This window comes from Telmatherina bonti (assembly GCF_933228915.1).
Source record: "Telmatherina bonti genome assembly, chromosome: 21".
Taxonomy (NCBI): domain Eukaryota; kingdom Metazoa; phylum Chordata; class Actinopteri; order Atheriniformes; family Telmatherinidae; genus Telmatherina; species Telmatherina bonti.
In genome coordinates, this window is record NC_136630.1 from 33,649,065 (window position 1) to 33,793,243 (window position 144,179).

General features: G+C 45.3%; 2 protein-coding genes across 2 annotated transcripts in view; one reads left to right on the forward strand and one right to left on the reverse strand.

The window, feature by feature from the left end:
• Positions 1-16,925: 16,925 nt before the first annotated feature.
• On the forward strand, positions 16,926-100,144 carry asah2 (N-acylsphingosine amidohydrolase 2; the record flags this gene model as incomplete). Its single annotated transcript, XM_079260666.1, has 20 exons — positions 16,926-17,049; positions 33,428-33,507; positions 34,204-34,347; positions 40,883-41,059; positions 41,194-41,321; positions 41,488-41,565; positions 46,898-47,018; positions 47,212-47,337; positions 47,416-47,502; positions 47,709-47,813; positions 49,985-50,066; positions 50,427-50,542; positions 50,668-50,762; positions 50,832-50,871; positions 50,940-51,038; positions 52,060-52,155; positions 60,461-60,610; positions 99,251-99,307; positions 99,397-99,485; positions 99,946-100,144. 20 exons carry the CDS (start codon positions 16,926-16,928, stop codon positions 100,142-100,144), a joined length of 2,193 nt encoding a protein of 730 aa, XP_079116792.1.
• A 13,259-nt stretch (positions 100,145-113,403) lies between these two features.
• Positions 113,404-144,179, reverse strand: part of LOC306771501 (protein FAM13C-like) — a gene marked incomplete at both ends in the record, with an annotated part of 101,689 nt that continues 70,913 nt past the window's right edge. The window contains 9 exons of the mRNA XM_079260667.1: positions 113,404-113,527; positions 114,873-114,974; positions 115,070-115,281; positions 116,057-116,152; positions 131,056-131,139; positions 131,221-131,341; positions 134,889-134,949; positions 135,051-135,132; positions 141,076-141,217. Coding sequence (XP_079116793.1) covers positions 113,404-113,527; positions 114,873-114,974; positions 115,070-115,281; positions 116,057-116,152; positions 131,056-131,139; positions 131,221-131,341; positions 134,889-134,949; positions 135,051-135,132; positions 141,076-141,217 — 1,024 coding nt within the window. The remainder of the gene's footprint in view (positions 113,528-114,872; positions 114,975-115,069; positions 115,282-116,056; positions 116,153-131,055; positions 131,140-131,220; positions 131,342-134,888; positions 134,950-135,050; positions 135,133-141,075; positions 141,218-144,179) is intronic.

Below are 144,179 nucleotides of genomic sequence, written 5' to 3' on the forward strand. Positions count from 1 at the left end.
AAAAGAAAGCAGGCTGCTGGGTAATACTGGTTTAAGGAACAGAATTATTCTGTAATTATTTACCAATCTGTAATGACAGTAGTGTGAGGCCCCTCTTTTGGGACACGACTTCTCGATCTTTGGACATTGATGTGGCTGGCATGTGGACATACTGGTTCACCAGCCTGAATAGTCTCCTCTGGCGTCTCCAACCTCCTGCAGCTGAGCTGCAGTGGCAGAGCTGAGTGCGTCACTGCCATGAAGACATTAGGTCACATATGTGTCCACAGTGGACTGATCGGCTCTCATGGGGGCGATTCTCTGCTCACAGATACGGATATTCCCTCACAGGTTGAAAATGCCTTCTTGCAATGCTGTTTCTTACTCGCTAGTTGTTTACTCGCTCGTAACACGTATGCTGGGATGTCAATGCCTGCTGCAATGATCAATGATATTCGTCTTCTGTGTTACTCAAGATGTCTGCTAGCTTACCCTGGGGGGGACATGTCCCATGTCCCTTGTGCCATGGAAACATCACTTTTTTGTTGTGTTAATAAACATATCAGCAGCAGCCTCTAGCGTGCGGACCAACATTTTTCTTTTTGTTTCTGTAGACCCCATCTGTTAATATGTGGTACTGGGACGTGGTGGACAAAGTTAGCTGTCTAAATAAAATGAAGCTCATGAATGCATGTGCATTTTGTGGAATATCCTAAACTGTAAATAAATATTTTTAAAGTGCAGCAGTAAACAAGTTGCAACCTTCATTGGTCATATATGTTTACATTATTCCAGAGGTTTGTTCTGGGGCCATGTTGTTGATTGCAGCTATCATAATTTGATATTAACAGTGAGGAAATCAAAGGATCCAGGTTTTAAGATATTAGAAAAAGCTCATGCAAATGGTTTGATCAGGAAAGGTATCTTGCAAATCATAGAACTGTTGACTGGTCTGAAAAATTTGGACAAATAGATCCTGAAATGGCATTTTGTGCTTTCAGTGCAACATTAATGAGGATTGTTGATTATCATTCTCCAGTAAAGAGATTCCCAGTTCGGGAAGTGAAAACCCCGCTTGGATGAAGAAAACACATGAAAGAAAGAGATCGGATAGCCGGTGGAGTCTTCCATCAGACGAGCTAAATGATGAAATGTTCAGCAAGAAGCAGTTCATGGCTGTAAATAGTTGTGGAACAAAGTGAACATTCCTCAGAACATCATTTCCTTCTCCACAATGGAACTTTCCTGGTATCTTATCGTTCTTTATCGCAGCTTCGTGTCTTTACCTTCTCTAGAAATAAGTCTTAATGCTTCTCTGAACCTTTCTGTGATGTACTGATACTGTTTACTGCTTCAACCTGGTGTGTGTCGACTGCCTGTTTTGTTTTTTATACTCATATTTATTTTGTTTTCAGTCACATTTTTGTTCAGTGTTGTGTAGAACTTTGACATTTAGATGAAATGAAAACTACATTATTAATCCCCAAAGGGAAAGTCAATATTGTAGTATATAATAATTAACTAGAGGAGGTCTTGTTCTGGAGGCTGATGGCAGGAATGATCTTCTGTATCTTTCAGAGCGGGACCGGTGAAAGTCCCTGATGAGCCGACCATCCAGGATGAAGGAACAGGGAACCCAGGAGCGCTCCTCAGGTCCATACCCTGGTCAGTCCACAAGGTACTGCAGACCCCGACCACGCCGACGGACAGCCAATAAACGGCGAACAGAGTAGGCAGGATGACCATCAACAACCCGGGGGGGCCTGGAAGGAGGGACCAAGGGAAACAGGCTTCAGCTGGGAGACATGGAATGATGGATGGATCTTCATAGAAGAGGGCAACCGCAGTTTCACCACCATGGGATTGATGACCTCCAAAACCTCAAAGTGTCCGAGAAACCTGGGAGACAGTTTCCGAGACTCAGTCCGTAATGGAATGTTTTTAGACGATAACCAGACCTGGAGTGTATGCGGGAGCTGGGGTCCTGCGCTGGTCTGCCATGTGCTTGTTCCTTCCAGTCGTTCGAACTAGTGCTGCCTTAGCGGATCTCCAGACACTGCGGCATCGCCTCAGATGAAGCACGGAAGGGACAGCAATCTCATTTTCGTGAATGGGGAAGAGCGGCGGTGCATATCCTAGAGAAGCCTCGAATGGAGAGAGACCTGTGGCTGAAGAAACATGAGAGTTAAGGGCATATTCAATCCAGCATAGATGGTTGCTCCATGTAGAAGGATTCTCAGCTGCAAGGCATCGCAAGGCTGACTCCAGTTCCTGATTCATCTGCTCAGCCTGGCCGTTGGTCTGTGGGTGGTAACCAGAACTGAGACTGACAGATGCACCCAAAGCTTTGTAAAAAGCCTTCCATACACGAGAGACGAATTGAGGACCACGGTCCAAGACAATATCTGTGGGAATTCCATGGAGACGGAAGACATGCTGAGAGATAAGCTCAGCCGTCTAAGGCAGTGGGCAACTTGGGAATAGCGACAAAATGAGCTGCCTTAGAGAACCGGTCAACAATGGTTAGGACTGTTGAATTACCTTGGGAAGGGGGCAGGCTGGTGACAAAATCCAATTCAATGTGGGACCAAGGCCTTCCAGGCACTGGGAGGGGACGAAGAAGTCCGGCTGGGGCCCGATTGGATGTTTTACTTCGTGCACAGGTCGGACAGGCAGCCACATATTCTCTTACATCCCTGTCCATAGTGGGCCACCAAAAGCGTCTTCGGATAAGTGACATGGTCCGTGCTGCGCCAGGGTGGCAAGCAATTTGAGAGGCGTGCCCCCACTGGATTACCTGGGAGCGAACATTATTGGGTACATACAATAGATTTGGTGGGCCCGTACCTGGATCTGGGTTGTTTTGAAGGGCATCTCTAACAGCTTCCTCCACCTCCCAGGTCACAGCAGCCACCAGACATGAAGCAGGCAGTATAGAGTCCGGGTCCTCTGAAGTGTCATCAGGGCTAAACTGCCTGGACAGGGCATCCGGTTTGATATTCTTGGTACCTGGTCTGAAGGTGGTACAGAAGTTAAAACGACCAAAAAACAGACCATCTGGCCTGTCGGGGGTTCAATCTCTTGGCTGACTGAATATATTCCAGATTCCTATGATCTGTCCAGACAATGAAAGGTAATTCTGTCCCCTCCAACCAATGTCTCCATTCCTCAAGAGCCAACTTGACTGCCAACAATTCACGGTCTCCCACATCATAATTCCTCTCTGCTGGAGAGAGACGACGAGAGAAGAAGGCACATGGATGAAGCTGGCCTGACCCCGGCGATCTCAGACAGGATGGCTCCAACACCATTGTCTGAAGCATCTACCTCCACCACAAATTGACGTGACGGATCTGGTTGTTGGAGCACAGGGGCTGAGGCGAACCGGACCTTAAGTTCCTGGAAGGCCCTTTCAGCATCCACAGACCACTGAAAAGGAGACTTGGGTGAAGTGAGCTTGGTTAGGGGTGACACAACTTGACTGAAGTTCCGAATAAATCTACGATAGAAGTTGGCAAATCCAATGAAGTGTTGCAACTGCTTTACAGACTCAGGCCTTGGCCAATCCAAAACTGCTCGTACCTTCTCTGGGTCAGTCTTCATCTGCCCACTCTGGAAAATGTATCCCGATGGAGCTCGAGTGGAATTCACACTTCTCTGCCTTTACATGGAGTTTATTTTCTGGTAGTCTCTGAAGTACCACCCGGTAATGGGAAATGGGTTCTGACAGATTCTTTGAAAAAATGAGGATATCATCCAGGTACACGAAGACAAACCAGTTAAGAAAATCTCGGAGAACGTCATTCACCAGGGCTTGGAAAACCGCCGGGGCATTGGTGACACCAAAGGGCATCACAAGACATTCAAAGTGACCCAGGGGAGTGTTAAAAGCAGTTTTCCACTCATCCCCTTCCTTGAATCCCTTCGGAATTCCATTTGGAGTCTGCTGCCAGAGTTTGGAACTCAACCGAGAACTCCGCCACACTCAATGCTCCCTGACGTAAGGACATGAGTTTCTTGGCTGCCTCTCGACCACGTACAGGGTTATCAAAAACCTTTCTCATCTCCTCTGAGAATTTACTATATGTTAATATGCCTCAGCCCAGGTTAAAGCCCAGGAATCCAGTAATCCTATGGTATATGAAATCTTGGATCTGTCAGACGAGTAAGTGTATGGTTTTTGGTCAAACACAAGTGAACACTGTAAGAGGAATCCCCTACATTTACCTAAATCCCCAGAGAATGGTTTGGGGTCCGGGATGTGAATCTCTCGGTTGGGAGTGAGCTGTGGTTGTCCAGAGACAGACGCTGAAGTAGTCGCTGTAGAAGCAGAAGTCTGAGATAACTGGTTAAGCATGGTTGTCATTCTATCTGTTATGTCATTCAGCTGGGATTGCATGGCTTGCTGCATATCACCCAGAGATCCGAGTATTCGAGCATGTTGGCCCAGAAGATTCCCCTGAGAGGAGACAGCAAAAAACAGTTCATTACCAGCTTCTGGTCTCTGGGCATCCATGGCAGTTTGATCCACTGGGTCGATCTTTGTGGCTGGATCGTTCTGTCACAAGAGATGATGAACCCACGAAACAGGTTAGCAGTTTTAGGAACAGGTTAGCAGTTTTAGGCAAGGCAAGGCAAGGCATCCTCTCAAATTGCGCCTGTAGATGACTTCCTCCTGACACTATGTGGCTGTTTTCCCTCCATCTCCATGCCAACGGGTATGATGGACACCTGTCAATCATTCCTCACGCTGCATGACAGTGAAGTCAAACAGAAGCCACATGATCATTTATGCTTATTTATTCATCTTTAGTACTTTTATGAGAAGCAGATAAAGAATAAAAGCAGGTCACTTTAATTCTCCTCAGAAGAGGTGGAACATCCAGCAGTGGGGCCAACCTGGTGGCCCGGAAGCCACGCCCCCTAATGGTCCAGAAGCCACGCCCCCCGGTGACACGGAAGTCACGCCCCCTAGTGGCCCGGAAGTCATGTCCCTCTGGTGGCCCGGAAGTCATGTCCCTCTGGTGGCCGGTAAGCCACGTCCCCCTGCTGGCCCGTAAGCCACTCTCCCCTGGTGGCCCGGAAGCCACTCCCCCCTGGTGGCCCGGAAGCCATGTTCCCCTGGTGGCCCGGAAGCCACGTCCCCCTGGTGGCCCGCAAGCCACGTCCCCCTGGTGGCAACTTGAGTTCCAACAGATGAGTGCCGGCAGGTCAGGAAAACGACACCTGGTGCAGAAAGCGAGGGTCGGGGATGAAACCCGGACATGTTGGTCATCCTGGATCAACTCATCCCTGATCCAGCTTTACTGCATGGATGGTGGAAAATTATGACATTAGTTACCATGGAGATTAATCTTGTGGAGCAAGCCTGCTCCAGAACAGGCCGAAGTCCAGGATCAATTTCCTCTTATCACCATGGAAACCTGTTTCAGTACTTATCCTTACCATGATTTACAAACTAGTTCAGTTTCGTTTTTATCTTTACTTCAGATTATGTTTAGTTTAGATGTAGTTTAGTCTGGTTATGAGTAGTTTCTATAAGTTTACTTCCCTCCAGGAGTATTAGAACTTTGTGAAATCTGGTTTTTCTCACCGATGCGTCATCTGTGGGAAAAACCTGCCACCAACACATCCAGCCTCTCTGTTCTCCGAAGGATCAATATGGTATTGCTCAAACTGGGATGTGACACCATTTCACCACAAGCAGACTTTGATCTGACTGTTGGTTCTGTGGGATGAGAACCAAACTGAGGATTTCCAAAGTGTGCTCATGAAACCTCAGGACCTCCCAGGTTCAGTCAATCATTCACCTCTGGGACATAAATTCAGCTCAGAGACATCAGGCCGTCCTCAGAACCCATCAGAACTACTCCAACCATGAAGGTGAGTTTCTGAACAGGTCCAGTCAGCTTCTCTAGGACCTTACGTGGTTCTTCAGGTTTCTCTGATCTGGATTCAGGTCTGACCCCCTGCAGATGTTTCAGAGTGGATTGAGCTTCTTAGGTCTGAATCCTGTTCTGGATGGGTTCAAAACGCTGCTGCAGGGTCCTCACTGAGCCCAAAACACTGGATTTGATTTGATTTAAACTTTATTACAGACTCATGGTCCACTCTAAGAAACTAAAAACAAATACACAGACAACTAAAGGCCTCTAAACTTTTAAGAGGCAGTCATACCAGTGCTTCCAAAACACAGATGAGTATCTAACATCACTGTATACAGGACTGGAACAATACAAAATCACATTATTAACAGAGTCATTCAAACGATTTATGAATTTGAACATCAAATTCCTCAGGATAGCAGGCAGAGTATTTACCCGGCTAGACACAAAAAGGTCACTAGCACTGGTCCATCTTGGCTTTTTTAGGAAAAGCCTCAGTGCATCATTGTATGCCACCACAAGTCTTTTATAGCTGGCCTTTTTATAGCTCACCCAAAGATGTGCCGTGTACAGAGATGAACAAAATGCTTTAAACAGAGTCAGTTTCACCTCTACAGAGCAACAGGAGAATTTCCGAACAAGAATGTTTGCTTGAGCATATAGAAGCCGGCACTGGCGATACATGTCCTCATCATCCGACAGACAGTCTGTTATGATGTGACCGAGGTATTTGACAGTATCACATTCTTTTACAGTAGCCCCAGACAATGTAAAAACAGGGAACTTTAATGTCTTGTCCTCCTTAGTTCGACAAAACATGATGACACTTTTAGCAGGGTTGTATTGTATATCATGTTGTTCTCCATACACAGAACACACATTCAGCAACTGCTGGAGTCCGGCTGAGCTAGGGCTGAACACCACCAGGTCATCAGCGTACATGAGGTGATTAATTAAAGCACCTCCAACCATACATCCAGTTCTGCACATACTCAACTGATTAGACAGATCATTCATATAAAAATTAAAAAGAGCAGGAGATAAAATACTGCCCTGTCTTACACCATTACAGACATTAAAGGGAGCAGATACACAGGAGTCCCATTTAACCTGCATGGTCTGATGGGCGTACCAGTAAGAAAGGCATCTGATGAGATACTTAGGCACATCTGCCTGATACAGTTTTGTAAACAGTTTTCTATGATTTACACGATCAAAAGCCTTAGAGGCATCCAGAAAGCACATAAATACTGTTGAGTTTTTCTTTCTATAAGTACTCAGCAATTCTTTCAAGGAGAAAATACACATATCCGTGCCATGGTTAGCTTTAAAGCCAAACTGATTGTCTGTAGCAGTAATAAATTTTTGAATCCTATTCAAAAAGATACGTTCCACAACTTTGGACAATATATTGGCAAGTGCAATGGGTCTATAGTTAGTTGAACTACCCACTTTTCCAGCTTTATCTTTTATCACAGGCACTAGAAGAACTGTCATCATGGGGTTAGGGATAAACCCATGCACAACAAATGCAGTGAAACATAAAGAAAGAAGAGGAGCCAACCTCCCACTGGCAAGTTTGAGATGTTCAGCAGAGATCTGATCTACTCCAGTGGATTTATTATCTAACAAGTTATTAATAGCTTGATACACTTCATGGGATGTGATCGTTTCAACATAATCAACATGCTCCACACAATACAAGTCACTAGGAACACAATTGAAGAGAGAACAATAGTGATGATGCCAAAGATCAACTATCAGATTTTGCCCAGTAATTCCATCTACAGTATGAGGAAGACATGGTTTACAGTTATTGAGAAATTTCACTTCCTTCCAAAAAGCTTTACCATCATTGTTCAAAAGTTTTTTAGCCAGAGAATCAGCTTTCATTGTTTGCTCGTTTTTACATATAAACCTAACAGCATATTTATATTTTGCATTTGCCTTCTTTTTGAGTTCATATATCGGCCCTTGTCTTGGTTTACCAGCCATAGCCCAGGAATATGTAGCATCACGGGCTTCAGCTTGATACATAGCCACATGAGTGCTCCATCCAGGCTTTGTTTTACTTCTCTTTTTGTATTTATAATATGGCTTACTTGCATTAATTAGTACACTGATAATGTCAGAATACATAGATGAGATGTCAGCCCTATGCTTGGAATTAGTACAGTTATAATTTTTACACACAACAGCCTCCCTTGGCAATGTGATGTTACTCAATAGATCATCAGTGAGAACATAATAATGGCTAAGGTCTTCTGTTGAGAGGGCAGACCAGTCCAAGTATTCTCTTTCACCACCAACAGACAGAAATGTGTCAGGGATATAATCAATTCTGACAGACATGTACATTGGTATGTGATCAGCAGTGGACATATCATATAGAATCCTCATGTCTGCCAGAGCAGCATGAGCGTCAGCAGTAGAGATACAATGGTCCAGCCATGAGGTACTATGCCATGCTTCACTTATGTATGAATAGCTCTGAGCAGGTAATAATACTTTACTTGACAAAATTAGGTTACTATCGGTGCAAAAATGGGCCAAATGTTTACCAAAGGCAGAATTATGGTCCAGAATATTTGCATTCAAATCCCCGATTACATAGACAATGGTAGACTTTTCATTATCAATAAAAGAACTAATAAAACCAAGCTTATTTAAATACTCTTCTTCATTTTGACTGCATTCATAAGGAGCATACACATTTAATATAACAAATTCTTTGCTTGCCTGTGTCACACGAATAGCGATACACCAGTCAACATTAAGTCTAATAATGTCAATTAGTGAATCCAGACGCTTATTCCATAAAATTGCGACACCACCAGGAATTCTTCCCCTTTTAATACCAAGGCTAAGGTCGGTGGAAGACTCCCCAGCCCCAAGGAAACTGCCATGAACAGAATTTAATCCATTAAGATCCTGCGTGGCAAGAAATGTTTCTTGGAGGCACAGAATATCACAGCGTTCAAACAACTGATCGACAACAATCCGGCGAGCTTTATCATCCGCGCTCTGAGTTAAGCGCAGGCCACGACAGTTGTAAGATATGATTCTTATATCCATAGCGGGAATTAATCATTGTTTGCTTCAACATTTGGTGCACGCATTGCTCCAGAGGCAGCAGCAGTGGCGTTAGCGCCCACGACACCTTTACGAGGCTCATAATAACGCCTTATAAAGGTTCCCTCCGGCCACAACTCTGGATTATACATCGTATCTACTTCAGTACATTCTGCAGACACTTTGAATGAAGCATACCTACTACTAACGGTGGCAATTTTTGTACAAGTGACGTCTTGCCCAAGTTTGTCTTTTAGATACGCGCATAAGGTTTCCGCTTCCACGTCAGGTGAGAATTTGGATGCAAAAACTCTCACCAATTTGGTTGTAATCGCTTTGATGTTCCCAGATGATCCGGTACCAACAATAGCTTTACCACGTTTCCTCAATCCAGGTGTAGGCTGCTCCAAGCGCGAAGCTGGTTTGACAGCCGCTAGGTCCTTTTGTCGCCTTTTCCCATGTTTAGCAACCTGGCTCCACGTTGGGGAACAAGGCATCGCTGGGTCATTTCTCTCAGAGTGTAACTCCCTCTCCACTGGCAGAGACGACGCATCGGTGTCCCCCACTCGGTCAAGCCCCGCTTCGAGGGCGTTGGCCTGATCCGAAGAGGTGTTAGCGCTGTTAGCCACCACACATGGGTCCTGTGCGCCTCGGCCGGCGCAGCCATGGTGCGCACGCTGCTCCAGGGCGCCCAGCCGACTGCTTACATCCACCGTGACAGCCCGGAGGCCCTCGCTGACTTCGGTCTGCAAGTGTACTGCCCGCTTCAATGCAGATACTTCAGAGTGGAGATTCTCCATTTTACGGAGCAGACCACACACATCCATGTTTGTAAAAGACACCGGAGGCAGTTCATCCAGATAGTGAGAAACAAATCTTGGGATGTTGTCCCCACATTCATTCATCACTTTAAGACAGGCCTTTACATTATTAGCGTCTTTGTTCGCTCCCTTGTGAGAGATGTTGCGCTGCGTAGTGTGGCAAAGATCAAACAGCGTCTTCTTTGACATCTCAATCCATTCTGAATCAAACGTGTTAGTTGCCAAAAGTACAATCTCATCCTGGCTCAGTGTCCTTAGTTTCATTGAGAGGAAGTGTAAAAATTCATCCTCGACAATAATTTTGCCATCAATGGTTGTATAAATCTCTGGTTTTAATCGAACCTTGGCAAACACAGGAGCTTCAGAGAAGCGTGCGACCACCCCATCCGCCATCTTCTTAAAGAGATCCAATATCTCCAATTATACCTGTCTACCTTTAGATGAACTGGTGTCTGATCTTCATAAAGTTCTGGTTCTGGTTTAATTACTGTGTGTTTGTGTGTGTGTGTGTCATCATTTACTAACAAATGATCAAGTTTTAAATGAAGTTGTGTGTTTGCAGTTGCTGTCAGTCCTCCTCCTCCTCCTGGTTCCTCTGTTGGCCAGCGGCTCAGATCTCATCCTGCCCCTGGACTGCAGCGATCTACGTAACCATGACAACAGCCGACCCAGTGGGGTGTACACCATCTACCCCATCGGAGCCACATCTGCTGTCCAGGTAGCTGCTACTTCCTATCTGTCTTCATCGCTCCATTCCTCAGAATCAGCAGTGTGTTTGTGTGTGTGTGTGTGTGTGTGTGTGTGTGCAGGTGTTCTGTGACATGGACTCTCTGGAAGGACGGTGGACGGTGAGTCTGATCTGATCCTGGACTCTTGCTGTCCGGTATGGGCTGTGTTCAGCTGCTGAACCCTCTTCATCTCCCCAGGTGTTCCAGAGGAGGATGGACGGCTCGGTGAACTTCTACAGACCCTGGGATCAGTACAAGATGGGCTTTGGGAACGCTGCTGGAGAGTACTGGCTCGGTGAGACAGGAATCCAGTCAGGAGCCTCTGCTGGACAGGAGGCGGTCTGGATAGGGACCAGTCCAAACTCTGACACGATGCGATGCAACACGATGTGACGCGACGCGACGCGACGCGACGCGACACGACACGACACGACACGACACGACACGACACGACACGACATGACACGACACGATGCGATACGATGCGACAAGACGTGACAAAGCGTGATGCGACACGATGCGACGTGATGCGACGTGATGTGACGCGACATGTTACGATGCGACACGATGCGTCGCGAAACTATGCGACGCAACGCTATGCGATGCGACGCGACACGATGAGACACGGTGCAATGCGACACGATGCAACGCAACACGATGCGACGCGGCACGATGCGACGCGGCATGATGCGACGCAACACAACGCGACACGACGCGATACGATGCGACAAGACGTGACAAGACGTGATGCGACACGATGTGACACGATGCGACGCATTGCGACGCGATGTGACGCGACATGTTATGATACAACAAGACGTGATGCGACACGATGCAACACGATGCGACACGATGCAACGCGACACGATGCAACGCGACACGATGCAACGCGACACGATGCAATGCGACACGATGCAACACGATGCAACACGATGCGACACTATGCGACACGATGCGACACGATGCGACACGATGCGACATGATGCAACGCGACACGATGTAACGCGACACGATGCAATGTGACACGATGCAATGCGACGCGATGCGACAAGACGTGACAAGACGTGACAAGACGTGATGCGACACGATGTGACATGATGCGACGCGATGTGATGCGACACGTTACAATGCGGCAAGACGTGATGCAACACGATGCGACGCGACATGATGCGATGCGACACGATGCGACACGATGCAACACGATGAGACACGATGTGACACGACACGATACGATGTGACAAGACGTGATGTGACACGATGCGACACGATACGATGCGACACGATACGATGCGACACAATGTGACGCGACACGACACGACGCAACGCGGCACGATGCAACGCGGCACGATGCAGTGCGGCACGATGCAATGCGGCACGATGCAATGCGGCACGATGCAACGCGGCACGATGCAACGCGGCACGATGCAACGCGGCACGATGCAACGCGGCACGATGCAACGCGGCACGATGCAACGCGGCACGATGCAACGCGACGCGACACCATGCGACACGATGCGACAAGACGTGACAAGACGTGATGCGACATGATGTGACACGATGCGACGCGATGTGACGCGACATGTTACAATGCAACAAGACGTGATGCCACACGATGCAACACGATGCGACGCGACAAGACATGACAAGACGTGATGCGACACGATGTGACATGATGTGACACGATGTGATGCGACGTGATGCGACATGTTACAATGCAACAAGACGTGATGCGACACGATGGGACGCGACATGATGCGATGCGACACGATGCGACGCGACACAATGCAACACGATGAGACACGATGCGACACGACACGACGCAATGCGCCACTACGCGACACGATGTGACGCGAGACGATGCTACGCGACACGATGCTACGCGACACGATGCTACGCGACACGATGCTACGCGACACGATGCTACACGATACGATGCGACAAGACGTGATGCAACACAATATGATGCGACGTGACGTGATGTGACGTGACGCGATGCGACGCGACGCGATGCGATGTGACGCGATGCGACGTGACGCGATGCAACGTGACGCACCACGATGCGATGCGACACAATGTGACACGATGCGACGCGATGCAATGTGATGCAATGCGACGCAATACGACAAGATGTGATGCGATACGACGTGATGCGACACGATATGATGCGATAATACGTGATGCGAAACGATGCGACGCAACGCGATGTGACGCGACGCGACAAGACGCCATGCAATACAATACGATGCGACATGATTATCGACACGACAGAAATCATCAAAATATTTCATATTATTTATTTCAAATAAAAAAAAAAAATGTGGTTAGTAGGAAGCTCACCTCAGATCACTCCTATTCATATCAGTAGTCTTGTAAATGTAGTTTGTGTGCTAATGATAGCATGATTTACTGCTTTCTGTGTCTTCAGGTCTGGAGAGTCTCTTCCACCTCACTCAGAGGAAAAAGTACGAGCTGCTGGTGGACATGGAGGACTTTGAAGGAAACAAGGCGTCTGCTCGTTACTCCTCGTTCTCCATCGACTCTGAGGCTGACGGATACAGACTGCATGTGTCTGGATTCACTAACGGAGGAGCAGGTGGGTTTCAGCTCAGAGACACTGACCACAACATAGAACGTAGATCATTGCTATGTTTAACGTCCCAGCTGTTTAACTAGTTAAATAAAGGTAGCTAGTTAATGAACATATAACGCTCGCCTCCTACAAAGCACTTTGCAGTCATTTTATTTTAATCTTTCATTCAGCACTGAGTGACTGGAAAGCGGCTCCTTGTGCCGTAGCTGCTGTATTATCCCTGCTCTGCACACTGGAACCCCTTTTACCTCCATCTGGAGGATATCACGCTGGTATTGCTCCAAAACAAGTCAGCAACACACACTGATATACCAGCTATCCCACATTTACTAACACCACATCGACTACTGAAAGCTTGACGGGCATAGCAACAGTAACCAAGGGGTGGAGCTTTTGTGAAAGGTCAATGGAAATACCTGCAGAGACACTAATGGATGAATGCAGCAGAACAGACCTGAGAGAGGAAGCTTCTCTTCTTCTTCACATGTAATCCTGGCTGTTGTGTCCCTGCAGGAGACTCTCTGGTTGTTCACAACGAGCAGAAGTTCACCACCTTGGACAAAGACCAGGACATCTGGGAGAACAACTGTGCCAGGTCCTTCCTGGGGGCCTTCTGGTATGAGAAATGTCACTCTGCAAACCCGACTGGGATTTATCGCTGGGGCCAGGATGGGACTCTCTACGCTGTTGGAGTCAGCTGGTCCAGCTGGAAAGGCTACGACTACTCCCTGAAAGCCATCAGCATGAAGATCCGTCCTGTGCAGTAAGCCTGCAGAGCATCATGGGATCAACTGTCCTTCAACCTGAACTTTTCATCACCAGCCTGTCGCGTCATCAGGAGGAGCTGTCTGATCTCACCTAAACCAGCAGACATGTGACGGGAAAGAAGGAAATGATGGCAGATGTTTGGAAGTGTAGCATGATCCATGAAGAGGAGGTCCACGCTGTGCAGACTTCTTCCTCCTGTGGTGTCTGAATGTCCTCCATCATCCTGCTGGCCACAAGTCATCAACCTGTTATTGGCAGAGGTGTATGAAGTAGAAGCAAAAATAAAGCAGAAGTCCTGCCATGTTTTTGGATCTACCAATGCAGATCTAGAACAGGCTGGTCTACCTGCAGAGAAGCTGAGCTGATTACATTCACCTGGTTCAGTGACTGCTTGGACTTCTACTTTCTACTTATTACTTCTACTTTCTACTTATTACTTCTACTTTCTACTTCTACTTCTACTTATTACTTCTACTTTCTACTTCTACTTATTACTTCTACTTTCTACTTTCTACTTATTACTTCTACTTTCTACTTCTACTTCTACTTATTACTTCTACTTTCTACTTTCTACTTATTACTTCTACTTTCTACTTCTACTTCTACTTATTACTTCTACTTTTTTACTTCCACTTTCTACTTATTACTTCTACTTTCTACTTCTACTTCTACTTATTACTTCTACTTTTTTACTTCCACTTTCTACTTATTACTTCTACTTTCTACTTCTACTTCTACTTATTACTTCTACTTTCTACTTTCTACTTATTACTTCTACTTTCTACTTATTACTTCTACTTTCTACTTCTACTTCTACTTATTACTTCTACTTTCTACTTATTACTTCTACTTTCTACTTCTACTTCTACTTATTACTTCTACTTTTTTACTTCCACTTTCTACTTATTACTTTCTACTTCTACTTTCTACACTTCTGGTTATTGATGTGTTGCATTGATGTTTATCTTATATTCCTTCATCACTGGATGACTTCAGCTGTAAAATAATGTTTTCTAAGATTAATAAAGTGTTTGAAGTTCAAAGGGAATTCAATTCAGCTTTATTTACACAGAACCAATGCACAAAAAGACAGAGACCATTTCAGTCTGATTCATTCTAGTCCAGTTCTAATCCTGTTAAAACACATCCATCATATGATCCATGTCAGTACACACTGTCATACCTTTGTTAACAGTATAAGACCAGAAAGGAAAGGGAAAACCTCCATCAGAACCAGAACCAGGAAGGAAAACCTCCATCAGAACCAGAACCAGGGAGGAAAACCTCCATCAGAACCAGAACCAGGAAGGAAAACCTCCATCAGAACCAGAACCAGGAAGGAAAACCTCCATCAGAACCAGAACCAGGGAGGAAAACCTCCATCAGAACCAGAACCAGGAAGGAAAACCTCCATCAGAACCAGAACCAGGGAGGAAAACCTCCATCAGAACCAGAACCAGGAAGGAAAACCTCCATCAGAACCAGAACCAGGGAGGAAAACCTCCATCAGAACCAGAACCAGGAAGGAAAACCTGCATCAGAACCAGAACCAGGAAGGAAAACCTCCATCAGGACCAGAACCAGGAAGGACAGCGGGGGACGATCAGCGGGACAACGGGGGACAGTGGGGGACAATGGGGGACAGCGGGGGACAGCGGGGGACAACGGGGGACAGCGGGGGACGCTGAAGGGTTCACACAGAGCAGAAACAGTCTAGACAAGATGGATGAATGTGAAGTTTTACAGCGTTGGACTGAAACACATAAAGACCGTTTTTATAACCCGGCTGATAAGTTTTCATGTGGAATCAAGATCAGGATCTGTGATCTGGACTCAGGTGATGACCTTTGGACCGTATACCTGCAGAGCTTCGACAGGTGGATAACAGCTGACCTGCTCTGAGCTGCAACACACACCTCTGATCGCTGAACACACACTTTCTGCTGCTCTCTAAAGCTTCCAAGGTAAGCAGGATCGTCTTTTCCCCTTCAGGTCTGCAGGTTTAGACTTCCTCTCCAGACAAAGCTACCTGGAACACCTGGTAACACCTGCATCCAGCTAGACTTCTTAGTGGTTTAACTGGGAGCAGGCCAGTCACATAACTGGGTATAAAGGAGCATTTCAGGTGGAAAGATGGACTCAGCTTTACTAATCCGAGACAAACTGGGTTTAAAACCTTGAAGATCCTCCATCCACAGTGTCGAATATCATCATTCAGATTCAGACAATCTGGAGGAATCTCTGTATATCGAGGACAAGGCTGGATGCTGGTGGAGATCCTAAAAGCTGGAAACCAGTGCATGGACTCAGGAAGCTTCCAGAAACCAGTGTGAACCCAGTTCAGGCTGAAATCCACACATGCAGGTTAAAGCTCCATCATATGTGAAGAGGATCCAGAAACACGCCGTCTTCTCTGGACCAAAGCTCATTTAGACTGGTCTGCGTGGAAACCTGGATGAAGATGTGGAAAGAGGGGAATTCTTTGAGGAAATGTGTGATTCAGGGAAGACCTTCGACCAGCGAGACCGCGAAACCACATCCTGCATCCAGTTGCAGACAGATGTTAAAAGAAGAGGCTACATGATGCTGAACATCCCCTGATCTAACTTTTTACCGAAGTGGTGCTGTTCCATGGTCAGCTCGTATTTTCCTAAGATGTTTATCATCTGCTGGGAAGAGAAGATGACCTGATGAGATTCTGGTATTATCAACATTTAGCAGAGAGACTTGAGTTTCTGGAGCTGTAAAACAAAGATTAAATTTATGACTGGCTGTAAATATGACCATGAGTTACCGCAGATCCATGAAGCAAACAAGCCTGATATGCTGATATTTGCTGAAACAGCTTCTCACAGTAAAGATAAAGACAAGATCTAAGTTTAGTGCTCAGTAATATTCTATCAGAGCATCTCTCAGGCTGACGTGGTCCTCGGTCAGAAGAGCTTCAGGAGGACGAGGTGAAGATTTGGGTTGTCCAAAAGGAATTTAGATATTTTCAGAAAATGTCAACACATTTTTAGGAATAGTCAAAAGAGAAATTGCACAAGGTGTTCAACAGTTTTTTTGTGTTCTGACGAGCAGCATGGCGGACCGGCGGTGTTGTGGAGTTAACGCCTGCCAGATCACACTCATCATCTCCCTGGTCTGCATGACGGCTGGATGTATAACACTGATTGCAGTGATAGCGACCATGAATTCTCACAAAGGTAAGAATCTGCTCACTACAGAATTAATACGCTGCTGAAAATAGACCTTAATTATTTTATTTGAAGTAACAGAAGTTCTGGGAAGTCCATGTTAAACACTTCTTGACACGGCGTATTGATTCTGCCTTAATGAGAAAAGCAGTCCTTGGAAAATGAGTGAAGTATTCCTCGCAACAGGTTCAGTAATCCAAAGAATAAGACATGATGTGTGACTGTGGCTGCAAGCTGGCAGAGTTTCTGTCCTGCAGTGATGACACAGACGCCTTTGTAACCAGCAGAGTCTCTGCTTTCATACTACGCCTTGTTTGTGTGGAAAAATCTGAAGGAAAAGTGATGTTCTCTAGTTTTCTTTTTGGGGTTTGAACTGTGTTTAGTTTGGATCCTGATCCGGTCTTTTAGCTGAGTTTCTCATGTTGAGATGCTACAAGTTAGCATCACTGCTATGCTACAAGTTAGCATCACTCCTATGCGACATGTTAGCATTGCTGCTATGCTACATTTTAGCATTGCTGCTTATCTGCATGTTAACATTATTGCTATGCTACAAGGTAGAAAAGCTTTTAGTGGTTTAGTGGTTTAACTGCTATGCTACATGTTAGCATTGGTGTAATGCTACATGTTAGCATTGTTGGAATGCTACATGTTAGTATCACTGCTATAGTACATTGCTGCTTCCTGCCATCAGTAAACATGAAATGAAATGAAATGAAAAATACTTTATGAATCCCAAAAGGGAAATATTGTAGTATATAATAATAACTAGAGGAGATCTTGTTCCGGAGGCTGATGGCTGCTGGCAGGAATGATCTTCTCAGCTTCCTTAAGAAGTACAGTCTGCTCTGACCTTTCTTGTAGATGTAGTCAGTGTTGCATTTCCAGTCCAGTTTGTTGTCCAGCTGAACTCCAAGATACTTGTATTCCTCCACCACCTCCACCTCCTCTCCCAGGATGGAAACAGTGCTTTGTTTATTCTTCTTCCTCCTGAAGTCAACAATCATCTCTTTTGTTTTGCTGCTATTTAATATGAGATGATTGTCACCGCACCATTTAACAAACTGACTGACCAGTTCTCTGTACTCTGCTTCTTGTCCATCCCTGATACACCCCACAACTGCAGAGTCATCAGAGTATTTCTGCAGATGACAGGACTCAGAGTTGTACTGGAAGTCTGAGGTGTACAGAGTGAAGAGGAATGGCCAGAGTACAGTTCCTTGTGGTGCACCAGTGCTGCTGACCTCCATCTCAGACACACAACCTTTCAGTCTCACAAACTGGGGTCTGTTTGTGAGGTAGTCATAGATCCAGGTGGTTGTGGAGGAATCCACCTGGAATTTATGGAGCTTCTCACATAACAAAGCAGGCTGAATGGTATTAAAAGCACTGAGAAATGAAAGAACATGACCCTCAGAGTGCTGCCTGAATGGTCCAGATGAGAGTGTGCTCTCTGGAGCAGGTATATGATGGCATCTTCAACCCCAAGTCCATTACGATATGCAAACTGGAATGGGTCCTGAAAGGTGTTTACTTGCTTGTTGAGGTGAGCCAGTAAGAGTCTCTCCAGGACTTTCATGATGTGAGATGTCAGGGCAACTGGTCTGTAGTCACTTGGTTCAGCTGGTTGTGTTTTTTTAGGCACTGGAACAAGGCAGGAGGTTTTCCACAGCACTGGGACTCTATTTTGTCTCAGACTGGTGTTGAAAAGGTGCTGGAGAATCGGACATAGTTGTTCTGAGTAGGTCTTGAGAACTCTGGGACTGACACCATTTGGACCTGCAGCCTTGTTCTGGTTCAGTTTCTCAAGTTGCTTCATAACCTGATTGCAGGAGACAAACAAGGTTGAGGTCTCAGGATGTCCTGATGTGGAGGGAGATGAAGCTGTGTTCTGGTCCATGACTGAGGTGCAGGGTGACAGATTGGAGGCGTGACAGGAAAGCAGTGGGCTTATGGAGGGTGTGTGGTCTGTTGGGCTGGAGGTAGGGGGTGAACTGAACCTGTTGAAGAATATGTTCAGCTCATTAGCTCTGTCCAGACCTCCATCAGGCTGGTCCCCCTTTAACTTGAAGCCAGTGATCTTCTTCATTCCAGACCACACATCCCTCAGGTTATTCTGCTGGAGCTGACTTTCTAACTTCTTCCTGTAGTCCTCCTTGCACTTCTTAGTTTGGGTTTTAAGTTGTTTTTGTGTTGCCCTCAATAACTCCCTGTCTCCATCCCTGAAGGCTTTCTTTTTGATGTTCAGCAGCTTTTTCAGGTCACTGGTGATCCAGGGTTTGTTATTGGGGAAGCACCTCACTGTTCTTGTTGGGACGATGCTGTCCACACAGAAGTTTATGTAATCTGTCACACACTCAGTCATGGCGTTGATGTCGTCTCCATGAGGTTCACAGAGGACGTTCCAGTCTGTAGCCTCAAAGCCTCCTCTAAGAGCATCTTCAGCTTCAGCAGACCAGATTTTGATAGTCTTTGTGATGACTGGTTGCTGCTGAACGATGGGCTTGTAGGTGGAGGTGAGAAGAACCAGATTATGGTCAGATCTTCCTAAAGGAGGTGGGGCAGAACAACTGGATCCATCATTCATATTTGCATAAAATAAGTCCAACATCTTATTTTCTCTGGTGGAGCAGCTGACAAACTGCTGGAATGTTGGTAGAGTTGCAGAGAGGGAGACGTTGTTGAAGTCTCCGGAGATCGCCATGAATGAGTTTGGATGCTGTGTTTGTAGCCGAGCAACGGCGGAGCTGATGACATCACAGGCTGTGTCTGGTGCGGTACCAGGTATTATATAAACCGCTACCAGAATAACACAGGTAAACTCTTTGGGTAAATAATATGGACGGAAGCTCACAGCTAACAGTTCCATGTCCCTTGTGCATATCTTCTCCTTGACAGTAACATGTCCAGGATGACACCAACGCTGGTTAACCAGCACTGCAATTCCACCACCCTTTAGCTTTCCGCTGTGTTGTCTACTGCGGTCTGCACGGACCGTTTTAAAGCCCGGTACAGACACATTACAGTCAGGGATGTGTTCAGCCATGTCTCGGTGAAGCACATAATACTGCACTCTCTGTATTCTTTCTGAGACCTTGTTAGCATCTCGAGCTCATCTGTTTTGTTAGCTAGCAATCTCACATTACCCATGACGACGGTCATGGGTAATGAGAAATGGTTTTAATCTCCATCAGTTTCTCCTCTGTCTCACTCCCGCTATGCGTCCTCTTGTCTTTCATTTTAACTCCATTGGGATGTGTTGTTTCGCTGATAATCCTGATTTGGGAGGGTTTAATCAGTCTTTCGTTGCCAAAAAAAAGAACCAAAAATATGCAGAAAAATCCTCCTTACAGGACACCCTCCGAACCGGCATGAAATCCTCAGAAAAAAAACCTATTCTGAGGCAATATCTATGTTTGAAGAGTTTGTACTTTTAAAAAGATCACGATAGCAAGTCAGAGCTACTACAATCTGCTGTCAACACACAGCGCAATCTAGAATTGAATGACATCTGCTGGACTGTAGGATCTAATGATGATCCTGTACAAGAGGTCTGTGAATTGAACCTGAAAAATAAAAAAAAAAACAAAACATAGATATCATATGAGGGTTTCTCAATTCAGGTTCTACACACTTCCAAGTTAGCAGACTGCGTAGACAACACAGTGTTCTATGTCGTCTGCACACAACTAAGAGCGCTTACTGTCAGTAAAATGAGACGGCCTAGCTTGTGTACGAGAATTACACATAGTGCTGCAGTACTCCGTTGCCTAGCAACTACACAATCCACGTTTATCTAATTACTGATCCTATTCTTCCACAAAGAATGTGCTTACGACGTAGAACACTTTGTTGCCTACACAGTCTAGGCACTTGGAGGTGTGCAGACCCTGAATTGAGAAACACCCTGTGGTTGGGCCTACATCTCACAAATATATGCATTGGAGGCGCATAGGAGACCCACCCAAGATGGTAGCGCGATGAGACTTTTTTTTTCCTTGTTTTACCTTTTTCAATTTTTTTAACTTTTAAACATTGTACAACAAGTCAGGATACAAACATACAACAATAAACAAATTGAAACTATTAGTGGTGGAGCTGTGAGAAACAGGGTACATTTTACATAAAAAACCAAATAACAAGAAACAAGAAGCAAAAATAAAGTTATGAGAAACAAGATAGCACAACTTACAAGGCATGTTAAAACAGCAAGGACATACCAATACAAGTATAAATTTGTTTAGCTTTTAGATTCTTGTGGACCAGACAATGAAGTTATTTAAAGTAACAGGTGAAGCCATTCATAAACCCAATGAATGATGGAATGCATTTTTTCATTTACAGGTATGAATGTGATATTTACCCAGCATGATTATGAGATTAACAACATCTGAAATGCTTGTATCCAGGTTATCCATAAAGTAAATAATATCTGTGGTGGAAAATACTCTGGTCTTGAGAAGTTGTAATACATCTAAGAGTCAACTGTCCTCTTACAATGAACATTTTATTATAAACTAATACAAGCACACGCTGGAGCTTGGAGAGAGAACCCTCTCTGCAGATGCTGAAGTAACACCCAATTATAAACCTTGCTTAACTCCTCCTAGTTGCTGGGCAGACCACAGAAAACAATCATTCTCTCCTCCGAAGCTAAACTGAGCTCACTAAGCATCAATCACTCACTATATTACTTTATTACCTTTAACCTTTAGACAACTGGTCAACCAAGCAGCTGACAAAAACAGATGCCCTGCAGGAAACTCTTCCTGTCTCAGACTTTGTCTGCACATTCCAGACAAGGATCATATGACTTAAAGAAAGCTTTGTGCATAGACACAAAACACAGCAGGATCACAGCAAATCAATGCATATATGTCTAATACTTAATTCAAACCAAAACCCATAATAATTTCTCCAACACTCTCCCTCCTCTTGGTCCTACAGGACCAACAATAAGAAGAGAAATTGTTATCAGAACGCAAAAATACAGACAGAAGACAACATTCTCAAAACATCAGGAGCCTCATGCCTATCAGGTTTTAAAAGAATCTTTCAGAAATTACAATAGTGAGGAGCCATTTACTTCAGCTTCAAAATCTGAGTCTAACAATAAATGTAAGAAAAGTGGAAACAAATCATTCCTCTTCGGGGGTGACAGAGGTGTAGTGAAGACACTGTCGGCGTTCTGGTGGGACTTGGCATATCACAGTGGCAGTGGAGCGCTTCTTTCACCTCTCACTGATCTTGCTTGAGAGCGAAGGCTGGTCTTCCTGTGTGAGAGTAGACTATCTCACTTACCCACGCAACCACAGGGATTATTCTGCCCTTTGTTGGGTGGTGCGTTATTCTTCTGTAATTTCAGACTGAAGCACTTCAGGAGGTTCAAGCAATCTGTAGTGCCAAGCAGCTCACTCTGCGACCTTTACCGCTGTCTGGGTCGTCAGGAAAACCTGAAATGGCCTAAACCATCGATGTTGGTTCCAGCGCTGATGTTTAAAACTTCTTATCAGGACAAAATCTCCCGGCTGAAGTGAATAGAGCTGCGTAGATGCTGATTCATGAAGGGCAGCTTTCACCTGTGTGCAAATGCCTGAAAAGGGTTCTTATGAGGTTAGGACAGTATGTTAAAACATTACTTTCACACAGAGCTGTGTCTGAACAGGCAGTCTTGGAAGGAACCATGCCCACTTGGGTGAGGGTCCTGCAAAAAGAATCACAAAAAGGCCCATGTTTCCATGTTACGCATGCGCATGTACATCAGAACCAGAGAAAGTACTTTTGGTCCAAGGAAGACCTGAAAAGAGAGCCAGAAGGAAATTTCCCCGTCTGCAACCTGTGGGAGGAAAACATTCAGGAAAATGGCATCCAGAAAGTCATTCATAAGAGAGCGCCAAAACATGGACTTGTTTTCAGCTAAAGAGTAAGCTCAAGTAATGAGAACTGAGACGGGAGAGCTGCAGCCTCCACCGTGTCACAGTCAGAGCAAACAGCATCAAAAGGAAAATCAAGTCAGGGTCAACTAGAGGTCAGTCAGGGGCCAGGCCTGGGGGGTGCAGAGGATAGTCAGTTTCAGCTAAACAGTCAAAGAGTAAAACATGAACAATACAAAGCAACAGTTAGGGCCACTCAGTTATCTGGTAGGTAATCATTCAAAGTAACCAAATTCATTTAATTAATTATTGCAAAGTTCCTATCAGGTAGTCTCATCTTAACCAACAACCAGAAAAAAATCCTCTAGTACTGCATAGCAGGACATGTGTCAAACTGGACTCCCAGCAGTCTGACCAACACTTATCCATGCTGGAATTTCCTTTCTGATTTACTGCTCGTGTTGTTTATGTCATGTCTGCTAAATGACAGAAGCAGAACCACACTGAAGAATCTCTGCATATATTAAATAAAGCTCATTCAGAACTGTTGATTTAATCAGTAATGTAGTCTAGTTTAGTCTCATGGTTTACTCTGGTTTGTCTCTCCCAGACTCCAACAGACCCATTCAGGAGCAACACACACAAAACTGAGATCATGATAAGACTGGCTTTCTATTCCAAATATATTGTGAACATAAGCATAAGCATAAAGCAACAAGATGTAAACCCATCTTTAACAGCTGGACTTCAGGTACTGAACAGCCAGAGACCTTCAGGTCATAATAAAGCTGTTTGTTTTCTATCTATTTGAACTAAAGCAGCATTTAGAAACAAACTTCTAATACTGATGGCAAAACTGTTTTCATCTACAACAACACGACGCACACATGTACGTGCACACACTCACAGCAGCACTTCTTCCTTAATGATTTTAATGCAAACGTGTGTAACAGAAAAGGCCAAGACTAACGGTTTAGCATAGTTAGCTTAACTTTGGAAGTATCAATACTGTTACAAATAATCTGCCTCATATTCATGTTAATTTTGAGGACATACAGGGCTTAAATGACTTGTTTGTTTACTTATTAAGCGTGTTAACTAAGAGACTGGTCTGTATACTGGCAGCCATCGCAAGAGTTGCTTCTACTCTTTAAACAAAAATCATCTGATGTGTATTTTAACCACTGAGCATATCTGCTTTAATTCAAAATAATGAGTTCAGATTAGGGATAAAACACCAGCTGTCAGCAAATAAAACACGGAGATTGTTGTACCTGTGTTGCATTCGCTGAAGTCAGGAAATTACAAAACTACCTTCTTATTTAATGTCATATAGCGGCTTATTTTTTCTCTTTTGACATCTATTCTGTCTCAAACATTAAAAACTTAGTATTCATCACTTTTTTTTTTAATCTATTTATTTTCCTATAAAGCATATCGTGCCAGAAGTTAACTTGTCTGTATGAACTGTTCAGCTTCCCTGCAGCAGAGCAGAGATGTCTGTGACATTGTTCAGTTGCAGAAGTCTGAAGGAGTGCAAAATTTTATACATGCTCATAAATGTGGTATAAAGCTAAGCAGAAACAGTGAGTAAATGTTTGGTTGTAGGGCCTCATTTCTTGGCCTGGTCTTGTGGATAATCATTCAGCTCGTATCACTCGATCTGCTCAGGAGTCAGACGCGCCACAGCCACCATGCTCCCCTCCAATCAGCATACAATCAGAAATTCATGCCAGGAAGTGCCCGACACATGTTCATCAAAGCTTCCTGGTAGATAAATTAGATTCATATGTGTAAATAACAAAGAGTAACATGTAAAGGATCAGAGAGTGGGCAAAAGTTCCAGGAAGCAGATCCAGGTTTTCCACAGAGAACTGAGTGAACACAGCAGTCTTTCTGACAGAATCAGGGTGCAGCTTATTCCAGAAAACATCATCTGATTCTGTAGTCGGGTGGGATCTTGCTGCCTGTCGGCCACATCCGTTAGTCTTTTACTTCCAGAAAATTCCACAACTGAAACCCAGTCGGAGGACAAGGAGGATCCATCACCTCCAGAGGTCAAAGGTGAAAATCCAGCTCACATGTCCACCATAGAAGCCATATCCACACTGTTCACAGTCACAACCAACAGGGCTCTGCCAGACCCTCTGGTTCTGGGATCTCCAGGCCATCAGCAGCGGCCGGGTCCATGCAGCCACATCTGCATATCAGGTTCTGCTCCAGGACTCAGAGCTGACACAGGAGGGAGGTGGAATGATGCTGTAGGTTGTAGGGACCATTTCTGCTCCAGTTTCCTGACTGACCACATGTGTGACACCCAGAACTCTGTGGTGACCCGGGTCAAGAACTCACTCTCCCCCAGCCCCTCCTCTGAATCCCCTCAGGCAGGATAGACAATTTTAGGACCCTGTGGACCAAGCTGCATGCTGACAAGGGTTTAGAAGGGAACGCTGCAATGTGTCCAACACCATACAGCAGACGAGCTTTTGAGACTGAACCATTTGGTCATGTGGTGTATTTTCTTCTCCAGTAAGGGGAAAATAAAGATCATAGCCTCATAATTATAATAGTTTTCTTCTGAATCCTGTGGCAAACATATTATGTGGACCATGTTCTGTGCTGTGAACATCATGTAACTTGAATATTACATTGTAATTGTGTGTGTGAGACTATATTATCAGTGGATTCATAACTCAGTTCTCTCCTGGGAAAGCTGAACATGATCTTGCTAAGAAGATACACTTGTTCTGAGAACTTCTCTTCTCGCCGTTAGCTCACATTTAGCTAAAGTGAATTTATTGCAAGGGAAATCTACTCTAGCACGTTGGTTCACCATTCCTATTTTAAGGTCAAGAATTTTCTTTTTTTCCTAACATTATGCTTATTTTCAGCATCCTTCAGCTGCATTATTTATTTCCAGTTTATCTAAATTTATTTAGACATGCTAGGCATAAATTAATAATAGCAGTAGTAAAGGAATAAAAATCACCTTATGAATGTCTGAAAGGGAAAAGACAGAAACCTAAGCTTATTGCCTACACAATGTACAGTAATTTAACATAATAAGTTCCTAATACTATAAATCACATCTCTCACATTTCAGATTTTTCATTCTTAATATGTTGTTGCTCTTTAAAATGTTCTCAGGTGATAATAAAGAATGCTTTTCCTCAGGAAAAGGTTCCACATTCATACAGGGAGTGGCTTTTATGCTCTTATAAAAGCTTTAGGAAGAAAAGCACAAGCAGCTATTTTACACAGGATTTATATGTTTGTTTCTGCCTAACATGCTATGACATCATCTCCTTCAGTGAGCAGAAGGCCTTTAATGAACACACTCTTTTCCTCACTTCCCTCTCTCATACATTTTTTTTCTTTTCTTACTGCAGTAAATTAGATTTTACACAAACAATTCACTTCAACAGTTGGATGAATGCATGTGAATGGGTCGTGCCCCCACGTTTGTCTACCCCCACACAAGCTTCTAGGCTCTCCTGCGAGAGTCCGGTGTGGCTTCACAAGACGTGGTTTTAATTCTCCACACAATCAATCCAATCAAGTTTAACACAGGAAATTTTACACAACCACCCCAGTTTCCCCTCACATGAAGACAGATTTCAGCTTCTTAATGGTGCTGTACATCAACCTCCTACTGCAAAGGAACTAGTTCTGTTTGCAGCGGATGTACACAGAGGGTCAATCCCACACCTTTGTAGAATTATCAGGCAAAATTCTCAATGTCTCCAGAAACCAGCCCACACAGTTTCTTCTCTGTTCCTCCTCACTCAAGATGGCTTTCCTCTCCGTCTTCTAACTCAAGGTTGGCCTGGTCTTGCTTCTCGAGCTCACAGGACTTACTGACTAATTTACTGGTCTCGTTCTTGTAACTCACAAGATTTACTGGTCTGGTCTTGCTACGTCTAGCTCACAGCACTTACGACTTGGTCTTGTTACTCACGATTTTTAACTTAAACTTTAACCTAAACTTGACTTAAACTCACAGGATTTTATTTATGACGTCAACCTGATCTCGTCTTAAGTTATTCTCTTATCCCTTGAGTTATTATTTCGATGAGGAGGTGAGGAGGAGAATCCCTGTCACAATGAGAATAATGAAGACAATTGACCACAAAACAGAAAAATATTGTGATTATTAATTAAGATATTGATTATTAATTTGTGATAAATTTCTAGTAATGTTTGACTCCAGTTTGAGTCTGAAAATTAATGTAAATTTAGAATAACACTTAATTCAAACCAAAACCCACAATAATTTTCTCCAACATATCCTTATAGGTAAACAAAGGGATGTTGTTCATTTTTAAAGAAATCCAACTGTGAATGTCTGACCAGAACAGGTTAACAACAGAGCATTCATAAATATGGTGGTAAATGGTTTCAGCCTTGGAAAAACAAAAGGATCTACTTCAAATTTAAATCTTTCAAAGAGGAGATTATTAACAGGGTATATAGCTGAAATTATTTTAAAATGAGTTGCTTTGATTTTGAGTGGGATTGGATATAGACTGAAAATGCCTTTTTTCTTCCCAGAGCCAGCAATGTTATCTTTCGTGGGGCAAAAGTTTAAGTCTCTAAATAGCTTCTGTTTAAAGACCAAACTATTCAATTTATTGTCACATTTTTTATCTAATAGGTTAGATAGATCACCAATTATTAAGGCAGGTGGAGAGGGAGGGGAAAAGGAAAATCACTCTCAAAGAAGCTTAATAAAGGGGTTGGGATAGCTTTACAGATTTTTGTCATAACTATTTTTTTAATTGTGAATGTTGTATTTGGTTATAAAGTCATTTAAACATAATATGTGACCTTTTGAGTCTAGTATGTCATGGACAAAAAGAATCTCTTTTTAATACCAGTCAGATCTGAAAATAGATTTCCTGTTAATGGTGATAACCTTATTGTTCCATAATAAATATTTATGTGGGGAGACGTTTTGGGTAAATAACATTTTTGCATACTGTAAAACCTGTTTGTGGAAGTTTGACAACTTAATAGCAGTTATGGACACCTCAAAATCACATCTAAGTCAGAGATTAATGCCACCAATCTTACTAAAGAGTTTGTTTAGAATGTGGTCCCATACTGAGACTGAGAGATGCACTCCTTCAGCCACTTGTTTCTAAGAGCTGCTATTACAGATTCCATGGCTCTCAATCCCCCATTTTCATAGTCCTGACCTGTTGAGATTTACCTAAATAGTAAGTTTTGTTTTTCCAAAATGAATTTGAAAACAATTAGCTGATTTTATTAATCTACATGATATAAACAGAGAATGAGACTGATAAATGAGACTTGAAATCCCATCAGCTTTGGACAGAAGAATGCGGCCTGAAAGGGATAAGTCTCATATGAGCCAGTGATTTGACGATTTAAGGACAGTTGACAGTATGGTAAAAATATTCATGGTTTCTCTTTCTTTCCAGTTCCCTGATATTCTAAGGTCGAGATATTTGACCTCACTCTTTACTGGGACGTTGTTAAGGTTGGTTATATTAGTATCATGGACAGCCAGGATTTCACATTTCTGGAGGTTTAGGGTTAGACCGGATGCTCTAGAAAAAATATTGATTTGATCAATTACTTTGGGAATCATATGTCTATTTTTAACAGCAGTGCAGTGTCATCAGCAAACAGGCCAATTAAGAATTCCTTCCCTAATATATCAATACCCCGGATGTCTGGGGAATTTTTTAGATGAATTGTCATTAATTCCCTTGCAATGATAAATAAAAGAGGGCTGATTGAACAGCCCTGATGAATGACCTGATTAACTGAAAACCTTGGAGAGGGACCCAGAGAGAGAGAAATGCTGCTGGAGATATCTTCATATAGCATTTGGATCGCTTTGAAAAAGTTATTCCCAAATCCAAACATAACTAAAGATTTCAACAAAAAGTGATTTTCTAAGGAGTCAAAGGCTTTGAAGTCGTCCAGAAAAAGGATTCGGCTCTCGGGTGGGACCAGGGAGTTGTAATATAGTATATCTAGAATTAAATGAGTATGGTTGTGGATATGTCTACCCTTTTATAAAGGCAAATTGTGAATCATAGTATTTAACCCTTTCTTCAGTCTATTAGCAAAAATATGGGCTAAAAGTTTGTTGTCTATACACAGTAGGGTGATAGGCCTCCAGTTGTCTGAAAATAGTCTTTTTTAGGTTTAGGTAAGAAAGTGATTAAACACAATTTCATAGTTGGTGATAGCATGTCATTGTCAATGCATTCCATGAAGGCTTCATACACTAAAAATCTAATTTCCCTCCAGAAATGTTTGAAGAATTCAACAGAGAGGCCATCAGGGCCAGGGGATTTACCATTTGGCATCTGAGAAAGGGCCTCATCCAGTTCGGTGATTGAAACTTTAGCTTCTGCTAGGCCTTTAAAATTATCATCAATTTTGGGAGGCAAATCATTACTTGTCATCTTTATCTTCATCTTCATACCACTTATCCGGGGTCGGGTCGCGGGGGCAGCAGCCCAAGCACTGAAGCCCAGACTTCCCTCTCCCCAGCCACATTTGCCAACTCTGCGGGGGGATCCCGAGGCGTTCCCAGGCCAGCCGAGAGATATAATCCCTCCAGCATGTCCTGGGTCTTCCCCGGGGTCTTCACCTGTCACACAACTTGTACAAGGGGGTCCGGTACCCCATACTCCCGGAGTACCCCCCACAGGAGCCCCCGTGGGACACGGTCGAACACCTTCTCCAGGTCCACAAAGCACATGTAGACTGGTTGGGCAAACTCCCATGCCCCCTCCAGGACCCCAAAGAGGGTATAGAGCTGGTCCACTGTTCCGCGACCAGGACGAAAACCACACTGCTCCTCCTCAATCTGAGATTCGACCATCTGGCGGACCCTCCTCTCCAGGACCCCTGAATAGACCTTACCAGGGAGGCTGAGGAGTGTGATTCCCCTGTAATTGGAACACACCCTCCGGTCCCCCTTATTAAAAAGGGGGACCACCACCCCAGTCTGCCAGTCCAGCGGCACTGCCCCCGATGTCCACGCGATGCTGCAGAGGCGTGTCAGCCAGGACAGCCCCACATCATCCAGAGCCTTAAGGAACTCCAGGCGGATCTCATCCACCCCCGGGGCCTTGCCGCCAAGGAGCTTTTTGACCACCTCAGCGACTTCAGCCCCAGAGATAGGAGAGTCCACCCCTGAGTCCACCAGCTCTGCTTCCTCATCGGAAGATGTGTTGGTAGTATTGAGGAGGTCTTCGAAGTATTCCTTCCACCGACCCACAACGTCCCGAGTTGAGGTCAGCAGCTCCCCACCTCCACTGTACACAGTGTTGATGGAGCTCTGCTTCCCCCTCCTGAGCCGCCGGATGGTGGACCAGAATCGCCCCGAAGCCATCAGCTGCCTCCAGAGTCCCACAGGCCAAGAAGGCCCGATAGGACTCCTTCTTCAGCTTGACGGCATCCCTCACTGCTGGTGTCCACCAACGAGTCCCAGGATTACCGCCACGACAGGCACCAACAACCTTACAGCCACAGCTCTGGCTGGCCGCCTCAGCAATAGAGGTACGGAACACAGCCCATTCAGACTCAATGTCCCCCACCTCACTCGGGACATGGTTGAAGCTCTGCTGAAGGTGGGAGCTGAAGCTCGCTCTGACGGGGGACTCAGCCAGACGTTCCCAGCAGACCCTCACAACACGTTTGGGCCTGCCAGATCTGACCGGCTTCCTCCCCCACCATCTGAGCCAACTCACCACCAGGTGGTGATCAGTTGAAGCTCCGCCCCCCTCTTCACCCGAGTGTCCAAGGCATGTGGCCGCAGGTCCGACGATATGACTACAAAATAGATCATCGAACTGCGGCCCAGGGAGTCCTGATGCCAAGTGTACATATGGACACTCTTATGTTGGATCTTTAATTGTATCCAAGAAAAAGTTTGTCTTATTGTCTCTATAATTGGACCTATATAGGTTCTTATACAATTCACAAATGTATTTGTGAATCTTATTTTTGTCCTCAATAATGCAGTTGTCAATATTTAATTTATTTATAGACTTTTTGGATTGTTTGCTTTTTTCTAGTTTAAAGAAGTAAGAAGAATTTTTTCTCCTTCAATCCATCTTGCCTTTGAACAAATAAATCCACCTCTAGCATTCTCCATGTAGAAATCATTTATTTGTGATGCAATATGTTATCACAGAACAGTTTATAATTTAGTAAATGACTACAGAATTTCCAATTTGATGTTTAAGGCGGTGGATGGTTACAATTTGATGAGACCGAGAGGTAATGACACAGTGGTCGGTAAGAGGAGAGGAACAAATCTCACAGCTCGAAGAAACTTTCACCAAGTTACTTGATATCAGCCAATAATCTAATCAAGAGTACTTGAGATAATTAGTATTGTTACTCCAGGTATATTGTAATTTGTCAGGGTTTTTATTTTTTTATTTTTACGTCATATGTCAACAGGATCAAGGAATTTAGAGAATTTGGAGATGAGAGGTCTGAAATTATGGGTATTAAGCTGGGTTGGAAATCTATCCTGCCATTCGTCTGGGACCACATTAAAATAACCAGCTACTATGACCTTATCTGTAGAGAATCGAAACTTACAGTCATCAATCAAGGTATTTAAAGTTGTGCATTAATCTCTTATTCTTAGTTTGGTTATTATAACCATAGATGTTTACTAGAACATAATTACAGTCACACATGTGTTCAAGAACCTTACCTTCATGCTGATTTTAAAAAATAGCAACACCTGCTGAGTTCCATGTGAAAAAAGTAGGTCACTGCTTCAGCCCCACTGGGATTTCCAAAGATTAACGTCACTGTTAGTCAAGTGTGTCTCTTGAAAAAAAACAAAACAATTTATTCTTGGCTGTTCCTTACAGAAAAGAAAAAGTGCCTTGTGCTTTGTGCTGTTCTTTAGCCTCTAACATTTAAAGAAAATAAGGAAAGTGTCATAAGAGTATCCTAAGGAAGTGTAACTAATCAGTGCTGGTTCAGATTAAAAGATGACCTTCAGAAAAAAAAGAGAGCTACCAAACATTGAAGAAAAAAAAAAAAACATCCTCAGGTAGTAATAGAACATAAAATAAGAGTATAAACACTTGAAAAACTATTACCTGAAGATTGCAGATGACAATAGTTAAGATCTTAACTTCTAAACCAGTTACTCTGTAGCATAAAGACAACAGTCAATCATATGAAACACAAGACGTTTATAATATCAATAAGCAGCTATTATCAGGATAAAAAAATGAAAATCACTTTGTCACCCGGCAACTGTTGATGAATGTGCAGCCGTCATGAAGGAAGGCTTTTAGTCCCTTCTTCCTTGCTTCCTCCACCTTCAGCCAAAGACGAGCGTGTGCTTCCCTGTCTTCCTTGCATAGATCTTCCCTAAAGCAGATTTTTATGTTGGTGCAAATGCTGGCGTTCTTGGACATTTTCCATACTTGATCACGAACAGTTCTCATCCTGAACTGTATCCCGAATCTGTTTGGGTGTGTCGGCTCTGATCTTCTGGCCCAACCTGTGCACAATATCCACTGTCTTTTGGAGTTGCTGGGTTGCAAGCGAACAATTTCTGCTAAAATCTTGATCACTTCTTGATCACCCTCTTTTTCAGGAATACCATTAAGTCATAGTGACCACTTACGATTATACCTTGCATGTTCCAAGCATTGTTTGTGAAGCTCCATGTTCTCTTTCTGGAGCACAGTTATTTGTGTCTTCAGTTTGGTAACATCTTCAATAGTTCCTTTCAAAGCAGAAATGTTGGCATCAACCAATTCTTTTATCTTACCAACGGCATCGGTGTTCTCCTTCAGTTGCCACTCAAAGACTTGGATGAATTCGCCTTGGATGTGAAATTTTTGAGACTATGAAGGGCATTGAGAAGCATTTTGTTGGGGACTTCACTTTCCTGTTCAGAAGGGTTTCTTTGATTTTGGGCTTTTGAGTGGAGTTTGTTGTCTTTCCAGTAATAGGTTGTTCAGACAGTCATCTTCATTAGCTTGTTGTTACATCCATTCAATATCCTCAGCATCACAAGCTTGCTGTGAAGCTGCTAGCGAGTATCCATGATCGATGTTAGCTCCTCCTGTTATTGGCAAAGTTGTGAAAGGTAATTCTACATAAGCCAATAAAATGGCTGGTAGAGGAACAGATCTTGTACAAAGTCTTAGCTTGGTTTTTCTCTAAATCTTTTGTTTTAGAAAACTTGTATATAAAATTTATGAAGGTCTGTTACAATCATGTCCTGGAGCCTGCACAAAGTTCATCAGCTCACTCCGCCATCTTGAACCCCCCCCCCCCTCCAAATACAGAACATTCACTGATAAGCCTTGAATGTTTTGTTGTTCCGGTCAACGGTCTTGTGAAGCTGCGCAGACTCCTGTCGCGATGAGACGTCAGCTTGTATAGGCAGCCTGATACTATGAGGCGTCTACTTCTATTTGTCTATGTAAAAAACTATCTCCGAGTTTACTCTTACTTAAGGAGTTACTCTGTTTTCCCATCAGATTCAGAACGTCGGGGCGAGCCATACCTGATTGGAGTGGGTCGAGCCGACTGCACCGGACCACCAGCTGAAATCCCATTGGTCAGTACATCGCTGTTTTCTGTGTGATGTCATAGCATAGCTTAGACACATGCCCGGGGTGGTGTCTAAGCTATGCACACCTCCGAGAGCGCAGACTGCGTAGGCAAAGAAGTTTTCTACGTCGTCTGCATACAGCAGCTTCCTGCCAGTAAAATGAGACGGCCTCTCTAGTGGAATCCAGCCTTCTGTCTCGCCTGTTCACAGATTCATCAGATTCATATTTTCCTTTAAACGATGAAATGTCTGTTTCATCATCTGACGTGATGCTCATTGTGTTAATACCGATTTGCTGGACTGAGTTTAGTCTGTGTGTGCTTCATCACTGCATGTTGTACAACAAGCAGAGATCTTTGAACGAAGCAGATCAGAATGATGAACTTCGCCAGCTGCTGATCAAAGTGCGGACTGCCTGTCAGACTCGGGGGTGTGGACCAATTATCTTTATGGTTCCTCTGCTGACAGAAGACCTGCTCAGTTTAAAGGCTGACAAGCTCTGGTCAGAACCGAACTGCAGGATGAAAGGTTTTCTGTCAAATTCATCCAAGCTGCTCCACATCCAGCCTACCGAGATGAAACGTGTAACACTCAGTTATCAGATGATCCACATCCAGTTGTGCATCTTCTCCTGTTTACACAGCTGATGTAACTTTATGTGTGTGTGTGTGTGTGTGTGTGTGTGTGTGTGTGTGTGTGTAGATGGGTTATGCAAACACTCAGCAGACGGCTGCAGGAATACACACACGTCTGTACAGCCGAGCCTTCATCATTGATGATGGGAAGAAGAGAGTCCTGTTCGTCACCGCAGACGTGGGGATGATCTCACAGAGGCTACGACTGGAGGTGGATACACACCCAAACAAGCACGTGCACATGCACTCATGCCACCATGTGCAAACACACGCGCACATGCACATACAATAGGCCCATTTCTGCTCCTTTACTTACACTTACAGGAACGTCTGCTTCCAACATCCTATCCTCCCATGCATCCTCTACATTAGCACGGTTGCTAGGCAACACATCCACCAGAGAAGAGAGTTCTGAGGTTTCCTGCAATAAGGAAGGAGGTATGGTCCCAGTGCGCTGCGGCTGGGACGGAGGTGGGAGGTATGGTCCCAGTGCGCTGCGGCTGGGACGGAGGTGGGAGGTATGGTCCCAGTGGGCTGCGGCTGGGACGGAGGTGGGAGGTATGGTCCCAGTGGGCTGCGGCTGGGACGGAGGTGGGAGGTATGGTCCCAGTGCGCTGCGGCTGGGACGGAGGTGGGAGGTATGGTCCCAGTGCGCTGCGGCTGGGACGGAGGTGGGAGGTATGGTCCCAGTGGGCTGAGGCTGGGACGGAGGTGGGAGGTATGGTCCCAGTGGGCTGCGGCTGGGACGGAGGTGGGAGGTATGGTCCCAGTGGGCTGCGGCTGGGACGGAGGTGGGAGGTATGGTCCCAGTGCGCTGCGGCTGGGACAGAGGTGGGAGGTATGGTCCCAGTGGGCTGTGGCTGGGACGGAGGTGGGAGGTATGGTCCCAGTGCGCTGCGGCTGGGACAGAGGTGGGAGGTATGGTCCCAGTGCGCTGCGGCTGGGACAGAGGTGGGAGGTATGGTCCCAGTGCGCTGCGGCTGGGACGGAGGTGGGAGGTATGGTCCCAGTGCGCTGCGGCTGGGACAGAGGTGGGAGGTATGGTCCCAGTGCGCTGCGGCTGGGACAGAGGTGGGAGGTATGGTCCCAGTGCGCTGCGGCTGGGACGGAGGTGGGAGGTATGGTCCCAGTGGGCTGCGGCTGGGACGGAGGTGGGAGGTATGGTCCCAGTGGGCTGAGGCTGGGACGGAGGTGGGAGGTATGGTCCCAGTGGGCTGCGGCTGGGACGGAGGTGGGAGGTATGGTCCCAGTGGGCTGCGGCTGGGACGGAGGTGGGAGGTATGGTCCCAGTGCGCTGCGGCTGGGACGGAGGTGGGAGGTATGGTCCCAGTGCGCTGCGGCTGGGACGGAGGTGGGAGGTATGGTCCCAGTGCGCTGCGGCTGGGACGGAGGTGGGAGGTATGGTCCCAGTGGGCTGCGGCTGGGACGGAGGTGGGAGGTATGGTCCCAGTTCGCTGTGGCTGGGACGGAGGTGGGAGGTATGGTCCCAGTGCGCTGCGGCTGGGACGGAGGTGGGAGGTATGGTCCCAGTGCGCTGCGGCTGGGACGGAGGTGGGAGGTATGGTCCCAGTGGGCTGAGGCTGGGACGGAGGTGGGAGGTATGGTCCCAGTGCGCTGCGGCTGGGACAGAGGTGGGAGGTATGGTCCCAGTGCGCTGCGGCTGGGACGGAGGTGGGAGGTATGGTCCCAGTGGGCTGCGGCTGGGACGGAGGTGGGATGTATGGTCCCAGTTCGCTGCGGCTGGGACGGAGGTGGGAGGTATGTTCCCAGTTCGCTGCGGCTGGGACGGAGGTGGGAGGTATGGTCCCAGTGGGCTGCGGCTGGGACGGAGGTGGGAGGTATGGTCCCAGTGCGCTGCGGCTGGGACGGAGGTGGGAGGTATGGTCCCAGTGCGCTGCGGCTGGGACGGAGGTGGGAGGTATGGTCCCAGTGCGCTGCGGCTGGGACGGAGGTGGGAGGTATGGTCCCAGTGGGCTGCGGCTGGGACGGAGGTGGGAGGTATGGTCCCAGTGGGCTGCGGCTGGGACGGAGGTGGGAGGTATGGTCCCAGTGGGCTGCGGCTGGGACGGAGGTGGGAGGTATGGTCCCAGTAGGCTGAGGCTGGGACGGAGGTGGGAGGTATGGTCCCAGTGGGCTGCGGCTGGGACGGAGGTGGGAGGTATGTTCCCAGTTCGCTGCGGCTGGGACGGAGGTGGGAGGTATGGTCCCAGTGGGCTGCGGCTGGGACGGAGGTGGGAGGTATGGTCCCAGTTCGCTGCGGCTGGGACGGAGGTGGGAGGTATGGTCCCAGTTCGCTGCGGCTGGGACGGAGGTGGGAGGTATGGTCCCAGTTCGCTGCGGCTGGGACGGAGGTGGGAGGTATGGTCCCAGTGGGCTGAGGCTGGGACGGAGGTGGGAGGTATGGTCCCAGTGGGCTGAGGCTGGGACGGAGGTGGGAGGTATGGTCCCAGTGGGCTGAGGCTGGGACGGAGGTGGGAGGTATGTTCCCAGTGGGCTGAGGCTGGGACGGAGGTGGGAGGTATGGTCCCAGTGGGCTGAGGCTGGGACGGAGGTGGGAGGTATGGTCCCAGTGGGCTGAGGCTGGGACGGAGGTGGGAGGTATGTTCCCAGTGGGCTGAGGCTGGGACGGAGGTGGGATGTATGGTCCCAGTGGGCTGAGGCTGGGACGGAGGTGGGAGGTATGGTCCCAGTGGGCTGAGGCTGGGACGGAGGTGGGAGGTATGGTCCCAGTGGGCTGCGGCTGGGACGGAGGTGGGAAGTATGGTCCCAGTTCGCTGTGGCTGGGACGGAGGTGGGAGGTATGGTCCCAGTGGGCTGCGGCTGGGACGGAGGTGGGAGGTATGGTCCCAGTGGGCTGCGGCTGGGACGGAGGTGGGAAGTATGGTCCCAGTTCGCTGTGGCTGGGACGGAGGTGGGAGGTATGGTCCCAGTGGGCTGCGGCTGGGACGGAGGTGGGATGTATGGTCCCAGTGGGCTGAGGCTGGGACAGAGGTGGGAGGTATGGTCCCAGTGGGCTGAGGCTGGGACGGAGGTGGGAGGTATGGTCCCAGTGGGCTGAGGCTGGGACGGAGGTGGGAGGTATGGTCCCAGTGGGCTGCGGCTGGGACGGAGGTGGGAGGTATGGTCCCAGTGGGCTGAGGCTGGGACGGAGGTGGGAGGTATGGTCCCAGTGGGCTGCGGCTGGGACGGAGGTGGGAAGTATGGTCCCAGTGCGCTGCGGCTGGGACGGAGGTGGGAGGTATGGTCCCAGTGGGCTGCGGCTGGGACGGAGGTGGGATGTATGGTCCCAGTGCGCTGCGGCTGGGACGGAGGTGGGAGGTATGGTCCCAGTGCGCTGCGGCTGGGACGGAGGTGGGAGGTATGGTCCCAGTGGGCTGCGGCTGGGACGGAGGTGGGAGGTATGGTCCCAGTGGGCTGCGGCTGGGACGGAGGTGGGAGGTATGGTCCCAGTTCGCTGCGGCTGGGACGGAGGTGGGAGGTATGGTCCCAGTGCGCTGCGGCTGGGACGGAGGTGGGAGGTATGGTCCCAGTGGGCTGCGGCTGGGACGGAGGTGGGAGGTATGGTCCCAGTTCGCTGCGGCTCGGACGGAGGTGGGAGGTATGGTCCCAGTTCGCTGCGGCTGGGACGGAGGTGGGAGGTATGTTCCCAGTTCGCTGCGGCTGGGACGGAGGTGGGAGGTATGGTCCCAGTGGGCTGCGGCTGGGACGGAGGTGGGAGGTATGGTCCCAGTGGGCTGCGGCTGGGACGGAGGTGGGAGGTATGGTCCCAGTTCGCTGCGGCTGGGACGGAGGTGGGAGGTATGGTCCCAGTGGGCTGCGGCTGGGACGGAGGTGGGAGGTATGGTCCCAGTGGGCTGCGGCTGGGACGGAGGTGGGAGGTATGGTCCCAGTTCGCTGCGGCTGGGACGGAGGTGGGAGGTATGGTCCCAGTGGGCTGCGGCTGGGACGGAGGTGGGAGGTATGGTCCCAGTGGGCTGCGGCTGGGACGGAGGTGGGAGGTATGGTCCCAGTGGGCTGCGGCTGGGACGGAGGTGGGAGGTATGGTCCCAGTTCGCTGCGGCTGGGACGGAGGTGGGAGGTATGGTCCCAGTTCGCTGCGGCTGGGACGGAGGTGGGAGGTATGGTCCCAGTGGGCTGCGGCTGGGACGGAGGTGGGAGGTATGGTCCCAGTTCGCTGCGGCTGGGACGGAGGTGGGAGGTATGGTCCCAGTGGGCTGAGGCTGGGACGGAGGTGGGAGGTATGGTCCCAGTGGGCTGCGGCTGGGACGGAGGTGGGAGGTATGGTCCCAGTTCGCTGCGGCTGGGACGGAGGTGGGAGGTATGGTCCCAGTGGGCTGCGGCTGGGACGGAGGTGGGAGGTATGGTCCCAGTGCGCTGCGGCTGGGACGGAGGTGGGAGGTATGGTCCCAGTGGGCTGAGGCTGGGACGGAGGTGGGAGGTATGGTCCCAGTGCGCTGCGGCTGGGACGGAGGTGGGAGGTATGGTCCCAGTGGGCTGCGGCTGGGACGGAGGTGGGAGGTATGGTCCCAGTGGGCTGCGGCTGGGACGGAGGTGGGAGGTATGGTCCCAGTGCGCTGCGGCTGGGACGGAGGTGGGAGGTATGGTCCCAGTGCGCTGCGGCTGGGACGGACGTGGGAGGTATGGTCCCAGTGGGCTGCGGCTGGGACGGAGGTGGGAGGTATGGTCCCAGTGGGCTGCGGCTGGGACGGAGGTGGGAGGTATGGTCCCAGTGCGCTGCGGCTGGGACGGAGGTGGGAGGTATGGTCCCAGTGGGCTGCGGCTGGGACGGAGGTGGGAGGTATGGTCCCAGTGCGCTGAGGCTGGGACGGAGGTGGGAGGTATGGTCCCAGTGGGCTGCGGCTGGGACGGAGGTGGGAGGTATGGTCCCAGTGCGCTGCGGCTGGGACGGAGGTGGGAGGTATGGTCCCAGTGGGCTGAGGCTGGGACGGAGGTGGGAGGTATGGTCCCAGTGCGCTGCGGCTGGGACGGAGGTGGGAGGTATGGTCCCAGTTCGCTGCGGCTGGGACGGAGGTGGGAGGTATGGTCCCAGTGGGCTGAGGCTGGGACGGAGGTGGGAGGTATGGTCCCAGTTCGCTGCGGCTGGGACGGAGGTGGGAGGTATGGTCCCAGTGGGCTGAGGCTGGGACGGAGGTGGGAGGTATGGTCCCAGTTCGCTGCGGCTGGGACGGAGGTGGGAGGTATGGTCCCAGTGCGCTGCGGCTGGGACGGAGGTGGGAGGTATGGTCCCAGTGCGCTGCGGCTGGGACGGAGGTGGGAGGTATGGTCCCAGTGGGCTGAGGCTGGGACGGAGGTGGGAGGTATGGTCCCAGTGCGCTGCGGCTGGGACGGAGGTGGGAGGTATGGTCCCAGTTCGCTGCGGCTGGGACGGAGGTGGGAGGTATGGTCCCAGTGCGCTGCGGCTGGGACGGAGGTGGGAGGTATGGTCCCAGTGGGCTGCGGCTGGGACGGAGGTGGGAGGTATGGTCCCAGTGCGCTGAGGCTGGGACGGAGGTGGGAGGTATGGTCCCAGTGGGCTGCGGCTGGGACGGAGGTGGGAGGTATGGTCCCAGTGGGCTGCGGCTGGGACGGAGGTGGGAGGTATGGTCCCAGTGGGCTGCGGCTGGGACGGAGGTGGGAGGTATGGTCCCAGTGCGCTGCGGCTGGGACGGAGGTGGGAGGTATGGTCCCAGTGGGCTGCGGCTGGGACGGAGGTGGGAGGTATGGTCCCAGTGCGCTGCGGCTGGGACGGAGGTGGGAGGTATGGTCCCAGTGGGCTGAGGCTGGGACGGAGGTGGGAGGTATGGTCCCAGTGCGCTGCGGCTGGGACGGAGGTGGGAGGTATGGTCCCAGTGGGCTGCGGCTGGGACGGAGGTGGGAGGTATGGTCCCAGTGCGCTGCGGCTGGGACGGAGGTGGGAGGTATGTTCCCAGTGCGCTGCGGCTGGGACGGAGGTGGGAGGTATGGTCCCAGTGGGCTGCGGCTGGGACGGAGGTGGGAGGTATGGTCCCAGTGCGCTGCGGCTGGGACGGAGGTGGGAGGTATGGTCCCAGTGGGCTGAGGCTGGGACGGAGGTGGGAGGTATGGTCCCAGATCGCTGCGGCTGGGACGGAGGTGGGAGGTATGGTCCCAGTGCGCTGCGGCTGGGACGGAGGTGGGAGGTATGGTCCCAGTGGGCTGCGGCTGGGACGGAGGTGGGAGGTATGGTCCCAGTGGGCTGCGGCTGGGACGGAGGTGGGAGGTATGGTCCCAGTGGGCTGCGGCTGGGACGGAGGTGGGAGGTATGGTCCCAGTGGGCTGAGGCTGGGACGGAGGTGGGAGGTATGGTCCCAGTGGGCTGCGGCTGGGACGGAGGTGGGAGGTATGGTCCCAGTGCGCTGCGGCTGGGACGGGGGTGGGAGGTATGGTCCCAGTGGGCTGCGGCTGGGACGGAGGTGGGAGGTATGGTCCCAGTGGCCTGAGGCTGGGACGGAGGTGGGAGGTATGGTCCCAGTGCGCTGCGGCTGGGACGGAGGTGGGAGGTATGGTCCCAGTGCGCTGCGGCTGGGACGGAGGTGGGAGGTATGGTCCCAGTGCGCTGCGGCTGGGACGGAGGTGGGAGGTATGGTCCCAGTGCGCTGCGGCTGGGACGGAGGTGGGAGGTATGGTCCCAGTGCGCTGCGGCTGGGACGGAGGTGGGAGGTATGGTCCCAGTTCGCTGCGGCTGGGACAATGGTGGTCCTAGTTAAAATGTGAATGTGTGTGTTCAGGTTCTGCAGGCTCTGCAGGTGAAGTACGGGGATCTGTACCGGCAAGACAATGTGGTTCTGAGTGGAACTCACACCCACTGTGGACTGGCAGGATATTTCCAGTACACACTGTTCATGATCACCAGTAAAGGTTACATCAAGGCGTCCATGGAGCCGCTGGTCAACGGCATTGTAAAGGTATGTGTTTTAAACTGGAAGCAGATGTTTGAGTCACATGCAGTTTGGAGACACCTGGTGGCGGCTTCAGGAACCTCATCAAACACAAATATGACATCTCAGTCATTTAAACTGGTTTTTAAACTGGTTTCCAGAGTATAGACATAGCCCATCGCAACATAAGGCCAGGCAGAATCTACAGAAACAGAGGACAGCTGGACGACAGCAGCCTGAACAGAAGTCCTCACTCATACCTGAACAACCCTGAAGATGAGAGACGTAGGTACGCAAACATCTGAAAAGAGAGCAACAGTCATCAGACCTGACATGGCGGGAACCCTCCCCCCCTGCAGTCCCGATACGGGCACTTGTTATATTCATGAGATCTTGTCTTTGTGGTTGACGATTACTTTCGAGGGGTATAAAACCGTCTGTGTGCTGTCCTGCAGGTACAAATGGAACACGGACAAACAGGTGGTAGTTCTGAAGTTCACCGATGTGGATGGTGATGGAATCGGGATGCTCAGGTAAAAACAACTCCACGTACTGGAGCAATGATGCGAACAAAGGGCAGCCAAGCCTGCCACCATGGTGTTTATAGGTGTCTAACATGGGTTATTAACTGCTATTGATAATCTGATCAGAATTTTTCATGTGAAACTGTTAATAAACATCTGATATGAAAAAAATCTGAGATCTTCACTCAGACTTGTAAGAATCTGGATTTGGGCCTGGCTTCTGAAACAAACCAGCTGATTGTTACTGGCGGCACTCTGAAAACACACTTTTAGAAAGACTCCATCACAACTGATGAAACATCAGTGTTTGAGAAGCAGTGCAGACCCACAAGTGGCATCACTGTCAAGCTTTTCAAACATACTGAACTGGACTGGAGATGCAACCATGGAATTAACCCTTTCAAACCTCAGCCATGAAAAAGTGATAAGGAAAGTCTTTTTATTAAAACATGAGGTTTTTTTTGTCGCTTTAACAGAATTCAACTGTAGCCTTGTCACGAGCATTGCCGGCAGATGCGAGCTCATACACCCATACACACATCCTCACCTGGCTAGTCTCAGGGGGGCGTGTGACACACATCCTCACCTGGCTAGTCTCGGGGGGGTGGGTGTGACACACATCCTCACCTGGCCAGTCTCAGGGGGACGTGTGACACACATCCTCACCTGGCCAGTCTCATGGGGGCGTGTGACACACATCCTCACCTGGCCAGTCTCAGGGGGGGCGTGTGACACACATCCTCACCTGGCTAGTCTCGGGGGGGTGGGTGTGACACACATCCTCACCTGGCTAGTCTCGGGGGGGGGGGGGGGGCGTGTGACACACATCCTCACCTGGCCAGTCTCAGGGGGGCGTGTGACACACATCCTCACCTGGCTAGTCTCGGGGGGTGGGTGTGACACACATCCTCACCTGGCTAGTCTCGGGGGGGTGGGTGTGACACACATCCGCACCTGGCCAGTCTCAGGGGGGGCGTGTGACACACATCCTCACCTGGCCAGTCTCAGGGGGGCGTGTGACACACATCCTCACCTGGCTAGTCTCGGGGGGGCGTGTGACACACATCCTCACCTGGCCAGTCTCGGGGGGGGGGGCACATCCTCACCTGGCCAGTCTCAGGGGGGCGTGTGACACACATCCTCACCTGGCTAGTCTCAGGGGGGCGTGTGACACACATCCTCACCTGGCCAGTCTCAGGGGGGGCGTGTGACACACATCCTCACCTGGCTAGTCTCGGGGGGGTGGGTGTGACACACATCCTCACCTGGCTAGTCTCGGGGGGGGGCGTGTGACACACATCCTCACCTGGCCAGTCTCAGGGGGGCGTGTGACACACATCCTCACCTGGCCAGTCTCAGGGGGGGGGGGGCGTGTGACACACATCCTCACCTGGCCAGTCTCAGGGGGGTGTGTGACACACATCCTCACCTGGCTAGTCTCGGGGGGGTGGGTGTGACACACATCCTCACCTGGCTAGTCTCGGGGGGGTGGGTGTGACACACATCCTCACCTGGCTAGTCTCGGGGGGGGGGCGTGTGACACACATCCTCACCTGGCCAGTCTCGGGGGGGGGGGGGGGGGGGGGGGCACATCCTCACCTGGCCAGTCTCAGGGGGGGCGTGTGACACACATCCTCACCTGGCTAGTCTCAGGGGGGCGTGTGACACACATCCTCACCTGGCCAGTCTCAGGGGGGCGTGTGACACACATCCTCACCTGGCTAGTCTCAGGGGGGGGGGGGGGTGACACACATCCTCACCTGGCCAGTCTCAGGGGGGCGTGTGACACACATCCTCACCTGGCTAGTCTCAGGGGGGCGTGTGACACACATCCTCACCTGGCTAGTCTCAGGGGGGCGTGTGACACACATCCTCACCTGGCCAGTCTCAGGGGGGCGTGTGACACACATCCTCACCTGGCCAGTCTCAGGGGGGGCGTGTGACACACATCCTCACCTGGCTAGTCTCGGGGGGGTGGGTGTGACACACATCCTCACCTGGCTAGTCTCGGGGGGGCGTGTGACACACATCCTCACCTGGCCAGTCTCAGGGGGGCGTGTGACACACATCCTCACCTGGCCAGTCTCAGGGGGGGCGTGTGACACACATCCTCACCTGGCCAGTCTCGGGGGGGGTGTGTGTGACACACATCCTCACCTGGCCAGTCTCAGGGGGGCGTGTGACACACCTCCTCACCTGGCTAGTCTCGGGGGGGGGGTGTGTGACACACATCCTCACCTGGCCAGTCTCAGGGGGGCGTGTGACACACATCCTCACCTGGCTAGTCTCAGGGGGGCGTGTGACACACATCCTCACCTGGCCAGTCTCAGGGGGGCGTGTGACACACATCCTCACCTGGCTAGTCTCAGGGGGGCGTGTGACACACATCCTCACCTGGCCAGTCTCAGGGGGGCGTGTGACACACATCCTCACCTGGCCAGTCTCAGGGGGGCGTGTGACACACATCCTCACCTGGCTAGTCTCAGGGGGGCGTGTGTGCCTCAAGCGATGTTCTGACAGTTACATTGCAGCAACAATATTATTATTTCTCCAGTATTCCATCTGCCACACAGTGTTATAGTATGGGTGCACACCTAATATTATTTCTATGATTACTGTGAACGTAGTGCTGGCTTGTTGCTTACCTCCACTGGCACCCTTGCTTGGTTGAAACCAAGGTGACGCCCAATCCATGTTTAAAATGCTGATGCAAGCAGCATTGCGGAAATGACATCACTATGACGTGACCAAGCAAGTATGCATCCTATCATTAAAAATGATGCTTATTTTATTTTGTACTTAGCTGATTGTGATGATGACTTGGTTTTCAAACGTGTATAATTTCTCTGTTTTTTCAGTATGTAAATTCGTAGTGTTGATAGAAGAGGAACTTGAAAAAAAAACCAATGACAACAAAATTACACAAAAACTATCAATGAAAATCAAACATATCAACCCATGGAGGTCTGGATTTGGAGTTCTACTCCAAATGAAAGTGGAAAAACACACTACAGGCTGATCCAACTTTGATGTAATGTCCTTTAAACAAGTCAGAATGAGGCTCAGTAGTGCGTGTGGCCTCCGCGTGCCTGTATGACCTCCCTACAACGCCTGGGCATGCTCCTGATGAGGCGGTGGATGTTCTCCTGAGGGATCTCCTCCCAGACCTGGACTAAAGCATCTGCCAACTCCTGGACAGTCTGTGGTGCAACTTGGCGTTGGTGGATGGAGCGAGACATGATGTCCCAGATGTGCTCAGCTGGATTCAGGTCTGGGGAACGGGCGGGCCGGTCCATAACATCAATGCCTTGGTGTTGCAGGAACTGCTGACACACTCCAGCCACATGAGGTCTAGCATTGTCTTGCATTAGGAGGAACCCAGGGCCAACCGCACCAGCATATGGTCCCACAAGGGGTCTGAGGATCTCATCTCGGTACCTAATGGCAGTCAGGCTACCTCTGGCGAGCACATGGAGGGCTGTGCGGCCCTCCAAAGAAATGCCCCCCCACACCATTACTGACCCACTGCCAAACCGGTCCTGCTGGAGGATGTTGCAGGCAGCAGAACGTTCTCCACGGGTCTGGCAGCGCTCCTCCTGTTCCTCCTTGCACAAAGAAGGAGGTAGCGGTCCTGCTGCTGGGTTGTTGCCCTCCCACGGCCTCCTCCACGTCTCCTGATGTCCTGGCCTGTCTCCTGGTAGCGCCTCCATGCTCTGGACACTACGCTGACAGACACAGCAAACCTTCTTGCCACAGCTGGCATTGATGTGCCATCCTGGATGAGCTGCACTACCTGAACCACTTGTGTGGGTTGTAGACTCCGTCTCATGCTACCACTAGAGTGAAAGCACCGCCAGCATTCAGACCAAAACATCAGCCAGAAAGCACCGGAACTGAGAAGTGGTCTGTGGTCACCACCTGCAGAACCACTCCTTTATTGGGTGTGTCTTGCCAGTTGCCTATAATTTCCACCTGTTGTCTTTTCCATTTGCACAACAGCATGTGGAACTGATTGTCAGTCAGTGTTGCTTCCTAAGTGGACAGTTCCATTTCACAGAAGTCTGTTCCTTTTATTTTTTTGAGCAGTATATATATATATATATATATATATATATATATATATATATATATATATATATATATACATATATACATATATACATATACATATATGTGTGTGTATTTGTATAGATAAGACAAAAAAAGCCTTCGGTGCCACTGATCACCATACATTAATAACTAAACTGGCCACACAGCATAAAGGCGGTTGGTTTGAACTGGCTGAAAAGCTGTTTAAAGAACAGACTTTGGTCAAAAAGGTGAATATAAATCAGAATACATGGAAATCTCATGTGTATTATTCTATTCTACAGTCATTTAGCAGACACTTTTATCCAAAGTGACTTACATACACACTAATACCACAGTTGGGGAGCAACTGAGGGTTCAGTGTTTTGGAACTTGGAAACAGCATTGCAATTATTAGAAAATCAGTAATATCCCTGATGTGAAATCAATGTTTTCTACATTCTTAATTTTTTTTTTACCATATTCCTCATGTTGTGTGGAAGTCTGGGGTAATACCTACAGCACTCTACAGCCTTTCTACAGCTGCAGAAAAGAGCAGGATGGATATTTCACAAAGCAGGACAGATGAACACACAAACCCACTTTTCATTAACTCATGTACAAATAATGTACAAAGTATGTAAAAAGTATTCAGAGCAAAAAGTAAGAACAACAATGGAAAGTGTGTGCACATCAAGCTGGAGTGGCTTTGTGGAACAGTCTGGAGGAAGAGTTATAGCAAAGCACAAACATTACAATGTATTCAAAATAGGTACAAAAAAGTACTTGAAAAAGTACATAGAAGAGGGATAAGTAAAAAAGATAAACATAAGGGATAAAACATATTTGTGTATAGTTTATAAGAACAGCTGAAGATGTTTTTACTCATCATTGAGAAGCACAGTAATTCCCTGAATGAATCATTTATAAAGCAAGTTTCTGTTACGTCATAAACACGTTTATAAAGTGATATATTTTCTTTGGTGTGAAATAAATGAGTATAACTAAACAGTTATGTAAATGGAGAAAAAGTTTTCATGGCTTTCCTGTGAAGAGCATGTGATGTGAAGAGGAAGACGGCTAACGAGACATTTCTGTGTCTGAACTTCTGCTCCACTAACTGTCTGCATCGTCTGTTTAAACAGGAAACAACGCAGAGAAACAAACTCTGTCCAGTTGAAATGTTTCAGATTCATTTCTCTGGAGAAAAGCACTTTTACCTGATTTTAAAAATGTGGAGGTGTGAAACTGTGTGGTCTGCTTATCCCACCAGCTGGTTCGCTGTTCATGCTGTCAGCATGAACTACACCAACCGCATGGTGAGCAGCGACAACATGGGCTACGCCTCCTACCTGCTGGAGCAGGACAAGAACCCCGGGGAGCTACCTGGACAGGTGACACCACAATGTCATTTAACAAGGAAGGCTGGAAATTTAGGTTCTAAGAAAACACTTTTTTATTTTGACTTGATCCATATTTTATATTCAGATCCTCATTTTCTTAGATTTACCCTTTAAAAAAGTACATTTATGGTAAACTTCCACATCATTCTCTATGCCTTTGTGTGCGTGTGTGTGTGTGTGCCAGGGAAGCTTTGTGGCCGGCTTCTCCTCCAGTAATCTGGGAGACGTCAGTCCGAACACCAGAGGACCTTTCTGTGTGAACACTGGGCTGCCCTGCGACTACCTGAACAGCTCCTGTCCGATTGGAGGTGTAAGTACGGACACACAAAACACTCACAAACCTTTGTTATAACACGTACTGTGATGACAGTAACAACGTCTCCGTCAGACCAAGATGTGCCAGTCATTCGGACCTGGACGCGACATGTTTGACAGCACGAGGATAATCGGACACAACATCTATAAGAAGGCCAAGGTGACCATCCGTCGTCTGTTTGGCTGAAGTAAAAATACAGGAGAGAAAGCTGAATGTGTGGATTCTGCTGAAACACTGTTTTGTGGAGAAACAGTAAGAGATGTGGAGAAATGTGGTTTCTGTTAACATCTGGATATAACAGAGAAAGATAGTTTTCAGATCAAACCTTTTGAAATGTTGTATATTTGTGATGCTGCCCCCTGCAGGAGCTCTACGCCACTGCAGCCGAAGAAGTGACTGGCTCCATTCAGTCGGCTCATCAGTGGGTCGACATGACCAACGTGACTGTTCAGCTCGACGACAAAAACACAGTCAGCAAGCACACGTGCACGCACACACATGCACACATCTAGCTTTCTGCACACTGTTGGACAGTAAAAACTATGTTTAGACCGGAGGTTGAAGTGACCCAGTTCCCAAACCAGGGGAAACACAAGCCTGCCCTGTTGGTCCCCCTGAGCTGGGCCTTCTGGACTTTCCCCCAGGCCCAGCTCAGGGGGACCAACGGGCAGGCTTGGTTCTGGGGGGAGGCTGGGAGGCAGACTCTGATCCGGAGGACAACCGGGACGGCTGGGATGACCGGGACAGCGTGGACAACGGGGACGACCAGGATGACCGGGACAGCGTGGACAACGGGGACGACCAGGACGACCGGGACAGCGTGGACAACCGGGACAGCCGGGACGACCGAGACAACCGGGACAGCATGGACAGCCGGGACAACCAGGACGACCGGGACGTCCAGGACAGCGTGGACAGCCGGGACAACCAGGACGACCGGGACGACCAGGACGACCGGGACAGCATGGACAGCCGGGACGACCAGGACGACCGGGACAGCGTGGACAACCGGGACAACCAGGACGACCAGGACGACCGGGACAGCGTGGACAACCGGGACAACCAGGACGACCAGGACGACCGGGACAGCGTGGACAACCGGGACAACCAGGACGACCAGGACGACCGGGACAGCGTGGACAACCGGGACAACCAGGACGACCAGGACGACCGGGATGACCGGGACAGCGTGGACAACCGGGACAACCGGGACAACCAGGACGACCAGGACGACCGGGACAGCGTGGACAACCGGGACAACCGGGACAACCAGGACGACCAGGACGACCGGGATGACCGGGACAGCGTGGACAGGTTTCTCCAGATGGGCCACAAAGATGAAACCTCAGGGCAGGGCATCCACAAACCCAGCCAGGAGCAGTGGAGACAGAGGACCGACCTCTCTGGGGACTGGAGGAGAAGGAGGAGCGACCTCCTCGTTGGGCACTAGGGACGGTGGACAATCCACCCTATTCCGGCTGAGGACCATGGTCTCAGATCTGGAGGTGCTGATTCTCATCCCAGCCGCTTCACACTCGGCCGCGAATCCCTCAAGCGACAGCTGGAGATCACGACCAGATGAAGCCAACAGGACCACGTCATCTGCAAAAAGCAGGGACCCAATCCTGAGGCCACCAAGTCGGATCCCCTCAACCCCTCGGCTGCGCCTAGAAATTCTGTCCATATAAGTTATGAACAGAATCAGTGATAAAGGGCATCCTTGGCGGAGTCCAACCCTCACCGGAAACGAATCCCACTTACTACCGGCAATGCGGACCAAGCTCTGACACCTGTCGTACAGGGACCGGACAGCTCGTACAAGGGGGTCCGGTACCCCATACTCCCGGAGTACCCCCCACAGGAGCCCCCGGGGGACACGGCCGAATGCCTTCTCCAGGTCCACAAAGCACATGTAGACTGGTTGGGCAAACTCCCATGCCCCCTCCAGGACCCCAAAGAGGGTATAGAGCTGGTCCACTGTGCCACAACCAGGACGAAAACCACACTGCTTCTCCGATATATATGGATTAAAATCAATAAACTTATAAATTACAGGCTTTGTAATCAATCATTCTTAATTAATCGCATTTTAATTGCCCCAGAAAATTGTTTACCTAAAAATGTTCTGCGATTAAATGCAGTAACTTTTTAATTTTCCTGAAATTAATTGATCCTGTGGGTTCATGATTTATAAATGAGGTTTCGTCTTACAGTTTTTATAAATTTATATGTGACCCGTGCTGGGGGATGATGAAGCTTATATTTATTTGTATTAATAATTCTCATGGTTTTATCGATGGTGTTATTCTTATCTCGTTTGATTGTATTCCTGTTATAATTATTAGTATAGATGAATAAAAAAAAGACCCATAAATGATTAAACTAATCAATAAAGATGAAAACGAAAGGGATACTTCCAGATTTTAAAATGTCATTAATGTATCAGGTTTTTTTCAATGATTTTTTTTTTCATTTTATGCAAATTTTTAGATAATCTTTGGGATTATAAAATGATTATTAATATTTCTACATTGTGTAATATTTTTATTCTGTCTGTGAGTTTTCTTCCAGCTTCACATGGAAGTTGAGTGTTTGGAAGAAGATACGAGTTGATATTTCCATACGTGTTGGTGTGTTTTAGGTGACCACGTGTAAACCGGCTCTGGGTCACAGTTTTGCAGCTGGAACTATAGATGGAGGAGGAGACCTGAACTTCACTCAGGGTGATTCGACTGTACTTTTACTCTCATTGTCCCCGGCACGGTGGTGTAGCGGTTAGAACTGTGGCCTCTGGTTCAAGCTTCAGCTGGGGGGAAGATTGGTAGTCTGGTCTGTGTGTGTGACTTCTTTCCAGGTACTCCGTCTTCCTCCCACCAAACACGTCTAACTGGCTGTTCTAAGTTGTCCCTAGTGAGTGTGAATGGTTGTGTGTCTCTGTGATGGACTGGTGACCCATACCTGTCCAGGTGTACCCGCCTCTCGCCCAATGATTGCTGTGACTACAGCTTCACCGCGACCCTTAATAGGAAAATGAATGAAGGTGTCCCTCTGCTGAAGAAACCTCTGTCTGTGGCGCTACATAGGTGCTGTGGAAGGAGACCCGTTCTGGGATGGCATCAGGGACAGTCTGGTGGGTCCACCGTCCAATCAAACGAAGGAATGCCATCATCCCAAACCAATCCTGTTCAGCACAGGGGAGGTGAGACATCCAAACACATCACATCATGCCTGTTTGGAAAAGACCTGATAAAGAACGAGTGACAGGTTGAGCTCTGAACAGCAGTACATTATTTGTTTAGAATGGACACGTGTTAATGTGTGCAGATGAACTGGCCCCTGCCTTGGCATCCGCGGATTGTTGACGTGCAGATGATCACAGTTGGATCCGTAGCTGTTGTGGCTGTTCCAGGAGAAATGACGTAAGAATGTTTTACTGCACAAACAGCAGAGCTGCTGACAACAGCACTGATAAGAGCCTGTTTTCACAGCACCATGTCAGGGAGGAGGTTACGAGAAGCTGTCAAACAGGTGAGCACCAAACTTAACACGTGGACACGCCATGTGACTGAGTATGAATTCTGTGCTGTTTCTGTCAGGAGCTGGAGTCTGAGGGGACATTAAGGGACATGGAGGTGGTGATTGCTGGACTCAGTAATGTCTACACTCACTACATCACCACCTACGAGGAGTACCAGGTATGTGGCAGCAGAGAATCATGGGAAGTGCAGTATTATAAGCTCTCTGCAATAGTAATATTCAATAAATCAGCCGACTGATATTATTGACTGGTATTTGCATTAAAATGTAATATTATAGATATATAATTTATTACTTTTTAAATGACAAATTTTACACAGCATTCACATACTATACATTATACTTATCAGCTACGTCTCCTCTCTTTCCAAATGGCAAAATATGAGACATGTAGAGTTTTCCAGACATTTTTGTTTGTTTAGCATCCGTGCTTCTGAGCTAAGCTTGAATATTAAGGTAGAGTTTATGGCCAACACTTGATAACATCATCATTTGCAGCATAACAAGCTTGTAAGAGGACTTGTCCACATGTCTTTGCTTTGGAATTATTTTACCGTGTGTCCAGACGTTAAATGTCCAGTTTGCAATGATTACAAAGAGGCGGTTATGCGAGCAGAAATCTAGACATCCAAACTCACACCAACCTTTGACGTCTTTGTTACCTGTAATGATTTATTTATGGGTGTGTGTGTGTGTGTGTGTGTTTGTGGGGAATCTGCATGTTTAGCATTGTTTGACATTGGTCATAAAAAAGAAGAGTTTAACAAAAAGTATATCAGATATCTGTAAAAAAGTCTAAATCAATTGTCTGCATCTACATCCATAGTGTGAAATGAGTTGAGATGCTGTGTAAAATGTCAACAGCAGAATCCTACAATCAGCTCAGATTTTCAATGAAAGGGTAAAATGTTTCAACATCTAATATGCTGTTTATCTCCCACTGGGAATAAAATATAGCTGATGAGATTCTGTCCTGACTTAATGGAGTTTGACAAAACTGAAGTGTCCAACCTGATGGGACATAAAATTAGGATCCAGTCAGGATCAAAGATGTCTAAGATTCAGGACTGGAATCAGTTGGAATGAAGCTTTATTTGGACTGATTTTAGTTCCAGCTGGGAAAAAACCCAACTGAAAGCAGCAGGAAGCCAAATGTGATGAGTTTCCTGTATTTTCCAGGTGCAACGATATGAAGGAGCCTCCACCATCTACGGTCCTCACACGCTCACTGCCTACCTGCACAAGTACCGCGGCCTTGCCAAAGCCATTGCACAGGTGTGTCTAGGAAGCCTACAGCTTTCTTCCCAGGAGAACATTTCTACACTGCAACATGGTCTATGAAACCAAGTCTCACCGTCTCATATTCAGCCAAGAAGTCGTTATGATCTGTTTTGAGAATATATCTAACAAGCGCAGAAAGTGGAGGATTAAGGCCTTTCAACACCTACTCCAAATACCTCACCCAAATGATTTGCATAGCAATATTTTATTTTATTGTTTTTAAATCGGATCAGTGTAAAGTTGTTATGAACGTTCACATCAGTGACGAAATTCCATCCAGCAATTTTTGTGAGTTTTATTTTTTCGAACAAAGATTTTTTATTTTTTTTTTATGTTCACATTTGACAGATCCAACAAACAAATCAACCAATCAGAGAAGGCGTGTTGACTGATAGATCCCTGGATGCAACAATGCAGGCATCACTTCGCTGCCATGTCATTTAAACTTTGTATCACCATGACCGAGCGTCTGTTTCTTCTCTGCCTCTTAAAGCTGGCAGCTAAAGCAGATCCTCCAACTGTTCCACAGACGTCCTTGTCATGGGAAGTGCTGAGCTGTGGACCCAAACGCAGAGCAGCCAGAGTAAAGCAGCTTTTTATTCTTAGCCACAGGGAATAACTAATGCAATCAACCCGCAAAACACAACTGAACTGAGGGCTAGAAATACTGACAGAACAAAAGACACAGGTGTAAAGGAACTAACGAGAGCAGGTAATAAAACAAGAACAAAGACTACACAGGAAACAGGGAAAACCTACAAAATAAAACAGGAACCTGGAACACGGAAAACATCACATTATAACAGTCCTAAAGTCTGTTCTAAAGCAGCCACGTCCAGCTTCAGCTCCTGGGCTAAATGCAGCCATTGCTTCTTTTTGCAGCATCAGCACACTATGTGCTCAAAAAACTTCAGGATGTGGTTCAAAATTTTATTTACAAGAGCTTGATTCAGTTGAAGAAGCTTCCTGTAAGATCTTTCCAAAACGGGCGTGGCTGAAGACGCGTAGCTGAGTGGCACACAGATTGAGACTCGGGGTGGGGGGGAATTAATGTCCAAGAGGAACAAACATAATCTCCTCACCAGAGACGAAGTCGGGTTGTCCAGAATCCAAATCCAAGAGACGCTCCAAGGTCCAACATACCAGGAAGAGTCATGAGGAGAAGGGATTAGGAAAACGCTGGGGCAGGCAGGAACTCAGGACTAAGGAGAAAGATAAGGAATCCAGGGAGAGCAACCGCTTGATAATAAGGACTGGAAACAAACAGAGAAACTCTGAAGATCAGCAATCCTGAGCTTGCTGCTTCAGTAGTGTGAGGTACAGGTGGAACACATCAGCAAATCAACCCTGGAGGATGCTTTCAGTTGCTGCTGGGAAAAAACCATGACAGACCCCCCCGAAGGGTCGACTCACAGTGACCCACCAGGTTGACCTGGATGGGCACGATGGAAACAGTCAAGCAGAGCAGGATCCATGACATGGCAAGTAGGAACCCAGCAGGACCATACACCTCCCAGCTCACCAGGTTTTGAAGCGCCTGACCACGACGCAGAGAAGGCAGGATGTGCTACGCAGTGTAGACAGGCCTCCCCATCAAAAAACCGGGCAGGCGGAGGGGGTCTGGAGGAAGGAACCAGAGAACATGTAAGAGCAGGCTTAATCCTGGAGATATGAAATGTGGGATGAACCCGCAGAGATCCTGGAAGATGCACAGCCACAGGATTAATCACTTTTGGGATGGGAATGGACTGACAAATTGAGGAGCCAACTTCCTATTCTCCACACAGGAATGTCAGACCCGCTGACCCACCTGGTAGGAGGGTGCCGCAGACCGCCGAAGGGTAGCTGAGGTCATGTACCGCTGTGACGTCAGCAGCAAGGCCGCTCTAGCCTTGCGCCACACACAATAACAACAAAGGACATCTGTGTGGGCAGATGGAACATGAACCTCCTCCTGAGCGTCAAATAGAGGCTGGAACCCAGAGACGATCTGGAAAGGAGACAAACCAGTGGCTGAGGATGGCAAGGAGTTGTGTGCATACTCAACCCATGGGAGATTGGCCCAAGAGGATGGTTCCCCAGAACACAGGCATCGCAGACTAGTCTCCAAATCCTGGTTGATTCTAACAGTCGACAAAACTGAGGTGAACTGGGGACCAAGGTCCGAGACAATATTCAAAGGAAGGCCATGCAGCCCTAAAAATGTAAACTGCCAGTAGGTTAGCCATCTCCTTGGCAGTAGGTAATTTGGGAAGCGCCACGAAGTGAGAATCGATCCACAATGATCAGGATCACGGTCTTGCCACCAGAACTGTTGCGACAACAGATGAAGGGTGCAAGTTATCCCTGGGCCAGATGGGAGGAGTGGCAGAAGTCCAGAATCCTGGAGCGTAGATTAGGGGAACAAACAACCTGCAGGACAGCCAATAGGCACCTCAAGTGACTGATGAACTTGTCTAACCTGATCTTCCAGTAGCACCCGGGTTATTTGTAGATGGACATGGGGTGGCAGAATGTAATCTTCAGATTCCTCAATCTTCTTCCCTAGTGGAATTTTCTGCCGAGAAAGGGCATCAGGCTTAATGTTCTTGGAACCCGAATGATAAGCCAGAGAAAAGTTAAATCTATTAAAAAAATAAAGCCCAGTGCGCTTGGCTTGGATTCAGTCTTCAAATACTCCAGATTCTTATGGTTGGTCCACACTAAGAAAGGATGTTTTGATCCCTCCAGCCAATGACGCCATTCCTCCAGTGCCATCTTCACTGCTAGGAGTTCGTGATTACCAATGTCAATGTAAGAACCTTACAGTTGTGAGGCACAGGTGGAACACATCAGCCAATCAACCCTGGAGGATGCCTTCAGGTACTGCTAAGGAAAAAACCTTGACACGCTGTTGTCTTTATGTGGAATCCACCCAAAAAGTTTGTTTTAGAATTTTCACAAGTCAATATACAGAAAGACTGATAATTCACATCCAAATTATTTGCAATTTCATGTTGTTTTTTTGCACCAGTCCCGGTGTGTAAAGTCCTTTAGATGGTATGACTTTTATTTTTAACTTAATAAAAAATATTATACCCTCATAACCCTCATACACAGATTTCCTGAAATAGGAAAAAAAATCTACACTTTAGACAATAGCTTAAAATGATTTATTAAACATTTATTTCAAGCCCCCCCCCCCAAAGAAAAAAATCTTAAAAAAAAACAAAAAACATCCTGCGGATTCTACTTTAGAAGAGTTCCACTTCAGCGACCTGCTTGGTATGTGGGTGTTTGCTAGTCATTGGCTGGGACTGTGTGGTGACACACCTTTGGTATGTGCGGTGGGAATGATGGAACAATGTTCATTACTATCAGCTTTTATTGAGCTCAAAGGGAAAATTGAGTGTAGCTGCTTTTCTCTCATCCACCCGACAGCACTGCTCAAGCAATACTTTGTTCCAGGCAGCTCCTTTTTCTCTGATTCCTGGGGTTTATGTAGAAAAGCCTCTTCCATCTGACTGGACACAACCTACTGCTTCCTGTCAAGATGAAAAGGGATGAAGATTGGATGAAGACGGGATGAAGACGGGATGAAGACGGAAAGAAGACGGGATGAAGACAGGATGAAGATGGGATGAAGACGGAAAGAAGACGGGATGAAGACGGGATGAAGACGGGATGAAGACGGAAAGAAGACGGGATGAAGACGGGATGAAGACGGAAAGAAGACGGGATGAAGACGGGATGAAGATGGGATGAAGACGGAAAGAAGACGGGATGAAGACGGGATGAAGACGGGATGAAGATGGGATGAAGACGGAAAGAAGACGGGATGAAGACGGGATGAAGACGGGATGAAGACGGAAAGAAGACGGGATGAAGACGGGATGAAGATGGAAAGAAGACGGGATGAAGACGGGATGAAGACGGGATGAAGATGGAAAGAAGACGGGATGAAGATGGAAAGAAGACGGGATGAAGACGGGATGAAGATGGGATGAAGACGGGATGAAGACGGGATGAAGACGGGATGAAGACGGAAAGAAGACGGGATGAAGACGGGATGAAGACGGGATGAAGACGGAAAGAAGACGGGATGAAGACGGGATGAAGACGGGATGAAGACGGAAAGAAGACGGGATGAAGACGGGATGAAGACGGGATGAAGACGAGGATGAAGACGGAATGAAGACGAGGATGAAGACGGAAAGAAGACGGGATGAAGACGGGATGAAGACGGAAAGAAGACGGGATGAAGACGGGATGAAGACGGGATGAAGACGGAAAGAAGACGGGATGAAGACGGGATGAAGACGGGATGAAGACGAGGATGAAGACGGAATGAAGACGAGGATGAAGACGGAAAGAAGACGGGATGAAGACGAGGATGAAGACGGAATGAAGACGAGGATGAAGACGGAATGAAGACGAGGATGAAGACGGAATGAAGACGAGGATGAAGACGGGATGAAGACGGAATGAAGACGAGATGAAGACGAGGATGAAGACGGAATGAAGACGAGGATGAAGACGGAATGATGACGAGGATGAAGATGGGATGAAGACGAGGATGAAGACGGAATGAAGACGAGGATGAAGATGGGATGAAGACGAGGATGAAGACGGAATGAAGACGAGGATGAAGATGGGATGAAGACGAGGATGAAGACGGAATGATGACGAGGATGAAGATGGGATGAAGACGAGGATGAAGACGGAATGAAGACGAGGATGAAGACGGAATGAAGACGAGGATGAAGACGGAATGAAGACGAGGATGAAGATGGGATGAAGACGAGGATGAAGACGGGATGAAGACGGAATGAAGACGAGGATGAAGACGGGATGAAGACGGAATGAAGACGAGGATGAAGACGGAATGAAGACGAGGATGAAGACGGAATGAAGACGAGGATGAAGACGGAATGAAGACGAGGATGAAGATGGGATGAAGACAGGATGAAGACGGAATGAAGACGAGGATGAAGACGGAATGAAGACGAGGATGAAGACGGAATGAAGACGGAATGAAGACGAGGATGAAGACGAGGATGAAGACGGAATGAAGACGAGGATGAAGATGGGATGAAGACGAGGATGAAGACGGAATGAAGACGAGGATGAAGACGGAATGAAGACGAGGATGAAGATGGGATGAAGACAGGATGAAGACGGAATGAAGACGAGGATGAAGACGGAATGAAGACGAGGATGAAGACGGGATGAAGACGGAATGAAGACGAGGATGAAGACGAGGATGAAGACGGAATGAAGACGAGGATGAAGATGGGATGAAGACGGGATGAAGACGAGGATGAAGACAGGATGAAGACGGGATGAAGACGAGGATGAAGACGGGATGAAGACGGAATGAAGACGAGGATGAAGACGGAATGAAGACGAGGATGAAGATGGGATGAAGACGGGATGAAGACGAGGATGAAGACAGGATGAAGACGGGATGAAGACGAGGATGAAGACGGGATGAAGACGAGGATGAAGACGGGATGAAGATGGGATGAAGATGGGATGAAGATGGGATGAAGACGGGATGAAGACGAGGATGAAGATGGGATGAAGACAGGATGAAGACAGGATGAAGATGGGATGAAGATGGGATGAAGACGGAATGAAGACGGGATGAAGATGGGATGAAGACGGGATGAAGACGGGATGAAGATGGGATGAAGACGGGATGAAGACGAGGATGAAGACGGGATGAAGACGGGATGAAGACGGAATGAAGACAGGATGAAGACGGGATGAAGATGGGATGAAGACGGGATGAAGACGGAATGAAGACGAGGATGAAGACGGGATGAAGACGGAATGAAGACGAGGATGAAGACGGAATGAAGACGAGGATGAAGACGGGATGAAGACGAGGATGAAGACGGGATGAAGACGGGATGAAGATGGGATGAAGACGGGATGAAGACGGGATGAAGACGGGATGAAGACGGGATGAAGACGGAATGAAGACAGGATGAAGACGGAATGAAGACGGGATGAAGACGAGGATGAAGACGGGATGAAGACGGGATGAAGACGAGGATGAAGACGGGATGAAGACGAGGATGAAGACGGGATGAAGACGGGATGAAGACAGGATGAAGATGGGATGAAGACGGGATGAAGATGGGATGAAGACGGGATGAAGACGGGATGAAGACGGGATGAAGACAGGATGAAGACGGAATGAAGACGGGATGAAGACGAGGATGAAGACGGGATGAAGACGAGGATGAAGACGGGATGAAGACGGGATGAAGACGGAATGAAGACGAGATGAAGACGGGATGAAGACGGGATGAAGACGGGATGAAGACAGGATGAAGACGGAATGAAGACGGGATGAAGACGAGGATGAAGACGGGATGAAGACGAGGATGAAGACGGGATGAAGACGAGGATGAAGACGGGATGAAGACGGGATGAAGACGGAATGAAGATGGGATGAAGACGAGGATGAAGACGGGATGAAGACGAGGATGAAGACGGGATGAAGACGGGATGAAGACAGGATGAAGACGAGGATGAAGACGGGATGAAGACGAGGATGAAGATGGGATGAAGACGGGATGAAGACGAGGATGAAGACGGGATGAAGACGAGGATGAAGACGGGATGAAGACGGGATGAAGACGGGATGAAGACAGGATGAAGACGGAATGAAGACGGGATGAAGACGAGGATGAAGACGGGATGAAGACGGGATGAAGACGGGATGAAGACAGGATGAAGACGGAATGAAGACGGGATGAAGACGGGATGAAGACGGGATGAAGACGGAATGAAGACGGGATGAAGACAGGATGAAGACGGGATGAAGACGGGATGAAGACGGGATGAAGACAGGATGAAGACGGAATGAAGACGGGATGAAGACGAGGATGAAGACGGGATGAAGACGAGGATGAAGACGGGATGAAGACGAGGATGAAGACGGGATGAAGACGGGATGAAGACAGGATGAAGACGGAATGAAGATGGGATGAAGACGAGGATGAAGACGGGATGAAGACGAGGATGAAGACGGGATGAAGACGGGATGAAGACAGGATGAAGACGAGGATGAAGACGGGATGAAGACGAGGATGAAGATGGGATGAAGACGGGATGAAGACGAGGATGAAGACGGGATGAAGACGAGGATGAAGATGGGATGAAGACGGGATGAAGACGGGATGAAGACGAGGATGAAGACGGGATGAAGACGAGGATGAAGATGGGATGAAGACGGGATGAAGATGGGATGAAGACGGGATGAAGACGGGATGAAGACGAGGATGAAGATGGGATGAAGACGAGGATGAAGACGGGATGAAGACGGGATGAAGACAGGATGAAGACGGGATGAAGACGGGATGAAGACGAGGATGAAGATGGGATGAAGACGAGGATGAAGACGGGATGAAGACGGGATGAAGACAGGATGAAGACGGAATGAAGACGGGATGAAGACGAGGATGAAGACGGGATGAAGACGGGATGAAGACGGGATGAAGACAGGATGAAGACGGAATGAAGACGGGATGAAGACGAGGATGAAGACGGGATGAAGACGGGATGAAGACGGGATGAAGACGAGGATGAAGACGGGATGAAGACGGGATGAAGACGGGATGAAGACGAGGATGAAGATGGGATGAAGACGGGATGAAGACGGGATGAAGACGGGATGAAGACGGGATGAAGACGGAATGAAGACGGGATGAAGACGGAATGAAGACGGGATGAAGGCTTGTTGGTTATTTACGCAGATGAAGGAAACATTCCGACTTAGTGAAGGGGTCGGAAGGATCCTAGTGTTATCCAGGGCAGTGTTGTAAACCTGGACTGAAGTTTGGGAAGATAAAGGCTGTTAATCAGGAATAACATCTTCTGTGCATTCAGGCGGATTTTGAGATTTCCTTCATATTTGAACACACGGGTCGGTGGGCGTTGCTTCTCCTCCCTCTGATGTTGTTAATGAAACATAACATGTTAACATGTCACTTTGTCGAGCTCGCTGCGAAGCCGGACGGATGTGACCCCCTCAAATTCATTTCCTGACACCCCCCCTGATGTTCACCACCTCACTGGACTCTGTGTCGTCTATCATCTGAATTGATGCCTATGTGTAAATGAGGTGTGTTTGTTTGTCGCCCCCATGAGGCACAGTCTGGTGGTACGGGTTTTTAGCCACCAAGCTAATGCATTACTGTTTCCTATCTGGCTTTGCTAGCTGCGAGGCCTCTGACTGATTCAGTTCATAAGCAGAGGGATTTTTTCTCACTATGCAGATGATATGTTGTTGTTTCCATCTTTTCAGGACTCGGTCGCAGAGCTGCCGGTCGGCCCTGAGCCTCCCTTCTTCACAAAGAATCTCTTTAATCTAATGCCAGCCGCGCCTGTGGACAGGAAACCAGACAACACCAGCTTTGGAGATGTCCTGGAGCAGGTTTATCCTATCTATAGACAGGTATGACATTTATGGATCAGATCTTGACCCAGCAGATGTTTTGTCCTTATTAAACTCAGCTTTTATCATCAAGATCCAGATTTATACAATTTAACCCCATTCCAGGCCAGATTTAAGGCTTATTTATGCTGAATGCAGACGGTGGATGCACTGATGGATGGACAGTTAACCACAGAGCCCAACACCAGCAGTGCAAACAGTAAGCCGAAACCAAGGCAAAAACTCCAGCGGTAACTCACCTAGTTGACTGAACCACTACGAGTGAAATCAGTGCTTGCTCTGCTGAAGTTAGACTAATTCTCTCTTTTTATATGGGATTTTTCTTAAAATCACCGCCTCTTTCTGCTTCCCCGACCAGTAAACAGTGACCTACGTCACAGACTCAACTGAGTTTAAAGAGCCATGTGGGGTGACATATGACAACATTTCAAGCGGACATCCTCATTAATGTATGTGAGGGAGCAGAAATAGGTTAATTAATTTCTATATATTTAGCTTAAGGTTTATTTTATTTTTTATTCACCAAAAAAAAACAAAAAAAAAAACAAAACAGACAAAACATTGTCACTGTTCACAAATATTATTAAAAACACAAAGACAGCAGACAGTGCATTACATTGTGATTAAACAATCATGATTAATATCAATATTAATGTCTAATGATATCCCTTTGTGTTATGTTTAGTTATGGCATCAGTTGGAGGAGGGTGAAAGAATGAGGACATGAGAAAACAAAGAGAAAAAAGCGAACAAAAGCAAAAAGAACAGACACCAAAACCAAAAAAACCCTCTTGGGATGGAGACTGGGGGCTGTAATTGCCAGTTTGTGGGGACCAAGTCGTGGTGAAATGGTGTGCCATTATTGCTTTCTGGTTCAGGAGGATTATTTTCTTTACAGCTACAGCTGGGAACAGTGGGATTGTGTAATACCATGGATGACATGTCTCCTTAGATGTAGAGTTGTGGGGATGAAGGGATGCTGCAGCCAAATATATGTGACAGGTGATCAATGACTTGTGTTCAAAAGCAGCGGAACGAACAGCTGTACCATGCCAGAAAGCATGCATGTAAATATCATTGGTGTGCTATGTTCAACAAGGACATTGATCTGATTTAGTGAAACATTTTCTGTCATTTCTTCCCCATGGACTGTTTTCTGTTATTGATTTTAAACTGAACGAGCTGTAGGTTTGGAACTTTACAGTAGGGGAAATTAATTTTACATCTTTGTGCCACAAATATCTGTGAAGTTAAGAAATGTGAATATCTTTGAGTGTGCTGGGAATCTTTTTCAGGTCTTCTGAGATGGTTGCTTGGTCTGCACCGTTAAATGTGGTGTTTAGTTTTGGAAGAATAGTGGATTTAAGCTGTAGGCATTGGAGACACTGATGGGAAACTTCTGAATCGGTCATTGAGAGTTTTACAGTCCTGGATGATTTGATGGAGATGTGTGTGATACCTTTGTTGTTCCATATGAGGAAGTTTAATAGTTTCCTGTTTATTATAAAATATGAAGTGTTTCCCGGCACCCTGTCAGAACTGAGCCTATGGCAGCTCTGGTCCTCACAGCCTCAGTTCTGCAAGCTTACCTCCTACTACACAGGATCATTCGCTAATTAGCAGACTTCATGTCGGGCTCTTCACAAGTTTGCTAATTTAGTCTGATGTGTGTCAAGTGTGTTGCAGCAGGGACACTACTAACACTTGCAGAACTGCAGCCTGTGAGGACCGGAGCTGTCCACGCCAGGCTATGGAGATACTCTGAAAACAGGTGTTGGACTGGCTTGCTTGCAGGTGTTGTGCAGAAGGGGATATCTGGCAGTTTTACATGCGTCCTGTTTCTAACCATTGTCAATCCAGATGTGAAGGATTAAGCCAATATTTTATATATCAACCAATATTTTAACTAAGGATATATTGTTTAAAGTTAGGCGCATCCAGTCCTCCTTGAAATGTTGGTTTTTGCATAATTCAGTTTTTCAAGGTGTCTTACTTTTCCAGTAGAACTAAGATGTTGCTGAATCAGGAGAACTAAATGAAGTGGATTTGGTACAAAAGGGATCATTCATTCATTCAAGTAAGGGTTGCGGGGAAGCTGGAGCCTATCCCAGCAGTCTTTGGGCAAAAGGCGGGGTACACCCTGGACAGCTCGCCGGTCCATCGCAGGGCCAAAAGGGGTCATGTGAAGCAAATACACCATTTCAGGAAAAAAGGACATTTCTATCATTGAAATTCTTTAGGAAAATTAAATTGGTAAATTTTTCCAGCGGTTGAGGTAATTTTCTATTCTATTCTATTCTATTCTATTCTATTCTATTCTATTCTATTCTATTCTATTCTATTCTATTCTATTCTACAGTCATTTAGTGGATGCTTTTATCCAAAGCACAAAATCAAACAGTAGAGGACATGGTAGGAAGGTGCTGGTGGACTGTCCAGTTGGACGCAGGTCCTTCCATGAAGTGCTACAGGCTTTTTTGTTTTGTTTTGTTTTGTTTACTCGCTTCCCACCCCAGAATATCACCTATAGTTACAGTACAAAGAATTAAAACCATAATGTTTGTTGCAAAAAACTGGGCTAAGTTCTCCAACTTTCCAACAAATACAGCTATACTAAGTGTTGAAGTTCTCCTTGTAGAGCTGAGTCTTCAGCTTGCTCTTAAAAGTAGACAGGGACTCTGTCTTGGACAGATTGAGCTGAAGGTGGCGATCCTTCATCCATGCAGAGATATCAGCAAGACACGCTGATATTCTCAGTGAAACGTTGCGTCATCTGGTGGGAAGGAGAGGAAATGCTGAGTGTCATCAGCATAGCAGTGGTAGGAGAAGCCATGAGAGCTTCTAACTGCACCAAGTGAGGAGGTGTAAAGTGGAAAGAGAAGAGGACCGAGCACCGATCCCTGAGGCTGCCCTGTTTTCATGTGATCTGGACACTTCTCCTCACCAAGAAACTCTGAAGGATCTTCCTGAGAGGTAGGACGTGGACCACGAGAGGACAGATCCAGAGATGCCGAGCTCAGAGAGTGGAGAGGAGAATCTGATGGTTGGCTGGGTCAGAACCAGCAGACAGGTCCAGCAGGACCAGGACTGAAGACTGACCAGTGGATCTGGCAAGCTGGAGGGAATCGGTAACAGACAGGAGAGCAGTTTCAGTGGAATGGTCTTGCCAAAAGCCAGACTGATATGGATCAAAAAGGTTTTCATCATGGAGGCAGTGCTTTAAGTGGGTCGGTACGCAGCAGTACGCTGTACTGGCACTTCTTGATTTTATCCCTTTGCGTACCATGACTTTTTTTTTATAGTGTAGTGCGTACCGGTACTACTTTTTACAGCGTATGGTGCTTACCGGGACTATTACCGGCTTTCTTCAGCAATCAGTGTACCCTCCTGAGTCTTCACCACATATTACAACTCATATTTGTTGATTTTTTTATTAAAAAATAAAAAAAGTTGCTTCAAAAGTAATGTACTGTGAAGACTGGTTTAGACACACAACGCTCGCTGTAGCGTCACGCCGCACGTCACGATGTTCACTAGATTCTGTGTTTACATTGAAGTGGACGTGCTTTGGATGGGAGGAAAGAAACTATGGAGGTAATGTTACAGTAGTACTCCTAACAGACAAGTACTACAGCAGTACTACCAACAGTCATTTACTACAGTAGTACTACTAACAGTCATGTACTACAGTAGTACTCCTAACAGACATGTACTACAGTAGTACTACTAACAGTCATGTACTACAGTAGTACTCCTAACAGACATGTACTACAGTAGTACTACCAACAGTCATGTACTACAGTAGTACTACTAACAGTCATGTACTACAGTAGTACTACTAACAGTCATTTACTACAGTAGTACTACTAACAGTCATGTACTACAGTAGTACTCCTAACAGACATGTACTACAGTAGTACTACCAACAGTCATGTACTACAGTAGTACTACTAACAGTCATGTACTACAGTAGTACTCCTAACAGACATGTACTACAGTAGTACTACTAACAGTCATGTACTACAGTAGTACTACTAACAGTCATTTACTACAGTAGTACTACTAACAGTCATGTACTACAGTAGTACTCCTAACAGACATGTACTACAGTAGTACTACCAACAGTCATTTACTACAGTAGTACTACTAACAGTCATGTACTACAGTAGTACTCCTAACAGACATGTACTACAGTAGTACTACCAACAGTCATTTACTACAGTAGTACTACTAAGAGTCATTTACAACAGTAGTACTACTAACAGTCATTTACTACAGTAGTACTACTAACAGTCATTTACTACAGCAGTACTACTTAACAGTAATTTAATACAGTAGTACTACTAACAGTAATTTACTACAGCAGTACTACTAACAGTCATTTACTACAGTAGTACTGCTAACAGTCATGTACTACAGTAGTACTCCTAACAGACATGTACTACAGCAGTACTACCAACAGTCATTTACTACAGTAGTACTACTAACAGTCATGTACTCCAGTAGTACTAATAACAGAGCAGTATTACAGTAGTACTACTAACATTCATCTACCACAGTAGTACTACTAACAGTCATGTACTACAGTAGTACTAATAACAGAGATGTATTACAGCAGTACTACTAACAGTCATATACTACAGTAGTACTAATAACAGACCAGTATTACAGTAGTACTACAAACAGTCATTTACTACAGTAGTACTACTAACAGTCATTTACTACAGTAGTACTACTAAGTCATTTACTACAGCAGTACTACTAACAGTCATTTACAACAGTAGTACTACTAACAGTCATTTACTACAGTAGTACTACTAACAGTCATTTACTACAGCAGTACTACTTCACAGTAATTTACTACAGTAGTACTACTAACAGTAATTTACTACAGCAGTACTACTAACAGTCATTTACTACAGTAGTACTACTAACAGTCATGTACTACAGTAGTACTACTAAGTCATTTATTACAGTAGTACTACTAACAGTCATTTACTACAGTAGTACTACTAACAGTCATTTACTACAGTAGTACTACTAACAGTCATTTACTACAGTCGTACTACCAACAGTCATTTACTACAGTAGTACTACTAACAGTCATTTACTACAGTAGTACTACTAACAGTCATTTACTAGAGTAGTACTACTAACAGTCATTTAATACAGTAGTACTACTAACAGTAGTTTACTATAGTACTACTAACAGTCTTTACTACAGTAGTAACATTAACATTCATGTACTACAGTAGTACTACTAACAGTAATTTACTACAGTAGTACTACTAACAGTCATTTACTACAGTAGTACTACTAACAGTCATTTACTACAGTAGTACTACTAACAGTCATTTACTACAGTAGTACTACTAACAGTCTTTAGTACAGTAGTAACACTAACATTCATGTACTACAGTAGTACTACTAACAGTAATTTACTACAGTAGTACTACTAACAGTCATTTACTACAGCAGTACTACTAACAGTCATTTACTACAGTAGTACTACTAACAGTCATTTACTACAGTAGTACTACTAAGAGTCTTTAGTACAGTAGTAACACTAACATTCATGTACTACAGTAGTACTACTAACATTCATGTACTACAGTAGTACTACTAACAGTCATTTACTACAGCAGTACTACTAACAGTCATTTACTACAGTAGTACTACTAACAGTCATGTACTACGGTAGTACGACTAACAGTCATTTACTACAGCAGTACTACTTAACAGTAATTTACTACAGTAGTACTACTAACAGTCATTTACTACAGCAGTAGTACTAAAAGTCATTTACTACAGTAGTACTACTAACAGTCATTTACTACAGCAGTACTACTAACAGTCATTTACTACAGTAGTACTACTAACAGACATGTACTACAGTAGTACTACTAACAGTCATTTACTACAGCAGTACTACTAACAGTCATTTACTACAGTAGTACTACTAACAGTCTTTTACTACAGTAGTACTACTAACAGTCATTTACTACAGTAGTACTACTAACAGTCATTTACTACAGTAGTACTACTAACAGTCATTTACTACAGTCGTACTACCAACAGTCATGTACTACAATAGTACTACTAACAGTCTTTAGTACAGTAGTAACACTAACATTCATGTACTACAGTAGTACTACTAACAGTCATTTACTACAGCAGTACTACTAACAGTCATTTACTACAGTAGTACTACTAACAGTCATGTACTACGGTAGTACTACTAACAGTCATTTACTACCGCAGTACTACTTAACAGTAATTTACTACAGTAGTACTACTAACAGTCTTTACTACAATAGTAACACTAACATTCATGTACTACAGCAGTACTACTAACATTCATGTACTACAGTAGTACTACTAAGAGTCATTTACTACAGCAGTACTACTAATAGTCATTTACTACAGTAGTACTACTAACAGTCATTTACTACAGCAGTACTACTAACAGTCATGTACTACAGTAGTACTACTAACAGTCATTAACTACAGCAGTACTACTAACAGTCATTTACTACAGTAGTACTACTAACAGTCATTTACTACAGTAGTACTACTAACAGTCATTTACTACAGCGGTACTACTAACAGTCATTTACTACAGTAGTACTACTAACAATCATTTACTACAGTAGTACTACTAACAGTCATATACTACAGTAGTACTACTTAACAGTCATTTACTAGAGTAGTACTACTAACTGTCATTTACTACAGTAGTACTAATAACAGTCATGTACTACAGTAGTACTAATAACAGAGCAGTATTACAGTAGTACTACTAACATTCATGTACTACAGCAGTACTACTAACAGTCATTTACTACAGTAGTACTACTAACAGTCATGTACTACAGTAGTACTAATAACAGAGCAGTATTACAGTAGTACTACTAACATTCATGTACTACAGTAGTACTACTAACAGTCATGTACTACAGTAGTACTAATAACATAGCAGTATTACAGCAGTACTACTAACAGTCATATACTACAGTAGTACTAATAACAGAGCAGTATTACAGTAGTACTAATAAGAGTCATTTACTACAGTAGTACTACTAACAGTCATTTACTACAGTAGTACTACCAACAGTCATTTACTACAGTAGTACAACTAACAGTCATTTACTACAGCAGTACTACTTAACAGTCATTTACTACAGTAGTACTACTAACAGTCATTTACTACAGTAGTACTACTAACAGTCATGTACCACAGTAGTACTAATAACAGAGCAGTATTACAGTAGTACTACTAACATTTATGTACTACAGCAGTACTACTAACAGTCATTTACTACAGTAGTACTACTAACAGTCATGTACTACAGTAGTACTAATAACAGAGCAGTATTACAGTAGTACTACTAACATTCATGTACTACAGTAGTACTACTAACAGTCATGTACTACAGTAGTACTAATAACAGAGCAGTATTACAGTAGTACTAATAAGAGTCATTTACTACAGTAGTACTACTAACAGTCATTTACTACAGTAGTACTACCAACAGTCATTTACTACAGTAGTACTACTAACAGTCATTTACTACAGCAGTACTACTTAACAGTCATTTACTACAGTAGTACTACTAACAGTCATTTACTACAGTAGTACTACTAACAGTCATGTACTACAGTAGTACTACTTAATAGTCATTTACTACAGTAGTACTACTAACTGTCATTTACTACAGTAGTACTAATAACAGCGCAGTATTACAGTAGTACTACTAACAGTCATTTACTACAGCAGTACTACTAACAGTCATTTACTACAGTAGTACTACTAACAGTCATGTACTACGGTAGTACTACTAACAGTCATTTACTACAGTCGTACTACTTAACAGTAATTTACTACAGTAGTACTACTAACAGTCTTTACTACAATAGTAACACTAACATTCATGTACTACAGCAGTACTACTAACATTCATGTACTACAGTAGTACTACTAACAGTCATTTACTACAGCAGTACTACTAATAGTCATTTACTACAGTAGTACTACTAACAGTCATTTACTACAGCAGTACCACTAACAGTCATTTACTACAGTAGTACTACTAACAGTCATGTACTACGGTAGTACTAATAACAGAGCAGTATTACAGCAGTACTACTAAGAGTCATTTACTACAGTAGTACTACTAACAGTCATTAACTACAGTAGTACTACTAACAGACATGTACTACAGTAGTACTACTAACAGTCATTTACTACAGTAGTACTACTAACAGTCTTTACTACAATAGTAACACTAACATTCATGTACTACAGCAGTACTACTAACATTCATGTACTACAGTAGTACTAATAACAGAGCAGTACTACAGTAGTACTACTAACAGTCATTTACTACAGCAGTACTACTAACAGTCATTTACTACAGTAGTACTACTAACAGTCTTTTACTACAGTAGTACTACTAACAGTCATTTACTACAGCAGTACTACTAACAGTCATTTACTACAGTAGTACTACTAACAGTCATGTACTACAGTAGTACTAATAACATAGCAGTATTACAGCAGTACTACTAACAGTCATATACTACAGTAGTACTAATAACAGAGCAGTATTACAGTAGTAGTAATAACAGTCATTTACTACAGTAGTACTACTAACAGTCATTTACTACAGTAGTACTACCAACAGTCATTTACTACAGTAGTACAACTAACAGTCATTTACTACAGCAGTACTACTTAACAGTCATTTACTACAGTAGTACTACTAACAGTCATTTACTACAGTAGTACTACTAACAGTCATGTACTACAGTAGTACTAATAACAGAGCAGTATTACAGCAGTACTACTAACATTCATGTACTACAGTAGTACTACTAAGAGTCATTTACTACAGCAGTACTACTAATAGTCATTTACTACAGTAGTACTACTAACAGTCATTTACTACAGCAGTACTACTAACAGTCATGTACTACAGTAGTACTACTAACAGTCATTAACTACAGCAGTACTACTAACAGTCATTTACTACAGTAGTACTACTAACAGTCATTTACTACAGTAGTACTACTAACAGTCATTTACTACAGCGGTACTACTAACAGTCATTTACTACAGTAGTACTACTAACAATCATTTACTACAGTAGTACTACTAACAGTCATATACTACAGTAGTACTACTTAACAGTCATTTACTAGAGTAGTACTACTAACTGTCATTTACTACAGTAGTACTAATAACAGTCATGTACTACAGTAGTACTAATAACAGAGCAGTATTACAGTAGTACTACTAACATTCATGTACTACAGCAGTACTACTAACAGTCATTTACTACAGTAGTACTACTAACAGTCATGTACTACAGTAGTACTAATAACAGAGCAGTATTACAGTAGTACTACTAACATTCATGTACTACAGTAGTACTACTAACAGTCATGTACTACAGTAGTACTAATAACATAGCAGTATTACAGCAGTACTACTAACAGTCATATACTACAGTAGTACTAATAACAGAGCAGTATTACAGTAGTACTAATAACAGTCATTTACTACAGTAGTACTACTAACAGTCATTTACTACAGTAGTACTACCAACAGTCATTTACTACAGTAGTACAACTAACAGTCATTTACTACAGCAGTACTACTTAACAGTCATTTACTACAGTAGTACTACTAACAGTCATTTACTACAGTAGTACTACTAACAGTCATGTACCACAGTAGTACTAATAACAGAGCAGTATTACAGTAGTACTACTAACATTTATGTACTACAGCAGTACTACTAACAGTCATTTACTACAGTAGTACTACTAACAGTCATGTACTACAGTAGTACTAATAACAGAGCAGTATTACAGTAGTACTACTAACATTCATGTACTACAGTAGTACTACTAACAGTCATGTACTACAGTAGTACTAATAACAGAGCAGTATTACAGTAGTACTAATAAGAGTCATTTACTACAGTAGTACTACTAACAGTCATTTACTACAGTAGTACTACCAACAGTCATTTACTACAGTAGTACTACTAACAGTCATTTACTACAGCAGTACTACTTAACAGTCATTTACTACAGTAGTACTACTAACAGTCATTTACTACAGTAGTACTACTAACAGTCATGTACTACAGTAGTACTACTTAATAGTCATTTACTACAGTAGTACTACTAACTGTCATTTACTACAGTAGTACTAATAACAGCGCAGTATTACAGTAGTACTACTAACAGTCATTTACTACAGCAGTACTACTAACAGTCATTTACTACAGTAGTACTACTAACAGTCATGTACTACGGTAGTACTACTAACAGTCATTTACTACAGTCGTACTACTTAACAGTAATTTACTACAGTAGTACTACTAACAGTCTTTACTACAATAGTAACACTAACATTCATGTACTACAGCAGTACTACTAACATTCATGTACTACAGTAGTACTACTAACAGTCATTTACTACAGCAGTACTACTAATAGTCATTTACTACAGTAGTACTACTAACAGTCATTTACTACAGCAGTACCACTAACAGTCATTTACTACAGTAGTACTACTAACAGTCATGTACTACGGTAGTACTAATAACAGAGCAGTATTACAGCAGTACTACTAAGAGTCATTTACTACAGTAGTACTACTAACAGTCATTAACTACAGTAGTACTACTAACAGACATGTACTACAGTAGTACTACTAACAGTCATTTACTACAGTAGTACTACTAACAGTCTTTACTACAATAGTAACACTAACATTCATGTACTACAGCAGTACTACTAACATTCATGTACTACAGTAGTACTAATAACAGAGCAGTACTACAGTAGTACTACTAACAGTCATTTACTACAGCAGTACTACTAACAGTCATTTACTACAGTAGTACTACTAACAGTCTTTTACTACAGTAGTACTACTAACAGTCATTTACTACAGCAGTACTACTAACAGTCATTTACTACAGTAGTACTACTAACAGTCATGTACTACAGTAGTACTAATAACATAGCAGTATTACAGCAGTACTACTAACAGTCATATACTACAGTAGTACTAATAACAGAGCAGTATTACAGTAGTAGTAATAACAGTCATTTACTACAGTAGTACTACTAACAGTCATTTACTACAGTAGTACTACCAACAGTCATTTACTACAGTAGTACAACTAACAGTCATTTACTACAGCAGTACTACTTAACAGTCATTTACTACAGTAGTACTACTAACAGTCATTTACTACAGTAGTACTACTAACAGTCATGTACTACAGTAGTACTAATAACAGAGCAGTATTACAGTAGTACTACTAACATTTATGTACTACAGCAGTACTACTAACAGTCATTTACTACAGTAGTACTACTAACAGTCATGTACTACAGTAGTACTAATAACAGAGCAGTATTACAGTAGTACTACTAACATTCATGTACTACAGTAGTACTACTAACAGTCATGTACTACAGTAGTACTAATAACAGAGCAGTATTAAAGTAGTACTACTAACATTTATGTACTACAGCAGTACTACTAACAGTCATTTACTACAGTAGTACTACTAACAGTCATGTACTACAGTAGTACTAATAACAGAGCAGTATTACAGTAGCACTAATAACAGTCATTTACTACAGTAGTACTACTAACAGTCTTTACTACAATAGTAACACTAACATTCATGTACTACAGCAGTACTACTAACATTCATGTACTACAGTAGTACTAATAACAGAGCAGTACTACAGTAGTACTACTAACAGTCATTTACTACAGCAGTACTACTAACAGTCATTTACTACAGTAGTACTACTAACAGTCTTTTACTACAGTAGTACTACTAACAGTCATTTACTACAGCAGTACTACTAACAGTCATTTACTACAGTAGTACTACTAACAGTCATTTACTACAGTAGTACTACTAACAGTCATATACTACAGTAGTACTACTTAACAGTCATTTACTAGAGTAGTACTACTAACTGTCATTTACTACAGTAGTACTAATAACAGTCATGTACTACAGTAGTACTAATAACAGAGCAGTATTACAGTAGTACTACTAACATTCATGTACTACAGCAGTACTACTAACAGTCATTTACTACAGTAGTACTACTAACAGTCATGTACTACAGTAGTACTAATAACAGAGCAGTATTACAGTAGTACTACTAACATTCATGTACTACAGTAGTACTACTAACAGTCATGTACTACAGTAGTACTAATAACATAGCAGTATTACAGCAGTACTACTAACAGTCATATACTACAGTAGTACTAATAACAGAGCAGTATTACAGTAGTACTAATAACAGTCATTTACTACAGTAGTACTACTAACAGTCATTTACTACAGTAGTACTACCAACAGTCATTTACTACAGTAGTACAACTAACAGTCATTTACTACAGCAGTACTACTTAACAGTCATTTACTACAGTAGTACTACTAACAGTCATTTACTACAGTAGTACTACTAACAGTCATGTACCACAGTAGTACTAATAACAGAGCAGTATTACAGTAGTACTACTAACATTTATGTACTACAGCAGTACTACTAACAGTCATTTACTACAGTAGTACTACTAACAGTCATGTACTACAGTAGTACTAATAACAGAGCAGTATTACAGTAGTACTACTAACATTCATGTACTACAGTAGTACTACTAACAGTCATGTACTACAGTAGTACTAATAACAGAGCAGTATTACAGTAGTACTAATAAGAGTCATTTACTACAGTAGTACTACTAACAGTCATTTACTACAGTAGTACTACCAACAGTCATTTACTACAGTAGTACTACTAACAGTCATTTACTACAGCAGTACTACTTAACAGTCATTTACTACAGTAGTACTACTAACAGTCATTTATTACAGTAGTACTACTAACAGTCATGTACTACAGTAGTACTACTTAATAGTCATTTACTACAGTAGTACTAATAACAGCGCAGTATTACAGTAGTACTACTAACAGTCATGTACTACAGTAGTACTACTAACTGTCATTTACTACAGTAGTACTAATAACAGCGCAGTATTACAGTAGTACTACTAACAGTCATTTACTACCGCAGTACTACTTAACAGTAATTTACTACAGTAGTACTACTAACAGTCTTTACTACAATAGTAACACTAACATTCATGTACTACAGCAGTACTACTAACATTCATGTACTACAGTAGTACTACTAACAGTCATTTACTACAGCAGTACTACTAATAGTCATTTACTACAGTAGTACTACTAACAGTCATTTACTACAGCAGTACCACTAACAGTCATTTACTACAGTAGTACTACTAACAGTCATGTACTACGATAGTACTAATAACAGAGCAGTATTACAGCAGTACTACTAAGAGTCATTTACTACAGTAGTACTACTAACAGTCATTAACTACAGTAGTACTACTAACAGACATGTACTACAGTAGTACTACTAACAGTCATTTACTACAGTAGTACTACTAACAGTCTTTACTACAATAGTAACACTAACATTCATGTACTACAGCAGTACTACTAACATTCATGTACTACAGTAGTACTAATAACAGAGCAGTACTACAGTAGTACTACTAACAGTCATTTACTACAGCAGTACTACTAACAGTCATTTACTACAGTAGTACTACTAACAGTCTTTTACTACAGTAGTACTACTAACAGTCATTTACTACAGCAGTACTACTAACAGTCATTTACTACAGTAGTACTACTAACAGTCATGTACTACAGTAGTACTAATAACATAGCAGTATTACAGCAGTACTACTAACAGTCATATACTACAGTAGTACTAATAACAGAGCAGTATTACAGTAGTAGTAATAACAGTCATTTACTACAGTAGTACTACTAACAGTCATTTACTACAGTAGTACTACCAACAGTCATTTACTACAGTAGTACAACTAACAGTCATTTACTACAGCAGTACTACTTAACAGTCATTTACTACAGTAGTACTACTAACAGTCATTTACTACAGTAGTACTACCAACAGTCATTTACTACAGTAGTACAACTAACAGTCATTTACTACAGCAGTACTACTTAACAGTCATTTACTACAGTAGTACTACTAACAGTCATTTACTACAGTAGTACTACTAACAGTCATGTACTACAGTAGTACTAATAACAGAGCAGTATTACAGTAGTACTACTAACATTTATGTACTACAGCAGTACTACTAACAGTCATTTACTACAGTAGTACTACTAACAGTCATGTACTACAGTAGTACTAATAACAGAGCAGTATTACAGTAGTACTACTAACATTCATGTACTACAGTAGTACTACTAACAGTCATGTACTACAGTAGTACTACTAACAGTCATGTACTACAGTAGTACTACTTAATAGTCATTTACTACAGTAGTACTAATAACTGTCATTTACTACAGTAGTACTAATAACAGAGCAGTATTACAGTAGCACTAATAACAGTCATTTACTACAGTAGTACTACTAACAGTCTTTACTACAATAGTAACACTAACATTCATGTACTACAGCAGTACTACTAACATTCATGTACTACAGTAGTACTAATAACAGAGCAGTACTACAGTAGTACTACTAACAGTCATTTACTACAGCAGTACTACTAACAGTCATTTACTACAGTAGTACTACTAACAGTCTTTTACTACAGTAGTACTACTAACAGTCATTTACTACAGCAGTACTACTAACAGTCATTTACTACAGTAGTACTACTAACAGTCATGTACTACGGTAGTACTACTAACAGTCATTTACTACCGCAGTACTACTTAACAGTAATTTACTACAGTAGTACTACTAACAGTCTTTACTACAATAGTAACACTAACATTCATGTACTACAGCAGTACTACTAATATTCATGTACTACAGTAGTACTACTAACAGGCATTTACTACAGCAGTACTACTAACAGTCATTTACTACAGTAGTACTACTAACAGTCATTTACTACAGTAGTACTACTAACACTCATTTACTACAGTAGTACTACTAACAGTCATGTACTACAGTAGTACTAATAACAGAGCAGTACTACAGTAGTACTACTGAGAGTCATTTACTACAGCAGTACTACTAACAGTCATTTACTACAGTAGTACTACTCACAGTCATTTACTACAGTAGTACTACTAACAGTCATTTACTACAGTCGTACTACCAACAGTCATGTACTACAATAGTACTACTAACAGTCTTTAGTACAGTAGTAACACTAACATTCATGTACTACAGTAGTACTACTAACAGTCATTTACTACAGCAGTACTACTAACAGTCATTTACTACAGTAGTACTACTAACAGTCATGTACTACAGTAGTACTAATAACAGAGCAGTATTACAGCAGTACTACTAACAGTCATATACTACAGTAGTACTAATAACAGAGCAGTATTACAGTAGTACTAATAACAGTCATTTACTACAGCAGTACTACTAATAGTCATTTACTACAGTAGTACTACTAAGAGTCATTTACTACAGCAGTACTACTAACAGTCATTGACTACAGTGGTACTACTAACAGTCATGTACTACGGTAGTACTAATAACAGAGCAGTATTACAGCAGTACTACTAACATTCATTTACTACAGTAGTACTACTAACAGTCATTAACTACAGTAGTACTACTAACAGACATGTACTACAGTAGTACTACTAACAGTCATTTACTACAGTAGTACTACTAATAGTCTTTAATACAATAGTAACACTAACATTCATGTACTACAGCAGTACTACTAACAGTCATGTACTACAGTAGTACTAATAACAGAGCAGTACTACAGTAGTACTACTAACAGTCATTTAATACAGCAGTACTACTAACAGTCATTTACTACAGTAGTACTACTAACAGTCTTTTACTACAGTAGTACTACTAACAGTCATTTACTACAGCAGTACTACTAACAGTCATTTACTACAGTAGTACTACTAACAGTCATGTACTACGGTAGTACTACTAACAGTCATTTACTACCGCAGTACTACTTAACAGTAATTTACTACAGTAGTACTACTAACAGTTTTTACTACAATAGTAACACTAACATTCATGTACTACAGCAGTACTACTAACATTCATGTACTACAGTAGTACTAATAACAGAGCAGTACTACAGTAGTACTACAGTAGTACTAATAACAGAGCAGTACTACAGTAGTACTACTAACAGTCATTTACTAGAGCAGTACTACTAATAGTCACTTACTACAGTAGTACTACTAACAGTCATGTACTACGGTAGTACTACTAACAGTCATTTACTACCGCAATACTACTTAACAGTAATTTACTACAGTAGTACTACTAACAGTCTTTACTACAATAGTAACACTAACATTCATGTACTACAGTAGTACTACTAACAGTCATTTACTACAGCAGTACTACTAATAGTCATTTACTACAGTAGTACTACTAACAGTCATTTACTACAGCAGTACTACTAACAGTCATTTACTACAGTAGTACTACTAACAGTCATGTACTACGGTAGTACTACTAACAGTCATTTACTACCGCAGTACTACTAACAGTCATTTACTACAGTAGTACTACTAACAGTCTTTTACTACAGTAGTACTACTAACAGTCATTTACTACAGCAGTACTACTAACAGTCATTTACTACAGTAGTACTACTAACAGTCATGTACTACAGTAGTACTAATAACATAGCAGTATTACAGCAGTACTACTAACAGTCATATACTACAGTAGTACTAATAACAGAGCAGTATTACAGTAGTAGTAATAACAGTCATTTACTACAGTAGTACTACTAACAGTCATTTACTACAGTAGTACTACCAACAGTCATTTACTACAGTAGTACAACTAACAGTCATTTACTACAGCAGTACTACTTAACAGTCATTTACTACAGTAGTACTACTAACAGTCATTTACTACAGTAGTACTACCAACAGTCATTTACTACAGTTGTACAACTAACAGTCATTTACTACAGCAGTACTACTTAACAGTCATTTACTACAGTAGTACTACTAACAGTCATTTACTACAGTAGTACTACTAACAGTCATGTACTACAGTAGTACTAATAACAGAGCAGTATTACAGTAGTACTACTAACATTTATGTACTACAGCAGTACTACTAACAGTCATTTACTACAGTAGTACTACTAACAGTCATGTACTACAGTAGTACTAATAACAGAGCAGTATTACAGTAGTACTACTAACATTCATGTACTACAGTAGTACTACTAACAGTCATGTACTACAGTAGTACTACTAACAGTCATGTACTACAGTAGTACTACTTAATAGTCATTTACTACAGTAGTACTAATAACTGTCATTGACTACAGTAGTACTAATAACAGAGCAGTATTACAGTAGCACTAATAACAGTCATTTACTACAGTAGTACTACTAACAGTCTTTACTACAATAGTAACACTAACATTCATGTACTACAGCAGTACTACTAACATTCATGTACTACAGTAGTACTAATAACAGAGCAGTACTACAGTAGTACTACTAACAGTCATTTACTACAGCAGTACTACTAACAGTCATTTACTACAGTAGTACTACTAACAGTCTTTTACTACAGTAGTACTACTAACAGTCATTTACTACAGCAGTACTACTAACAGTCATTTACTACAGTAGTACTACTAACAGTCATGTACTACGGTAGTACTACTAACAGTCATTTACTACCGCAGTACTACTTAACAGTAATTTACTACAGTAGTACTACTAACAGTCTTTACTACAATAGTAACACTAACATTCATGTACTACAGCAGTACTACTAATATTCATGTACTACAGTAGTACTACTAACAGGCATTTACTACAGCAGTACTACTAACAGTCATTTACTACAGTAGTACTACTAACAGTCATTTACTACAGTAGTACTACTAACACTCATTTACTACAGTAGTACTACTAACAGTCATGTACTACAGTAGTACTAATAACAGAGCAGTACTACAGTAGTACTACTGAGAGTCATTTACTACAGCAGTACTACTAATAGTCATTTACTACAGTAGTACTACTAACAGTCATTTACTACAGCAGTACCACTAACAGTCATTTACTACAGTAGTACTACTAACAGTCATGTACTACGGTAGTACTAATAACAGAGCAGTATTACAGCAGTACTACTAAGAGTCATTTACTACAGTAGTACTACTAACAGTCATTAACTACAGTAGTACTACTAACAGACATGTACTACAGTAGTACTACTAACAGTCATTTACTACAGTAGTACTACTAACAGTCTTTACTACAATAGTAACACTAACATTCATGTACTACAGCAGTACTACTAACATTCATGTACTACAGTAGTACTAATAACAGAGCAGTACTACAGTAGTACTACTAACAGTCATTTACTACAGCAGTACTACTAACAGTCATTTACTACAGTAGTACTACTAACAGTCTTTTACTACAGTAGTACTACTAACAGTCATTTACTACAGCAGTACTACTAACAGTCATTTACTACAGTAGTACTACTAACAGTCATGTACTACAGTAGTACTAATAACATAGCAGTATTACAGCAGTACTACTAACAGTCATATACTACAGTAGTACTAATAACAGAGCAGTATTACAGTAGTAGTAATAACAGTCATTTACTACAGTAGTACTACTAACAGTCATTTACTACAGTAGTACTACCAACAGTCATTTACTACAGTAGTACAACTAACAGTCATTTACTACAGCAGTACTACTTAACAGTCATTTACTACAGTAGTACTACTAACAGTCATTTACTACAGTAGTACTACTAACAGTCATGTACTACAGTAGTACTAATAACAGAGCAGTATTACAGTAGTACTACTAACATTTATGTACTACAGCAGTACTACTAACAGTCATTTACTACAGTAGTACTACTAACAGTCATGTACTACAGTAGTACTAATAACAGAGCAGTATTACAGTAGTACTACTAACATTCATGTACTACAGTAGTACTACTAACAGTCATGTACTACAGTAGTACTAATAACAGAGCAGTATTAAAGTAGTACTACTAACATTTATGTACTACAGCAGTACTACTAACAGTCATTTACTACAGTAGTACTACTAACAGTCATGTACTACAGTAGTACTAATAACAGAGCAGTATTACAGTAGCACTAATAACAGTCATTTACTACAGTAGTACTACTAACAGTCTTTACTACAATAGTAACACTAACATTCATGTACTACAGCAGTACTACTAACATTCATGTACTACAGTAGTACTAATAACAGAGCAGTACTACAGTAGTACTACTAACAGTCATTTACTACAGCAGTACTACTAACAGTCATTTACTACAGTAGTACTACTAACAGTCTTTTACTACAGTAGTACTACTAACAGTCATTTACTACAGCAGTACTACTAACAGTCATTTACTACAGTAGTACTACTAACAGTCATTTACTACAGTAGTACTACTAACAGTCATATACTACAGTAGTACTACTTAACAGTCATTTACTAGAGTAGTACTACTAACTGTCATTTACTACAGTAGTACTAATAACAGTCATGTACTACAGTAGTACTAATAACAGAGCAGTATTACAGTAGTACTACTAACATTCATGTACTACAGCAGTACTACTAACAGTCATTTACTACAGTAGTACTACTAACAGTCATGTACTACAGTAGTACTAATAACAGAGCAGTATTACAGTAGTACTACTAACATTCATGTACTACAGTAGTACTACTAACAGTCATGTACTACAGTAGTACTAATAACATAGCAGTATTACAGCAGTACTACTAACAGTCATATACTACAGTAGTACTAATAACAGAGCAGTATTACAGTAGTACTAATAACAGTCATTTACTACAGTAGTACTACTAACAGTCATTTACTACAGTAGTACTACCAACAGTCATTTACTACAGTAGTACAACTAACAGTCATTTACTACAGCAGTACTACTTAACAGTCATTTACTACAGTAGTACTACTAACAGTCATTTACTACAGTAGTACTACTAACAGTCATGTACCACAGTAGTACTAATAACAGAGCAGTATTACAGTAGTACTACTAACATTTATGTACTACAGCAGTACTACTAACAGTCATTTACTACAGTAGTACTACTAACAGTCATGTACTACAGTAGTACTAATAACAGAGCAGTATTACAGTAGTACTACTAACATTCATGTACTACAGTAGTACTACTAACAGTCATGTACTACAGTAGTACTAATAACAGAGCAGTATTACAGTAGTACTAATAAGAGTCATTTACTACAGTAGTACTACTAACAGTCATTTACTACAGTAGTACTACCAACAGTCATTTACTACAGTAGTACTACTAACAGTCATTTACTACAGCAGTACTACTTAACAGTCATTTACTACAGTAGTACTACTAACAGTCATTTATTACAGTAGTACTACTAACAGTCATGTACTACAGTAGTACTACTTAATAGTCATTTACTACAGTAGTACTAATAACAGCGCAGTATTACAGTAGTACTACTAACAGTCATGTACTACAGTAGTACTACTAACTGTCATTTACTACAGTAGTACTAATAACAGCGCAGTATTACAGTAGTACTACTAACAGTCATTTACTACCGCAGTACTACTTAACAGTAATTTACTACAGTAGTACTACTAACAGTCTTTACTACAATAGTAACACTAACATTCATGTACTACAGCAGTACTACTAACATTCATGTACTACAGTAGTACTACTAACAGTCATTTACTACAGCAGTACTACTAATAGTCATTTACTACAGTAGTACTACTAACAGTCATTTACTACAGCAGTACCACTAACAGTCATTTACTACAGTAGTACTACTAACAGTCATGTACTACGATAGTACTAATAACAGAGCAGTATTACAGCAGTACTACTAAGAGTCATTTACTACAGTAGTACTACTAACAGTCATTAACTACAGTAGTACTACTAACAGACATGTACTACAGTAGTACTACTAACAGTCATTTACTACAGTAGTACTACTAACAGTCTTTACTACAATAGTAACACTAACATTCATGTACTACAGCAGTACTACTAACATTCATGTACTACAGTAGTACTAATAACAGAGCAGTACTACAGTAGTACTACTAACAGTCATATACTACAGTAGTACTAATAACAGAGCAGTATTACAGTAGTAGTAATAACAGTCATTTACTACAGTAGTACTACTAACAGTCATTTACTACAGTAGTACTACCAACAGTCATTTACTACAGTAGTACAACTAACAGTCATTTACTACAGCAGTACTACTTAACAGTCATTTACTACAGTAGTACTACTAACAGTCATTTACTACAGTAGTACTACCAACAGTCATTTACTACAGTAGTACAACTAACAGTCATTTACTACAGCAGTACTACTTAACAGTCATTTACTACAGTAGTACTACTAACAGTCATTTACTACAGTAGTACTACTAACAGTCATGTACTACAGTAGTACTAATAACAGAGCAGTATTACAGTAGTACTACTAACATTTATGTACTACAGCAGTACTACTAACAGTCATTTACTACAGTAGTACTACTAACAGTCATGTACTACAGTAGTACTAATAACAGAGCAGTATTACAGTAGTACTACTAACATTCATGTACTACAGTAGTACTACTAACAGTCATGTACTACAGTAGTACTACTAACAGTCATGTACTACAGTAGTACTACTTAATAGTCATTTACTACAGTAGTACTAATAACTGTCATTTACTACAGTAGTACTAATAACAGAGCAGTATTACAGTAGCACTAATAACAGTCATTTACTACAGTAGTACTACTAACAGTCTTTACTACAATAGTAACACTAACATTCATGTACTACAGCAGTACTACTAACATTCATGTACTACAGTAGTACTAATAACAGAGCAGTACTACAGTAGTACTACTAACAGTCATTTACTACAGCAGTACTACTAACAGTCATTTACTACAGTAGTACTACTAACAGTCTTTTACTACAGTAGTACTACTAACAGTCATTTACTACAGCAGTACTACTAACAGTCATTTACTACAGTAGTACTACTAACAGTCATGTACTACGGTAGTACTACTAACAGTCATTTACTACCGCAGTACTACTTAACAGTAATTTACTACAGTAGTACTACTAACAGTCTTTACTACAATAGTAACACTAACATTCATGTACTACAGCAGTACTACTAATATTCATGTACTACAGTAGTACTACTAACAGGCATTTACTACAGCAGTACTACTAACAGTCATTTACTACAGTAGTACTACTAACAGTCATTTACTACAGTAGTACTACTAACACTCATTTACTACAGTAGTACTACTAACAGTCATGTACTACAGTAGTACTAATAACAGAGCAGTACTACAGTAGTACTACTGAGAGTCATTTACTACAGCAGTACTACTAACAGTCATTTACTACAGTAGTACTACTCACAGTCATTTACTACAGTAGTACTACTAACAGTCATTTACTACAGTCGTACTACCAACAGTCATGTACTACAATAGTACTACTAACAGTCTTTAGTACAGTAGTAACACTAACATTCATGTACTACAGTAGTACTACTAACAGTCATTTACTACAGCAGTACTACTAACAGTCATTTACTACAGTAGTACTACTAACAGTCATGTACTACAGTAGTACTAATAACAGAGCAGTATTACAGCAGTACTACTAACAGTCATATACTACAGTAGTACTAATAACAGAGCAGTATTACAGTAGTACTAATAACAGTCATTTACTACAGCAGTACTACTAATAGTCATTTACTACAGTAGTACTACTAAGAGTCATTTACTACAGCAGTACTACTAACAGTCATTGACTACAGTGGTACTACTAACAGTCATGTACTACGGTAGTACTAATAACAGAGCAGTATTACAGCAGTACTACTAACATTCATTTACTACAGTAGTACTACTAACAGTCATTAACTACAGTAGTACTACTAACAGACATGTACTACAGTAGTACTACTAACAGTCATTTACTACAGTAGTACTACTAATAGTCTTTAATACAATAGTAACACTAACATTCATGTACTACAGCAGTACTACTAACAGTCATGTACTACAGTAGTACTAATAACAGAGCAGTACTACAGTAGTACTACTAACAGTCATTTAATACAGCAGTACTACTAACAGTCATTTACTACAGTAGTACTACTAACAGTCTTTTACTACAGTAGTACTACTAACAGTCATTTACTACAGCAGTACTACTAACAGTCATTTACTACAGTAGTACTACTAACAGTCATGTACTACGGTAGTACTACTAACAGTCATTTACTACCGCAGTACTACTTAACAGTAATTTACTACAGTAGTACTACTAACAGTTTTTACTACAATAGTAACACTAACATTCATGTACTACAGCAGTACTACTAACATTCATGTACTACAGTAGTACTAATAACAGAGCAGTACTACAGTAGTACTACAGTAGTACTAATAACAGAGCAGTACTACAGTAGTACTACTAACAGTCATTTACTAGAGCAGTACTACTAATAGTCACTTACTACAGTAGTACTACTAACAGTCATGTACTACGGTAGTACTACTAACAGTCATTTACTACCGCAATACTACTTAACAGTAATTTACTACAGTAGTACTACTAACAGTCTTTACTACAATAGTAACACTAACATTCATGTACTACAGTAGTACTACTAACAGTCATTTACTACAGCAGTACTACTAATAGTCATTTACTACAGTAGTACTACTAACAGTCATTTACTACAGCAGTACTACTAACAGTCATTTACTACAGTAGTACTACTAACAGTCATGTACTACGGTGGTACTACTAACAGTCATTTACTACCGCAGTACTACTAACAGTCATTTACTACAGTAGTACTACTAACAGTCTTTTACTACAGTAGTACTACTAACAGTCATTTACTACAGCAGTACTACTAACAGTCATTTACTACAGTAGTACTACTAACAGTCATGTACTACAGTAGTACTAATAACATAGCAGTATTACAGCAGTACTACTAACAGTCATATACTACAGTAGTACTAATAACAGAGCAGTATTACAGTAGTAGTAATAACAGTCATTTACTACAGTAGTACTACTAACAGTCATTTACTACAGTAGTACTACCAACAGTCATTTACTACAGTAGTACAACTAACAGTCATTTACTACAGCAGTACTACTTAACAGTCATTTACTACAGTAGTACTACTAACAGTCATTTACTACAGTAGTACTACCAACAGTCATTTACTACAGTAGTACAACTAACAGTCATTTACTACAGCAGTACTACTTAACAGTCATTTACTACAGTAGTACTACTAACAGTCATTTACTACAGTAGTACTACTAACAGTCATGTACTACAGTAGTACTAATAACAGAGCAGTATTACAGTAGTACTACTAACATTTATGTACTACAGCAGTACTACTAACAGTCATTTACTACAGTAGTACTACTAACAGTCATGTACTACAGTAGTACTAATAACAGAGCAGTATTACAGTAGTACTACTAACATTCATGTACTACAGTAGTACTACTAACAGTCATGTACTACAGTAGTACTACTAACAGTCATGTACTACAGTAGTACTACTTAATAGTCATTTACTACAGTAGTACTAATAACTGTCATTTACTACAGTAGTACTAATAACAGAGCAGTATTACAGTAGCACTAATAACAGTCATTTACTACAGTAGTACTACTAACAGTCTTTACTACAATAGTAACACTAACATTCATGTACTACAGCAGTACTACTAACATTCATGTACTACAGTAGTACTAATAACAGAGCAGTACTACAGTAGTACTACTAACAGTCATTTACTACAGCAGTACTACTAACAGTCATTTACTACAGTAGTACTACTAACAGTCTTTTACTACAGTAGTACTACTAACAGTCATTTACTACAGCAGTACTACTAACAGTCATTTACTACAGTAGTACTACTAACAGTCATGTACTACGGTAGTACTACTAACAGTCATTTACTACCGCAGTACTACTTAACAGTAATTTACTACAGTAGTACTACTAACAGTCTTTACTACAATAGTAACACTAACATTCATGTACTACAGCAGTACTACTAATATTCATGTACTACAGTAGTACTACTAACAGGCATTTACTACAGCAGTACTACTAACAGTCATTTACTACAGTAGTACTACTAACAGTCATTTACTACAGTAGTACTACTAACACTCATTTACTACAGTAGTACTACTAACAGTCATGTACTACAGTAGTACTAATAACAGAGCAGTACTACAGTAGTACTACTGAGAGTCATTTACTACAGCAGTACTACTAACAGTCATTTACTACAGTAGTACTACTCACAGTCATTTACTACAGTAGTACTACTAACAGTCATTTACTACAGTCGTACTACCAACAGTCATGTACTACAATAGTACTACTAACAGTCTTTAGTACAGTAGTAACACTAACATTCATGTACTACAGTAGTACTACTAACAGTCATTTACTACAGCAGTACTACTAACAGTCATTTACTACAGTAGTACTACTAACAGTCATGTACTACAGTAGTACTAATAACAGAGCAGTATTACAGCAGTACTACTAACAGTCATATACTACAGTAGTACTAATAACAGAGCAGTATTACAGTAGTACTAATAACAGTCATTTACTACAGCAGTACTACTAATAGTCATTTACTACAGTAGTACTACTAAGAGTCATTTACTACAGCAGTACTACTAACAGTCATTGACTACAGTGGTACTACTAACAGTCATGTACTACGGTAGTACTAATAACAGAGCAGTATTACAGCAGTACTACTAACATTCATTTACTACAGTAGTACTACTAACAGTCATTAACTACAGTAGTACTACTAACAGACATGTACTACAGTAGTACTACTAACAGTCATTTACTACAGTAGTACTACTAATAGTCTTTAATACAATAGTAACACTAACATTCATGTACTACAGCAGTACTACTAACAGTCATGTACTACAGTAGTACTAATAACAGAGCAGTACTACAGTAGTACTACTAACAGTCATTTAATACAGCAGTACTACTAACAGTCATTTACTACAGTAGTACTACTAACAGTCTTTTACTACAGTAGTACTACTAACAGTCATTTACTACAGCAGTACTACTAACAGTCATTTACTACAGTAGTACTACTAACAGTCATGTACTACGGTAGTACTACTAACAGTCATTTACTACCGCAGTACTACTTAACAGTAATTTACTACAGTAGTACTACTAACAGTTTTTACTACAATAGTAACACTAACATTCATGTACTACAGCAGTACTACTAACATTCATGTACTACAGTAGTACTAATAACAGAGCAGTACTACAGTAGTACTACAGTAGTACTAATAACAGAGCAGTACTACAGTAGTACTACTAACAGTCATTTACTAGAGCAGTACTACTAATAGTCACTTACTACAGTAGTACTACTAACAGTCATGTACTACGGTAGTACTACTAACAGTCATTTACTACCGCAGTACTACTTAACAGTAATTTACTACAGTAGTACTACTAACAGTCTTTACTACAATAGTAACACTAACATTCATGTACTACAGTAGTACTACTAACAGTCATTTACTACAGCAGTACTACTAATAGTCATTTACTACAGTAGTACTACTAACAGTCATTTACTACAGCAGTACTACTAACAGTCATTTACTACAGTAGTACTACTAACAGTCATGTACTACGGTAGTACTACTAACAGTCATTTACTACCGCAGTACTACTTAACAGTAATTTACTACAGTAGTACTACTAACAGTCTTTACTACAATAGTAACACTAACATTCATGTACTACAGCAGTACTACTAACATTCATGTACTACAGTAGTACTAATAACAGAGCAGTACTACAGTAGTACTACTAACAGTCATTTACTACAGCAGTACTACTAACAGTCATTTACTACAGTAGTACTACTAACAGTCATTTACTACAGTCGTACTACCAACAGTCATGTACTACAATAGTACTACTAACAGTCTTTAGTACAGTAGTAACACTAACATTCATGTACTACAGTAATACTACTAACAGTCATTTACTACAGCAGTACTACTAACAGTCATTTACTACAGTAGTACTACTAACAGTCATGTACTACGGTAGTACTACTAACAGTCATTTACTACCGCAGTACTACTTAACAGTAATTTACTACAGTAGTACTACTAACAGTCTTTACTACAATAGTAACACTAACATTCATGTACTACAGTAGTACTACTAACAGTCATTTACTACAGCAGTACTACTAATAGTCATTTACTACAGTAGTACTACTAACAGTCATTTACTACAGCAGTACTACTAACAGTCATTTACTACAGTAGTACTACTAACAGTCATGTACTACGGTAGTACTACTAACAGTCATTTACTACCGCAGTACTACTTAACAGTAATTTACTACAGTAGTACTACTTAACAGTCATTTACTAGAGTAGTACTACTAACTGTCATTTACTACAGCAGTACTAATAACATTCATGTACTACAGTAGTACTAATAACAGAGCAGTACTACAGTAGTACTACAGTAGTACTAATAACAGAGCAGTACTACAGTAGTACTACTAACAGTCATTTACTAGAGCAGTACTACTAATAGTCACTTACTACAGTAGTACTACTAACAGTAATTTACTACAGTAATACTACTAACAGTCATTTACTACAGCAGTACTACTAACAGTCATTTACTACAGTAGTACTACTAACAGTCATTTACTACAGTAGTACTACTAACAGTCTTTAGTACAGTAGTAACACTAACATTCATGTACTACAGTAGTACTACTAACAGTCATTTACTACAGTAGTACTACTAACAGTCATTTACTACAGCAGTACTACTAACAGTTATTTACTACAGTAGTAATACTGACAGTCATGTACTACCGTAGTACTACTAACAGTCATTTACTACAGCAGTACTACTTAACAGTAATTTACTACAGTAGTACTACTAACAGTCATTTACTACAGCAGTAGTACTAAAAGTCATTTACTACAGTAGTACTACTAACATTCATGTACTACAGTAGTACTACTAACAGTCATTTACTACAGCAGTACTACTAACAGTCATTTACTACAGTAGTACTACTAACAGTCATGTACTACGGTAGTACTACTAACAGTCATTTACTACAGCAGTACTACTTAACAGTAATTTACTACAGTAGTACTACTAACAGTCATTTACTACAGCAGTAGTACTAAAAGTCATTTACTACAGTAGTACTAACAGTCATTTACTACAGTAGTACTACTAACAGACATGTACTACAGTAGTACTACTAACAGTCATTTACTACAGCAGTACTACTAACAGTCATTTACTACAGTAGTACTACTAACAGTCTTTTACTACATTAGTACTACTAACAGTCATTTACTACAGTAGTACTACTAACAGTCATTTACTACAGTAGTACTACTAACAGTCATTTACTACAGTCGTACTACCAACAGTCATGTACTACAGTAGTACTACTAACAGTCATTTACTACAGTAGTACTACTAACAGTCATGTACTACGGTAGTACTACTAACAGTCATTTACTACCGCAGTACTACTTAACAGTAATTTACTACAGTAGTACTACTAACAGTCTTTACTACAATAGTAACACTAACATTCATGTACTACAGCAGTACTACTAACATTCATGTACTACAGTAGTACTACTAACAGTCATTTACTACAGCAGTACTACTAATAGTCATTTACTACAGTAGTACTACTAACAGTCATTTACTACAGCAGTACTACTAACAGTCATGTACTACAGTAGTACTACTAACAGTCATTAACTACGGCAGTACTACTAACAGACATGTACTACAGTAGTACTACTAAGTCATTTACTACAGTTGTACTACTAACAGTCATTTACTACAGCGGTACTACTAACAGTCATTTACTACAGTAGTACTACTAACAGTCATTTACTACAGTAGTACTACTAACAGTCATATACTACAGTAGTACTACTTAACAGTCATTTACTAGAGTAGTACTACTAACTGTCATTTACTACAGTAGTACTAATAACAGTCATGTACTACAGTAGTACTAATAACAGAGCAGTATTACAGTAGTACTACTAACATTCATGTACTACAGCAGTACTACTAACAGTCATTTACTACAGTAGTACTACTAACAGTCATGTACTACAGTAGTACTAATAACAGAGCAGTATAACAGTAGTACTACTAACATTCATGTACTACAGTAGTACTACTAACAGTCATGTACTACAGTAGTACTAATAACATAGCAGTATTACAGCAGTACTACTAACAGTCATATACTACAGTAGTACTAATAACAGAGCAGTATTACAGTAGTACTACTAACAGTCATTTACTACAGTAGTACTACTAACAGTCATTTACTACAGTAGTACTACTAACAGTCATTTACTACAGTAGTACAACTAACAGTCATTTACTACAGCAGTACTACTTAACAGTCATGTACTACAGTAGTACTACTAACAGTCATTAACCACGGCAGTACTACTAACAGACATGTACTACAGTAGTACTACTAAGTCATTTACTACAGTTGTACTACTAACAGTCATTTACTACAGTAGTACTACTAACAGTCATTTACTACAGCGGTACTACTAACAGTCATTTACTACAGTAGTACTACTAACAGTCATTTACTACAGTAGTACTACTAACAGTCATATACTACAGTAGTACTACTTAACAGTCATTTACTAGAGTAGTACTACTAACTGTCATTTACTACAGTAGTACTAATAACAGTCATGTACTACAGTAGTACTAATAACAGAGCAGTATTACAGTAGTACTACTAACATTCATGTACTACAGCAGTACTACTAACAGTCATTTACTACAGTAGTACTACTAACAGTCATGTACTACAGTAGTACTACTTAATAGTCATTTACTACAGCAGTACTACTAACAGTCATTTACTACAGTAGTACTACTAACACTCATTTACTACAGTAGTACTACTAACAGTCATGTACTACAGTAGTACTAATAACAGAGCAGTATTACAGTAGTACTACTAACATTCATGTACTACAGCAGTACTACTAACATTCATTTACTACAGTAGTACTACTAACAGTCATTAACTACAGTAGTACTACTAACAGTCATTTACTACAGTAGTACTACTAACAGTCATGTACTACAGTAGTACTAATAACAGAGCAGTATTACAGTAGTACTACTAACATTCATGTACTACAGCAGTACTACTACCAGTCATTTACTACAGTAGTACTACTAACAGTCATGTACTACAGTAGTACTAATAACAGAGCAGTATTACATTAGTACTACTAACATTCATGTACTACAGTAGTACTACTAACAGTCATGTACTACAGTAGTACTAATAACAGAGCAGTATTACAGCAGTACTACTAACAGCCATATACTACAGTAGTACTAATAACAGAGCAGTATTACAGTAGTACTAATAACAGTCATTTACTACAGTAGTACTACTTAACAGTCATTTACTACAGTAGTACTACTAACTGTCATTTACTACAGTAGTACTACTAACAGTCATATACTACAGTAGTACTAATAACATAGCAGTATTACAGTAGTACTACTAACAGTCATTTACTACAGTAGTACTACTTAACAGTCATTTACTACAGTAGTACTACTAACAGTCATTTACTACAGCAGTACTACTCACAGTCATGTACTACAGTAGTAATAATAACAGAGGAGTATTACAGCAGTACTACTAACAGTCATTTACTACAGTAGTACCACTAACAGTCATTAACTACAGTAGTACTACTAACAGACATGTACTACAGTAGTACTACTAACTGTCATTTACTACAGTTGTACTACTAACAGTCATGCACTACAGTAGTACTAATAACAGAGCAGTATTACTGTAGTACTACTAACATTCATGTACTACAGTAGTACTACTTAACAGTCATTTACTACAGTAGTACTACTAACAGTCATTTACTACAGCAGTACTACTCACAGTCATGTACTACAGTAGTAATAATAACAGAGGAGTATTACAGCAGTACTACTAACAGTCATTTACTACAGTAGTTCTACTAACAGTCATTTACTACAGCAGTACTACTAACAGTCATTTACTACAGTAGTACTACTAACAGTCATGCACTACAGTAGTACTAATAACAGAGCAGTATTACTGTAGTACTACTAACATTCATGTACTACAGTAGTACTACTAACAGTCATGTACTACAGTAGTACTAATAACAGAGCAGTATTAAAGCAGTACTACTAACAGTCATTTACTACAGTAGTACTACTAACAGTCATTTACTACAGTAGTACTACTAACAGTCATTTACTACAGCAGTACTATTTAACAGTCATTTACTACAGTAGTACTACTAAAATTCATGTACTACAGTAGTACTACTAACATTCATGTACTACAGTAGTACTACTAACAGACATGTACTACAGTAGTACTACTAACAGACATGTACTACTGTAGTACTAATAACAGAGCAGTATTACAGTAGTACTTCTAACAGTCATTTACAACAGTAGTACTACTTAACAGTCATTTACTACAGTAGTACTACTAACAGTCATTTACTACAGTAGTACTACTAACAGTCATTTACTACAGTAGTACTACTAACAGTCATGTACTACAGTAGTACTAATAACAGAGCAGTTTTACAGTAGTACTACTAACATTCATGTACTACAGTAGTACTTCTAACAGACATGTACTACAGTAGTACTACTAACATTCATGTACTACAGTAGTACCACTAACAGACATGTACTACAGTAGTACTAAGTGTACGGCTGGTCAGTATTTATGACGTTTATTTCCAGATGAAAGATAATATTACTAAGTATGATGGACCGGGCCTGATGCTGGAAGAACATATTTTACAGACGGAAAGTGTAATAGTACTACAATAATAACAATAGTAATAGTAGTACTACAATAATAATAATAATAGTAATAGTAGTACTACACTGTTAAATCAGTCCGGTAATAAGCTAAATTGGTCTAAATGTAGAACGTTTTATGTTTTTAACCCTTGCATGCATAGGGGTCCTGTAGTGGACGCCTATTTACAAGCTCTGGCATATTCATGAATGAGGAGGGTATTTCTGTAAATGAACCACTTTTTTTTTTTTTTTTCAAAAATGTGAAAAATGTTTCATTGTTTTGTTATTAATTCATGCATGAAATGGTTAATGAAATTTAAGTTTATGGATTTACTTTTCAGTGTTACTTTCAATGTCCAGCAATGAGACTTGAAGTTTATAAAAGTGTCTCCATGGTACTTTGGATTTGGCAAATGTGGATTTGATTTAGAACTTGCTGTGTTTGTTTTTTGTCGTTTCTATGCTATAAAACTATTAATCTATAGATCAATTTATAGATCTACATGTAAGTATCATCCATGTTTTTGTCCCATATTTGCATGACAAACTGACAGCAAGTCATTCAGGCAGTACCACCACTTATTCTGTTCCACTTAAAGCCCTGCATGGAGAAACTGCAAGACTTGACTGAAGACGACCCGCTCCAGTAGTGTGGACATGAACGGCACCAGTGGGACCAGCCGGTAGTTTCCAACCTGGACTGGGTTGAGTGTGGGTTTCTTCAGCAGCGGGGTGACCCGAGCTTGCTGGAAGACAGAGGGAAAGACAGCGGATTCCAGAGAGGAGATGATAATATGGGTCACTGCAGATTGATTGGAGGTAAAATGCTCTGCAGGATGTCGGTAGGGACCGGATCCAGAGGACAGCTAGTGGCTTTAGAGTTGACTAGAAGTTTAGAGACTTGGTCCTCATTCAGAGGGCAGAAAGAGCAAAGTGAGGCACCACTAGCTGGATGTGGTGGACTGAGCTGGTCAGGCTCAGAGAACTGATTACTGATGGTAGCAACCTTTTCAGTAAAACAGGAAGCCAACATGTCTGCAGTCAGCGTGGCGGGAGGCTGAGCAGCTGCTGGAGAAAGAAGACAGTTAAAGGCCATGAACAGCTGCCGTGTGTTGGGAGCATTGTGGATCTGCTTCTGATAAAAGTCTATGTTGGCAGCCGTCAGGCTGGATGTGAAGACTGAGAGGTTCTGCTGGGACTCTGACAAGTCAGTACCAAATCAAGGGCATTGCCAGCATTGTGTGTTGGAGGAGTCTGGACTAGCCTGAGATTAATGAGTTGACGAGGTTCATTAAGTCATTGGCCTGAGTTTTGCCAAAGTGAATATGTAGGTCTCCCATGAATTCAATTCAACTTTATTTATATAGCGTCAAATCACGGCAATGCCATCTCAAGACGCTTTACAGACAGAGGGGAAAACATAACGAAAGCCAATTCATAATAGCCTATATAAGGAAACCAACAGATTGAGTTGAGTCCAACTCAATCTCCCATCCTGAGCAAGCACACTGGCGACAGTGGGAAGGAAAAAACTCCCTTTTAACAGGAAGGAAACCTCCGGCAGAACCCGGCTCAAGGACAGGCAGCCATCTGCCTCTGCTGTGTGGGGGGAAGAGGACAGAAAGACAACAGACAACAGGAACTGCTACTCCCGGCCAGGGAGACCTGCTAAGACAGGAGACATACATGTTAATGATGCAACACTGTTTTTGGGGGTGGGGGGGATAAAAGAGAGAGATAAAGAGAAAGAAGCTCAGTGTATCAGGAAATGTCCCTCAGCAGTCTAAACCTATAGCAGCATAACTAAGGGATGCTAACCATCCCTAGCTATAGGACTTATCAAAAAGATAAGTCTTCAGCCTAGTCTTAAAGGTGGGGAGGGTGTCTGCTTCCCTAACACTAACTGGGAGCTTATTCCATAAGAGAGGGGCCTGATAACCAAAGGCTCTGCCTCCTGCTCGGCTCTGTGAGGCTCTAGGAACCACAAGTAAGGAACTATGAGGTCTTTGATATATAGTGGTGCCTGGCTGTGGAGGGTTTTATATGTAAGGAGAAGGATTTTAAATTCTATTCTAGATTCAACAGGCAGCCAATGAAGAGAGGCTAAAACTGGAGAAATATGATCTCTCCTGCTGGTTCTGGTCAGGACTCTGGCTGCAGAATTCTGGATCAGCTGAAGGCTTTTCAGGGCATATTTAGGACAGCCCAGTAATAGAGAGTTACAGTAATCTAGTCTCGAAGTAACAAAAGCGTGAACCAGTTTTTCTGCATCACTCTGAGACAGAATGTCCCTAATTTTGGCTATATTACGTAAATGAAAGAAGGCTGTTTTAGTAACCTGCTTAATATGTGGGCCAAAGGACAGGTCAGGGTCAAATATTACTCCAAGGTTTCTCACTGTAGCACTGGAAGCTAAAGTAATGCCATCCAGGTTCATTACAAAACCGGAAAATTTAGCTCTGAGTTTTTCAGATCCAACGAGAATTACTTCAGTCTTATCTGAGTTTAAGAGGAGAAAATTTCTAGTCATCCAAGTCTTTATGTCTATGAGACAATTTTGTAGCCTATTGGGCTGATTTGTTTCATCTGGTTTAAAGGATAAGTATATCTGAGTATCATCTGCATAACAATGAAAGTTTATTCCATGCTGTCTAATAATTTTGCCTAAAGGGAGCATATATAGCGTGAAGAGTATTGGTCCAAGTACAGAACCTTGAGGAACTCCATGACTTACTGTAGTTTGTGAGGAGGACTTGTCATTTACATGAACGAACTGAAGTCTATCAGATAAATATGATTTAAACCAGCTTAACGCTGTACCTGTAATTCCAATCACCTGTTAAAGTCTCTGTAACAGAATGTTATGATCGACTGTATCAAATGCAGCACTAAGATCAAGCAAGATAAGTACGGACACAAGTCCTTTGTCTGAGGCCATAAGAAGGTCATTAGTAACTTTCACCAATGCCGTCTCAGTGCTATGATGAGCTCTAAATCCTGACTGAAACTCCTCGCATAAATTATTTCTGCTCAGGTGGGCATGTAGCTGAGCAGAAACTATTTTCTCCAGAATTTTGGACATAAACGGGAGATTAGATATAGGTCTATAATTTGCTATCACCTCTGGATCCAGAGATTGCTTTTTAAGTAAAGGCTTGATTCCAGCAGTTTTAAATGATTGTGGTACATATCCTGTCACTAAAGACATATTGATAAGATTTAGTAGTGATGTATTAATTAAAGGGAAAATGTCCTTAAAGAGGCTCGTTGGGAGAGGGTCTAAGATACAGGTGGATGGTTTAGATGAAGCTATTATTTTAGTTAATTCAGAGGGTTGGACAGGACAGAAACTATTTAGACACAAGTCAGATCCTGGTTCTAAGGATGCTTCAGAGACCACAACAGGCTCAACATTATAAGTAGAAGGAAGAATTTGATCTCTTAGTATCAATTTTATTGCTGAAAAAATACATGAAATCATCACAGCTAAGTGAGAAAGGAATACATGGCTCCACAGCGCTCCGGCTCCTAGTAAGCCTAGCTACAGTGCTGAAAAGAAACCGAGGGTTGTTTTTGTTTTCCTTTATCAGTGATGAATAATAAGCTGTTCTTGCCGTACGTAAGGCTTTTTTGTATACAGTTAAACTTTCTTTCCAGGTTAAGTGAGACTCCTCTAATCCTGATGAACGCCATCTGTTTTCCAAACGCCTTGATGCCTGTTTTAGAGCTCGAAGCTGGGAATTAAACCAGGGAGCCTTCATAATCTTACCTAATTTCTTCTTCTTTAGGGGGGCAACATTATCCAAGGTTGTACGCATTGAAGCTGTTATAGTATCAGCATGTTGATCAATCTGAGCAGGAGTAAGGCTTAAAGGGGGACTCTCAGTCATGCTAACACATGGTAGAGGGGAAAAAATGGATTCAATTGATTGTTTAAATTTTGTAATAATATTGTCTGATAAACATCTACTATAATAGAATTTATTTTTGGTCAGTGAGTAATCAAATAAAGTGAATTCAAAGGTTAATAAGAAGTGATCGGGCAAGACAGGGTTATGAGGAAATACTTTGAGCTCATTAGTCTCAATACCAGATGTTAGAACCAGATCAAGAGTATGACCATGAGAGTGAGTGGCTTGTTTTATCTCTTCTGTCGCTGACTTCATTCATGTGACTTCAGTTTGTCTGATGAGGTGTTGAATAAGCTCACATTCACTCACACACACACACACACACACACAACATACATTTACCACACATGCCACAGAAGGACTTTGCATCTGCTGAGCCTCATCTTTTTCCACAGCTGACGTGGGAGCTTCTCCCCATATTCTAGAACCGGCCAAATCATTTCCCAAAATTACCTGAATTCCACGCACAGGCAAACCAGGACAAACTCCAAGAGCAACCTCCCCCTGAACTAGATCTGAGGACAAAAAAAGACAGTGTAAGGGTACAGTCGAAACATTTAACCCCATTCCTTGTACTTTTGTGAAACTCCCAGTATGGGTATCAGATGTAAATGGCAGGACAGATCCCACAATGAAAGAGTCCAAAGCACCTGAATCCCTCAGAATATTAACCGGTACTGTCTGGTTACTTCCCACCAAAGAGACAAATTCCCTTGAAAAATATGGTCTATACCCAGAGTCGATCAACTCGAAATCCATTGGATTTACTTCAGGTTCTGGCGCAAGAGAGAGTTTATTGTGACACTGCACAGCGGCTATCGCAGCAGTTATCTCAGTGGGAGAGGGAGGAACAGCTAGAGCTATAGGCTTCATAGAACTGAATCCTGACAAAAATTTATTCCTGCCCTTAACAATGGACAATCCTTTTTCCAATGACCTTTTTCTAAACAATAATTACATGTTCCACTCCTTTTGGGGAGGCCCATGATTACATTTGGAGCACAAATATTCTGGGTCTGTCAAAACTTTTCTCTGGGGGCTGGAATAAGCTCTCCAATGATCATTACTTTTGAGTGTCAACACAAAGTCATCAACCAAAACGGCTGCATCAGCGGCACTCGTGACCTTATGTTCATTTATATAAATGGCCACACATGCGGAAGTGGCCTTAAATTGTTCCAGCAACAGTAACTCATAAAGCTGTGAAAAAGTCTCCACCTCAGAGGCAACTTGCCAACGGCTAAACAAAGTAGTCAGCTCATGAACAAACTCTGCATAGGTTTGATTCTCGTGTTTCCTGGAGTTTCTAAATCTTTGTCGATAAGCTTCGGGGACCAGTTCATACGCTCTTAAGACAGCAGCCTTAACTTTTTTTTATAACTTTCACTGTCTTTCATGTTTAAAGCAGCAAAAGCCTCCTGGGGTTTTCCAGTTAGGACACACTGCAAGAGTAAAGTCTGTTCTGAATCTGACCATTGCTTCATTTTAGCCAACCTCTCAAAAAGCAGGAAAAGCGTGTCTGGATCCTTCTCAGAAAATTTCGGCATGAGCTATAAACTTTCAGAAATATCAAAAAAGTCGCTAACCCCTTGGGACTTACTGGACGCAGATCCATGAAAGTGTCCTTCCTTTTGCTTTAATTCTGTCTCACGCAGACGGGTCTGTGACCTTAACCTTTCCAGTTCAAGTTCCATCTCTTTCGCACTCTCTGTATTCTTTCTGAGACCTTGTTATCATCTCGAGCTCATCTGTTTTGTTTGCTAGCGATCTCACATTACCCATGACGACGGTTGGGAGAAATGGTTTAAATCTCCATCACTTTCTCCTCTGCCTCACTCCCGCTCTGCATCCTCTTCTCTTTCTTTTCAACTCCATCGGGATTTGATGTGTTGTTTCGCTGATAATCCTGATTTGGGAGAGGTTAATTAGTTGATCCAGATTGTAAACAAGTCTTTTGTTGCAATGTAGACTCCTCATAACAAGTCTTGAAAGAGCGAAAATATGCAAAAAAAAATCCTCCTTGCAGCACACCCTCCGAACCGGCATGAAATCCTCAGAAAAAAAGGCCTAATTTGAGGTAATATCTATGCAAGAAGACTTTGTACTTTTAAAAAAAATCAAGATAGCGAGTCAGAGCTACTACAATCTGCTGCCAACAGACGGCGCAATCTAGGATGACAGCTGCTAGGATGTATGATCAGATTAACTCTGTCAGTGCTTTACTTGAGATTTTTGTGTCTGTATTTATTGATTTAAAAGGTCTATAACTTTACAGGTGAGTTGGATCTTTTCCAGGTTTCAAGCAGAGTAAGGTTACAGTATCTTAAATAAATTTACTCTATAAATAATTGCCAAAGATTTACGAGCTGTTTGCTGAAAGGTGATACTTTTAAGACTTTGTTAGAAATCTGGGTATTTTAAGGGCAAACTGTCACTTAAAATTCAAGTAAAGATTAAATATACTTGAATCAGAGATCAACAAATTTAAATATAAATAGAAGATATTAGGACCTTATATTTATGACACATTGTTTTTCAGGGGGACGTTGCTTCTGTCACGTTTGTTGCAGGAAACCCTCGCCACAGTGGGGACATTGTAAGAACACTTTTCTTGCCTTGTTTTGGTTTTGTAACTTACAGTTTCTGTCTTCTCTAACCTGACTGGTCTGGGTTTTTTTGCTGCAGAGAGATAAAACTTTTGTAACTGTGGAGATTTACGACAACAGAACGGACACCTGGGAAGTTGTTCACACTGATGCATCATGGGAAACAAGGTCAGTTTAGATAATTGGTTTCAGAGGGAGTTAACCAATTTTAGAGTAAGTTAACCTAAGTTTCAGTCAGTTAACTAGAGTTGCAGAGTCAACTAACTGGTTTCAGAGAAAATTAACCAATTTTAGAGTAATTTAACCAGTTTCAGTCATTTAACTAGAGTTTCAGAGTGGATGATGTTTGCCTGCTGGATGATGTTTACCTGCTGGATGATGTTTACCTGCTGGATGATGTTTACCTGCTGGATGATGTTTACCTGTTGGATGATGTTTACCTGCTGGATGATGTTTACCTGCTGGATGATGTTTACCTGTTGGATGATGTTTACCTGCTGCATGATGTTTACCTGTTGGATGATGTTTACCTGTTGGATGATGTTTACCTGCTGCATGATGTTTACCTGCTGCATGATGTTTACCTGTTGGATGATGTTTACCTGCTGGATGATGTTTATTTGTACAGGTTTCAGTGGCTGAAAGGTTCAAACCGGCAGAGCAACGCTACCATTGAGTGGCACATTCCTCCATCTGCCCTAAGTGGCTCCTACAGGATTCGACACTTTGGACATTACAAACAAATGAATGGCCTGAGACCCATCATCACGTCATACGAAGGCTCATCTGATGTTTTCAAAGTGTCCACCAGCTTGTACTATCTGTGAATTTACCTACTTGTCCACTTAGGAACAGAGACCATATGTTTTGGACTCAGAAACTTTAAAATGGAGATCATGACTGGACCGCAGATTTAAAGAAGGAATATTCAGTGTGTTAATAAAAGACTGAAACTTCCCATTGAGACCAAATAAATGAAATAGTTTGTCTTTGATGTGTCATTTATGTTGCATTTCCATATCTTTAACGTTTGGCTATATTCCCACCAGCCTTTCTGATTCTAATCCAGGTCTTTTTGCTCTGAAAGTCGCTTCAGGTAGTTGTGACATGGAAGTGAACTCTGATTCTGATCAGAGCAGAAGACAAATGTAAATCTTGTTCTGAACGGTTTCAAACAGACTAAATATACAGGACGTAGACTATAAAACAAAGTGCACTGTGGGTAAAAACAACCAGAACTTTTGTGAGTGTAGGACGATAGGCAGCTCTGGATGGGAGAAATGTCTTGCGGTTAGATTAGAAGACCACCAGGGTCTGATCCAGATCCCTTTTTTTACTCTGATGGAAACTCAAGTTCTGTGTTGACCAATACATGAACCAGATTTTTCTTTGTTGGTAGTCTTGTCTTGTTCTTCAGTAATTATTGGTGCAGCGTCATCTTTCGTGGCAAGTAGAACATGTTTAAAAGGTATGATTCGCCCCCATTTGCATGTGGTTGGTTGGTGGCTTCTGGGGCCAGCTCTTTGGCTAGAGTTGCTGAGGGCTCTGGCTGTTGAAGCAGTTGCTCCTGGCCTGTCCTGATCCTTGGTGTGACAAGTGGAACGCTGGTTGTTACATGTTCCTGGAGGGAGACTTTGTGGTGAGACTCCTCCCCAGGCTAGGGTTGTATGCAGGAATACATGTTGAGCCAGTTGTTCAATAAAGTTGCTATTAAACACTTACAGTTATAGTCTGTTCTGTTAATGTAGAATGTAAAGAAAACGTAAACAGAATGAAACATGGTGGCAGTGGTCACAAAAGTACCAGAGACGAAGAGTGTTGCTGCAGGAGACAAGTGCTTAGTGTGTTGCTAGCTTGTTATATGCTAGCCTTGCCTTGTCTGTGAGAGACAGGTGTCAGCGCCAAACAGTGAGGGGCGGAGATCAGGGGACTTCACAGTGGAAGGTTTGAAGCCACCATCGACGTTCTGGATTCTGCCAACTTGGCAAAGACATCTCAATCAGCGCACTAACACTACTTTGCGCACTATGTTTCAGTGTGTTTACACTGACTTTTGCGCAAAAAACTCTGAAAGTGCACTGCTCTATGATGATGCTCTATGATAACCCACCGTAGTAAGTGTTGTCCCAAATGGAACATGGACGAAGTGCACTAAACGGTGGTGACCAACTCACATTTTACCACAATTATTCTGCCGCCAAAAGTAAAACAAAGCTCTAAATTCCGAGAATGAATTTGCTTCTCTCATGAAACTCCATCGCATTAAAGGTGACGAAGGATCCTCCTCCGATTGGCTGAACATGAGTTGGTACGTATATTTATTTACTTGTAACGTGTATGACCCGCCTGCATACGTACCCAGAGTGCGGACCTGTTGCCAGCCTCGCTTCATTGTTGGCTCATCGTTTCAGAGACGGTTCGTCCCACTAAATTCTTTTTAGGAAGTTGTAATAAATAAATGAACAAATCCAGCAAACATAACTTTATGTATCATATCATCATATATTATGGCCTACACTAGAGGGATCTATCTCAGTTGTTAACTATATAAATCAACATCAGACTGTCATGTGTCTCTGCATGTCTCTCAAAGAGCAGTTATCCCAGACAGTCCCAGAGCCAACTTCATCCACCGGATACACTCATCACACCTGGGAGTCAAAGGCTGTCTTAGACGGGCACGTGAGTGTGTGTACTGGCAGGGTATGACTGAACACAGACAGACTTTCATCTCAAGATGTGACATCTGCAGGTCAGTTGACTCCAAACAGCAGAAAGAGACCTTGCAGCCTCATGATGTTTCCTACAGACCCTGGTCCAAAGTTGGAACTGATCTTTTTATGTGGCAGAACAGGGACTATATGGTAACTGTGGACTATTATTCAAACTTCTGGGAAGTGTCTACTAGACACTCAGTGTACCACAATAATACAGAAACTGAAAGCACACTTTGCTCGCCAGGGTATTCCCAGGGTATTTCAGAACATTTAGCCAGAAGCGGAAATTTGAACACTGTACATCTTTACCTGGGTACCCACAAAGCAATGGGAAGGCAGAGTCGGCGGTCAAAACAGCAAAACAGGTGTGTGTGAGGTGTGTGTGAGGTGTGGAGCTGCGGATCGCGGCAGCAGGTCCTCAGATAATCGTGTCATTGACGTATTTCAACCCCGATCTGATTGTCTCTGCCACATCGTTGCTGTCCTACTGTGGTTCCATCAGTCCTCCCTGGAATATTTTGTCTCCTCATTGTCCTTCGTATAGCTGAGGTCACGCTCTGTTGCTGCTGCTGCTCCAGAGCTCCATGTGATCCTCCTGCTGTCATCATGAACTACACATAACCCATAACCCAGTGTGACATAAATAATACAGTTTCTGAGACATTTGGCATCGCTTTATGGTACAAACTTTGCTGAAAATGCTGTGGAATACGATTTTACTTTTGTCCTTTGCCTCTTAATGGACATGAGAAAGTAGAAGATAAAAATGTTGACATTTATATTTTAAATATCCCAAACAAAAATTTGGGATGTTTTATTTTACATTTTGTTAAAGGGACAAATGAAGACTTGGTATTAAAAAATGTGGACATAACTAGTCTTTTTTTTCATGATTCGGGTCTATATGAGTTAAATGAATTGTTAAAACTCCCAAGAGTTTCAGGTTGTAGCCTGTGCTTTTAGATCCACTTCCCAGCTATTACACCAACCTGCCAACATGGAGACGTCGTCCTGTGTGGTTTATGGCTGAAATGCCAACATGATGTGTCATTTGAGCTTCACAACTGCACCGTTTCTACATGGTTCAGTCGAGTAGGAAACACAACGGTTCCTCAATTAGACGTTTTGGGATCTGCATGTCGACCTGATAATAGCATCATGTTATAACGTTATATACAGTCAAATTATAACATGAAGAATTTTATGCACTTACAATTAACTATCACATTACAATGTAATATGGTCCAAATGTTTTTTATATATGGCTGACAGTTCTATACGCTTCCGTATTTATTGGCAACAAAACAAACAAGACGTGTCTGACTAACCAGTGTTTTTAAACCTTTTTAGAGCCAAAGCACTTTTTTTTCCCTCTGAAAAGATCTTACAACACACCACAAACCTAAAATGTTGAAAAATTAAACTCTATAGTCTGTATTAACAAATTGAAGTTGTCAACATATCTTAAATAAGAATCAAATAAAAAACAACAAAATAAATGTCCGTTATAATCTCTGATATTTCAGCCTGCTGGCCTGGGTCTGTTTTGAACACAGACCTGTTTATTTGACCAACAAGGTAACATTGGATAAATTTCCATGGCACGTGATAATCTTTCTAGGCACACTAGTGTGCCGGCACATTAGTTAAACAACTCATACTAGGTAGTTTCAAAATGACCAGCAGGTGTCGCTGTATGTTGAAGTGGCCATCAGTTCCTTCTATCACCGTTTCTATCACCCACCACCATGTCCAAGCATGGCCCAGTTTAAGAAGTGGTACAAACACATGTTGTTCATAAAGTAGCAGCAGAAAGAACAACTTTACTAAATTTGTTCATATAAATTAGCCTACTGTTTTTTCAAATAGATTGATTTTTAGTTTATGTAAAAGCCAGACGCAAAATCTCCTCCCTGTGCCGCCGCCTTATCGTGGTGGAGGGGTGTGTGTGTTGAGAAGACAGAGTCTATAAGAGAGAGTCTACAACCCACACAAGTGGCTCAGGTAGTGCAGCTCATCCAGGATGGCACATCAATGCCAGCTGTGGCAAGAAGGTTTGCTGTGTCTGTCAGCGTAGTGTCCAGAGCATGGAGGCGCTACCAGGAGACAGGCCAGTACATCAGGAGACGTGGAGGAGGCCGTGGGAGGACAACAACCCAGCAGCAGGACCGCTACCTCCTTCTTTGTGCAAGGAGGAACAGGAGGAGCACTGCCAGAGCCCTGCAGAATGAGCTCCAGCAGGACACAAATGTGCATGTGTCTGCTCCAACAGTCAGAAACAGACTCCATGAGGGTGGTATGAGGGCCCGACGTCCACAGGTGGGGGTTGTGCTTCCAGCCCAACACCGTGCAGGACGTTTCGCGTTTGCCAGAGAACACCAAGATTGGTAAATTCTCCACTGGCGCAGGTTCACACTGAGCACATGCGACACACAACTCATGGACAAGTTTTGGGGGGCAGGACTGCAGTGTATAACGGGCGTGGCTGCTTAGGTGGTCCCTCTCCCAACACGGTGTTGTGACTTCCTCTCTACTGATTGGCTGGGTCTCAGGGTCCCCCTGGCCTGCCTCTAGCCATTGTGTTGGCGGGGCCACATTGACATGATCACTCTTCTCTGAACACGTTCCACTCTGCATGTTCTGCATGCGACACAGTCACTGAGTCATCCTGCAGGTTTATTCACTAACAGCAGCTGGTTTTCTTCCTATGTTTCTGGTTTATATTCAACTGGTTAGTTTCTGCTGCTCCCGACAGTTATTGGCTTTGTTCTTCCGCAGGGGGACCATGAATGTGTGTGTGTGTGTGTGTGTGTGTGTGTGTGTGTGTGTGTGTGTATATGTACATATATATGTGTATGTAGATGCGTATGTATTTGTATACATGGCTCACTCTTTTCTCTCTATGAGGTGTTTTCTGTTTTCTCTTCTATTCGGTTCTCTTTCTTTCCCTCTCCAGTCCGGTCCAGCAGCAAATTCTGTAATACAAACAATTATGCAAAATAAATAGAAAAATAGAATAAGAATGCAGAATATCAAGAGGAGCATTATTTCTATAATGTGTGAATGTAAACTCAGAGTAGATGAATGTCTGTTGTGCTAACGTCCACACAATGTTACACTACTGAAATGCTGTTCTCAGAATTTTTTTCACCAAATCGCAATATCTGCCAAACTCAACGTCTCTGTTCAACATATAATCTCAATGTGAGGTTGATGTAGAATACTGCCACATTCATTTACTTTTCACATCTACTGATCCAGGTTTCAAACTTGCAGCATCCACTATTTACATTGCTTTAGACGTATTTCCTGTTGTATTTCCTGTGCAGAGTCAACAGGAGGGTCCTCTTTTTAAGAGTTTACAAGTTGCATCAGGGCTAATTCTGCTCTCAGTTGGAACTTGGGCAACACATTGGAGTACCTTAGTCATTCACTACATGGGAGTTTTAATTCCTGTTTAATTCCAAATAAAAGTTAATTCCACTTTAAACTGATGAAAAACGACCATGTAAACACTTAATTCCTAATGCAAATTTCTATTGGGAATTAAAGTTAATCTTGATGTAAATGTCTGGTTTATTCACATTTTAATTCCGAACTATTTAATTCCTGTTGTGTAAACCTTCATTAAACCCTATATTAATTCCAGTTGTTCTGAGCATGCTCGTTACCTTGTCCTGTCCCGATGATGCACGTTGTTTTGCCTCCCATGTTCGGTGGTCTGTCTTTCTTCTTCTTCTCAGCTGCTGGAAAAAGTGAAGTACTGTGCTTGTGTTGAGCTGCTAATTCACATTTATCTCATCCAAAATGGAATTGAGAGAAACCGCTCCTTTTAGCATTAGTGTATCGCCCACCTGGACCTTACTCCGAGTTTCTGACCGAATTCTCTGATCTCTTGTCTGAGTTAGTGCTGACTACTGATAAGGTCATTGTACTAGGTGATTTTAATATTCATGTTGACGATGAAAATGATAGTTTAAACATTTCCTTTAGCTCTATTCTAAACTCAATTGGGTTTTCACAAAATGTCCATGGAGCCACTCACTCTCATGGTCATACTCTTGATCTGGTTCTAACATCTGGTATTGAGACTGATAAGCTCAAAGTATTTCCTCAAAACCCTGTCTTGTCCGATCACTTCTTATTAACCTTTGAATTCACTTTATTTGATTACTCACTGACCAAAAATAAATTCTACTATAGTAGATGTTTATCAGACAATATTATTACAAAATTTAAACAATCAATTGAATCCATTTTTTCCCCTCTACCATGTGTTAGCATGACTGAGAGTCCCCCTTTAAGCCTTATTCCTGCTCAGATTGATCAACATGCTGATACTATAACAGCTTCAATGCGTACAACCTTGGATAATGTTGCTCCCCTAAAGAAGAAGAAATTAGGTAAGATTATGAAGGCTCCCTGGTTTAATTCCCAGCTTCGAGCTCTAAAACAGGCATCAAGGCGTTTGGAAAACAGATGGCGTTCATCAGGATTAGAGGAGTCTCACTTAACCTGGAAAGAAAGTTTAATTTTATACAAAAAAGCCTTACGTACGGCAAGAACAGCTTATTATTCATCATCGATAATCAAATCAAATAAATCAAACTTTATTTCTTGAGCACTTTTCATGCCTCAGGCAACACAAAGTGCTTTACAGGATAAAATGAAGTCATAAGGATTAAAACAAACAGTGGATAAAAAGGCATTTAAAAATAATCGACACAAGCTCTTTCCACACACTCACACACACACACACACACACACACACAAGGACAAAGAGCAAAGAACCCCCCCCCCCCACACCCACCCACACACACACCCCCCACATTCCCCAAAAAACATCATACTGTCATGAATACTGTCTCTTTAACTGAATTCTGGTTAATAAAACAACTAAAAACATTCAGTAAGTGATAAAAATTCTGACTTGATGCTGATGTGAGGAGACAATACCTCGGGATCCATCCACACCAGGAGCCAGTCCCCTGCATGCTCATAGGGGCCGCTGCCAAACCGCACAACTCCCAGGCAGCAACGGGGCCACCCCGCAGCCGTGAAGCTGCAGTGGTGGACCCCGCGCCACCCAAACAGCAGCGGTCACCATGACAGCAGCCCCCAGACCAAACAGGCAGGGCCCCCAGCGTGATGGATCCCCATAAGGAAAACACTGGAGTTAAAACCAGAAGATGAATAACTTTAAGAAGCAGTAAGAAATAAGAGCAACAATAAAAGAAAATACACATATTTATATAGAAGGACTTCACAATAATGTATTAAAAATAAGAAATCTAATAAAACAATTTAAAAATAAATAAATTAATAAATGAAGAAAATTAAGATAAGTAAATAAAATAAAATAAAATTCAGTTAAATGATAAGCTAAAAAGGTGTGTCTTGAGCCTCTTCTTAAAAACATCAACAGTCTCTGCGGCCCTGAGGCTCTCTGGCAGGCTGTTCCACAGTCCAGGACCATAACAATGGAAAGAGGTCTCACCGTATGTCTTAGTTCTGACTTTAGGAACCACTAAAAGGTTGGTACCAGAGGACCTCAGGGTCCGCGAATGCTCATAATTAAAAAGAAGGTCAGATAAATAAGAAGGCCCAAGACCATTAAGGCATTTATAAACAAGTAAAATAATCTTAAAATCAATCCTGAAGTGCACAGGAAGCCGATGCAGCCATTTTAAAACTGGTGTAACGTGTTCCTGCCCTCTGGTCCTCGTCAGAACTCGTGCCGCTGAATTCTGGAGTAATTGTAGGCTGGAAAGAGACTTTTTAGGAAGACCAGAGAGCAGGGCGTTACAGTAATCTAATCTACTGGAAATAAAAGCATCAGCACCTCTGTGCTGGCAAGAGAGAGAAATGGGCGACTCTGGCAATATTTTTTAGATGATAAAAACTTGTTTTTGTTACATTTTTTGTGTGTGGAATTAAATCCAGCTCAGAGTCAAGAAGAACACCCAAATTTCTCACACACTGGGAGGGATTAAAATGTTGCAATTTTGATAAAAGGATCTCTCTCTTGCCTTCAGGACCGATAATTAAAACTTCAGTTTTGTCCTGGATGAGCTGTAAAAAGTTTGCTGCCATCCATGACTTTATATCTGAAATACAGTTTAAAAGAATATTAAGTGGCTCTAAGTCATCAGGGGACACGGCGATGTAAAGCTGTTTATCATCGGCATAGCTGTGAAAATCAACGCCGTGTCTCCTGATGACGTCCCCAAGTGGTAACTTATACAGGTTAAAAAGTAACGGGCCTAAAATTGATCCTTGGGGAACCCCACATTTTATTTCATAGGTTCGTGAGGAGCATGTATCCATACTTACAAAAAATTGTCGATCCGAGAGGTAGGAATGAAACCACTTAAGAGCGATCCCTGAGAGGCCCACCAGACTTCTGAGCCTGTTCAATAAAATCTGATGATCTACTGTATCGAATGCGGCACTCAGATCCAGTAGAACAAGAACAGAAAGTTTCTGTGAGTCCAGGCTAGATCTAAGGTCACAAACAATCTTCAAGAGGGCCGTCTCCGTACTGTGGTTAGTCCTGAAACCAGATTGATATTTTTCTGAAATGTTGTGTTTATTCAAAAACTTGTGTAATTGAGTAAAAACAACTTTTTCTCTTATTTTACTTAAAAACGGTAAGTTGGATACAGGTCGGTAAATTATCAACCATGTTTGGATCTAAGCCACTCTTCTTCAGAAGGGGCCTTACCACCGCCGTTTTAAAAGCAGAAGGGAAGACACCCATCTGAAGAGAGTAGTTTACTATGTCTAAAAGCTCACACTCAAAGAAACCATAAAAAGTTTTTAAAAGCGATGTGGGAATCGGGTCTAAAAGGCACGTTGTTGGATTTAGCTGGGAGAAAACTTGACCAAGCATCTGTGCATCAACCAGAACAAAACTCTCCAGTGTTTCCTCAGATAAAAACAATGCTTCAGATCCGTTAAAATCAACATTATGCTGAGATAAAAGATTGGATCTAATAGCATTGATCTTACTTCTGAAGTGGTCTGCAAAGTCCTCCATGCAGCGTCTGATGGCTGCATGGAGGACTTGATGCTATCTGTGTTCATTAAAATATCAATGGTTTTAAAAAGAATTTTTTTGATTATTTTTGTTATGTGTGATGAGGTTTGAAAAATAGAGTTTTCTTTCCAGTTTGATTTTGTTATTATAAATTTTAAGTTGTTCCTTTAAAATATCCTGATGAATTGTTAGTTTTGTTTTCCTCCATTTCCTCTCTGCTCTCCTGCAGCTTCTCTTTTATTTCCTCATTTCTCCATGGTGTTCTGAATTTAGTTTTTAATATTTTTGTTTTAACTGGAGCTGCTGAGTTAATTGCCGACTTTAATTTGTTGTTAAAATGGTCGACGATAAAATCACATGATGCAGGAAAAATCTGAGCTGGAGTTCCAGATAAAATATTTATAAAATTTGCAGCCACTTCAGAAGTAATATATCGCCTCCTCACAGTCCTCACTGAAGCGTCCTGTTTTATAGAGCTGGTGATGTTAAAAAACACACAGCAGTGGTCTGACACAGCCAGGTCAACAACAGAGGACACAACAATAGAGGAAAACAAAAACAACCCTCGGTTTCTTTTCAGCACTGTAGCCAGGCTTACTAGGAGCCGGAGCGCTGTGGAGCCATGTATTCCTTTCTCACTTAGCTGTGATGATTTCATGTATTTTTTCAGGAATAAAATTGACACTATTAGAGATCAAATCCACAATATTCTTCCTTCTACCTATAATGTTGAGCCTGTTGTGGTCTCTGAAGCATCCTTAGAACCAGGATCTGACTTGTGTCTAAATAGTTTCTGTCCTGTCCAACCCTCTGAATTAACTAAAATAATAGCTTCATCTAAACCATCCACCTGTATCTTAGACCCTCTCCCAACGAGCCTCTTTAAGGACATTCTGCCTTTAATTAATACATCACTACTAAATCTTATCAATATGTCTTTAGTGACAGGATATGTACCCCCCACACAGCAGAGGCAGATGGCTGCCTGTCCTGAGCCGGGTTCTGCCGGAGGTTTCCTTCCTGTTAAAAGGGAGTTTTTTCCTTCCCACTGTTGCCAGTGTGCTTGCTCAGGATGGGAGATTGAGTTGGACTCAACTCAATCTGTTGGTTTCCTTATATAGGCTGTTATGAATTGGCCTTCATTATGTTTTCTTCTGTCTGTAAAGCGTCTTGAGATGGCACTGCCGTGGTTTGATGCTATATAAATAAAGTTGAACTGAAATAAATTGATTAATAAAAATAGCAGTTAAAATGGTACTTATTATGTAGTTTTTATAAGTTATGACTGAAAATACGAGAAGCAGGGAGCCAACTTTGTTTATTTCCGGTATACGTCATACGTCACGTGCACCCTCTGTCCAATCAGAACCCTTCCCAACCCGCCGCTCTAAAGAGGAATTAAGCGAGGACGTGTTTCATGTAAACCTTCATTCGGAATTATCATCTCTATGCAAACTCGTAGGATAATATGTTAATTCCAAATTATTTAATTCCAAATGATTTAACTCCAAATGATTTAATTCCAAATGAAAAAAAATCATGTAACCGTAGCCATCAAAGCTGTCTCTGCTCAGTTCTGATCCCCTCGTATCAATCTCCATCTGAAACAACCTGCACAGCTGATTTATCCACTGTTCCCACTGAGTATCATGATTTAGCAGAGGTGTTCAGCAAGAGCACAAACCCTTCCTCATCATTGCCCTTATGGTTGTTCTATTAAAGTGTTACCTGTTACTGCTTTTCCATCCAGTTGTTTCTAATTCTTTCCAAGCTAAAGAGAGACAAGTCACAGAAAAATACAAAAAAGGATCCCTAGCTTCCAAATTTAAATCGTTGTTGTCTCCTTTGGATGGTTTGGAGGTTTTTTTCTTTGTGGAAGAGAAAACAGCCCAAACAGCTTTAAATGGATGAGATACAGGAAGTGGACAATAAAACAAAGTGCATTGTGAGTAAACACAACCAGAACATACGTGCATGTAGGATGATATGCAGCTCTGGCCTGTCCATGGAGCCTATGGAGGCCTGAATAACATCACCATTTAAAACAAGTACCAAGGTGCTACCATCTTTCCAAGTTGGATGTGAGGAATGTCTATCATGTGGTCTGAATCCGGAAAGGAGATTTGTAAAAATGACCTTTAAGACACTTTTGGCTCATTTTGAGTATCATTTGAGAGGGGGTTTGTGATGTGTGTGTATGTGAGGAGCGGCTGTGGATTGTGAGATGGAGCGTGTGAACGGGATTGGGTGGGTAGGGTGTGTGTAGGGAGGGAATATGTGTGTGTAGGTGTGGGTATGTGTATGTGTAGTTGGGGGTGCACTGAGGTGCGGCCTGGCTGCCGCTGCGTGGCGGTCTGGGGATCCTGGCTCTCTGTGAGCGTTGGCGGAGCCTGGGGGGGGTTGCTTTGGGGCTCTTGGGGCCCTGGCCGTCCAGACATACCTTTTCCAAATGCTCCTGCTGTTTTACAGGCCTTGACAGTTCCTGGACAGTTTTGTGTTTGACCATCTGGATGACATGTGTGACAATTCTGGAGACTACAGGAGAATTCTTTTCTTGTTAAGGCTAGAGTTTCACGTTCCTTCCATCTCTTGCTGGGCAAAGGCAGAGCCCGACAAGATAAAAGCAGTGTTCTTCCTATTGTTTAAGCCCAGCCAAGAGAAACTATGACATGGCAACAGAAAACTTTTTGTATGAAAGCTGGCTTTGGAGACACTGGCTGGAAGGCACAGAAGTTCCTTTTCTGGTTTGGATGGATCACACAACCCTACCTACACAATCTTGCTGGTCCCCTTTTTTATGGCTGGTGCAACTTAGCATTAGCCTGCCTACCTCTTTTTACATGATTAGCCACCTTTAGCTCTGGGTTAGATCTTCACTACAGGCAGGTTGGATTTTGATAGATGTCATCCACCCCCCACCCCCTCAGTTCTAGCTCTTTGCTTATTTTTGTGTTTTCTGGAAGAGACAGCTAACCCTGACGCTGCCAAGAAGGCGACGTGGAAACTGCCCAATGAGCTTTACTTCAGCTTTTCCAAAACCTGTGGGGCACACCATGGAGGATCCATGCACCTGTTTTACAGTCTATGGTTGGAACATTAGATTCTCATGATGGATGTGCAGTAAGTGATGCTTCTTGTCAATATGGTGCAAAATCTCAGAGGAATGGTTTTTATTTCACCAAGAATTAAAAAGGAGATCCAACCCGGGACTAGAAAGTGGACCCGACGAAGAGGCAACCTGGTAGTAGCATGAAGTAGATAGTGGGGGACTCCAGCAAAACCAGAACTGTTGATAGCAAAAATATTTATTGTCTGGATAGAAAGGTGGAACAGAAGTGGCACATCACAGGACAGAATTCACAGCAGCATTAGGGAGTGGACACATTAATGCTGATGTCGGCATCTGGCTCAGAGAAGTAACCAATGTCATGTTTCATCAGAGACATCAGGAACACAGAAGACTGGAAATGTTCAAGTTATATATCATTACCATGGATGGACATGCTGATGGAATCTGTTTGGACATCTGACATCAGATGGACTAAGCTGGGCTACGTTTGGTTGTCTGCTTGTCACATAAAAGATGGCACACCTAGGTTTTATGTTCAGCCCTGTAGCTTCAGTCAGCCCCTTCCCACTACATTCAGACAGCCTTATTCTACTGCTAATGCTAACAACTGCAGGTCCCATCAGTCTCTGATCAACCTGGAAAACAAACTCTTCCACAAAACTCTGCATATCATCTTTGGACACTTTTGGTAAAAATACTTTTTCCTTTTTAAATAGCTCTGTCATGGTAACACATCTACATCCTGCATGCCACTTTGTCCTCATCAGCTGACTGACTGCAGTATTCCAGCTGTGAAAATGAAGCGACCCCCTGGTCTGGACGTGTTTCATGATGTCATTGTTGTGCGTTCTAGTAGTCTAAACCTGCCTAATGATGTTGTCATGATGCATCACATAATTTGGATCCAAATATATATATTTTTATGGTCTGAAACGACACAGCTGAACATCAGACAGAGGAAACAGGTCTTACTGTTCACTTCAGTCCAAGATGCTGGACCAGGGCTCAGGTCCGACCAGTCCTAGACTCAGATCTGACAGGTTCTGGACTCTGGTCCGAAGGCTTCAGGACTTGTTTCAGACAGTTCTGAACATGTGTCTGACATGTCCAAGACTCCAATCTGGCATGTCCTTTACTGATGTCAGACCAGTCTTAGACCGGTCTTGGACCCAGGTCCCAGACTCTTGTAAGACTGGTCTTGAACTCAGATCAGATCAGTGCTGGCCTCAGCGCTTGGCTCATGCTGGACGAGTGTTATCTTCAAGGAGTCTCGCTGAAGTCCTGTTTGCTGAGCAGGACCTCCAGCAGGCGGAGTTTGGCTTTCAGCTGTTTGTATTCCTGGTACTCCTCCTTCATCGGGGTCCGGTCCTCTTTCTGACAGATTCTGATCGGGAACAAAACCAGGACCAGGTCATCAGACATAGGACGTAGAAAACCAGCAGGAACAACGTAAACCAGTTAACTCAGGTCCAGAAGCAAAGCCACGCCCCCAGTCACCTGGTGAGCCTTTCACCAGACTCAACCCGCCAAAGATGGGACCCACATTCAGACACAGGATCTCTGTCCTCAGAAGGGACCCTCATCTTTGACCGACCCCCACTCTGCCAAGGCCGGCTCTAGGAATGCATGCAGGCAGACATGTGAACGGGGCATCATGCGTACATGTCATGCTTCAGCTTTTTTTGTTGTTGTTATTGTTGTTTATAAGTGTGAAGAAATGGATTGCACTTTGTCAGGCCTTTAACCAAAGACCTGTCCAGCGTGGGTGTCCCACCAGAAACTAAAGCTCCTGCTGGTGTAGCTCTTAGGGTCACTGAGGCACCAAACCCCCTGACCACAATTCGGTGGCGATCCCTCAGGGGGGAAATGCAATATAAATATTATAGATACATTAAAATAAGAGAAAACTAGCACATATCAATCATCAAAGTTTTAACAAATGACATAACAAATGTCTCATTAGACAGCCTGATAACAATAAACTAAACTATTAAACTAAGCTGAGATAGTTCAGCCTAACAACAAAACAGGACAGAACATCAAACTCCAGAACACAATAAGGTGGCAGTCCCTCAGACGATAACCTCACATTTATATAAAAATCAAGAACTAACAACAAAAACAGAGAACATTACATTTTTTTCTTAATTTTGTTGATTTTTTTTCTTTTTCTCATTGAAGAAACTCGTCCTCTACTCTACAGTGTCTGGATGGCACACACATCCACTGACAGGCCCCCACACTTAAAAAAGCAACAATCCTCTGTTGACAGAACATATAGGAGTTATATACGACTGTATTTATTGTTAATTAGTTATTAAGTAGCCTATCTCACCATGTAAATCACTCAGAGGTATTTAACAAAGTTTCACTCCCTCACTTCCTTAGTTTTACCGCTGCAGCAGCTCAGCCAGTGAGGGGGAGAAACCTGATGCCCAAAAATCAGCCTGCTTGTCAACTCATTTACTAAACGCTGATTGGTTGTTCACTGGAAGGAGAAAGGGGGTCCCACAACGCAATGCTGTACAACGGGCACGCAGCTCGGTGCAGAGGGGAGAGAGCGTTTAGGGAGTTTATGCATTTTTGATGGATTTGAATTGAGGGGGCAAGGTGTTTAAGGGGCCGTTGCCCCTCTTGCCCTGCCTAAAGCCAGCCTTGGGATCTGATAGGGGAGACGTGGTCCTTACTGGTGGACTGCAGAGTTATCTCATGGCTGTGCGTTTACAGACCGTCCAGTCTGGCGGTAAAATTCCTCCTCAAACTCCTTCAGAACTTTACGCCTCATCTTCTTCTCAGCTCGGGTCTCCCGCAGACACTGGAGCAGCTGAGACCTGAACCGGTGGGAGGAAAGTTATCAGAAACCACGGGGACATCTGAGAATGTGGACCAGCATGATGGGGACCAGGTTGTGGTCTGGGAGACTCACCTGGATGCTTCATGCAGGTTGGTTGTGGTCAGAGTAACCTGCTGACGGACGGCCTTCACCTCGTCTATCGGGGACACGAAGGCTGGATCGCTGTCACGGTCACTGTCTTCCTCGCCGACGGCTGACCAGGTTTTTCTACCAGGAGGGGGGACTGGACGTTCGTCAACCAGCGAGGAGCTAAGAGTGTCTTCATCAGAACCTTCCTCTTCCTCCTAGTAGACAAAGCACTGCAGTATGTCCACTGTTACAATTACAACTGTAGGCATGATGAACAGTTACAGGTCTGGCTACCCAGAGCCAGACCGCCAGAAGCCCCAAGAAACTAAGGGGGGGGGGGGTGATCAGCTTCCTGTTGTGGCTGATAGATGAAGTGCACATTCAGATCTTGATCAATATTGCAAACTGAAGCAAAAATAGTTTATTTGGCGACCCTTATAAAATCTCCCACAACCCACGTCAGGACCTCGTCTTTGGGAATGAAGGAGATCTTGTGTGGAAATAAATAAGGTGCAGGCGTTGCTGAATCCTCGGGAACAAGCATTACGTGTTTCTGTGCTTTGTGGCGGGTGAGGGTAGATTGGTGGGGGTTGGAATTTGGAAATGTGTATTTTTATAATGCAGCTTGCTGGAGCTGTTTTTCCAGGATCTGCTGCCCTGCCTTCAATGATCCGTGTCGTTGTTTCTGCACGTCCTCAAACATGAACACTACACGTTCTGCAGAACTCCAGAAACCAGCAGGGGGCAGTGTGGGGACCAGCTAGAGCAGATGGTCGAGAGAAGTAAACAAGATGAAAGTTTAAAAGATAAAGTTATTAAGACCGAAATGACCTCCACCTTTACAATCCATCATTGCTGCTGTGCAGTAAAAAGATTACAACAGCTGGAAAAAGATCAAAACTGGTCAGGACAGGATTCGTTGTGCCTTCCCTCCAGACAGGTGAGGAAGAATTATTTAGAGAAAGACTGGGGAGTGAGAGTGTTTCTTACAATGGTGGTGATGGGGGGGCTGACACACAGCAGATGTTTGATCATCTGGTACCGGTCGTACAGAGGTTTCACCAGGTTCTTCTCCTGCTTCGTTCCCTGACAGACAGAAACACAACAGTATGTCGTGAATTCCAACCCTTTGTTCCTGTAAAATTGAAAAGTAAATCTTATTTGTAAAAATTCACATCTTTACCAGTTTTACAACCAAGTCTACCAGCCTGAGCTGTCAGATCCTGAGATTATGGGTTGATGTAAAATGAATGTGTTAGTAGATACAGCAGGATAGAATCCAATCAGAAGAACATTGTGCCTCAGAAAAACCTTCTTGTTTTCATTCCAGCCATAGAGAAACATTATCCTTCATCTTTTCTGCTTCTGATTGGACATTACTGTCAGTTTAAGCTCTGATTGATAGTCCTCCCTTGCACGTCTCCAGTTGGTGCAAAACGCAGCGGCACGCCTCCTAACTGGAGTACGTAAGAAGGAGCACATAACACCCATCCTGGCCTCCCTCCACAGGCTGCCAGGGACCTACAGGATTCATCTTAATTTTTTATTTGTTTTTAAATCTCTAAACGTTCTGGTCCTTCCTCACCTCTCTGAGCTCCTCCACTCTCCTGCCCGGTGCCTCAGGTCTGCTGACCTGCAGCTCCTGGACGTACCGAGGTCCAAACTGAAGCTCGGAGGGGACAGAGCTTTTTCTGTTCTAAACTGAGCTTCCCCTCCACATTACATAAGCCTCCTCACTGTCCATTTTTACAACTCATCTTAAAACCCATTTTTATTCCTTGGCCTTTAACCCAATGTGAGTCTGCTTCTGGTCAGAGTGTTAAAGTGTGGTTTTAATTTTGGTTTTATTCACTATTTATTCATTTTGTTTGATTATTTTATTTTTTATTTCTTGTATGATCTATTGTTTTATCATGTTATTTAATTATCTTGTAATTTTTGGCTGATGTACAGCACTTTGTCCTAACTTTGGTTGTTTTAAAGTTGAGTTAAGTTGATTGGTGGAAAGTCTGACAGAAAGCGTCTTCATCATCATGTCCAGGTGAAAATAGAGGTCTCTTAGCAACATGGTAGTGATGGTGATGAAGATGTGATAAATAATGGTGTTATCATGAATCATTGTGGATTTATCATCTGGAAAATAAACACTACATGTTGTGTCTGGATTGTAAACCTCCTGGATGGATAGAAATGCTGGAAAACCTCCGTAGACCAGCTGGAGGGTCACATCAATCACAGTTACACACTGCTGGTTCTGATGGTAGAAGAAATAAACTGCAGGAGATCTCATGGAAGTTTAAAGGTTTAATCATTTCTGGTTTCTCTGTCGCGTCTCCGTTGAGTCCAACCTCTTTGTCACCACAAATCCCAACCTCATGAGACTTCTAAAAAGGTTTCTTTTTGACCATTTGCTGAGTCTTCCCTGAAAGTCTGGATAAGAGTGGTCAAGGATGAGTGGGCAGGGATGAGTGGGCAGGGACGAGTGGGCAGGGATGAGTAGTCAGGGACGAGTGGGCAGAGACGAGTGGACAGGGACGAGTGGGCAGGGACGAGTGGGCAGGGACGTGTGGGCAGGGACGAGTGGTCAAGGACGTGTGGGCAGGGACGAGTGGGCAGGGACGAGTGGTCAAGGACAAGTGGTCAAGGACGAGTGGTCAAGGACGAGTGGGCAGAGACGAGTGGGCAGGGATGAGTGGGCAGAGACGAGTGGGCATGGACTAGTGGGCAGGGACGAGTGGGAAGAGACGAGTGGGCAGAGACGAGTGGGCAGGGATGAGTGGGCAGGGACGAGTAGTCAGAGACGAGTGGGCAGGAACGAGTGGGCAGGGACGAGTGGGCAGAGACGAGTGGGCAGGGACGAGTGGGCAGGGACGAGTGGGCAGAGACGAGTAGTCAGGGACGAGTGGGCAGGGACGAGTGGGCAGAGACGAGTGGGCAGGGACGAGTGGGCAGGGACGAGTGGGCAGAAACGAGTGGGCAGGGACTAGTGGGCAGGGACGAGTGGGCAGAGACGAGTGGGCAGAGACGAGTGGGCAAGGAGTAGTGGGCAGGGATGAGTGGGCAGAGACGAGTGGGCAGGGACTAGTGGGCAGGGACGAGTGGGAAGAGACGAGTGGGCAGAGAGGAGTGGGAAGGGACGAGTGGGCAGGGATGAGTGGTCAGGGACGAGTGGGCAGGGACGAGTAGTCAGAGACGAGTGGGCAGGGACGAGTAGTCAGGAGCGAGTAGTCAGGGACGAGTGGGCAGAGACGAGTGGGCAGGGACGAGTGGGCAAGGAGTAGTGGGCAGGGATGAGTGGGCAGAGACGAGTGGGCAGGGACTAGTGGGCAGGGACGAGTGGGAAGAGACGAGTGGGCAGAGAGGAGTGGGAAGGGACGAGTGGGCAGGGATGAGTGGTCAGGGACGAGTGGGATGGAACGAGTAGTCAGAGACGAGTGGGCAGGAACGAGTGGGCAGGGACGAGTGGGCAGAGACGAGTAATCAGGGATGAGTGGGCAGAGACGAGTGGGCAGGGACTAGTGGGCAGGGACGAGTGGGCAGGGATGAGTGGGCAGGGACGAGTGGGCAGAGACGAGTGGGCAGGGACGAGTGGGCAGGGATGAGTGGGCAGAGACGAGTGGGCAGGGACGAGTGGGCAGGGACGAGTGGGCAGGGATGAGTGGGCAGAGACGAGTGGGCAGGGACGAGTGGGCAGGGACGAGTGGGCAGGGATGAGTGGGCAGAGATGAGTGGGCAGGGACGAGTGGGCAGGGACGAGTGGGCAGGGATGAGTGGGCAGAGACGAGTGGGTAGAGACGTGTGGGCAGGGACGAGTGGGCAGAGACGAGTAATCAGGGATGAGTGGGCAGGGACGAGTGGGCAGGGACGAGTAGTCAGAGACGAGTGGGCAGGGAAGAATCGGCAGGGACGAGTAGTCAGGGACGAGTGGGCAGGGACGAGTGGGCAGAGACGAGTGGGCAGGGACGAGTGGGCAGGGACGAGAGGGCAGGGACGAGTGGGCAGGGACGAGTGGGCAGGGACGAGTGGGCAGGGATAAGTGAGCAGAGACGAGTGGGCAGAGACGTGTGGGCAGGGATGAGTGGGCAGAGACGAGTAATCAGGGATGAGTGGGCAGGGAAGAGTGGGCAGGGAGGAGTGGTCAAGGACGAGTGGTAAAGGACGAGTGGTCAAGGACGAGTGGTCAAGGAAGAGTGGGCAGGGACGAGTGGGCAGGGACGAGTGAGCAGAGACGAGTGGGCAGGGACGAGTGGGCAGAGACGAATGGGCAGGGACAAGTGGGCAGGGACGAGTGGGCAGGGACTAGTGGGCAGGGACGAGTGGTCAAGGACGAGTCTTCAAGGACGAGTAGTCAGGGACGAGTGGGCAGGGACGAGAAGTCAGGAGCGAGTAGTCAGGGACGATTGGGCAGGGACGAGTGGGCAGGGACGGGTGGGCAGGGACGAGTGGGCAGGGACGAGTGGGCAGGGACGAGTGGTCAGAGACGAGTAGTCAGGGACGAGTGGGCAGGGACGAGTAGTCAGGAGCGAGTAGTCAGGGACGAGTGGGCAGAGACGAGTGGGCAGGGACGAGTGGGCAGGAACGAGTGGGCAGGGACGAGTGGGCAGAGACGAGTAATCAGGGATGAGTGGGCAGAGACGAGTGGGCAGGGACTAGTGGGCAGGGACGAGTGGGCAGGGATGAGTGGGCAGGGACGAGTGGGCAGAGACGAGTGGGCAGGGACGAGTGGGCAGGGATGAGTGGGCAGAGACGAGTGGGCAGGGACGAGTGGGCAGGGACGAGTGGGCAGGGATGAGTGGGCAGAGACGAGTGGGCAGGGACGAGTGGGCAGGGACGAGTGGGCAGGGATGAGTGGGCAGAGACGAGTGGGCAGGGACGAGTGGGCAGGGACGAGTGGGCAGAGACGAGTAGTCAGAGACGAGTGGGCAGGGAAGAATCGGCAGGGAGAGTAGTCAGGGACGAGTGGGCAGGGACGAGTGGGCAGAGACGAGTGGGCAGGGACGAGTGGGCAGGGACGAGAGGGCAGGGACGAGTAGTCAGGGACAAGTGGGCAGGGATGAGTGGGCAGAGACGAGTGGGCAGGGACGAGTGGGCAGGGATGAGTGGGCAGAGACGAGTGGGCAGGGACGAGTGGGCAGGGACGAGTGGGCAGGGATGAGTGGGCAGAGATGAGTGGGCAGGGACGAGTGGGCAGGGACGAGTGGGCAGGGATGAGTGGGCAGAGACGAGTGGGTAGAGACGTGTGGGCAGGGACGAGTGGGCAGAGACGAGTAATCAGGGATGAGTGGGCAGGGACGAGTGGGCAGGGACGAGTAGTCAGAGACGAGTGGGCAGGGAAGAATCGGCAGGGACGAGTAGTCAGGGACGAGTGGGCAGGGACGAGTGGGCAGAGACGAGTGGGCAGGGACGAGTGGGCAGGGACGAGAGGGCAGGGACGAGTGGGCAGGGACGAGTGGGCAGGGACGAGTGGGCAGGGATAAGTGAGCAGAGACGAGTGGGCAGAGACGTGTGGGCAGGGATGAGTGGGCAGAGACGAGTAATCAGGGATGAGTGGGCAGGGAAGAGTGGGCAGGGAGGAGTGGTCAAGGACGAGTGGTAAAGGACGAGTGGTCAAGGACGAGTGGTCAAGGAAGAGTGGGCAGGGACGAGTGGGCAGGGACGAGTGAGCAGAGACGAGTGGGCAGGGACGAGTGGGCAGAGACGAATGGGCAGGGACAAGTGGGCAGGGACGAGTGGGCAGGGACTAGTGGGCAGGGACGAGTGGTCAAGGACGAGTCTTCAAGGACGAGTAGTCAGGGACGAGTGGGCAGGGACGAGAAGTCAGGAGCGAGTAGTCAGGGACGATTGGGCAGGGACGAGTGGGCAGGGACGGGTGGGCAGGGACGAGTGGTCAGAGACGAGTAGTCAGGGACGAGTGGGCAGGGACGAGTGGTCAGGAGCGAGTAGTCAGGGACGAGTGGGCAGAGACGAGTGGGCAGGGACGAGTGGGCAGGAACGAGTGGGCAGGGACGAGTGGGCAGAGACGAGTAATCAGGGATGAGTGGGCAGAGACGAGTGGGCAGGGACTAGTGGGCAGGGACGAGTGGGCAGGGATGAGTGGGCAGGGACGAGTGGGCAGAGACGAGTGGGCAGGGACGAGTGGGCAGGGATGAGTGGGCAGAGACGAGTGGGCAGGGACGAGTGGGCAGGGACGAGTGGGCAGGGATGAGTGGGCAGAGACGAGTGGGCAGGGACGAGTGGGCAGGGACGAGTGGGCAGGGATGAGTGGGCAGAGACGAGTGGGCAGGGACGAGTGGGCAGGGACGAGTGGGCAGAGACGAGTAGTCAGAGACGAGTGGGCAGGGAAGAATCGGCAGGGAGAGTAGTCAGGGACGAGTGGGCAGGGACGAGTGGGCAGAGACGAGTGGGCAGGGACGAGTGGGCAGGGACGAGAGGGCAGGGACGAGTAGTCAGGGACGAGTGGGCAGGGACGAGTGGGCAGAGACGAGTGGGCAGGGACGAGTGGGCAGGAACGAGTGGGCAGAGACAAGTGGGCAGGGACGAGTGGGCAGAGACGAGTGGGCAGGGACGAGTGGGCAGGGATGAGTGGGCAGAGACGAGTGGGCAGGGACGAGTGGGCAGGGACGAGTGGGCAGGGATGAGTGGGCAGAGACGAGTGGGCAGGGACGAGTGGGCAGGGACGAGTGGGCAGGGATGAGTGGGCAGAGACGAGTGGGCAGGGACGAGTGGGCAGGGACGAGTGGGCAGAGACGAGTAGTCAGAGACGAGTGGGCAGGGAAGAATCGGCAGGGAGAGTAGTCAGGGACGAGTGGGCAGGGACGAGTGGGCAGAGACGAGTGGGCAGGGACGAGTGGGCAGGGACGAGAGGGCAGGGACGAGTAGTCAGGGACGAGTGGGCAGGGACGAGTGGGCAGAGACGAGTGGGCAGGGACGAGTGGGCAGGAACGAGTGGGCAGAGACAAGTGGGCAGGGACGAGTGGGCAGGGACGAGAAGTCAGGAGCGAGTAGTCAGGGACGATTGGGCAGGGACGAGTGGGCAGAGACGAGTGGGCAGGGACGAGTGGGCAGGGACGAGAGGGCAGGGACGAGTGGGCAGGGATAAGTGAGCAGAGACGAGTGGGCAGAGACGTGTGGGCAGGGATGAGTGGGCAGAGACGAGTAATCAGGGATGAGTGGGCAGAGACGAGTAGGCAGGGACTAGTGGGCAGGGACGAGTGGGAAGAGACGAGTGGGCAGAGACGAGTGGGAAGGGACGAGTGGGCAGGGATGAGTGGTCAGGGACGAGTGGGCAGGGACGAGTGGTCAGGGAAGAGTGGGCAGGGACTAGTGGGCAGGGAAGAGTGGGCAGGGAGGAGTGGTCAAGGACGAGTGGTAAAGGACGAGTGGTCAAGGACGAGTGGTCAAGGAAGAGTGGGCAGGGACGAGTGGGCAGGGACGAGTGAGCAGAGACGAGTGAGCAGAGACGAGTGGGCAGAGACGAGTGGGCAGGGACGAGTGGGCAGAGACGAGTAATCAGGGATGAGTGGGCAGAGACGAGTAGGCAGGGACTAGTGGGCAGGGACGAGTGGGAAGAGACGAGTGGGCAGAGACGAGTGGGAAGGGACGAGTGGGCAGGGATGAGTGGTCAGGGACGAGTGGGCAGGGACGAGTGGTCAGGGAAGAGTGGGCAGGGACTAGTGGGCAGGGAAGAGTGGGCAGGGAGGAGTGGTCAAGGACGAGTGGTAAAGGACGAGTGGTCAAGGACGAGTGGTCAAGGAAGAGTGGGCAGGGACGAGTGGGCAGGGACGAGTGAGCAGAGACGAGTGGGCAGGGACGAGTGGGCAGAGACGAATGGGCAGGGACAAGTGGGCAGGGACGAGTGGGCAGGGACGAGTGGGCAGGGACGAGTAGTCAGGGACGAGTGGGCAGGGACGAGTGGGCAGGGACGAGTGGGCAGGGATAAGTGAGCAGAGACGAGTGGGCAGAGACGGGTGGGCAGGGATGAGTGGGCAGAGACGAGTAATCAGGGATGAGTGGGCAGGGAAGAGTGGGCAGGGAGGAGTGGTCAAGGACGAGTGGTAAAGGACGAGTGGTCAAGGACGAGTGGTCAAGGAAGAGTGGGCAGGGACGAGTGGGCAGGGACGAGTGAGCAGAGACGAGTGGGCAGGGACGAGTGGGCAGAGACGAATGGGCAGGGACAAGTGGGCAGGGACGAGTGGGCAGGGACTAGTGGGCAGGGACGAGTGGTCAAGGACGAGTCTTCAAGGACGAGTAGTCAGGGACGAGTGGGCAGGGACGAGAAGTCAGGAGCGAGTAGTCAGGGACGATTGGGCAGGGACGAGTGGGCAGGGACGGGTGGGCAGGGACGAGTGGTCAGAGACGAGTAGTCAGGGACGAGTGGGCAGGGACGAGTAGTCAGGAGCGAGTAGTCAGGGACGAGTGGGCAGAGACGAGTGGGCAGGGACGAGTGGGCAGGAACGAGTGGGCAGGGACGAGTGGGCAGAGACGAGTAATCAGGGATGAGTGGGCAGAGACGAGTGGGCAGGGACTAGTGGGCAGGGACGAGTGGGCAGGGATGAGTGGGCAGGGACGAGTGGGCAGAGACGAGTGGGCAGGGACGAGTGGGCAGGGATGAGTGGGCAGAGACGAGTGGGCAGGGACGAGTGGGCAGGGACGAGTGGGCAGGGATGAGTGGGCAGAGACGAGTGGGCAGGGACGAGTGGGCAGGGACGAGTGGGCAGGGATGAGTGGGCAGAGACGAGTGGGCAGGGACGAGTGGGCAGGGACGAGTGGGCAGAGACGAGTAGTCAGAGACGAGTGGGCAGGGAAGAATCGGCAGGGAGAGTAGTCAGGGACGAGTGGGCAGGGACGAGTGGGCAGAGACGAGTGGGCAGGGACGAGTGGGCAGGGACGAGAGGGCAGGGACGAGTAGTCAGGGACGAGTGGGCAGGGACGAGTGGGCAGAGACGAGTGGGCAGGGACGAGTGGGCAGGAACGAGTGGGCAGAGACAAGTGGGCAGGGACGAGTGGGCAGAGACGAGTGGGCAGGGACGAGTGGGCAGGGATGAGTGTGCAGAGACGAGTGGGCAGGGACGAGTGGGCAGGGACGAGTGGGCAGGGATGAGTGGGCAGAGACGAGTGGGCAGGGACGAGTGGGCAGGGACGAGTGGGCAGGGATGAGTGGGCAGAGACGAGTGGGCAGGGACGAGTGGGCAGGGACGAGTGGGCAGAGACGAGTAGTCAGAGACGAGTGGGCAGGGAAGAATCGGCAGGGAGAGTAGTCAGGGACGAGTGGGCAGGGACGAGTGGGCAGAGACGAGTGGGCAGGGACGAGTGGGCAGGGACGAGAGGGCAGGGACGAGTAGTCAGGGACGAGTGGGCAGGGACGAGTGGGCAGAGACGAGTGGGCAGGGACGAGTGGGCAGGAACGAGTGGGCAGAGACAAGTGGGCAGGGACGAGTGGGCAGGGACGAGAAGTCAGGAGCGAGTAGTCAGGGACGATTGGGCAGGGACGAGTGGGCAGAGACGAGTGGGCAGGGACGAGTGGGCAGGGACGAGAGGGCAGGGACGAGTGGGCAGGGATAAGTGAGCAGAGACGAGTGGGCAGAGACGTGTGGGCAGGGATGAGTGGGCAGAGACGAGTAATCAGGGATGAGTGGGCAGAGACGAGTAGGCAGGGACTAGTGGGCAGGGACGAGTGGGAAGAGACGAGTGGGCAGAGACGAGTGGGAAGGGACGAGTGGGCAGAGACGAGTGGGAAGGGACGAGTGGGCAGGGATGAGTGGTCAGGGACGAGTGGGCAGGGACGAGTGGTCAGGGAAGAGTGGGCAGGGACTAGTGGGCAGGGAAGAGTGGGCAGGGAGGAGTGGTCAAGGACGAGTGGTAAAGGACGAGTGGTCAAGGACGAGTGGTCAAGGAAGAGTGGGCAGGGACGAGTGGGCAGGGACGAGTGAGCAGAGACGAGTGAGCAGAGACGAGTGGGCAGAGACGAGTGGGCAGGGACGAGTGGGCAGAGACGAGTAATCAGGGATGAGTGGGCAGAGACGAGTAGGCAGGGACTAGTGGGCAGGGACGAGTGGGAAGAGACGAGTGGGCAGAGACGAGTGGGAAGGGACGAGTGGGCAGGGATGAGTGGTCAGGGACGAGTGGGCAGGGACGAGTGGTCAGGGAAGAGTGGGCAGGGACTAGTGGGCAGGGAAGAGTGGGCAGGGACGAGTGGGCAGAGACGAATGGGCAGGGACAAGTGGGCAGGGACGAGTGGGCAGGGACTAGTGGGCAGGGACGAGTGGTCAAGGACGAGTCTTCAAGGACGAGTAGTCAGGGACGAGTGGGCAGGGACGAGAAGTCAGGAGCGAGTAGTCAGGGACGATTGGGCAGGGACGAGTGGGCAGGGACGGGTGGGCAGGGACGAGTGGTCAGAGACGAGTAGTCAGGGACGAGTGGGCAGGGACGAGTAGTCAGGAGCGAGTAGTCAGGGACGAGTGGGCAGAGACGAGTGGGCAGGGACGAGTGGGCAGGAACGAGTGGGCAGGGACGAGTGGGCAGAGACGAGTAATCAGGGATGAGTGGGCAGAGACGAGTGGGCAGGGACTAGTGGGCAGGGACGAGTGGGCAGGGATGAGTGGGCAGGGACGAGTGGGCAGAGACGAGTGGGCAGGGACGAGTGGGCAGGGATGAGTGGGCAGAGACGAGTGGGCAGGGACTAGTGGGCAGGGACGAGTGGGCAGGGAAGAATCGGCAGGGAGAGTAGTCAGGGACGAGTGGGCAGGGACGAGTGGGCAGAGACGAGTGGGCAGGGACGAGTGGGCAGGGACGAGAGGGCAGGGACGAGTAGTCAGGGACGAGTGGGCAGGGACGAGTGGGCAGAGACGAGTGGGCAGGGACGAGTGGGCAGGAACGAGTGGGCAGAGACAAGTGGGCAGGGACGAGTGGGCAGAGACGAGTGGGCAGGGACGAGTGGGCAGGGATGAGTGGGCAGAGACGAGTGGGCAGGGACGAGTGGGCAGGGACGAGTGGGCAGGGATGAGTGGGCAGAGACGAGTGGGCAGGGACGAGTGGGCAGGGACGAGTGGGCAGGGATGAGTGGGCAGAGACGAGTGGGCAGGGACGAGTGGGCAGGGACGAGTGGGCAGAGACGAGTAGTCAGAGACGAGTGGGCAGGGAAGAATCGGCAGGGAGAGTAGTCAGGGACGAGTGGGCAGGGACGAGTGGGCAGAGACGAGTGGGCAGGGACGAGTGGGCAGGGACGAGAGGGCAGGGACGAGTAGTCAGGGACGAGTGGGCAGGGACGAGTGGGCAGAGACGAGTGGGCAGGGACGAGTGGGCAGGAACGAGTGGGCAGAGACAAGTGGGCAGGGACGAGTGGGCAGGGACGAGAAGTCAGGAGCGAGTAGTCAGGGACGATTGGGCAGGGACGAGTGGGCAGAGACGAGTGGTCAAGGAAGAGTGGGCAGGGACGAGTGGGCAGGGACGAGTGAGCAGAGACGAGTGAGCAGAGACGAGTGGGCAGAGACGAGTGGGCAGGGACGAGTGGGCAGAGACGAGTAATCAGGGATGAGTGGGCAGAGACGAGTAGGCAGGGACTAGTGGGCAGGGACGAGTGGGAAGAGACGAGTGGGCAGAGACGAGTGGGAAGGGACGAGTGGGCAGGGATGAGTGGTCAGGGACGAGTGGGCAGGGACGAGTGGTCAGGGAAGAGTGGGCAGGGACTAGTGGGCAGGGAAGAGTGGGCAGGGACGAGTGGGCAGAGACGAATGGGCAGGGACAAGTGGGCAGGGACGAGTGGGCAGGGACTAGTGGGCAGGGACGAGTGGTCAAGGACGAGTCTTCAAGGACGAGTAGTCAGGGACGAGTGGGCAGGGACGAGAAGTCAGGAGCGAGTAGTCAGGGACGATTGGGCAGGGACGAGTGGGCAGGGACGGGTGGGCAGGGACGAGTGGTCAGAGACGAGTAGTCAGGGACGAGTGGGCAGGGACGAGTAGTCAGGAGCGAGTAGTCAGGGACGAGTGGGCAGAGACGAGTGGGCAGGGACGAGTGGGCAGGAACGAGTGGGCAGGGACGAGTGGGCAGAGACGAGTAATCAGGGATGAGTGGGCAGAGACGAGTGGGCAGGGACTAGTGGGCAGGGACGAGTGGGCAGGGATGAGTGGGCAGGGACGAGTGGGCAGAGACGAGTGGGCAGGGACGAGTGGGCAGGGATGAGTGGGCAGAGACGAGTGGGCAGGGACGAGTGGGCAGGGACGAGTGGGCAGGGATGAGTGGGCAGAGACGAGTGGGCAGGGACGAGTGGGCAGGGACGAGTGGGCAGGGATGAGTGGGCAGAGACGAGTGGGCAGGGACGAGTGGGCAGGGACGAGTGGGCAGAGACGAGTAGTCAGAGACGAGTGGGCAGGGAAGAATCGGCAGGGAGAGTAGTCAGGGACGAGTGGGCAGGGACGAGTGGGCAGAGACGAGTGGGCAGGGACGAGTGGGCAGGGACGAGAGGGCAGGGACGAGTAGTCAGGGACGAGTGGGCAGGGACGAGTGGGCAGAGACGAGTGGGCAGGGACGAGTGGGCAGGAACGAGTGGGCAGAGACAAGTGGGCAGGGACGAGTGGGCAGAGACGAGTGGGCAGGGACGAGTGGGCAGGGATGAGTGGGCAGAGACGAGTGGGCAGGGACGAGTGGGCAGGGACGAGTGGGCAGGGATGAGTGGGCAGAGACGAGTGGGCAGGGACGAGTGGGCAGGGACGAGTGGGCAGGGATGAGTGGGCAGAGACGAGTGGGCAGGGACGAGTGGGCAGGGACGAGTGGGCAGAGACGAGTAGTCAGAGACGAGTGGGCAGGGAAGAATCGGCAGGGAGAGTAGTCAGGGACGAGTGGGCAGGGACGAGTGGGCAGAGACGAGTGGGCAGGGACGAGTGGGCAGGGACGAGAGGGCAGGGACGAGTAGTCAGGGACGAGTGGGCAGGGACGAGTGGGCAGAGACGAGTGGGCAGGGACGAGTGGGCAGGAACGAGTGGGCAGAGACAAGTGGGCAGGGACTAGTGGGCAGGGAAGAGTGGGCAGGGAGGAGTGGTCAAGGACGAGTGGTAAAGGACGAGTGGTCAAGGACGAGTGGTCAAGGAAGAGTGGGCAGGGACGAGTGGGCAGGGACGAGTGAGCAGAGACGAGTGAGCAGAGACGAGTGGGCAGAGACGAGTGGGCAGGGACGAGTGGGCAGAGACGAGTAATCAGGGATGAGTGGGCAGAGACGAGTAGGCAGGGACTAGTGGGCAGGGACGAGTGGGAAGAGACGAGTGGGCAGAGACGAGTGGGAAGGGACGAGTGGGCAGGGATGAGTGGTCAGGGACGAGTGGGCAGGGACGAGTGGTCAGGGAAGAGTGGGCAGGGACTAGTGGGCAGGGAAGAGTGGGCAGGGACGAGTGGGCAGAGACGAATGGGCAGGGACAAGTGGGCAGGGACGAGTGGGCAGGGACTAGTGGGCAGGGACGAGTGGTCAAGGACGAGTCTTCAAGGACGAGTAGTCAGGGACGAGTGGGCAGGGACAAGAAGTCAGGAGCGAGTAGTCAGGGACGATTGGGCAGGGACGAGTGGGCAGGGACGGGTGGGCAGGGACGAGTGGTCAGAGACGAGTAGTCAGGGACGAGTGGGCAGGGACGAGTAGTCAGGAGCGAGTAGTCAGGGACGAGTGGGCAGAGACGAGTGGGCAGGGACGAGTGGGCAGGAACGAGTGGGCAGGGACGAGTGGGCAGAGACGAGTAATCAGGGATGAGTGGGCAGAGACGAGTGGGCAGGGACTAGTGGGCAGGGACGAGTGGGCAGGGATGAGTGGGCAGGGACGAGTGGGCAGAGACGAGTGGGCAGGGACGAGTGGGCAGGGATGAGTGGGCAGAGACGAGTGGGCAGGGACGAGTGGGCAGGGACGAGTGGGCAGGGATGAGTGGGCAGAGACGAGTGGGCAGGGACGAGTGGGCAGGGACGAGTGGGCAGGGATGAGTGGGCAGAGACGAGTGGGCAGGGACGAGTGGGCAGGGACGAGTGGGCAGAGACGAGTAGTCAGAGACGAGTGGGCAGGGAAGAATCGGCAGGGAGAGTAGTCAGGGACGAGTGGGCAGGGACGAGTGGGCAGAGACGAGTGGGCAGGGACGAGTGGGCAGGGACGAGAGGGCAGGGACGAGTAGTCAGGGACGAGTGGGCAGGGACGAGTGGGCAGAGACGAGTGGGCAGGGACGAGTGGGCAGGAACGAGTGGGCAGAGACAAGTGGGCAGGGACGAGTGGGCAGAGACGAGTGGGCAGGGACGAGTGGGCAGGGATGAGTGGGCAGAGACGAGTGGGCAGGGACGAGTGGGCAGGGACGAGTGGGCAGGGATGAGTGGGCAGAGACGAGTGGGCAGGGACGAGTGGGCAGGGACGAGTGGGCAGGGATGAGTGGGCAGAGACGAGTGGGCAGGGACGAGTGGGCAGGGACGAGTGGGCAGAGACGAGTAGTCAGAGACGAGTGGGCAGGGAAGAATCGGCAGGGAGAGTAGTCAGGGACGAGTGGGCAGGGACGAGTGGGCAGAGACGAGTGGGCAGGGACGAGTGGGCAGGGACGAGAGGGCAGGGACGAGTAGTCAGGGACGAGTGGGCAGGGACGAGTGGGCAGAGACGAGTGGGCAGGGACGAGTGGGCAGGAACGAGTGGGCAGAGACAAGTGGGCAGGGACGAGTGGGCAGGGACGAGAAGTCAGGAGCGAGTAGTCAGGGACGATTGGGCAGGGACGAGTGGGCAGAGACGAGTGGGCAGGGACGAGTGGGCAGGGACGAGAGGGCAGGGACGAGTGGGCAGGGATAAGTGAGCAGAGACGAGTGGGCAGAGACGTGTGGGCAGGGATGAGTGGGCAGAGACGAGTAATCAGGGATGAGTGGGCAGAGACGAGTAGGCAGGGACTAGTGGGCAGGGACGAGTGGGAAGAGACGAGTGGGCAGAGACGAGTGGGAAGGGACGAGTGGGCAGAGACGAGTGGGAAGGGACGAGTGGGCAGGGATGAGTGGTCAGGGACGAGTGGGCAGGGACGAGTGGTCAGGGAAGAGTGGGCAGGGACTAGTGGGCAGGGAAGAGTGGGCAGGGAGGAGTGGTCAAGGACGAGTGGTAAAGGACGAGTGGTCAAGGACGAGTGGTCAAGGAAGAGTGGGCAGGGACGAGTGGGCAGGGACGAGTGAGCAGAGACGAGTGAGCAGAGACGAGTGGGCAGAGACGAGTGGGCAGGGACGAGTGGGCAGAGACGAGTAATCAGGGATGAGTGGGCAGAGACGAGTAGGCAGGGACTAGTGGGCAGGGACGAGTGGGAAGAGACGAGTGGGCAGAGACGAGTGGGAAGGGACGAGTGGGCAGGGATGAGTGGTCAGGGACGAGTGGGCAGGGACGAGTGGTCAGGGAAGAGTGGGCAGGGACTAGTGGGCAGGGAAGAGTGGGCAGGGAGGAGTGGTCAAGGACGAGTGGTAAAGGACGAGTGGTCAAGGACGAGTGGTCAAGGAAGAGTGGGCAGGGACGAGTGGGCAGGGACGAGTGAGCAGAGACGAGTGGGCAGGGACGAGTGGGCAGAGACGAATGGGCAGGGACAAGTGGGCAGGGACGAGTGGGCAGGGACGAGTGGGCAGGGACGAGTGGGCAGGGACGAGTAGTCAGGGACGAGTGGGCAGGGACGAGTGGGCAGAGACGAGTGGGCAGAGACGAGTGGGCAGGAACGAGTGGGCAGAGACAAGTGGGCAGGGACGAGTGGGCAGAGACGAGTGGGCAGGGACGAGTGGGCAGGGATGAGTGGGCAGAGACGAGTGGGCAGTAGTCAGAGATGAGTGGGCAGGGATGAGTGGGCAGGGACGAGTGGGCAGAGATGAGTGGGCAGAGACGAGTGGGCAGGGACGAGTGGGCAGGGACGAGTGGGCAGGGACGAGTGGGCAGAGACGAGTGGGCAGGGACGAGTGGGCAGGGACGAGTGGGCAGGGACGAGTGGGCAGGGATGAGTGGGCAGGGATGAGTGGGTGGTACTCACCGGTCGGCCGTGCAGACTTTCAAAGTACAGCAGACATTTCTGCAGTGTGATCTTCTCCAGCACCATCTGAGCCTGGGTCATCTCCTGCAGACCAATATCAGACCATCAGAGGAGGAAACTCAGCAGAGGAGTTTCCACTCGTACCTGTCAGGCCATAACACCCACCTTCATGTTGTCTGGCAGACCAAGGGTCTGCCTCTTCTCCCGCAGACATCTGAACAGAGACTCTACCGTTTCCTCCAGACTGGGCTTGTGCTCTGACACCCCCTGCTGGCTGGAGCCTGACCTGCAAACAATGTGAGACCATCTGATCCTCTAATTTTCAGACATCATGAAGCTAGAATACTGAATATTCATGATGCTGAGCTCAGTGACATAACCAATACACTCCATGTGTCCCCAGTTGTTCAGCTGGCTATTTGTAAGTGTTGGGTTGCATGATGTAATACAATTCCATATGATGTGATACAATAATATGATATGCAATAATACAATTTGATATCATTCAATGTAATATGATGCAATGCATTGCTCTTTACCCTCTTTGGGGTCCTGGAGGGGGCATGGGAGTTTACCCAACCAGTCTACATGTGCTTTGTGGACCTGGAGAAGGCGTTTGACCGTGTCCCCCGGGGGCTCCTGTGGGGGATACTCCGGGAGTATGGGGTACCGGACCCCCTTGTACGAGCTGTCCGGTCCCTGTACGACAGGTGTCAGAGCTTGGTCCACATTGCCGGCAGTAAGTCGGATTCGTTTCCGGTGAGGGTTGGACTCCGCCAAGGCTGTCCTTTATCACCGATTCTGTTCATAACTTATATGGACAGAATTTCTAGGCGCAGCCGAGGGGTTGAGGGGATCCGACTTGGTGGCCTCAGGATTGGGTCCCTGCCTTTTGCAGATGACGTGGTCCTGTTGGCTTCATCTGGTCGTGATCTCCAGCTCTCGCTTGAGCGATTCGCGGCTGAGTGTGAAGCGGCTGGGATGAGAATCAGCACCTCCAAATCTGAGACCATGGTCCTCAGCCGGAATAGGGTGGATTGCCCTCTCTGGGTCGGGGGTCAGGTCCTGCCTCAAGTGGAGGAGTTTAAATATCTCGGGGTCTTGTTCACGAGTGAGGGAAGGATGGAGCGTGAGATCGACAGACGGATCGGTGCGGCGTCTGCAGTAATGTGGACTCTGCGCCGGTCTGTCGTGGTGAAGAAGGAGCTGAGCCAGAAGGCGAAGCTCTCCATTTACCAGTCGATCTACGTTCCTACCCTCACCTATGGTCATGAGCTGTGGGTCGTGACCGAAAGAAGCAGATCTCGTATACAGGCGGCTGAAATGGGTTTCCTCCGCAGGGTGGCCGGGCTCTCCCTTAGAAATAGGGTGAGGAGCTCGGTCATCCGGGAGGAGATCAGAGTAGAGCTTTTGCTGCTCCGACCCCGGATAAGCGGTAGAAAATGGATGGATGGCATTGCAATACCACTAAATACATAACAATTCAATTTGATACCATGCAATATGATACAATGTGATTCCACACCATGCAATTCAATATAATTTGAAATCATTCAATAAGGTTACCATGAGATAGGAAACTATGTGATACCATCTGATATACAATACAATTTCATTTTGTACAATTCTGTTTAATACTATTTAATTAGGTATGACACAATACAATACAACTTTATTTATAAGGTACTTTAAAAAACAACAATGTTGACCAAGGTGCCACATTGTGGGGGGTTAAAAAGAAACAGAATAAGTCACATCTAAAAGCATCTAAAAACAATCAAATAAAAGCATCCATTCATTTTCTGAACCGCTTAATCCAATTCAGGGTCGCAGGGAGGCTGGAGCGTATCCCAGCTGGCTTTGGGCGACAGGCAGGGTACACCCTGGACAGCTCGCCAGTCCATCGCAGGGCCACACAGAGAGACGAACAACCACGCACGCTCACACTCATTCCTAGGGGCAATTTAGAGTAACCAGTTAACCTGACATCATGTCTTTGGATGGTGGGAGGAAGCCGGAGAACCTGGAGAGAACCCACGCATACACGGGGAGAACATGTAAACTCCACACAGAAAGACCACTGACCAAACTGGTCAGCCAAGGATTGAACCAGTGACCTTCTTGCTGTGAGGCCACAGTGCTAACCACTGTGCCACCGTGCAGCCTAAATAAAAGCAATCAAATTAAAACAATCAAAATAAAATCAGATCTAAAAAGCCAACTTATTGTGTGGAAAGCCAGCTTAAACAAACGGGCCTTCAGTACAGATTTAACAGCAGATACAGAGGAGGCCTGTCTAACGTATAAAGGAAGCTCATTCCACAGTTTAGGTGCAAAGGCCCGGTCCCCTCTGAGCTTCCATTTCCTCCTCGGTACTGATGGAAGTAGCTGGTCAGCTGACATGAGAGACCAGAGGGTGTGTAGGGATGGAGGAGCTCAGAGAGGTACCGCGGGGCAGCACCACTCAGACATTTAAAAACAAATAAAAGCAGCTTAGAATGGATCCTAAAGTGCACGGGCAGCCAGTGAAGAGATGATAAAACCGGGGTGATGTGCTCATATCTACGTGTTCCAGTTAAAAGACGTGCAGCTGCATTTTGTACCAGCTGCAGTTGAGATGAAAACGACTGACTCACCCCAAAATAAAGTGCGTTGCAGTAATCCAGCCGGGTGGTTACAAAGGCATGGATTACTGCTTCAAAGTGCAGACGTGCTAAAAGGTGCTTAACTTCCACCAACTGATGGAAGAAACTTGTTTTCACCACTGACCAAATCTGACTTCAAGCTTTAATTCAGAATCCATTTTAAAACCCAGGTTCACAATTTCTGGCTTGTGAAATAAATTAAAATGGTCCAGATTGATCGGTAGTACATCAGCAGACCCGGAAGCAAACATCACCATCTCTGAGAAGCTATGTCTCCTAAGAATTGAGCCCAAAGGGAGTAAATATAAAGAAAACGGAACAGGATCTAGAATGGATCCCTGTGGGACTCCATATTCTAGTGGCGCACTCATAGTCCCCTGGACAAACTGAAAAGCTTCGGTCGTTTAAAGAGGACCTGAACCGATCCAGAGCCACACCTTTTATGCCGACACAATGTTCCAAACGTGAAATTAAAATAATATGATCGGCCGTGTCAAATGCAGCAGTTAAGTCCAGTAAAATAAGGATCACACAGTCACCGGAGTCACATGATAAAAGAATATCATTAAAAACTCTCAGAAGTGCGGATTCAGTACTGTGCATTGATTTAAAACCTGACTGAAAAGTCTCCAGAACATCGTGCTCCTGTGGGTAATACCATCTTATATGATGCAATACGAGACCATGCTTGAGAAAAACACAGAAGTAAAAATCAGAACTCTTTTACAAATTGGAGAGATCTGACTGTAAGTAGGATGAAGACATTGATCAATGGTGCACCACAAAGAAAATCTTGAACGCTAGTTTTCATTGGCATAAGAATGAATGCCGAGACTGTGGTTGAGGATGATTACATCAACAGAAGGAGACCGAGCACCGAGCCTTGAGGAACATCGTGACTGACTGCAGCTGGAAAGGAGGAAGAACTCCCAAAAGTGACAAACTGAGTCCAGGTGAAGAGGAAGTAAGACAGGAGGAAGAAGAAGATGATGATCCAGGAGAATCAGAGTCAGCGGCAACAAGGGGGTGGTAGTTATTTTAATGGGGGTAGTCCCAACAGTGTGTTCCACAGCCTTATTGAAGGGTTCATGCTTGGACAAGTATGGGTGGTTGGAGTTTGGCGGTAGTTCTGGATATGTGATTCACTGAAGAAGGTAGTGTTAAAACATGAATAAGCGAGAAACGTACCTGTGGACATCTGTGGCCTCCTGTTCCTTAGACTCGAACACCGACTGCCTCAGTCTGAGTTCTGCAGAAGAACCAACAGCAGGTCTGTTTAATGATAAAATATCAAAACAAGATTTGTGTTAAATGGTGCTTAACTTGACAAGGATGGTTTTATGGTGTTACCTTTCAGCTGCTTGCGAGCCTTTGCCAGTTCACTCATGACTCTGACCATCTCTGGGTTGGAGTATTTATCATTGTGGGATGGCTGAAATACAACACAAACAGACAGAAATTAGCTAAACTCGGGTATAAAAACAACAATCCACTCACACTTCTGACCAACAACTTGTCACAAACAGCAGATATCCACAGAAATGGTTGAAGGTTAACCCCTTAACCGTCGGCGGCCCGCCCGCGGGCCGTTTTCCGTATTTTTTTTTATATCACACTCGTACAATATGTTAGACGTTTTCTTTTTCAATAAACTGCGCATCACGCACCGGTAGGCTCTTCCCTTCTGACTGACCCCATTTTGGATTGATCCATGGTCCTTCCTTAGCCAATAATACCCACTGAGTGTCAACCTAGGTGGTCTGACCATCACATACGTTTCCGCTTCCAGACCTCGCCCACCAGCTCTGACGCCAGTTCTGACCCCACTGCCGTAAAGCCAATAAAATTCCCGTCACGGCGATGTGCAGCTTCTGTGTGGGATGTAAAACGGCTTCAGGGGGTCCGTGTGTAAACATTTGTGACAACGTGCGTTTGCACCCACGAGGAGGTGGAGGAGTCGTTTACACCCGCGAGGAGGTGGAGGAGTCGTTTACACCCGGGAGGAGGTGGAGGAGTCGTTTACACCCGCGAGGAGGTGGAGGAGTCGTTTACACCCGCGAGGAGGTGGAGGAGTCGTTTACACCCGCGAGGAGGTGAAGGAGTCGTTTACACCCGCGAGGAGGTGGAGGAGTCGTTTACACCCGCGAGGAGGTGGAGGAGTCGTTTACACCTGCGAGGAGGTGGAGGAGTCGTTTACACCCGCGAGGAGGTGAAGGAGTCGTTTACACCCGCGAGGAGGTGGAGGAGTCGTTTACACCCGCGAGGAGGTGGAGGAGTCGTTTACACCTGCGAGGAGGTGGAGGAGTCGTTTACACCCGCGAGGAGGTGGAGGAGTCGTTTACACCCGCGAGGAGGTGAAGGAGTCGTTTACACCCGCGAGGAGGTGGAGGAGTCGTTTACACCCGCGAGGAGGTGGAGGAGTCGTTTACACCTGCGAGGAGGTGGAGGAGTCGTTTACACCCGCGAGGAGGTGGAGGAGTCGTTTACACCCGCGAGGAGGTGGAGGAGTCGTTTACACCCGCGAGGAGGTGAAGGAGTCGTTTACACCCGCGAGGAGGTGGAGGAGTCGTTTACACCCGCGAGGAGGTGGAGGAGTCGTTTACACCTGCGAGGAGGTGGAGGAGTCGTTTACACCCGCGAGGAGGTGGAGGAGTCGTTTACACCTGCGAGGAGGTGGAGGAGTCGTTTACACCCGCGAGGAGGTGGAGGAGTCGTTTACACCCGCGAGGAGGTGAAGGAGTCGTTTACACCCGCGAGGAGGTGGAGGAGTCGTTTACACCCGCGAGGAGGTGGAGGAGTCGTTTACACCTGCGAGGAGGTGGAGGAGTCGTTTACACCCGCGAGGAGGTGGAGGAGTCGTTTACACCCGCGAGGAGGTGGTGGAGTCGTTTACACCCGCGAGGAGGTGGAGGAGTCGTTTACACCTGCGAGGAGGTGGAGGAGTCGTTTACACCCGCGAGGAGGTGGAGGAGTCGTTTACACCCGCGAGGAGGTGGAGGAGTCGTTTACACCTGCGAGGAGGTGGAGGAGTCGTTTACACCCGCGAGGAGGTGGAGGAGTCGTTTACACCTGCGAGGAGGTGGAGGAGTCGTTTACACCCGCGAGGAGGTGGAGGAGTCGTTTACACCCGCGAGGAGGTGGAGGAGTGGTTTACACCCGCGAGGAGGTGGAGGAGTCGTTTACACCCGCGAGGAGGTGGAGGAGTCGTTTACACCCGCGAGGAGGTGGAGGAGTCGTTTACACCTGCGAGGAGGTGGAGGAGTCGTTTACACGGAGGAACAGTGATGTTTACAGAGGCATCCGCGTTGTTTTCTTCCCGTTGTTTCTTACTGTTGCCGTATCTCCAGTGGTTCTGTTGGGTCTGCTAAAGACGTGGTTTGTTAGAAAACTTGGGGTCTCGGCTCTAAAACGTCAGACCCCGGACCGGGGGAACCGTTTCGTTCAGTCCGAGTGTGCGTGAAGCAAAAAGAGCAGCGATGAAAGAGACGCAGCGGTTCAACACCTCTATTTCCCTCCAGTTGTAAACATTTGTTCATAAATACAAAATCATCAGGGGCGGCTGGTATAAGTGGGCTAGCAGGGCTTAGCCCTCCCTAGATTTTTCAGTAAATATGAGAAATTGATTAATTAATTAAAACTCTGAACAGATTATTTTAATTCTCGATCAGTCAACAACATCTCCAAAACAAAATCTGATGTAAAAACACAAAAAAAAGAAAGAAAAGAAAAAAATAAAAGAAATGATCATTTACAGCCCAAGTAGCACGACACAATTTCACTTGACTTAGCGTTGACATGAGTGACAAGTCGTCTGATACGCCCCCTTCATTTGCTTCTGGTTTGGGCTAAATCTCTGCAGCCCAAAGCAGGGAGCTTTGAACCAATGAGTCGACTTGATGCGAGCAAAAAAGTTCAGCTAGATAATGTGGAGCCAGACTTGGAGAAATGGCGGAAATCAGCGCTAACGAGGTGGAGTATTTGCTTTCACCACCATTTTCATCAATGCCTTTAGAAGAAAAACTTGAAGTGAAGAAAGTGGGACCTCATCATCCAAATTACACAGAAAGAAAAGCTCCAAAATGGCCGCTTTTGTGTAACTTGGTTTCAGAGGAAAGACTGGCTAACAGCTAGCCAAACTAAAAAGTCACTTTTCTGTTTCCCTTGCTTACTTTTTGGAGGAGACACAGCTTGGACTCAGCAAGTTATCGTGGATCTAAAACATTTGTCGGATAAAATAAGAAAACACGAATGCAGCACAAGTCACATCGGAAATGGCGTAAATTTAGCGGGGAACACGAGCTGCTTTACGTGGATCTGATGAATCTTCCACTTCGCTGAATCGGGCGTGTTTCTGGATCTTGTTGACCAGTTCTCCGTTTAGATAGCCAGTTAGCTGATCACCTGACTAACACACAAAGTACACAACAAAAACCAGTCGGAATGAGCTGCTTGACTGCATGCTATCAGTTTATGAAAATCAACTGGCTGATGAAATTTCTCCAGCAGCATTTGTGGCAGTGCCAGCCGATGAGACGACAGATGCGTGAGCCAGCGCGTGATCGTGCTCCGGTACATCACGGAATGTTCTGCTGTTTTTCTCCACTAATAGACAGAACTGCAGAGGGACTTGGAAAGGTTCTGAAAGAAAACCTCCAGCCATATAAAGTAGAAAGTAGACTCATCACACAGACCGCTGCAGGAGCTGCAGTAACGAGCGGCGCTGCGTCAGGCTCCAGGCCGCATGAGGAGAGACGTTTCCTCATGCGCACTTTGTCCACTGTTATGCCCACCAGTTGAACCTAATGATTCAACAGGCCTGCTCACACCGATCAGAATAGTTTTTGCAAATTGAACCGCATTTGCAACATTTTTTGCCAAGAGAACAGCTGTTCTAGACGAAGTTTGCGGCAGAAGGATTCCTGCTTCGGGACAAACCAGGTGGAACAGTCGCACAGTCCACACAGTCAGACCTGGGACAGTCCAACAGCGTTACTGGAGGATGAAAACTTTCTTTTCTTTTTATGGTTTCTTCACATGATATGATCATATGATATGGTTTCATGTTGATATTCTCTGCAACATTCTTCAGAAACGACCCACTGATGCGGTGAATCCAGGACAAGCAGCTGCAGAAGTCCGACTGCGTGGCGGCGGCCGCTCAGTGCTGCAGCACGGTGATCCAGCAAAGCCCCACACCTAATGTCGTCTGAACTGATGAACCCTGAGCTGTTTTCACAGTTTCAGGCCAGTTTCCCCCAAAAACAACTGGATGTGAACATTTCCCAATGATCTGCAAGGAGAAACCTGAGGGTCATGTACAGCAGTGCAGAGTTGGAGAAGTTAACATCTGTAATGACACTTTTGAAGATGTTGACAGAGAATGATCTTCAAAACACTTTCTCTGAAACTCTGAAACTGACGCACCGTCACCCCCCCATGACATCCACAGAGTCAGAGAGCTGCTTCAGTACCCTGAAGAGGAGAAAGTCTTTTCTGAGAAGTAACGTGGGACAGGAAAGACTAAACACACTGGCATGCTTCCTGTTGAGCGGGCCTTCATCCAGAAATGACCTGACTTCACTGAAAAGGTGATCAACCTGTTTGCATGACAGAAAAATGGCCGTGCTGAAGGTAGACCATCCTTCTTCATATCTCAACACAGATCCCACAGGCCTGTTTTTTCCACTATGTCCATTACCTGTTTCTCTTATAACATGTCAGTTTTTACTGGAGTTTTTTTCTACTGCCGTCGAGCTTCTGGGACTTTTTGAACCTTGTAGTCTGTGTGTGTGTGAAAGAGAGGGGGGGGTGCATTGATTCATTTCGCTGATAATAGTGTTTTGTTAAAAAGGTAGTTCTTTATAATACTGTTGTGAAACCTTAAACCTTGTTCCGTATCCTGTGATGGGAAAGCTATAAAGTGAAAATGAGCTCTGTGGGCTTCAGTTAGCCCTCCCACCCGATGTCACCACCAGCCGTCACTGAAAATCATAGAAAGAAAATAAGCTGCTGCTGATTTATCTGCGTGTGTGTGGACCGCTTCCATACTCTGTGTGTGCATGCGTGCAGCGATGCGTGTCTGTTAGAACATACACTTATTACAGTCGCAGGACTAATGTGGGATAAAAACTTCTTGTTTGTCTTTATTAGTCTGTCATGTGATGGTGATGGAAACCCAGCAGCTCTTCAGATGAAGAAGGAGCAGCTCCTTCCAGAGGAAGACTACATTCCTGCCCTTCAGACCACCAGGACCCCTGCTCATCATAACAGCTACATATTCTGCTCTCCTGCTTTTTTACTTTTTTTTTTTTTTTAACATTATTTATCAGACAATAGTTCAAAACACAAATATCCACTAACATAAATATGTAAATTGTATTGTGTTCTGGTGTTTTTATTATTACATTTTATTACATGACATAACATGGCATTATATTGTTTACATATATAAACATGATGACCATAAAACTTATTCTGACTCTTTTATTATAATGCACAGTAGAAAAAATAAGCTTTTAGGGTGTTTATGCATCACCTGGTGAATGTCAATAATACTGATAGTAAATATGAATAAACAGCAATATTCCTCTTGATACCACCTTTCATTAGAGTCTCATTGATGACTGTATGTTGAAGTGTTCTGGAGTTATAGCTTATTGAAGTTGGAGACTCCAAATGGCCATAATAATTTATGCTGTTATTGTCAGCTAATTTTAACTGGTCATAGGAAAGGCTTCAGGCTACAGCTCCATCTGATTTTCCAGTCCATATCTCCATCTCTCCATGTGCAGCATGTTGACAAAGTAGAAGAGAAATTCAAAGGAGGGAAAAAACCTAAAATTTCCTTATGTTCCAACTTCAATAACTTTATGCTGCTTACAGTTAGAATACATCTGAAAGCTCAGGGTAAAACTTTACAGTGTTTTCTTTAAAAAGTGACCATGCTTTTGAATCTACTCCAAAGGGTTCAAGAACAGCGTCTACTTTAATTTGGGTTTGTCTTTTTCAGGCCCATTTGGCATTTTGGAGGGTGACTGTTAAGGGGTTAAACATGTCAGAGTTCATGTTCCTGGTTCTGTAACAGAATTCAGGGAAACTTTCAGTAAAATAGACCAATGGAGTCTACATCAGTAACAGATAAAAGTTTCAACGTTTTTAGATTTTAGATTTTAGAAAATGGCCAACATTTCTTCATGAGTGTCATACCTGCATTCCATCTGATGGCCAACAGGGGGCAGCATCTTGGAGAGTATAACTTCGCATTTGGTTTGTAAATGTATCACATTTTCATGATAAAGACTTAAAGTTAGTCAGAGAAAGGTTATGCTCTGTATATAGTCCAGGTGAAGACTGAAGTTTAAAGATGTGAACTCACTTTGTAGTTCAACTCCAGCTCAAACTGCTCCTCAAACTTGCGAACTCGCTTCTTCAAGGTTTGAATGTGTCTGGTGAGGAAGGGGATCGATGGAGGACACTCACCCTCTGAACCCTCTGTTTTGTCCACTCGATCCCGACGCCTAGTCACAAAAAAAACATAAAATTCAGATTTATTACAGTTCTGGGTGTGATAGAGTCAACCAAGTAGTGGAAACATTTCTCAGTGATTTTGCTTTATATTGACATGAAGAAGCATCCCACATATCCCTCTGACTTCTGATGTTGGCCAGATTGTCTGGTTGAATTCTGCTGCTCACAGGATATTTTCTTTTTTCAACATTATACCATACGATGAGTTTTGATAGAATGTGTATTGGTCTGCAGAAATGATTCCAGCATGGAGCAGATGTCTGCTCGTATCGATGGAAACTGACCCCCCCGACATCAGGCTGTTTGGAGTTGCCAGCGTGAGACCAATCATGCACTCAAAGTTGGAAGGAAAATTTTATCCTGGCCTGAAACCCAAATAATCAATCTTTTCTGGATTCGGCTCCCCCGAAGGCCTTTGGGCCGGTACAAGCTCTGTCCAAAACCTTCCCCCATATCCACATGGACTGTTGCACCTGGCTGTGGTCCACACACACCCTAGACTCACCTATCCCAGCAGCCTTCAGGCCAGAGGCAGGCTACACCCTGGACAGATCGCCAGTCTGATCTGTATTTCATCTGTATTTCCCTGCTTGTTTTTCCCAGTTTCAGCCAGCCAAGCCTGCCTCCTGCCTTGGAGTTTCAGCCAGCACTTTCATTCTCAGCCCATCATCTAGCACATCATGCAACCTGGGACCAAATAAAAAGAACCTGGTTGAGAAGTATTTGTTTTCTTGACTTTGTGGAGGCTCCTGTCAACTTCACAATTCCTCAACAAGGAGGTGAAAAGCTGCACGGGTACATGCACATGCATGACTTTTCACTGGATTGTTTCAGATTCAGATTCAAATTCAGAAACTTTATTGTCATTGAACCAGTCGGCACAACAAAATTAATTCCAGTCCAAGACGTAGACATACAACATACATATGACATAACCAGGATCAGGCAGACTGAGGCAGCAGCCTCGAAAGCGGCACAGCTTTTTATGCAGAATGAGGAAAAGATGACATGAGGAAGGATGGGTGAGTGTTGGATAATAAGAAGTATCTCTACACTTCACCTAAAGGAGGAAGGATAAAGATGCAACAAACAAACACACCTGTAAACATTTAGAGCTGAGTTCAGTTTAAGTTCCACAGGCCTGAGAAAGGGAGGGTGGTTAGGAGGGGGGGCTGAGCATCAGACAGCATTACATTCCAGGAGACGTGATAACCAGCCTGCCCAAGGCCAGTCAGGGAGCCAGATCCAGATAACAGCTTTGTTTTGGGTCAAGCTAAGCTTCGCTTGGCTCAGCTTTGAGTCCTTAGTGGTCTCTGTCGGACTCAGAAACAGCCGAACCAGGGTCAGTTTCCACCAAAACCGAGCAACCGCTTCTCCATGATGTTTCCCACTTACAGATGAGCTCCAGAACCACGACCAGCCGCCAGGTCAGGCAGCTGACAGTCCGGGTGGTAGTGGGCTACCTCCTCACAAACAGTACATACTCAGGTTGCAAATGCACCAGATTATGATCAGACTTTCCTAATGGAGGTAAGGGTGTGGCTGTGTATGCGTCCTGGGTGTCTGCATATCGTAAGAAGGTGATGCTGAGTGTCTGTTGGTGATTTTAATCAGTAAACAAGTAAACAACAACATCATCATACAGGAAGCAGCTTGCAGTGAAATACAAAAACCATGAAGTAGGTCACGAACACATTTGGACCCTGAGCTTCAGGCTGTGGCTCTGAAAAATGAAGATGACGATGATGAAGGATGGATTATATAAGGTATCTTCATGCAGCAGACACAAGGAGGTCAAATTGAAAACTGTTCATCAGGGCAAAATTCTCAAATCAGACCTCATCCAGATTTTCTGTACAGACCATGTGACAGTACCAACAACACGTTTTCCTAATAACAAACCCTGAATTTAGATCTACATCAAGATGGACCCCATGTTAGCTCCCAGATCAATTAATCACTAGCTTCAGCATCAACAGATTAGAATCCAACAGATTAAATAATCCTGGACCTAGAAACATCCAGCCTAAACCCTGCAGTCACATCAGGACCAATCATCCAAGTCCAGTCCTATGTGGGTCCTATGAGTAGTTAGGGCTGGTCAAACAGGAACAATAGGATCTCTTTGGACCACCTGTAGGAATTTTACTGTGTATACTGAGAGATGATACATTATGATACAATACAGGACGTAAAGACAAGATGAGACAAAATAATATGGCGCAGTACAATACGGTACGATATGGTACAATATGGTATGATACGGTACGATACGGTATGATTTGGTACGATATGGTACAATATGGTACGATACGGTACGATCTGGTACAATATGCTACGATATGGTATGATATGGTACGATATGGCACGATACGGTATGATATGGTACGATATGGTATGATATGGTACGATATGGTACAATATGGTATGATGTGGAATGACATGGTATGGTATGATATGGTACGATATGGTACGATACGGTACGATATGGTATGGTATGATAAGCTACGATATTGTACGATACGGTACAATATGGTACAATATGGTACGATATGGTACAATACGATACGATATGGTAAAATATGGTACAATATGGTATGATATGGTACAATACGGTACGATATGGTACGATATCGTATGACACAGTACGATATGGTACGATATCGCATGATAGGGTACGATATGGTACGATACTGTATGATATGGTATGATATGATACAATACTGTATAATATGGTACGATACGGTATGATATGGTATTATATGGTACGATATGGTACAATACTGTATGATATGGTACGATACAGTACGATACGGTACGATATGGTACGATATGGTACAATACGGTACAATACAGTACGATACGGTACGATGCGGTACAATATGGTACGATATCGTATGATACGGTACGATATGGTACGATACTGTATGATATGGTACGATATATGGTATG